At 44.7% G+C, this 144,179-nt stretch overlaps 1 protein-coding gene across 1 annotated transcript; it reads right to left on the minus strand.

The window, feature by feature from the left end:
- Positions 1 to 15,993: 15,993 nt before the first annotated feature.
- St8sia2 (ST8 alpha-N-acetyl-neuraminide alpha-2,8-sialyltransferase 2) lies at positions 15,994 to 91,254 on the minus strand. The gene is given in 6 exon segments (NM_057156.2): positions 15,994 to 20,374; positions 38,310 to 38,603; positions 43,894 to 44,151; positions 48,854 to 48,982; positions 53,128 to 53,190; positions 90,991 to 91,254. Coding segments are annotated over 6 exon segments (1,128 nt in total). The 5' UTR covers positions 91,089 to 91,254; the 3' UTR covers positions 15,994 to 20,088.
- Positions 91,255 to 144,179: the final 52,925 nt, after the last annotated feature.

The raw sequence follows: 144,179 nt of genomic DNA on the forward strand, positions 1-144,179 counted from the left end.
CCATGTCTTCCTGCGCTTTCAATCCTGGTGCTAGATAGTTCCACCCAAGCAGTGTGTGACCTCATGGTCTCAGGAGGTGGTCCAGCGCACAGGATGTGGAAGGGTAGCTGCATATACCCATGTATACACCTATGTATGCTGGGGCAAAGCTTACTAATGCTGCTGCTCCTGTGAGTAAACCCTCACCCATGCTGTGGGAGTGAGCTTCCTGTAAGTGCCCCCTACTCATGTAAGTGCCCCCACCCATGCTGTGGGAGTGAGCTTCCTGTAAGTGCCCACCCATGCTGAGGAGTGGACCTCCTGTAAGTACCCCCCATCCATGCTGTGGGAGTGAGCAAGCTTCCTGTAAGTGCCCCCTACTCATGTAAGTGCCCCCACCCATGCTGTGGGAGTAAGTCTCCTGTATGTGCCCCCACCCATGCTGAGGAGTGGACCTCCTGTAAGTGCCCTCATCCACGCTGTGGGAGTGAGCCTCATATTGGTTCTTGAAGCAAGACTTGTTTGCACTGTCATTAGGTGCACTCCTGATTGGAGTGAATAAACATTCCTTCACACATCTCAGGAAAAGATCACACAAGAAGCGTTAGTCCCATTTGGTGAGCCTTTTTAAAGTATAAAACTTAAAACTCTTTTCTATTCTAGAAATGACATTGAGTTGTGTATTTCATGACATTTTTGTTTTCATTTGCCTTCAGTTTTCTCCAGAGACAAGGAGGCAGTTCATTGGATGGTAGGCCTCTTGTATCAAAGCTCTAGTATTCTTCTTTTGTGATCTTTTCCCTCATTTGGATCATTTTGCCTTATTTACTTGGAGAACTTCTCAATGGCCATTTCAATGCTTTCATTGAATTTTTACTTTTTGTAACGGTGTTTTTAATTCTGAGAGCCCCCTCCACTTCATGGTTTTCGAAACAGTTCTCTCTCATCTAGTACCTGAATTCTGGGTTCCAGAGTAAAATGTCTTCTGTCTCATGAGAGTTTGGGTTCTCCGGTTGGGTCATTGTCTTTACAAGCTGCCCATCTTCTTTTGGTCTCCCCTGTGCATAGGGGAAGCTACCTCTGATGCTGGGACCTTCAACTGCTCAGATTTTAACACCAGGCACCAAAATGATGATAAAAACACTCTATGTGTGTTTATGTGCATTTATGTATGCTTTTTTTTTTTTTTGGTTCTTTTTTTCGGAGCTGGGGACCGAACCCAGGGCCTTGCACTTTATGTATGCTTTTATCTCTGTGTGTATGTGTGTATTTGGACATGTGTATAGGTGTGTGTGTGTGTGTGTGTGTGTGTGTGTGTGTGTGTCTTAATTTGCTTTTTCACAATAAAGACCGTGAGTAAAAGTAACTTGTGGAAGAAATAGTCTGTTTGGCTTATACATCACAATCACAGTTCCTCTGTGAGGGAAGCCAAGGCAAGGACTCAGACAGGGCAGGGAGTATGAAGGAATACTGTTCAATGACTTGCCTAACTTGCTCTCTTATACAACCCAAGTCTACCTTCCTAGGGATGACACCACCCACAGTGGTCTTGGAATGTCCACATCAATCATTAGTCAAGAAAATGACCCTAGACATGCCCACAGGCCAGTCTTAAGGAAGCATTTGCTCAATTATGTTTACTCTAGTTTGTGTCAAGTTGACAAAAACTAACCAGTACACCACGAGTGTGTACATGTATATGCTTGTTCTGACCTAATCAAGGGAGCGTAGACCTTCGGTCCCCAGCTCTGGAAAAAAAGAGAGAGAGAGAGAGAGAGAGAGAGAGAGAGAGAGAGAGAGAGAGAGAGAGAGAGTAGACTTAAGTTTTCATACAGCATAATTTCTCATATAACATACACAGCTGCTAAACTCTACTCCACACTCAAGGACTTGGGTCCATGGAGTTTCCATCACCACGGTTGCTTGCTTTATTTGGACCATACAGTCTCTCTGGCTTCTTGTTTGTGGAACAGGGTGCCAGCCCATTGGTGGTTCTTACATGCTTTAGTCTTAAGTGGTGTGTCTTCCACCTGCAGCTGGTTACGATGCATGTGCTGGAAGGAGTGAGAGAGCAGAGGAAATGCTTGCTGATACAGGATGTCTTTGTCACAAGCTTTTGGACAATATGATTCACGGCTGTGGTGGTTTGACTAAGAATGCCTCCTTGGCTCATACATTTGAATGGTTAGGGAGTGGCACTATTTGAAAGGATTAGGGGGTATGGCCTCGTTAGATTAGATGTGGTCTTGTTGAAATAGGGGTGGCCTTGTTGGTAGGTTTTGAGAGATGAGGTGGCTCAGTGGTTAAGAGCACCAGCTTCTCTTCCAGAGGTCCTAAGTTCAATTCCCAGCAACTGCATGGTGGCTTACAACTCTCTATAACGAGTTCTGATGTCTACTTGTGGTATGTAGATGCACATGCAGATAGAACACTCAAAATAAATACATCTTAAAAGGAAAGAAACAAGTTAAAAGCCCATGCCAGGCTCATCTGGGTGTAGAACTGTGTGCAGCCATGCTCCCTATCATGAGGATAATAAAGTAAACCTCTGAAACTGTAAACAGGCCCCTATTAAATCCTTTCTTCTCATGAGTTGCTATGATCATGGTATCTCTTCACAGCAATAGAACGTTAACTAAGACAGTGACCACTCACCTGTCTGGTTCTAATGCTGGTCCCTTCTTGTGTTTTCCTTTTTAGTGGGTCAGAGCCTCAAAAGCAGTCTTTTCTAATTTCTTAACTAGAAACTGAGTCCTGATAGCCAATGCTCTTGAAGCTGATATGGGGAAGGTGGCTGAAGCTGGGGATGGTGGTGGGTATTTCAGTATTTAGTCCACACATGTAGGCACTGGGGACCTTGTTATTGATGGTGTCCCTCTCCTTGGGGTCCAGAATTCTGTATATGAGAAGACATCTCCCAGGCAGGCTGATGATTGAATTGTTCTTTTAAAGTTCTCAAACTGGGTTTCTCATTGGCAGCCTCCTCTCCATTCCCACATTCATGAGCACCTGGTCGCATCGGCCCTGCTGCCAGCCCAATGTTGACAACTCAGTGCTCACACACCTGTGTGCTCCTTAACTCCCAAATGCCTCTCCCTGTTGCCTCTCATATTCCTTATGTGCCATTGGGTTTGTGTCATTTAAAACTCATTTTAATGGGGTTTCTGAGGAAAGTAGAGGTGAAGGGATGCTTGCTGTCCTTTCTCTTTCTTTAGACAGAAGGTTTATTCCCACAGTGTTTCAAGTCTCTTATTGGATCACATGCACTGGACTCTTACATACACATTATCACTGCAAGCTGTTTTTTAGTGAAACTTGGGGTGCTTTTGCCCAACTATAATTCGGGAGACAAAAAAGGACAGTGCAATTCACCCTGTATGTTTTTCTTTGGCAAAGAAAAACATTTGTTAGTTTTTGTTAGCTTGGGGATATTTTTGTAGATGGCAAATTATGAAGAGTTCAAGGAAGCTTCGTTGTGCAGCACCATTGAGTATCCAGAACAAAGCTCGATGCACCAGACATACTCACTATCAAGACTGGAAACTTTCCTGCTGTGGACCTTTAGAACATGGCTTCTAGAAGAGGCATAGCATCTCATAGTGCTTTGTTCTCTTACTTAACATTTAGTTAAATGTGAGAATTATGAAAGACTCAGCATCCAGAAGCACACTATAACATAGACATTGTTTTGCTTGGAGAGTACGGTGAGTGAAGGAAGACTTTGGGGTGCATCTGGGGGTACTCTTGGACAGTTTACTGAGGTTGTAGTCTGAAGTAGACTTCTATAGAATGTTCTGTGCTTGGGGGTTAGCTTTGAAACATTGACATGTTTAGAAGGGTAGTCAGACCCATTCCTTTCTTCCCTTTTGCAGGGCTGGGGATTGAACCCAGAACTTCATGCATACAAGCCAAGCACTCTGTTGACTAGGCTGTTTCTCCAGTCCCGCTAATACCACTTTTAAGTCTATGCTAGATAGTTAATTGGCACCTGGGCCTATCCTCACAAACATATGGACAGTTGACATCATCTAATCCCCATGTGACTTCATGCCAAGGCTCTTGTGAGTTCAGTCATGATGGCAGTTGCTCAGTATCATGAAGAAGAACCATGGGCTGGAATTCCATTCCTGCTGAGTCATCAGACTGGTTTCTTATCACTAGCACAACCAGGAACTCAAGATTTGAGTCTAGCTCATGATTGTCTGTGAAAACATGATGTTAGTTCCAGAGTAGAAGGCATATTTCTCTCAAAATTCTCTGTCAGGATTAGCAAAGGCCATTACTGAGTCAAAAGCGATAGGGCCGAAGTTCCTGAAGGCCACACCCTTTCATGATGCATGCTACTCAAAACTATCCTGCTTTCAAAGGCCCCATTTGGTGTGGCCAGGACTCTTATGGGGGAGAAACCTTGGGAGTCAGAAGATTAAGACCACACACACACTGCCACTTAACAGTGTATTCCGTTCATTTTGCCTTCCTCTGACATCGTCCCATCATTCCTAATGACTCTCAGGCAAACTCATTACCGTCTGGAATGTTCTTTAATCCCACTTCTACATAGAAGTTTCCTCTCAGTTTTCTCCCTCTCTTTTTAGTGTGTGTGTTCATGCATGTGTATGTATAGCTATGTGCTTGTGTGTGTGTGTGTGTGTGTGTGGTGTGTGTGTGTGTGTGTGTGTGTGTATGGTTACACATGTGCAAGTGTGCATACTCACACAGAAGGCAAAGGACAAACTCAGGTGTTTTTCCTCAAGAGGCTTTCACCTCTGAGTGAACATGCAGCTCACAGTGAAGTGTAAACTGACCAGTCTCTACCCCACATGCTGAAATCATAAGCATGAGTCACCAGACCTAGCTTTTTTTATCCCCCTTGAGTGGGGTGATGTCGGGGATCGAACTCAGGAACTCATACTTGTGACTCAAGCGCCTGATCTATGGAGCTATCTCTCCTGCTCTCATTTGCTTTCAATTTTTTTTATTTAAAAGTTTACTCATATATATATATATATGTATATGTGTGTGTGTGTGTGTGTGTGTGTGTGTGTGTGTGTGTGTTTGTGTCTGCCATGTTTGGGCAAGTAAGTACCCTCAAAGGTAGAAGAGGACCCAGGAGCTGCAATTACAGGCAGTGGTGAGTGGCCTGAATGGGTGCAGGGGATTGAATTTGGGTATTCTAGAAGAGCAGGAAGAGCTGACACTGAACCACACCTGTTTACTTTTAACTCTGTACCATGTTGTTCCTTGTCATTTGTCATTTCTCTCTTACTTTACTAGAGGAAGCTCTCCCTTAGAAGCCTGTCACATATCCTACATCTCCACTGTCACGGAGAGTTAGAGTCATACCTTGTTCCTATGGGAAACCAAACATCCTAGAGATTACAGTTAATTGGGGCGAGCCAGCCTGATGACATCATGAGGTAGTATACCCGGCTCCACAGGTCAAGGAAAGTCTTTTTGTTTGCTTTTCTTTCTTCTTTCTATTTTATTGGGCCCTATTATCCACCACCCTTCCAATGCTTATTTCACCCCAATTCCTTCTAACTCTCCAATACTAGGTTGGAGAGAAAAACGGTTAGAGGGGTAAAAGGGTGTAGACCTCTTTAGACTACCTCCTGATGATTAGGGGTGTTCTTTGGGGGCAAATCCGGTCTTAGTAGTCAGGATATCTTCAACCAGCCACCCAACAAACCAGCAAACCAGTAAGCCAGTAATAACAAATGCACCATTGTCGTCGTCGTCGTCGTCATCATCATCATCATCATCATCATCATCATCATCATCATCACTATCACCATCACCACCACCACCACCACCACCACCACCACCACCACCACCACCACCACCACCACCACCACCATCACCATCAGCAGCAGCAGCAGGAACAGTAAGAGCAGCAGCTCCCCTCAGGGCTCTTGCATTTATATCCTCTCAAGAGTTTCTAGAATTCCAAACGTAAACCATCTGCACCTGGCAAAAATCACACCCGTCCCAGAGCATGAGACAATCACAGTTACTGGCTGTGGACAATCTGAAGCAGCCCCGTATCCCATACCTGGGATTAAAATAAAAACATATTCACATATCATAACTGGTTTTTTAAGAAACCAAAGAAACTAACTTCTTTTCACCCCAAGTCAGAAGAAAAAAAATGAAGAGCACTAATAATCCAACTAGGAAATCTATTGGGGCACCCCTTCCCCTCAGCAATTCTTCTCTGTACCAGTGTGTTTCTTCCCACTAGGCAGTGTAAGTACAAGCCTATCATCATCTGATAAAGATCTGGAGAGATCTGCTCTCTGTTGGCAGTCACTCCCCGGAGGACGATGGTAGTTGCTAGAAGACCAAGGACTCACAGATCTCCACCCCTAGAAGACTTCCCAAAGACTTAGCTTTAGTTAGAACAACCCGGGCAGGCAAGCATGGCACCCGGTGGACAGCTGGTGAAGACGTGGGATTTCACTGTCCTCGTCTCTTCTCAGTGCTGGACAGGGGATTCTTGACAGCAGACAGATCCAGAATAGAATAAACCGAAGAATGCATAACCCAAACAGAAAATATAGTTCTTTGTATGATGCACATGAGGATAGGTGATTGAGATACAGATTGACTTCTGCACTAGACCGACATACACACAAGCACACACGCACACCCCCACACTCACCCACACATAGCTTATAGTTACAATGAAATAATAGATGTTTAATATATACTGGACAAACATCTTGACCATATTGAATGAATGTTACCCAACTCCTGTTCAACTAGACTTTTTGGACTTTGATAAATTGTATGATTTGTCCTCCCTTGTCTGCAGAGGAGCACAAAGCCCATTTTTTTGTGAAGACTGCATGGTATTTCATGGTATTTCTTGGAGTGGGCCTTAGGCCCTGTCCTGGCATAACAGAAAGCCGTAATTTTTTTATGTTCTCATCACGATTGGCTGTATGCTTGCTTGTAAGCACTGCATCTACTGTGTTCTTTTAGGCAGGTTTGGGTAAAACACAAAGCTTTATTTTAAACACAGAGCCTGCTGTTGTCTTATTTTTCACAAGATCAGTTTGATAAGGGAGTAACTGCAGAGTGACTTTATGTAGTGACAAGGTAGTGTCTTTTCCATTGTCTGTTGATGGCCTGATGGTCTATTGATGTCTGATGAATAGGGATAGAGAGACTCAATGTTTGTGTTAAGTGCTCCAGATGTAGTTCCTCATGTCTGAGCTGTTGCTTTCCTTGGAGGTTTGAAACACTTCTCTCTGTGATAACACTAGTTAAAGATGAAGTGACAGGAAGGTGGAAACCAGGGGATTCCAATCCGTAGGTTGACCAACAAGAAAGGGTCTTGGTGATACTTGAGATGAGCCAAGAGCCAGTCGTTCTCTGGCCTACTGTGCTGCATCAGATGGAAGAGGAGTTTCCAGAGAAGACATAAGTTAGGACAGGAAATGTCAGGTTAAGTGACTAAGGAACAGACACTGGAGACCCTACATCTGAAGGTGAGATGTAGTGAGGTTGTGGCTAAGGAACCAGGGGAGAGTTGACTCAGAGCTCAGAAAGACTGGGGACTACCTGAGACGGAGGATCTTGTTGCTGGGCTGGGTCTGGCTTTTGTGTGTGTTTTATTCCTAAACTTGAATTCTCATCAATCGTTCTCTAACCGCAACTGTCTATTGTTGGGTAGAGTTGATGACATAACCTATTTCTTTGGAGGAATCATGCACATCAGGATAAGTAACAAGCACGCATCTGTTTAGTGACTATTTAAAGGATTTGCAAAGGTGTAATGTTGTCTTTATTTGTGTATGGTTATCATTTTGCTTATTATGTGGCAAGAATCAAGTTCTGGGAAAACCTGGAAAGCAAGTCCTGGTCAATAAGGACTCGCAAACAGGAATGGGATTGCAGGGAGCCATGAATCCAGCCACAGGTGAGGGGAACCAAGAGCACAGGTGCACATGGATTGTGGTGAATGCAGTCAGGGTTGCTCTGAGCAGACTCCGCCCACCCTGCAGCCATTACTATGGTCAAAGAAAGTGCAGGGTCCTTCTTAGAAATCTTTCCCTTTCCACCAGATTTCCCCATTCTGTACAGTTGTCTCCCATGAGAAGACCAAGTAACTTCTGTCTTCCAGAAGAAAGACCAAGAAAAACTGATGTGTACATCAACAGACTACGCAGTTGACAGCACCCCGGGAAACTGTAGTGTTCCCTTAAAGACAGGCCTGGAGACAGATACCTCAGAGAGAAGAGCCATAAGCAGACCAAGAGAAGGTAGTATGCAGCATGAAAATCACTCTGGTTGCACCTTGAAGAAAGGTGGATTAGAAAGAGGACAAGGGCCGGAGGGATAGGTTCAAAGAAAATGTGCAGAGGGTGAAACTCTCATGCATGTCACATAGGCACCTGTGCCTGTCCTTCCTGAGATAAGTCTCTGCAGATCAAGGGTCTTATGAATCCAGGTGACCTTGTGTGGAGCATCATCAAGACCTGTAGGAGAGAATATATATAGGTGCCAGCAGGGCTAAGACCCTTGTTGGCTTTTGGAAATTGGTGGGAATTAGCATCAGTGTGATAGTCGGCTGCTGGATTGATTTTCTAACCCATTACTGCTGCTAAGGAGGGTAGAGCCTTCCCAAAGGGAGCAGGCTAGAGAGTCAAGGTCCAAGAAGCAAAGCCCCACTTGATCTTTCAGGCCTAGCACATCCGTCATCTCTTTGGTGAATCCTTCTCTGAGTATTCCCAGTTGCTTGGACTGACATATTCTTTTTAGTTCATTATCCCATCCATCGTGTATCATGGTTCCTACCAGTAGATTTAAGTCTGTCTGAGGTTGGAATTATGTGTCCTTGTTCCTCAGAGACAGCCTTCGTTCATTGTTGCCTTTCAGTGAGGTCTGCAAACTTGGATGAACAAGAGTAGATATTTTATCACACATCTTGCCTTGCTTGGATGGCTTACTGACGTTTGTGGTATATTACAGAGCCCCATATCTGGCATGGTACCTGATCTTAGGGGATGGGGATGAAGATCAAAATTTCCCAGGCTTCTCTTTTCCTTTGTAGACCAAGTCTCCTAAGGAGCAAATGAATCTAACACTGTCTTTGCATATTCTCCCCCTCCGGCTCTCTCACCCCTAGAGCATCTCTATCAGAGCTGTACCATTTCTCTCCTTTCCTTCACCCACTCCAGCCGTGGACTGCGAACCTTGCAAAGGCAAGGACCCAGTGTCCATGTGCCCTGCTGTTCAGGGGGCAATTCGCTTCCTTGAATGAATGGTTAAAGAGATTTCTAGAACGAACAGTTCTGTCCTGTTAAACTTACATGTTGGACTTCTAACTCTAGTACAATTGTATCAGGAGGTTTGGGCCTTTGGAGGGTAATTCTGTCACCAGAGGATAACATTTCTGATGAGATGAGTGTCCTTATAAAATGACACATGAAAACTTATAGCCACAGTTCTCTCTCTGCTAATGTAGAGCTTGCTCCTGCTCGGTTTTTCAAAGGCCGTCTGTGTTCCATCTGTGCTCCTGAATCGTTTCCCTTTTCTAAAATACACAGGTCAAGTGACCAAGCACATTAGGTAGGAGACCACCAGATATGTCCCCTTATATCACATGTCACTGGGCCAAGATGAGTGATAGTTTTCTTAAATATAACCTGTTTAAAAAGCAAGCTGGGTATGGTAGCTCTCATTGGTAATCCCAGTACTTGAGTGGCTGAGACAGAAGGATTGCCACGAATTTGAGTCCAGCTGGGCCTGCACCCATTCTCAGGCCATCTGAGATTCCCTGTTTCCCGTGGTGCTGCAGAGGAGGGCCAGAGAAGCCTACTTTCCTGCTGTGATTCATCCTAGAACATGCCTAGTTTTGAGGCAGGCTGTTGGAGCAGAAGTCCTGATTGAGACAGGTTCCTGCTTTCTCTCACTTCCTGTCTTCCACTATGCTGGTTCCAGGCTTGTGGAGTCAGAGAATACTTCCACATTTTCTCAGCAGTTTGACACTTGCCCCCCCTTCCTCATCTTATCCCCAGACTCTGAGCCAAATGGCCATTGTCCACAGAGAAAGATGGAAAGAAGATGTTCAGAGCTTCTGGCCAAGTTCAAAAGGCAGTAACTGCAGCTACGAACTGAGGGCTGCACAGCTAGACTGTCCCTGGCACTGTCCTAAGGAGCATCTCTACTTGGTGGGCCTGGGTCAAAGCCAGGGTGGGAACAAGACTATGGGGACCAGCTGTACCACTCTCTAGCCAAGGCTGATGCAGCCCTGGGGCCCTAAGAAAGCCTAGGGGCTCCTTACACCACTCTGGGATCATGGGGACTCTGAGTTCAAATTACGCTTCAACCTCTTCCTAGGGTTTTGGCCTTGGGAAGGTCAACCAATCTCTGCCTCAGGCTTGTTATCAATGGAACTGGAAAATAACAAGCTACATAAAGAGGTAGTTCTGAGCAGAGAGTTAGTGCATGGGATACATCATTTAGTCAGAATAGAAAAACTGTCACCTACTCCTGATCCTCAGCTACTTCTCCAGTTTCCAGTCACCCTTCAGCACGCCTCTGCTTACCTCAGATGCTATTTGAAGCAGTCCTTCGCTGGTTATCAGTCCTGACTGTCAGACAAGCTTCTCTTTCTTGGGCCTCTCAATGCTCTAATTGAATTCGTAATCTGTACACACACGAGCTACACAGAACATCTGCTATGGGTCAAGGATATGTCCATTCAAAATGAGAAAGAGAAAAGCCATTTCTTCTCCAGGCATTTCTATCATAGAAACACATGGAGGGATTCTTTGGTGTCCTGCCCCCATGGTTCAAACACCCAAACATCCCTTCTACCTTCTAAATTCTTGCCTATAGGGCCTGAGGGATACATACACTATTTGACACTCTGGTAGGACCCTGGGTATCAGAATAGACCATAGCTACTGTGTGCTTGAGCAAGGCTTCTTAGGGCACTCAGAGAGCTGGCTCTTGACTGTCAAGAAAACACCTTAACACACATTGTTGAGTCTATACCCACTGTGCAAGTTGGAAGAGCCAAAGCAAAGCAGTGCTTGGGGGAAGTCTTAGAGGCAGAGTCCCATCTTCATCCCCTTCTGGTATGAGCTCATATGATGATCAGATATTTGAGAGGTGGTACAGGGAAATGCCTCTTGTGGGTGGGCTGGTGTGAACAGTGCTGGCAGATGGTGTGAACAGTGCTGGCAGATGGTGTGAACAGTGCTGGCAGATGGTGTGAACAGTGCTGGCAGATGGTGTGAACAGTGCTGGCGCTGTTCTCAGACTATGTGCTCATGAGCCTTGGCATCTTGAATACATTTTTCTTTAAATCTCAGAGGATCTTGGTAATCCAATCCAATAATAGCACAAAGGCCTGTTGATAAGGTTGAATATTGCAGTAAGTTCTATGAGTTGGGTCTTAAATGTCCCCAAAGGCTTGGTATTAAAGGCTTGGTCATCAACTTGTGGCACTTTTGGGAGGCAATGGAACCTTTAGAAGATGAGGCTTACAGAATACAGCAAATACAGAGGCGAATGCCAGCAGCAAACCACTGAACTGAGAACGGGACCCCCGTTGAAGGAAGCAGAGAAAGGACTGGAAGAGCTTGAAGGGGCTTGAGACCGCATATGAACAACAATGCCAACCAACCAGAGCTTCCAGGGACTAAGCCACTACCCAAAGACCCTGGGCTCTAACTGCATAGGTAGCAATGAATAGCCTAGTAAGATCACCAGTGGAAGGGGAAGCCCTTGGTCCTGCCAAGACTGAACCCCCAGAGAACGTGATTATTGGGGGGAGGGTGGTAATGGGGGGAGGATGGGGAGGGGGTGGGGAAGGGGTTAGGGGGATGTTGTCCTGGAAACTGGGAAGGGGAATAACAATTGAAATGTAAATAAGAAATACTCGTTAGTAAATATAAAAAATAAAATAAAAAAAATGAGGCTTAGCAAGAGGAAGTTAGGTCATTGTGGGTGTGCTCTTGAATGGATGTGGAATGCTGCCTCCCCACCCCCACTATATACCACAAATGAGTAGTTTTCCTCTGCCATGTGCCATAGTGGTTTTGTTTGTTTGTTTGCTTGTTAGAACCAACAATGGTTTTGTCAAGTTCCCATAGACTGAAACTGGAAATTGTGAGCATAAATAATCTTTTGGTTTTTGTTTGTTTGTTTGTTGTTTTGTTTGTTATACATGTGTATAAGCTCGTGTGTGTGTGTGTGTGTGTGTGTGTGTGTGTGTGTACATGTGTGTGAGGGTGCATATGAATATGTGTATAAATACAGGTGGGGTTCAGAAAACAACCTCAGGCATCATTGTTTAAGCACTGTGCATCTTGGTGTTTGTTGTTTTGTTCTTCTTCGTTTATATTTTGTTTTGTTTGTTTTTTGAGTCAGAATCTCTCATTGGCCTGGAGCCTCTGGGACTGACCTATCTCTGTCTCTAGTATAGGCATCACAAAGGCATACCCTTATACTTGGCTTTTTTTTTTTTAAATTTGGGCTCTGCCAATCAGACCCTGGTCCTTATGCTTACAAGGAAAACACTCTACTCGCTGAACTATTGTCCCAGCTCAACTTTTGCCCTTTATGAGTTATCACAGGTATTTTGTGAGAAAGTGGGAATGATTTCTTCTCTGCTTGAGGAAATCCAGGGTTTTTTTTCCTAAAGGTAGGCCTCTTCCCTCTTCCACAGATTCCAGATACCAGTTGGGTCCATATTTTTTTCTTTTCTTTTTTTTCCATATATTTTTCAAAGTACTCATGCATCCACATTTCACATTCTGGTTCCTGCAATGTTCTTCATACAACAGGAGCCTGTGAAGAACTCTCTTTGTGCCAAGCATAGTTCCAGTGGCTGGAGAAACCTATGTAAAAATGCCACATGAGGCAGGCAACATGTCAGTGCTTTTTTTTCCCACTGCAGGCACATGCTAACCCAAGCAGCAGGGGCTGGAAGGCTGGCTCAGTGATTCAGAGAACTAGCTGCTCTTCCAGCAGATGTAAGTTTAGTTTGTAGCACCCAAATTGTGACTCATAACTATCTGTAAATTTAGTAACAGGTTCTCTGACACCCTCTTCTGGTCTCAGTAAGCACTAGGCACATACATGGTTCACAGACATACTTATAGCTAAAACACCCATACACATTAAAAGACAGACAGAAAGAAAAGCAGTAGTAGTAGTAGTAGTAGTAGTAGTAGTAGTAGTAGTAATAGTAGTAATAGTAGTAGTAGTAGTAATAGTAGTAGTAGTAGCAGCAGCAGCAGCAGCAGCAGGAGGAGCAGCAGCAATAAAACAAGCACACAAAATACAGCCAAGCCTGAAACTAAGAAAGGAAAACCTCAGAAAACAGAAACAAAGGAAAGGTCTCAAGTCCCACAGGGATGCCATAGAAAAGTTCAGGAAGTGGCTCTGGTAAGGGCGTAACTGAGTGTTGCATAGAACCTTCTAGAGGTATCTAACTATAGCTCAGGGTCTGGTGGGGGTGGAGCATTGTCTGTGAGAAATCCAATGCTTACCTGTGGTTTTTGAGAGCCAAGGAATTGTTACACCACAGGCATAAACAATAGTTACTACCTCAGAGGACAGATACTGCCACATTCAGGAAACAGACCTATATGACCCTCTTTACACACAAACACCTGGAACATTCTAGAAGATTAGCAGACAATAAACAAGGGAACAATTAACATATTACAATTAACATTAACTATTTTGTGTTTAGTTATTCCTTATTATGAAAAATTTATAAGTCAATGTTTATCACAGGTTGGTATGAATAGGAAAATCAGTACATGTGTAGTTTGATACTATCTGTGGTTTCAGGTATCCACTAGAGATATTGGTGGCATGTGTCTCTCAGGGATATGAGTGCACTATTGTAGCTTTTAGAGGCCCCCTCTCCTAGGACAATGTCATTTGTAATAGAAGGTAATAGACTGAGGGAGCCGAGGACTCCGGAGCATGTGACATCCAGTTTCAGTCTTGAAAGGTAAGGAGGAGGCCATAAGTAAGGTAGAGAGGAAGCAACTTTCTGGGCAGAGGAAGTAGCTGACATGAAAGTTCTGAGACCAGGATGATTTAGAAAAGTTACAGGAAAATAAAAAAAAATGGCTAGGTATCCGGAACAATGAGTCAGAAGGTAGGAAAGTTCAAGAGTTGTGGTATTAGGCTTGATGTCTTCTTCTCGGTGGAGGAGAGCCCGGCAGGTATGACTTGGGCTTGGTGGAAGCTTTAGCACTCAGAGCTATACACAATTTCATTGCTCTACAGCACTGCATTTTCACAACAATGCCACAAAGGCATCATTAGGTATCCTCTCTAACTCATGATGACCTAATCCATATCTCTTGACTCTTGACAGACTATGGTCACCTGCGATACTCAGGAGCTTAAGACACAGCCAAGCAATTTACCCCACCCACAGTCGTTACAGTGAGCTGTACTCAGCACACTCCTGATTTTCCTTGGGCAAATTGGCTCACCCATATCTTTCCTGCAGCTCCAATTTCCACTGATTATTTTGATGAACAGAGTTCACCAATTGTTGAGCAGCTTAACTGTTAAAATCTTGCCTGAGCAAATAAGGCAACACTGAGGGCTGCTTTCTTGCGCTAGCTTTAACCTGACTCACCTCAGTTTGTTGTAGGAGAGCCTGTAAACCTTGAAGTGGTTGGCATACTCAGGGCAATTTTCCTCTTTCTTGGGTCTTCATTTTCCTACACTTCCCAAGGATTGACTGCTCCTAGCTGGTCTGGATCAGCTTTGTAGACGCCTCTTCAGATTTTGAAGCTGTTTTCTTGGCTAGAGCATTTGAACTTTTCTTGACAGTTCTTGGAGTCCCTTTGGAAGGCCCTTTCCTCTGCTAGGTTCCTTGCAGGGGAAGGTCTGATGCCTCAGGAAATGGTAGGGAAGACAAGGTGAGACAGGCTGCAAGGCCCTTTAGTGTCCTGGTTGGGTGACTTCACTGGGCTTTGTCTAAAGGCAATTCGAGTGACTAGATTGCCTGGGGGTTATACATGCACCACATATGAAGATTTCCCACAACCCGGACTGATGAGAATGGAAATTAAAGTGTCCTTATAGTGCCCAAAGGCAACTCATACTGCTTCGAGATGGTAACCATGGAAACCTCCCATTGCTGTGAATGGCCCACCACCAGAACAAAAGCCATTTGTTTTCTGCCTCCAAGAGGGGTAGTATTAAGTGTTTTGCCTCCTCCTTTCCCTCCATGCCATCTCACAATGACTCAGGTTAGAGTTCAGGTACCCAGGGCTAAGAGCTGCCACTCAGGACCTGGGAGGGCTTTGGAGGAGGGGAGTGAAAGGATGGGGATGAAGATGGGAAAAGATGACACCCGGAAGGGGTGGTAAGAAGCAGTGGGTGGGGCTGGCTGTTAGTGTCACTGGAGATGCTATTAAGGGCATTTATGAGGGAGCATTCATGTCTGGAGTCCCATCTGACTGGCATCAATAACTGTCTCTGTTCCATTCTGGAAAGAGAGCCTTAATTAGGCATGAAGAGATTCATCAACCAGCAGCCTCTTGGAGCTATTGGTCTCCCTGCCATCTGGATGGATGGTTTCCCACCCTCAACAACAACAGTGGGAATGATGGACGAGGTCCCACAGCTCAAACCTCCAGGCTCTAAGAAAACCCAAATGGCATTTGTCCTCCCCAGAAACAGTGAAAATCTGCCTGCATTGATGGGCATATGTGCTATGGTTCATATTAAAGTTCGTCCTTGGAAGATATGATACTAACCTGGGGCAGCCAAGCCCACATCTACCGAAAGTCAATTTTTAGTTTCCAACCAGTGTTCCAACCACATGGATTTATAGAAAAGGCCCTTGGGTGGGGGTGGGGGGGACGTTGGTGAAAATTCCATGCAGGCCTTTGCCTCAGCTTAGTGACCTATTTCTTCTGCTTTGGTCCAACCCACATGAGTTTTCAGAAGGTTCTCTCAGCATGATAGATGTGAAATGGCTTCATTCACTATAAAAGCCTCTATAGACATCCAGGATTTGATCCAACAAACATTTATTGAGCAACTGTTGTGTGCTATGCACCACGCCTAATGCTGTGATGGATACAGATGAATAAAACAGTGCCTGCCCTTGGCAGGGTTACAGTCTACGAACAGACATAGGACAAGTGCACAAGTAGCTATAATACAAGGCAGAATATGGTAAGTGCCGTGAGAAAGGGAGAAATAAAGTGCTGTGGTGGTTCTGTGGGGGGAGAGGTCCCAGCATTGATGGACTGGGGAGGGCTTCATGGAGGATGTGGTCTCTGCATGCGCCTTGGAAGAAACTCAAGAATGATCCAGAAGATGCAAACTGCAAGGCCAAAGGCACGGGGCCAGGAAACACGGTGCTTTTCCAATACTGACAACTCTTCTGGATTGACCATTGCAGGGTATGAAGGGACCTGATTGGGCGTAATGTCAGGATAAAGACAGGCACATTTTTGTGGGCCAGGAGATCTTAGCAAAGTTCACGAAGAGCTGGAGTTACATACCATTGAGCATGCTCAGGGAGGTCTGGGAGAGGAGACCACTACTCAGGTGGTCCAACGGACAAGTAGAGGTGAGGTTGGGACTAGTTGGAAAGAGTAATGAGGGAATACATGGATGAGTCAGTGGCTATCTTAGGGACCCAGACTGTGTTGAAAGAATCATTGGTATTCCAACCAGAAAATAGGGGATCATGCTGGGAAGATAGATGGTCTACTTAGCTTCAGATGTCTTGAGCTCAAGATGTCAGAGCAGATTAAGTATGCTTAACAAGCAGTGTATCTTCTTGGAACTGGGAGCTTCTAGTGGAGCTAAACAGCTAAGGGGAGTTGAGGGTATTCTTTGGGTAGTGGCAGTTGGGTCTGAAGGAAAGCATGCAACTATGGATGCATGGCTTATAGGACTTCAGGGAGGACCTTGTTGGAAGGAATGGTTACTTTGTGGTACCGGGAGAAGAGAGGGGAAAATGGGCAGATCTTCCTTGGCTCCTTTCAGCTCAAGGTAGGAATGCCAATAAATACCTCATAAATACATAAATAAATATATAAATACGTGGTCATGGAGGTTGGGATGGGAGGGGTAAAAATCTTAAGAACATAGTGTTTTGCCCAGGAGAATTCACCATAGGGCTTTGCAATGAGAGAGGCCTTTCAATTTAGCACATGGAGGTGGCTATAGATGCTGGTCCTAGGAGTAGGCTAGGAGGGAACATTAAGGTGTGGTACGGGGGATTGGTGGCAGTAGGGACTGCAGATGCTGCCAAGGTCTGGTGGTAGAGGAGTTAAGTGGAGAGGCTCTAGGAATCAGGGTGAATGCAAGAGGGGCTGGGAAAAGTCTGAGGGCAGGAGAGGAAAGACTACTTGCCTACAGGAGAAGCCTCACTTGTGGAAGAATGAAGGTTAAGTGGGAGGGAGAGGCCAAGAGAATATGAGAAAAGGTCTGATGTCAAATGGCCTTTTTTTGGTGATAGCAGAGGCTGAGGGTGGGGCCACTGGGGGTTCAGAGTAAATGGAGGTCTGGCAGGCTTAGGCGGGCAGACTGAGGAGGTTACTGATAGCCAACAGTAGAGGGGACTGGCTGAGGCTGCTGTGATGTTACGTGGCAGCTATGAGTTTAAGAGTGAAGGCTGTGTCTCCCCAAGGCCAGCCAAAGTCAACCAGTTTATGTTAAAAGACTTCAATAGAACCCAGCCCCAAGTGAGTTCTCAGTAAGTAGTAGAGGACACTTGGCTGCTGATTGGAGAAGAATGGCAAGAGGGAAAACCAAGGCCCATAGAGATCTTGCAGTTACATGCCCAGATCATTCTAATAGGCCAGGTCTGCTAAGTTAGGGAAAGGGCATATATGGGTGGTCCTGGGACCTCTGCCTTTTCCCATCAGGTTATAGCCTGTGTAAGCCCAGTTAGACAAATGGCCCTCTAACTCTTCACAGAGAGGATGCTGGGTGGTGCTCATGGTCATGTCCAGTACCTGACCTCTGCAGCCTTCTGTATGACTCCACGTGGGGTGTTCTGACATCCAAGGGCTTTCCTAATGCAGAGCCCTGGTGGTGATTGTACCTATTCCTCCAGGACACCGCAGACTTTGGAAATTAAGTGTCTTCTAGAGCCGTTGAGAGCCTTCAGATGGAAAGCTCTGGACACATGTAAAATATGATACTAATTATCTCCGCTGCTCATGAGGAGGCTGAACCACTCAGCTCCCAGGGAGGCTGTTATGGCTGTTACTTTTTAAAATATTCATTTTATGACGCAAATCCCAAATCACAAGCTTCATACTGCAACAAGAACAAAGAGAGAAACATAGAGATATACAGTCCTCAGCCTGCGTGGGGCTGGAGGGACTGTACGCAGGGTTAATGGTTCTAGGGTATCCCTCCATTGTCTTTGCTCACTTCCCATCAGCCATTAATTTAGAGCAAGCATCGTGTTCTGAATGGCTGTTGATTAATTACGTCAGGCCTCATACGCTTGGGAGAGGATCTTGATTACTTTTTTTTTTTAACTCTCTTCACCTTCAAGATAATAGTGTTTTGTTTTGTTTTTTTTACATTTATCTTTCAAATATGTTTTAAAACACCATTATTTATCAGGCGAGGGAATTAGGGAATTGCATCTAACACATCAAGCTGGCTAATGCTTTGCACTGTGTGACCTGTAAGTCCAACCCCTAAGTTGTTGGCATCAAGCCCAGATTTCCCCTGGAGATTATGTCCAGTGTTTGGACCTGTGTTTGGCTTTGGGCTTTTTACAAGAAAAACAAGTCTTAAGTGGGAGCCCTAACAGAGGGGAGAAGGCTTTTGCAAAAACTCTGCAGTGGTTGGTGGTGTAGGGGTGTGAGGGTGGGGAGGGATGTAGGGTGGACACTGGAACCTCTCCCAGAAGAGCTTGGTGTGGGCAGGGATGACTCAAAATGGGAAAGTGACAAGGTGACATTGACACAGCAGGCTGGCTGCAGGGGACTCTCAGAGTGCAGGATGCAGAAAGCAAACATGGAATGACTGTAGAGACCCAGGGGTAGATGTGTCACAGCCTTCCAGGTGCCCAGTTCTAGGGCCCTGTGAGGTGCCTAGAAAGCTGACTGTATATGTTTTGAACAAGATGACACCTACTGTGACCATGCTCTTTCAAGCACCTGCTGTGTCTTTCTGGTGGTAGATGGGACAGTAGAGTTCCTTCATGTGACATTCTAAGAGGATGGGATAAAAGCTAACCTGGAAGTTGAAGTTCTAGGGTCACTTCTGCCTCAGTGGGCCTCACCCAACAAAAACAATCCTAATTTGTACACTCTTTTGTCCTTTTCTGAGGTGGAGCAAACTCCTAGAAGATGTCAAGTTTCTAAAACCATGATTTACAACAATCTACCTCTTTAGGGCCACGTCTTACTAAGTCCTGCCCTACTAAGTCCCAGGTGGTACTTGTCTAACCAGAATTTGGGGCTGTCATTGAGCTTCCTCCAGCCTTTCTCTATAACTGGGAAGGCTTGTCTGGGACGCCATCCGTACTTGTCCTTTGGGCAGCTGCACTCTCAAGTTCATGAACAAAGCCCTCAGCTCTGTTGTGACCAGTGCTGCTTGGTCTCCTTGTGCCTCTTTGCCCAGTGGAACTCTTCAAGTCTCTCCTCCATGAACTGCACCTCTTTAGACTGGTCCAAGCTGTCATCTCTGGGTCTGGGCTACCCAGAATCTACTTCACTTGGAGGTTCGGGGAAGCTGACAACAGGTGGCTCTCCATTCATCCATGAGCCCAAAGATCCATCCAGCCCAGGAAGTGGGTTGTCATCCAAAGTCATGGGACTGGCTTCTTTTCGTGTCAAGTCCTTCTGCCCCCAAAGATGGACTGAGTCTCCATCTGGTCCAGGTGGGTTCTCCACACCTTCTTCCTGTGGCTTATCTGCCTAATGCTAGATGAACACCACACAGTTATAAATACTCAGGTCAATATATATATGCAGGTATAGATATATATATTCTGGTCACTGTTTTACACTTTAACAAAGAAAACCACTAGCCTGCTTGTTCTATTGTTTGTGCCACCCCGACTCCCATCTGCCTATGGTGTAGCTGGCAGGAAAGTGAGCCACTGAGTCCCATGGGCTGCCCTCCTTACGTAGCCCCGTCACACTGGCCGACAGTCAGTTTCAATGCCCCCTGTTCATGTAGGCTCTTGAGGGCCTTGAATTCCAAGGGCATGGTGTGGGGGCTGGCCTGGGAGGTGTAGCCATACTTGAGGCTGTCATAATAGTGGTACTTGACGGGGTTCTGATTCTGATCCAATGGGAAGGGCCAGAAGCCATAAAGGTAGATCTGATTGCAGAAGCGTGTGGCCAGGGTGTACATCAGGAGGCCAGTGGTTGGTCTTTTGATGTGGACTTTGTTGGTCAGCCAATATCTGGAGAAGAAAAAAAAAGAAGTTAGAAAAGGAACCCTAAAGCCTGGGAAGATGGCTCGGTTGGTGAATTCTTGGCTTGCAAGCATAAGAATCTGTTTGGGTTCCTCAGTACCCAGGTAAAAGTGGGAGGAGTACACCTCTAGCCCTGTTGGGTACCTCCCAGTGGAAACAGGAGGATCTCTGGAGCTCATTGGTCACCCAGCCTAGCCAATCAGTGAGCTCTGGGTTAGCAAGAGACCCTGTCTCTAAAAAGAAGGCAGAGAGCAAAGATACATAATATCAACCGTGTATCCATACATACATACTTGCATGCAAGGCATGCATGTGCACCTCCCCCCCATATACCCACTATATATTATACATTATAAACAAACACGTCAAGAAACAATCAGGAAATGTGTTTGTGACTACTTCTTTCCAAGAAGAAAGAAACTTTTTTCTTGGCCACTCCAAGAGCCAATCACCACGTCACAGACCCAAGGCATCCTTCTCAGAAGTCTGATCACCTCCACAGTTAAGCACCTGGACTACACCTTGAGTCTGTGCTTTCCTGTGAAAGTCTGTGAGGTCTGGGGTGCCAAGATGAAAACTGGCAGCCCAAGGCCACTCACGTGGCATGTATCTTGTTTTGAACTCAAACCTATTGACAATTGAAGCAGGGTTAGCAGTTTTTTTGTTTTTTTGTTTTTGTTTTGTTTGTTTTTGTTTTTGTTTTGTTTTTTTTTTTGTAACAGACTGGAAGATAAATATTTTTGGCTTTGCGACCATAGGGCTCCAATTATGACTATGCAACCACACTAAGAACATTAAAGAGCCACCATCAACATGCTTTGGTGTGTCCTGATCTCTATGAAAGCATGTTTGCTTCTACAGAGCCCACTGCCTTACAGAGAGTCCCATTCGTTTTCTTCACTTGAGCAGGCACAGTTGGGCTTGTTTCCTATCAGTGCTCCCAGAAGCCCTGCCCTCTGAGGCAGCTGCTGTTCTCTGACCATGCATGTAGCTTTTCTGCAGAGCCAAGGCACTCTGGGCAGTGGTCTGGGCTGGATTCTCTCTATATGTTTCTTCTAAAGATCTACCACCTTATTTTATCATCCACCTTGAATAGCAAGGCAGTATTTCCTGCCTTGGGACTCTGTCAAAGAATGATGAGAGGAAACACAGAGAAGTACAGAGAGCAGGACGCTAGAGGAGGCTTCCTAGGTGAGTGGAGCTCTGTGTGTGTCTGTGTACCTTAGCCAGGACCTCAGCATAGAAGAGTCTGTCTTCATTCTGGATGAAGAATCATGCCCAGAGCATGGAGATATGCAATTCAGATGGTACCATCGTCAGTTTTCTGTGTCTTGGAGAAAGTCTTTGATGAACTCATTTTTCATATTGCCATGTAGTCCAGACACCTCCAGGTTCTACCATTCCAGGAGAGTCTAGAAATCTCTCTCCACATGAGAAACCTTCTGCTTGCCATCATTCTCGATTCCTACTGTTTGTCTCTGGACAAACTGAGTGCCCCCCTCATCTCTTTATTTGTAGTTAAAGCTCCACTCCCCCCCACTTCCCCCGGCAGAACAAGCTTAATAGCCAGGTTTCTGTGCCAATTCGAAGGCAGAATTTCTGACCACTGAGCTGGCCCAATGTGTCTCTAAACCAGACCCAGACCATCATTTTCTGTCCTTAAACAACCTTCATGGCACAGCATCTCACAAGCTCCCACTTGCCACTATTCCACTGAAGTGAAGGCCAGCATGGTTTCTGATGTCCTACAGCACAGCAACACATGCAGCTTTATCCTCAGATGAGCTTATTAAATTCATGCTGGAAGTAGGACACCAGAGCGAAATATTACTTACTGTTGAAGGTTAAAACTGTGTGTGTGTGTGTGTGTGTGTGTGTGTGTGTGTGTGTGTGTGTGTTCTTCATAGTGATTTTAGTTGGCAGGGAGTGTAGAGGAGGGAAAGGCTTCCTAGAAGCCCAAGAAATCCTTTATATACAATGGCTCTTTCTGCAGCTCAAAAAGGGAACCCAAAAGATCCCAGAGTCAACCCTAGAACATTTCTTTGCTTTGGAGGAAGCATTAGCTTATGAATTTGATGATGTTACAAATGCCTAATAATCCACGTAATTAAAATATGCAATATTTGCAATGTTTGATCAAATAAAAGGTATTCTGAGGACCCCCACAACCTACCCCTCCAACAGGACTGTCTATCTGTTCTGATGTTAATGTCACTTTGGACCGAGATCAGAGACTGTGGGTTCAAATGACCACATCCAGGCCTGTAGTTCTCCTGGGCACAGTGGGAGATTGGTGATCCTTTGTATAACCATGGTTGTTCTCTAAGTTTGTCACTTGGAGGCTCTCTTCCTTCTGTCTCCTCCATTTTATCCTATGGGAACCTAGAAACTTCCTAGCAACTAGATTTTTTCCAACAGGGGAGAAGATGGAACGACAAAGACAGAGCTGTGCAGTGTCTCTGGTAACTGCAAACACAGAGGACACAATTGAAAACAGTAAAGAACAAGTCTGTGGACACAGCACAGATCTTTCCTTTCTTCTCCTACTACTGTTTCTATGGTGATAGTCAACCATTGCCCCTCCCCCTACTCCTTACAGCCTCCTGGGCATCTCTCAGAAACCTCTCCCATTTCCACGGGGCATTCGAATTCCATGGTGGAAACTCTAAAAGACCTGCCCTGGCTACATGGGCAGCTTTGACTTTCCCTACACTGTATCAGCCTCCCAAGTATAAATGGCCACAGCTCTCTTCCAAGGCCCTATGTTGTCTCATAGTGCTTCCCCTATCAAGAGTTTGTTGCACTTTTGTCTTGGTCTCTGGGTTGTACCTGAGGTCACCTGTTAATAGGTTCTTTTCCAGGCTGTTGACATCTCATGGGACTGCAGTGCACACGCATGCCTGTGCACATGTGTGACTTTTCATTATACTGTGGGTTCATCTCTCTTGCTGCCTCTGTGCTAAGGGATAGAACTGCTGAAGAAGTGTATTATCACTTACATGGAAGGAGGTCTGATTTCAGAACAGAGGGCTGTGTTTAGTTTTTCCTTCCCTTACACTGAGCTTCCACAGGGTCATAGCCTACTTTCCATGGGTTAGCTACAGGCATGGGTTGGGGTGTCACTTGTCTGAAAGAAAATATATTGAGAATATGAGGGGTAGCCTATGTGTAGTAAGTCCCACAGGGTTCCAGGATGCTGTGGTTATGGTGTCTTTTCATAGCAATAAAAACTTTTGATGAGTTAGGTAGATAACATTAGTTAGCCATACTGCCAATGAGAGATATCTCATGGGAGATATTGACGCTGGAGATCCTAAGCTAAGAGGGGAATTGATGTCATTGTTCCAAGAATCCACAGGATACCAGAAGTACAGATTGCAACTACTTGGGTGTTTCTGAAAGGCTGTACTTTGTGAGGTTTCCTTCCAACTGCCCCATATTGCAATGCTGTTCTGATCTTTTGAGAAGTTCATGCTTTGAAAAGTCCATCTTGTGACCCTTATTCTTCTCCAACTATGATGGCTATTCTTGGCTGTCAACTTGACTACATTTGGAAATAACTACTCCCCTCCCATATAGGGCACACCTGTGAGGGATTTTTGCTTAATTTGAAGCAGAAAGATGCACTTCTAATTTTGATGTTTAAGATGGGAAGATATACCTTGAATCCAGAACTTTTGAGGTGGGAAGACCCACCTCTAATCTGGTCTGTACTTCTGTTGGAAGTCTGTATGAGAATATGGAAGAAGGAAGGTATTGTTTTTCGCCTGCTTGCTTTTGCCTCACTAGCAAATCTATTCTTTCTGCGGTATTAGAGCTCACTTTTTCAGGATTCTGGCATATACCGAAGACCAGTTGAAACATTCAGCCTTATGGACTGGACAACTACTAGATTAGTGGTCCTTCCACTGATAGTTAACCATTGTTGAATTAGCTGGACCACAGACTGTAAGTCATTCTAACAAATCATCTTTATACATATATACATATGCATGTATGTATTTGTTATTTTAGAGAACCCTGACTAATATACCAGCCATCCTAATAACATTCCACAGCCACTCCCCTCATGTAGCTCAACTGAAGTCTAGCCTTGATTTCAGTAGCCCTTCACAGTATTCTACTCCTCACCCTGGGTTTCACATAGTGGTCATACCACAGACTGGGGCATTAGGAAGTTCTCAAGGATTAAACAAGATCCTATTGGTGAGGGGTGGAAATGAGGCTCCCTTCATCAGGTCCTCTGATTGCACACTTATGTTCTTTGTCCTTTGAGACTACATGGTTGGCCAGGGAAGTACACGATGCTAAGATGTGGGTCTGGCAACTAACAGCAATGACGCACAGTGGTTGTTTAGGGATGCTTGATGCTGAAGTTGGGGCTCCTGAGTCACCATGGTGTTCTCTGTTCAACGGGGCTATGAGATGAACCTGGAAGGCCCTGGGAGATAAGGCAGGGGTTCTGTAAGGAGACGATTCCAAGTGGCTGAAAATGGGTATAAAAGGGCTTTTAATAGTGATAAAAGCCTTAAAAGCAGGATTGTGCAGGTGATTTCACAACTGGTGGTTACAGCTCATCAAACTGCAGCTACAAAATGGGAAGTAATAGGTATCAATTGTACTTCAGTAACATTTTTTTTGTTGTTTGTTTTTTTAAAGATGAGTCTCAGAAGGATAGCCAACAATGGCAGGTCCTCCCTCCCACCCTGGGAAATGTTCATCTGCTTCAACTGACACACATCCAGTAATGGGGAGCTTGCCCTTTGCTAAGGTAGCCTATCACATTTTAGCCCTAATGTGAAGTTTCTTAATTCATTGTCCACTGCAACACCAGGAACTTTAGGAGATGCCTGAAGCCTACCCCTTTGTGTAGTCTGCACACTGAGATTTCTCTAACTCCAGTAACTCCTGTTCTGACTATGAGGTGGGAAAGAACCCAAATACAGGTTTTATTTGGAAGGGAAAGAGGGACAGAGTAAATATAGGAAAGATGAGAACTCAGCCAGCCCAGCAACTTGGCCGAGTTACAGTGGAGTAAAGTGGGAGTTGGGGTGTGTATAAGGAGAACTGGTGTCTGCCCTCTGTGTTGTCACATAATGGGGCGCAGTGGCAATGGTGGCATGCATCTTCAGGAATGGCCAATTTTATTGTGGCTCTGTGAGGTGACGCTAAGATTTTCTGAGTTGTTTTTAAAAGCACTAGAAAGTGTGTGTGTGTGTGTGTGTGTGTGTGTGTGTGTAGAACACTGTGGGCATTCAGTGGTAGAACAATTGTCCAGCATGCATGAAGCTCTGGGTTCGATTCCCAATATTATCAAAAATATATTTACTTAAAAGTGTCATGTGAGACCTTATTAAGTGAGTGAGTCAGATGGAATCTGTCTGTGGTTAGGGTACCTCCTAGATTGAACTTCTCTTCCGCTTTCAGTGGACAGAGGCAAAGGCAGTGGACCAGGAAGATTTTCCTGAGCAGAAGCAAGTCCATATGCATAGGATTAGACAGGGTTTAGATATAAGATGTGTTTCCCAATCTTGGCCTCTGGGGCAGTTTTCACCCTGTGGCGATTCCATGTGGGTCAGGGTTGGGGTGACATGGCTGTAGCTGCAACTACAGTTATCCAGAGTTCAGCAAGTTGCAGCTGATATTATCCAGAGACCCATGAACCACACGGAGGCTCACTCCCCGAACTAACCACCAAATTCTATCCTAGGGATTTATGCTTTGTTTACTTTCTGATAGTAAGGCCTTAGCAGGGGACAGCTCTCTGAAATGAATTTCTATGCAGGCTAGTAATGCAATGCCCAGAAGCTATGTTGTATGAGTTTAATCAATGGGACAAGCAAGCAGCTAGCAGGGGACAGTGCCATGACATGTTCATACTGAGATCTCTCCACTCCATACCTCTTCCCGTCTGCATCTTGCATGAACTCTCTTTTTCTCTTTCCCCAAATTAAGCACATCCGTCCCCTCTTCCTGAAAGAGTCTTGTTTTTCCTCTAACTCCTCCCTGGCTCAACCTGTCAGTCACACTACTTGATCACCATGAGCTTTCCCCCTACTCTTTTTCTGTGCTTAGCAATTGGGGCTTCAAGGCTTACATTCCTTTATAGGATGCAGTCATCCAGCTCTCTGCATGCTGTACCTGCTTCCCTAGGCAGAGGCAGTAGCATTTCTGGAACCCACAGTGTGCTCCCCCCATCTCCCCGCCCCACACATCCCAGTATCCTTGAGGTTAAGCTGGGTTATATCACCAGTTCTGGTACCCAGATTACAGCAAGGGAGGCTTCTATTTTCTTTTCCCCTAATCTGAAGATGGGTTGGTTAAAATAAGGTGCATCATAGGTCTCCAAAGAAGAGAGCTAGGAACAACTCCCATTACATTTGGTAAGAGTGAGCCACAAGCATCGATTTCGTTAAACTCCTGGAACTTGAAGCTTTGCCATTGTAGCAGGTCTGGATAGTAGACCTGAGATCTGTTGTGTGCCACATCCATTTCACTCAAATGAAACTGTAAAATGGGTAGATGTGGGAAAGAAGAAAGGGGAAGCTAGCATTGTGCACAGCTTCGGAACTGTGGACATTGAGACAGGAACGGATATACAGCTCTTCAGACTCAGTGCCAGAGTTTCCACCCATAATTCCTACCTGAGAAAGGTGTTAATGGCCCACATGGTTCCAGAATAAAGCAAAGTGTGATGGCTTTTGTTGGAGGGACCCACTTACTCCTTATTCTGCCTCCAAGGTAAACAGGAACTCCTGAACCTTGTCTGACAGGGACATGGGGGCTCCATTTAATGAGCAGCTTGTAATAGAAGCTGACTACGTTAGGTAGGAACAGATCACTCCTGATTTCCTTTCTGTCTCCACAGTCACTCTGGCCAATTTAGAACTGCGTGGCTGATTTGTAGACTATTCCATTCCTTGGGATAACAGCTGGGTGTTAAAACACAAACTAATTAATTTTGCCTTCCCAAATGAGGTTAGCTGGGTGCATCCACAAAGTTTATTGACAATGCACCTTTAATATCCTAGTCTTGAGATTTTAATTAGAAGGCAAAGTAATCTCAAAGATGGCAGTAATTATTTTTCAAATTGGCCACCCCAATGGCTGTGCCGGTTAAGCACTGTATTTTATGAGCATGGGACCAGTCAGTGAGGATTGCCAAAGCTACCTCTAAAGTGCTTCCTTCCTTCACCCTGGATTCTTGGGTGCAGTATGTGGTGAGGATAATGGCTGACTCTGGTTAGAGAGGGGACAGTGAGGGTTTTCTCCCTCACTGTGGGCTGGGGCTCATCATGTCCTTTTAGGGAAGGAATATCCACAGGGAGATGGGAATGGCACGGTAGCAGTACACCATGGAAGGGGTTCACCAGCTAGGCTACTGCTTTGCAGTCTCCTGCAATGTGGATCAGTCCAGATCTAAAAGTCCCACCATCCATTGCTGTTCTTTCCTTGGTAGGACACTGAGGCCTCTTCTATTCCCTAGTTAATCTAAGGGTGAATTTGTCCATTTTGCATGACATTTAAGTTCTGGCTTTACCTTCAAAGTTGGCGCTGTTGTCAAGAGTTGGTAAAGTGCTTGCCTTGAGAACAGGAGGACTGGAGCTTAATCTCTTCAAAAGCTGGAGGAGGGTAGCCTAATCCTTGAGCCTTACATCCTGTCCTGCACTGAGAGACTCTGTCTCAACAAAACCTTTCTAGGGTGGCACCTAAGGTTGACTTCTGGCCTTCACACGCACACGTATACACGCACACGTACACACACACACACACACACACACACACACACACACACAGTGAAGCCATGGAATGAGAGGATTCTGGTTCCTAAATGTCTAGGACTCCAGGCTTATCCAATACTCTATTTAGCTTAAGTATACATCAAACATGACCAAGCCCCCAAAAGTCTCAATGATCCTATGAGTGCATAGGATGAAATCAATGGCCCTGTCAGGCTGGACGCATCAGCAGTCTGGGGCTGCAAACCTTCCTCATCACTACTCTATACCCAACTGCCACTGTAGCAGTTTTCTTAGTTTTCTCCAATGCCTTTCCTCTATGTTTTTGGTCAGCTACTTTAGAATGTTCTCAGTTGTCACAACACTTCCCACTGAAACTTTCAGGTCCTCCTTGGATGGTTTTGGTCCTGTGTGCTGATCCCCTATCACAGCACCTACCTCGTTACACTTTGATTATTTGTTTGCCTGTCATTTCCTCCCTACACTTCCAAATTCTATAAGGAAGTGGATTGGCTTCTGTTATGGTTTGCATATGCTTGACCCCAGGAAGTGGCACTATTTGGAGGTGTAGCCTTGTTGGAACAGGTGTGGCCTTGTTGGAGTAGGTGTGTCACTGTGGATGTGGGCTTTAAGACCCTCATCCTAGCTGCCTGGAAGCCAGGATTCTGCTAGGGGCATTCAGATGAAGATGTAGAACTCTCAGCTCATCCTTTACCATACCTGCCTGGATGCTGCCATGTTCCCACCTTAATGATAATGGACTGAACCTCTGAATCTGTAAGCCAGCCCCAATTAGATGTTGTCCTTATAATAATAGTTGCATTGGAGAACAAAATAATTCAATTAAACAATGGGGTACCGAGCTAACAAAGAATTCTCAAATGAGGAATATTGAATGGTTAAGAAGCACCTAAAGAAATGTTTCAACTTCCTTTGTCACCAGGGAAAGGCAAATCAAAACAACCCTGAAATTCCAACTCACACCAGTCAGAATGGCTAAGATCAAAAACTGAGGGGACAACAGATACTGTGGAGGATGTGGAGAAAGAGTAACACTCCTTCATTGTTGGTGGGATTGCAAGCTGGTGCAACCACTCTGGTAACCAGTCTAGTGGTTCCTCAGAAAATTGGACATAGTGCTACTTGAGGACCCAGCTATACCACTCCTGGGCATATACCCAAAATATGCTCCAACATATAACAAGGATATATGCTCCACTATGTTCATCGCAGCCTTATTTATAATGGCCAGAAGCTGGAAAGAACCCAGATGCCCTTCAACAGACAAATGGATACAGAAAATGTGGTACAATGTGGTACACAATGGAGTATTACTCAGCTATTAAAAACAATTACTTCATGAAATTCATAGGCAAATGGATGGAACTAGAAAATATCATCCTGAGTGAGGTAACCTAATCACATAAAAACCACACATGTGTACTTACTGATAAGTGGATATTAGCCCAAAAGCTCGGATTACCCAAGATACAATCCACAGACCACATGAAGCTCAAGAAGAAGAACAACTAAAGTGTGGATACTTCAGTCCTTCTTAGAAAGGGGAACAAAATACAGGGACAAAGAGTGGAGCAGAGACTGAAGGAAAGGCCATCCAGAGACTGCCCATCCTGGGGATCCATTCCACATGCAGCCACCAAACCCAGTTACTATTGCTGATGCCAAGAGTGCTTGCAGACAGGAACCCAAAGGGATGTCTCCTGAGAGACTCCGCCAGAGCTTTACTGATACAGGTTAAGATGCTGGCAGCTAACCATTAGACTGAGCACAAGGACCCCTGTGGAGGAGTTAGGGAAATGACTGAAGGAGCAGAAGGGGTTTGCAACCCCATAAGAAGAACAACAATATCAACCAACCAGACCCCCTAGAACTCCCAAGGACTAATCCACCAACCAAAGAGTCCACATGGGGGCACCCATGGCTCCAGCTGCATGCGTAGCAGAGGATGGCATTGTCTGGCCTCAATAGGAGGAGAAGCCCTTGGTCCTGTGAAGGCTTGATGCCCCAGTATAGGGGAATGCCAAGATGTTGATGTGGGAGTGGGTGGTGGGAGGGGGAGCATCCTCAGAGAAGCAGGGGGAGAAGAGATGGAAGGGGGGGACCAGGAAAGGGGATAACATTTGAAATGTAAACACATAAACTATCCAATAAAAAAAAAAAGAGTTGCCTTTGTCATGGTGTCTCCTCACCACACAGCAGTAAAACCCCAAACCCTGAGGCAACTTTCTTTTTTTTTTTTTTTAAATAACCCTAGATCCTAGTGCAGGACCTGCAGGAAGTGCATGCTTCACAAGTCTTCAAGCATAATTGGTGAGCAGAGCTCATGGATCACTGTGGGGGCACTGTCAGGAGAGGTGCATGGGCTCACTCAACTTTATTCTACCCTTCCAGGCAGCAAGCAAGTCTGCACATGTGATTGGCTAACGCCAGTCTAGACAGCACATTGCTTCAACAAAGGAGTAAAAAAAGCCCCTCATGCTGATTATTCAGAGGGCCCTTCCTGATACAGAGTGGGTGCTTTGGGTGTAGAGAGACAATTTTTTCCTGCTTAAGACTTAAATCTGTGACTCTAAAGGGCCAGGAGAACTCCAGAAAGATCGTTTGTTGGGAGCTTAAACCTTGTGGCTAGATCTTAGAGTTTAAACTGATGCCACATGCAAACAATCAGATTAGAGTCAACCTTGTTCACAATCAGAGGACTCCAGTTTCAAACAACAGCAATCAGATGTCAGTTTTCACTGGGCTGGTAAAGATGACATCAGAAATGATGGATGTTGATAGTACATTTTTGAAAAGGTTTTGGGAAAGCAAGTATTTTCAATAATTGTAGGTGAAAGTAAATTGGCACTTGCCTCTAGGGAGGGCGATGTGGTAATAGTCATGAAGATCAACAAGGCATGGATCTCTCTCTCCCTTTTAGCAAAGACACTTCTAAAGGGCAAGGCCACAGATACAAATGCTTTGCAAAAATCATCAGAAGTGATGGATGGATTCATTCATGACCTCAGTGAAGACTGGGAACCATGCCTCTGCCTACGCAGGTGATGAGCCAGGTGTGGCCAGGCAGCTTCGAGGGACTATGAGGTGGTGTGCATCCGTGTGGGGTAGTTTTCAATTTAGAGAGGTGTGAGTGTACACGAATACCCCGTGTGTAAAAAGAGACATAGTCACAGAGAGCTGGCTTTACCGCTCGACACCTGGAGGAGGATGAGAAATGAGGGGCTTAACTTACACACACACACACACACACACACACCCCACATGCACATACATGTACACAAATAAATGCCAGTATCTGAATGTGTCCCAACACTGTAGACAATCTTTTCTTTTTATGCTTTTAAACATTTATTTACTTATATATCTTATGTATATGAACGCTCTATCTGCATGCACACCTGTGTGCCAGGAAGGGCATCAGATCTCATTGTAGATGGTCATGAGCCACCATGTGATTGTTGGGAATTAAACTCAGGACCTCTGGAAGAGCAGCCAGAGCACATATAATTCAGCCAAAGGGAGGGAATGCAGGGATGGGCTGATCTTTTCAACCTCATTTCATTTAGAGGGAAGGCTTCACAGCCACTGACTGGTCTGGGCTTTCCTTTCCCTCCCCAGGGTTGGCAGGTGGAGGAGGCTATCAAGACGGTACAGTTTATAGTTTTTTTATGAGACATCTTAACCCTACATTTGAACTGTATCATGCTGTAACCCTGTACTCCTTAAAAGTCCCACAAACATATTCTCTCCTCTCTTGGCCTTTTCCCCTCTCCAAGGCAGGGTTTCTTTTTGTAGCCCTGGTTGTCCTGGAACTCATTCTGTAGACTAGGATGGCATCGAACTCAGAGATTCACACGCTTCTACTTCTTGAATGCTGGGATTGCAGCTGGTGTTCTTAACTCCTGAGCCATCTCTCCAGCCCAGACAATCTTTTTTTTTTTCTATAGAACATACATCCAGAGAGGTAACTGTAGTTCCTTGGCTATCTACCTATTGGTGCAGCAAAAGAGAAGGGTGTGGCTAGGGAGGCCCTCGATGGACTGGGGTGGCATGCTTGGAGAAAGCTCCCCTGCTGATGCTGGACTGTCCCTTTGTTCTCTGCACTGTCCATCCCTTCATACAGCTCGCTCTTTGGCCTTCAGGCTTCTGCTCACAGTGATAGATGGCAGGACCTCACCACTGATCTTCCCTTCTAAGCCCTGGCAGAAGGGGATCTGAATAAGTGCCATTCTAAGACAAGCCTCCAAATTCCTGGTACTTAATTTGGCACCAATTCACAGAGTATCTGCTCAGGGACCAGGGGCTGCTGCCCTGATCAAGGGATGGCCCTCTCTGTGAGTCACAGCCTTCCCAGTTGTTGTAATTGAATTAGAACCATTCATGACCAGCTGCTGATAGTTTCCCACTTACTGTGCCACACTTAACTGCCTGGCTGCCCATCCACTCTACTATGATCCTCCCTGGCCAACAGCCAGCCAGGGCATCGGGCCACCATGCAGGCTGGCAAAGCTCTTGGGAGAGCTGCTTGTGCTGGGACCTTGTTGGCATTTGAGGTAGGCTCTGCCAGCCGCCGGCTTTGCATTGTGCTCCTCTCAATGCCTTGGTTGGTCACAATCTCAGATGGACTGGAGCTGGTAAGTGCACTGGTTCATTGACTCAAACAACTCTGGAGTGGAGTGTGACTCTTATGGACTTGTGTTCCTCAAACTCACGGGTTGAAGTCTGTCCTATCTAATTCTCAGTACCTTGGTATGTGACCTTATTTGGTGATGTGGTCTCAGAAGTTTAAAACTGGATGTTAGGGTGAGCTTTAATCCTAGGTATCTTATGTCTTTGTGAACAGAAATGTTTAGGCTATGTGAGTGTGAAGACAGCCATCTACAGACAAAGAAGAGAGACTAAGATAGGTGTCTCATAGCCCTCATAGGGGGCCAATGCTGCTGGCATTCTAGTTTTGGGGTGCCCAGCCTCTAGAGTTATGAGATGACCCACTGTTACAGTTTAAGCTTATCAGTCAGTCCCTTTGCTTAGGCCACCTTCACTGAACAAAGTACCCCCTCTTTACAGCCTCCATACAGGGATTCACTTAACCCAGACATTTCAAAAGGTGCTGAAGACTGATCACTTCCTAAGGGAGCTGCCTGGCTGCTGAGGCTCTCAGGAGTTGGGATGCTCTCACCAGTGGCCAGATGGCTTGCTCTCCCCACTCCTTTCCTCCACCTACCCGCTACCTCACGGGCTCAATCTAGCAGTCCCTCGAGGGCTCTATTTCATCAACCTAAAGTACCCTGGGAGCTTTTAAGTGTCTGATGAGAGCCCCTGACTGAATGAGGATGTTTTGATGCTCCCCCAGAGCCTTCTCTTCCTAAATGTTTCAACTCCTGATTTTTTTCTGCCACTGTGGTCCTTTTCCAATCTGGTACCCCCAAAAGCATATGTGACTCTTCAAGTGGGATCTGGCCAAGCAGAGGAATAAAGTGATCCCTGACTTCCCTGCCTCTGAAAGGTGCTAAAAGATCCACAGTTGGGCCCTGAAATCATGGAAACCTTTGTGGTAGCCATCTGTCCACTCACAGTTTCAAGCCACCACTGTTTTCCCCGCCCAATGGCAGAATTTTGGTTTTGTCAGAATTTTCAGTTTCTTCCCTTAGATTCAAGGCTCTGAATTAAGACCGAGGCTCTGAATGTTGAAATTTCTATTAGAATCATCTGACGTGTGAATTTGTTAACTGAACCAACAGTGACCTATTCCAACTATTTGCAAAAACAGAGACAGGGTCTGAGCCTTGTGTCAGGGTCATAGAGGACTCAACATGAACACAATGGTCAACATGAACACAATGAATTTAGCATCATTGGCCGGTCTGTGGTCATTCAAGAGTGGTTTGTCCATCTGTCAGGGATATAAGGAGTGGCAGGAGGATGTGTAAAGACCTCTCAATTTCACACAGGCAGAGTCTCATCCACACTCTACCTTCTCACCAGGACAATTTACTTAACATCTCCCAGTCTTAGTTTCCTTTAGAGTAAAAAGGAGAGCTATTTGCCTATGTGTGTGGCTGTTCCAAGAAGAAAGCTAGCATTTGTTCTTCATTGTTCCCACTGTCAATTAGGCTACAGCTCTCTAAGTTGCCATGAAGTACCTTGTCATCGTAGCTGACTTATTCCCTGTGTAAATAGAGGGACTATACAGATCCCAGCATACTATGTGCGCTTCCCTTCACCCAGGAACCCCAGGACGGCACCTCCTGCTCCTGTCTGGTAAGCTCACTTACATGCAATGTTTCTTCCCACCCTCTGTTTATGAAATCCTGGATGAATAACCTTCCCAAACTCAGGCTTACTGGTGTCCATAGTTTTCTCGTGTGTGTGTGTGTGTGTGTGTGTGTGTGTGTGTGTGTGTGTGTGTGTTTTAATTAGAGCCAAGATGACTGCCTTCTGGTATAGCTCAATTTAGAAGAGACCATGGCCAGCTTTTAGAGGACATCACTGCTAGTCTCCCCTGGATGTTAACTGGTCTTGGTTTAGTGATAGATAGCAATGGTTTTCAAGTTTATGCCATTACCGGAATCAGGTGGAGCACCAGTTAAACCACAGATTGCAGGATGTTTTCCTAGGGCTTATGATTCTGGACATCTGGGTGGTCTGAGGATGCACAGGTCTAAAATGCTCCCAGGAGATGCTGATGTTGTGCATCTAGAGTCCGTGCTTAGGGCAGCAAACAGACCTGTAGGTAAGGAACCAAGGATCGCCTCACTTTCTCCAGGCCAGAGATCCATCCCCACCCTCTTTGCAGAGAGAGAGGGGTTGAGGAGTTTGTTTTACTTCTGTATCTTGTTTTTATGTTTTTTGAGGTGCTGGGGATGGAACCCAGAGTTTCACGTGCGCCAAACAAGTAAGCTGCACTCCCAGACTACCCGTTGTTTGGAGCCTCAGTACAATCTACCTCTATTTCTTTGGTTCTTTTGCCTGCAAGATAATATAGCTTTTTGGTGCTGTTATTGTTTTTCTTACTATTATTATAAGCTCATGTCCATCTTGACTTTGCTCTTCTTGACATTATTCTTCTAGAGTCCCTTCACTCCTTCCTGGTCATGTACACTAGAAGTAAAATGAAGCTGATGAGGGACAGTGGGAGAGTCCTGGACCTGTCCCTTCCAGGGAGCCTTGTGTGAATAAACGACCCTACAAGGTTCACTTTCTTTAAAGGGGGGAAAGCAAGGCTAAGTCTAACCTTACCATCACATGGGATAAGGCTCAGCATGGTGTCCGGCCCATATGCAATAGCTAAGACATCATGTGCTCCCATCCATTTTCCTATTTTTCATCTCAGTTCCTCCACACGGCATTCAGAGTGTGTGATTGAAGAGTTGACATCTGAGCATGTCTGCTTTTCTTCAGAGGAGTATCTTGCATGCAAGGAAACAGCCAAGCAAATCAGGGAAGACAAACCCATGTGGTCCACTGATGAGAAGGTTTTAAGAAGATAGTGTCCCACTAGGTGCTCATAGGTATTGAGACTCTGGTGTGTTCTGACAATTCATCTTGTCCTGCCTCTAGAGAGAGTTGCCCACTGAACTCCTCCCCTGGGCACCTACAGATATGGAAAGGAAGAGGCACAAGATCCCACTGCACCTGCTACACCGGGAGTCAGATGATATGGTACTCTTGGTTGTGCCACTTAATTGCTGAGTCACCTTAAATGAATCACTGGGTTTTCCTGAGCATTGGTTAGCAAAGATACTAGCATACCTCAAAAGTAGACTCTTATTTAAGTTCCTTGTCAGCAGAGCATAAGAATTCCAGATTCTGCAAGTCCTCACAGATACTTGTTTTCTGGTCACTTCCTTAATTTACTTGATGACAGTTAGGCTCCAAGGTGTGATGTGCAGCCCCATTGTGGTTTTGTGCTTTCTGCAGTCACTGGTGATGCCCAATGACTTGTCATATGCTAATTTCCTATTTGCATATCTTTGGAGAAATGTGTACTTGAATCCTTCTCCCATTTTTGAATTGGTTGTTTGTGCTCTGGCTGTTAAGCTGAGTTCTGAATAGATCCTGGATGTTGGTCCCTCACCAGACATACTACTTGTAAATATTTCTGCTTACTCTACGGGTTTTCTTTGTCACTTCCAGACAGAGCATCCTTTATGCATAGTTGGTGTCCCACCTTCTTCTCTACCAACCCCTTGACATTTCTCTCACGATTTCACTCTGCACCCCCCAGCCTGTTCCTTCATTTTTAGTGAACATCAGGTAAAGGGACCCTGAGACAGAGGCAGGCTTTCTCCAGATGACACAGGCTGCCTGCCTTCTCAGTGGACTCAGTACTTCACAAGATCAGGGGTCTGTCTGAGGAAATCCATCCCCAGGCACCTCCTTCTTCACCTCCTGGTGGGGCAGCCCACCTGTTACTCCTACACTATTCCCTCCTGGTTTGCCTGCAAGGAGAGCTAGCTGCCTTGCTCCCAGGATCAACAGCCTGTTTGTTTAAAGGGCTCATTACTGCTGCTTAATGCTATTTTGACAGATGAAAGTGAGTCAATTATGGCTAAAAATAGCTCAGGCTTTAGAGGCTTCTTCCAGGTGGCTGCCTGCAGCCCTATCCAAAGGACTTTCACTCTCATTGCCAAAGGGCAGTTCCCTGCCTTCCATTATCTCCTTGAATCTTCAAATCAACTCTGGAGCTCTCCTTCCTGGAATAAATGCCCTTCAAGACTTGGGGCCTAAGCCCTGGAGTTCAAGGTTTCTTTGACAGACCCTCTCTGAGTGAAAAGATGCCAAAGAGGGTCTCAGAGCCCAGTGTCCCTCTGGATCAGAGAGAACTCTGTTCCACCAGCCTCCAAGTCGTTACCGTTGAGGTTTGTCTCTAGATCTATCTTGGAGCCAGTGGGTTCCCTGCGATAACATACAGAAATACATCCAGCTTTGTTCATAAGCATGAATGCCTTCCTGTCACCTTTTTTTTTTTTATGAGCATGCTTCCTTTGTGGATGACTCAGATGGCTTCCCCTTGTGTTAAAGACACATGAGAGAGCATTCCCATGTGTGTTCTTGTGTCTCAGAGCATGGTACCTCCCTCCACCGTTTGCTTAGGTTCTAATCTCAAAATGATGTGGAAAGAGATGCACTCAATAGCAGCTGTATCCAATTTCCCATCACCAGCCACCATCTGACTGCAACTGTGTGGCTGGTACCCCTTGGCCTAGAACCATCCAACCAAGTGCTTTCTGAGCTCCTGATGAAGAGCAATCGAGAAGAACCGTTACTGTTTTTCTCAGTCCTAAATTTCTGAGTGACTTCTTACCCCGTAATAGATAATTGGAACCAAGTGAGTAATTGCTAAACATACAGTTCTGCTGGCCATTGTGACCTAGGGTATGATGTGTCCAGATCCCTGGTGCCTAGTCTCACAGTTGGGAAGAAATAAGCATGAAATTAGGAATTGCCAGTTTGCCTGGTGCTATTGAAAAGCCTAACTGGATCAATGTGGACTTAATCCTTCTTTCTTAAACATTAGTTATTTTATTTTGAGTCAGAGTCTCCTGCACCCCTCAAGCTTACTACGGTGCTGAGGCTGACCTTGAACTTCTGATCCTCCTTCCTCCACCACCCAAGTGCTGAGTTTATAGCCAACACACCCTAACTATGCAGTGCTAAGGATTGGAACCAAAGTTTAGTGAGTCAATGGTGCGGGTGACAACTATAGTGACAGTGTATCTGTATCAGTTGTTGCCCAGATGTCATCTCATTTAGTCTTCACACCCCAGCAATGTTACCTTCCCCATATCTGCTTACTGATGAGGAAAATAAAATCCACAAAGCTTAAGGTGACATATTGAAGTCACTGCCATTTGTTTCTGGTGGAGATCACCTACCTGAGATGGCAGATTAGAGGTCACTGTCTTCCTTCCCAAGTTCATTGCATCAGTTCCACTGAGCCTTAATACAACCTCCACTTGCTTTCCTAAGAGCACAGGAAGGAGGCAGCTCACCTGGATGACAAACATATTTGCCATTCTCTCTCATGGCTGATGGAGACTCAGGAAGGCCAGGTGGCTTGCTAAGAGCATTCGGTTAATGGGTGTGGGGGTGGAACTGCATCTGAGAGGCAGCTCTGCTTACGGTGCACACCCCACCCTTAGCAATGAGAGCATACTCACCCTCGGACTGCGTGCAGCAGGCGCAGGGAAGGGTAAGCTGTGCGTACGTTGACATGGTGCTTCAGGATGAGAGCATTGACCCACTCCACACGCTCCTTGCCACCCCGGGCCATGAAGGCAGGTATCCACAGTATGCTCCCATTGAGGCCATGCAGTCGCTGCAGTAGCTTCTCCCGCCACGTGGCATTCACTAGGTCCTCAAAGGCCCGCTGGATGACTGAGGGGTTCATGGTCACTAGGTCAGTCTTGAGGCCCACATCCCGGGCATACTCCTGAACTGGAGCCAGGTTGCACCTAAGGGATAAAAGGCAAACATGGTCGTTTGGGGAAGATGGCTCTTCTTACATTGAACTTGACCCTGTCCTCTGCCACTTCTGGCTTCTTCCTCTTCTTCCTCATAGACGAAGGAGCTTCACGGGTCACAAGCATCACCTATCATCCTTTCTCTTCCTCCTGACTCAAATGTTTACTGAGCCTCTGTTATATCCTTAGATGCAGACTGCCATACTCCTAGAAGCAACAGTGCTTGTCCTCAGTCCCACAATGAGGTGGCTTTTAACAGGTGTGCCTTGAGCCATTCATTGTGAGGGCACAGAAGACAGAGATGTCCAGGTTCAAAACTCAGATCTGGCATGCTCTGCCTGTGTGGCAATGGGTAGCTTTTTTAGTCTCTCTGTGCTTTCTGGGAGCTTCCATGACTTTGGCTGTGAGGGAGACCACATGAACAGTGGGTATCAGAATGTTGCAGGACCATAACGAGGGCATAGCCAGTGCTAACGGCTGTCATCTTTCTATGGGCTGGAGGACTATCAGGAGAAGGAGTGGGGAGGGAAATCTAAAGAATGAATGAGTAAGAGAGCACTGGTGGACAGACTCAGAAAAAGAGCTTGTCTCCAGTTTGTAAAGTCAGAAGAATCCCACAGAGACTTGTTAAAAATAGGATTCCCCAGGTCCTGATTCAGCAGGCTTAAGAATTTATATGTATATATGTATATGCATGTGCATACATATACTTTCTAAAAATCTCTTCCTCCTTGAGTTCCAAGCAGCTTTAAAAAATAAAAAAATAAACCACCATGCTACAAGAAATTTGCCCGAGGGCAGAGAATATGGCGCAGCATGGGTGTTTAGAAGAAGGTGTGTGAGTGGATCTGACTAACAAATATTACCTAACTGATCATGACAAGGAACAAAAGAGCAGCCAGATGAGATATCAGAAGTTAGTTGTGCAGTGACTTGGCACTGAAGGTAGTAGGGAGCCATTTGAGGGGCCTTGAGGGGCTGAGCATCATGGGCAGATCTGTCCACTGCACTCTCTTGCTTAACCCATCAGCCTGCCCATGAACTTCGCTGAGGGGTCCCTCCCTCAAGGATTCTGCCCCGGTTGTGTGTGCAAGGCTTCCTGCTTGAGCTGAGAGCCCCAGGGACTGAGTCTACAGCCTGCAGGTATTGTCTTCCCTGGAGGACTGGTTGGTGAGAAAAATCTTCAGATCAGTGGGTTTATGTCTGAGAGTGCACAGCAAGTATATACAGTACGGAGGCTGACTGTGTGTGAGGGAGGGGCCAGGCGCCATCACTTCATACACACCAGGTAGCCCTGCCTTTAAGCAATAATCGTTCTTCTTTGGCAGGGAAAGAAAGTCAGTTACATTGATGGCGAAGGGGCATCACTTGAGCCCTGGGTTATGCTGGCCACTTGGCTAGTCAGTTCCGTTTACTGTGAACTTGTGTTAATTTTACAGATGAGAGGAATGCAATCCTCAGTTGCCAATTAACTTGCCCAAATCCCCTGAGCCAGGAAGGGGGCCATTAGGATTCAGACTTTGTAGTGTCTAACTCAGAAGCTCACGAACTCTTGAGAGCCTCCCCAAATACTTCTTGTCTCCATCTCTAGCCCCAGGCTTTCTCTCTCCAACTGTCGGGTAAAATTGCTGGGAAGAGAAATGCTGATGACCTCTTCAGATGCCCCTGCTATAGGCCTTGGAGAGTGGGGGTATTTTCAGCACAGTGGCTCCTCTGGGGCCACCCACAGCTCTCTATTATTCTGAGACTAGCCAAACCAGGCTTCCAAAGATTTCCTGATGCTTAGGACTGTTTGTGGGCAGACTCCCAAAACTGAGAGCAGAGACATGGGGATTTAATCCTGTCAGGCTGACTGGAGACAACCACTAACTGGCATGGGGAAAAGGAGGAAGCACAGGTTTACTGAGCACCTAGTAGATTTGAGGACAGGTTAGGAGGTGGGCAACACACTGATGATTATAATGACAATGTGAAAGGCCTCCACTGGAAGGGATATCAGCATATTTGTACCCTCTGAGGGCAGGGCCATTAAAGCATTTCACACTTACATGGGGTGGGTGTGGGGGTCTGTGGGGCCCAAGTTTGCCCAATGGTATGTCTCAGTATGGACATTGCTGCTAGGCATGGCAGCTGGGCCTGTGTGGACACTAGAAATGCTCTTTCCCACTGGCATAGAACGCACGACATGTTTTATTTAAGGAGGGAGGACCCAGTCTTTTCTAACTTTGGTTCTGGTGGATCTAGGCTCTGTTCAAAGAGAGTTTCAGGGCTGGGCTGGAGATGGGCCTGATTCTGGCAGGAAGGGAGCTAGTCCCTTCCAGAAAGAGCTGTATCCATAGGCACATGTAGAGGAAGCCTCAAAATGAGGGGTGGGTGTTGTGGTTCTGCAGCTAGGCTGCCAGGTATACAGCCTAACCCTGGCTGTAACTAGTCACCCAAACTTTGGCCATTCCTTCCCCCAGTTTCCTCACTGGAAAGGGTAGTGCTGAGAGTTAAGTAAGCTCATAGACGTGCGCAGGCTAACACTGAATGCTATGATCCTGCTATTAATAACACACTGAGGGTGTAGCACATCTTAAGGAACTAGTTGATGATAATTTACATGTGTGTGTGTGTGTGTGTGTGTGTGTGTGTGTGTGTGTGTGTGTGTGTGTGTGTGTTGCTCAGAAGAATGAAGCTGAGGATGGCAGCTCCCCTCATCCTGGCCCTCTTGGGTTTACCTATCTCAGCCATCTCATGTCCCAGCAGCCAGTGTGTAGCCAGCATCTGCTCAACAGAGTCTCCTGGACCAGTTCTGTTTTCCCCATTCCTCCTCTTTTGGTCTGCTCTTCCTTGTGGGAGGTGCTATATGTCCTGTGACCTACTATGACTCCTGGGGTCCTGTCTCCCAGTAGTTTTCTGAGGGAGTGGCAATGTTTTGCACATCCCTTACATGGAGTGGGGGCAGAAACATAAACAAGGAAAACTGATCTTGTAGACTTTGATAGATGGAGACAGACCTCCATTAAGACCTTTTCAGAATTTGTTGTTGGGAGTACAGGCCTTTGGGGTCCTCCTGTGTCCTATCAGATCTTTAGCCTGGAGGTGGTCCAGACATTGATAGAAAAGACTGCTGTCATCTCAGGAGCTCACTGTTTGGGGGTGAACTAGTGCAGTGGACACATACAGTTTATAGAGAATGAATGCTCAGTGTACTGTCATGTGGGGACGTGGGGCATGTCTCCATATGTTACATCACCTAACATTTATGACATCATTTTCTATTGATTGTATATGTGTGCTTGTGGAGGTGGGGTCAGCAGGGCATAGCCTAGCCTCTCTCTAAGCCCATCTTGTATTCCTCCCTTGGAGTCTTGTGGGAAATCCAGTCTCAGGCACCCTTACCCGGTGCCTCTGCATTCAGTAACCACCAGATACACAGCCACATTCAAGCGTGGAGAAATCTGGGTTAGTGTCTGAAAAGGCTTTTTCATGAGAGGATCTCAGAATCGGCCAACACAACCTAAACATTTTATAGATGTAAACAAGGCTCAGGAAAGGGGGAGTGATCTACTCCAAGTCACATGACAAATGGCCAGTAGAGCCAAGAATGAGTTTCAGAACCCACATCAGGAACTGTAGCCTGGACCCTCCCTCTGGCTTCTATAAATTCTCTTTTCATTCAGCCTGGGATCCCAGCCCTGTAGAATAACGACAACCATGTTCACTCAGGGTGGATCTTCCCTCCTCAGTTAGGAGTGGGGCTTAGCATGGCATGGGAAGCTAACTGTTGAAACCTATCACTCATATCAAAGTACAGGGTCATGACCTGCAAGAACTACACCAGGCCAGAAGGGTTTCCTCGCTGCTGTTTGCACTGTGGTGGTGAGCTGAGCCCAGGAGGGTGCTTTGGCCTGTGTTCTCCACTTCAACAGCCGCTCCACTACCCCTCACCTCTGGTTTCTAGTCAGACAAGTTCCCATACAGTTTCCTTTCTTTTTCTCCTCAAACCTGCTCTTAACCAATCTTTAGCCTGGAGGGTTTAGGAATGGAGGGATAGAGCTATTGTCTCTGCCGAGCACAGAGTGACCTGGTCAAAGAGAACAAATGTGTGTCCCATCTCAGATTTCTGCCAGGGCTAGGAGCAGTTTGGGATGAAACTTGAGGCACCATGTGTCCTACTTTTGTCTGGGAGACAGCAATGCCTTGTTTCTGAGTTTGTATGGCTCAAGGGCCAGATACCAGGGCCATGGATAACTGTTACAATGTCCCCAGTGATGGCAAAACAAGAGTTGATATCATAGAGAAAATGACTGCTGAGTTTCTTTATCACTTTTTCATTTCCTAGGTTTTGACTCCAGGATTCTAAAGTTACAGGTGGAACACCAGCTTCTAGAATACTGGAGAGAATTTTACAGTCATGACCCCAGTAACTATCCACCCAGGTTTTCTTAATCCCTTTTGTACTAGGTTCTATTCAGTGTTTTCAGAGAACAAGCTGATTCTGTAAGGGGCCAGACAAAAAATATTCCCAGCTTTGCAGCCTGTATGTGTGCCATATTACTTTAGCAAGAACCACCCCAGCTTTGGCCAGAACACTATTGGCAGGGTGAAGGTGGGCATGAGTGGCTGTTTTGCAATAAAGTTTTATTTATAAGATATGTTAAGGGTCATAGTCTGCCCACCTCTATACTCTCTCTGTTTCCCAACCTTAGATATAATACAGAGTCACTTAAATTCTCTGGATTACACAATGCCCTTGTCCTGTCCTGCAGGAGATTTAATTGACTAGATGTATATTGTGCTTGGAGTCAAGGCTCCCTGTGATGACTAGTCTTCACTGTCAACATGATTAGATTTGGGCACATACCTCTCGGTGTGCCTTTGAGAGACTTTCCAGAGAGGTTTAACTGAAGAAGGAAGTCCCACCAGGGGATGTGTTATACTACCCTGTGGGTTGGGTTTCCAGGCTGAACAAGATGGGGAAAAATGAGCTGAGCTAAAGCATTCATCTCTGTTTCTTAACTGTGGATGCACTCTGAGCAGCTGCCTCATACTCTTGTTGCCATGCTTTCTCTGTCATGATGGACCCTCAAACCATGAGCTGCAGACAGACCCTTCCTCCTTTAAGCTGCTTTTGTCTGATGTTTGATCATCGCAATGAGACAAGTCACAGATGCTCTCCCAAAGCCATTATGGCAAGCAATGAAGGTTGAGAACAGGGTGTAATCAATTAATGTGGCTTGTTTCCATCACTCGACTTCAATATACCCGCCACTCAGGGCCACGGGTAGATGGTTACCTTATGACAAAGCTGTGTGTGTCAATCTCCTGCCCACAGCCGCTGTTGAGCAAGACTCCCGAGTTGCCCACGATGGCACAAGTCTGGAAATGCTTATTCTTCAGAGGTGAGGTTCTGGGGAGGAGTTCATAGAGGTTCTGGGACACGTTCATTGTGCTGTCTCGATCAAAGATATAATGAATAATGTCTCCAGGCTTCAGGGTCCCCTTAAGGACAGAAATATCCTTCTCTGCATCCAGGAACTTTAAAATTTGCTTCCTGTGAAAACCAAAGGAAGAAAGTCTCCATGCTGCTAGATACTCCTTATTGGCTTAGATGTTCTCTCCCTGTCACCCTGTAAGGATGCTGCAACCCAGAAAAAAATGGTGGGCATACCCTGAGCTCAGTTGCCCTCAGGGATGCTCTCTAGGCTTGACAGAAGTCCCTAGAGCAGTGGTTTTCAATGTTCCCAATGCTGTGATCATTTAATACAGTTCTTCATGTTGTGGTGACCCTCAACCATAAATTAATTTTTTGTTGCTACTTCATAACTGCAATTTTGCTACCCTTATGAATCACAATGTAAATACCAGATACTCAGGGTATCTGACATGCTGCCCCTGTGAAAGGGTCAACCCCCAAAGGTATCTTGACCCACAGGTTGAGAACCACTGCTAGATGGGGCCGTGTTGCACAAACAGCAGAAGACCTCTTTTGACTGGGTGAAGGCAGCTCTTCAGCCCACCCTTCATCCAACTGTCTATCTAACAGGAAGATCTGAAAACATAACAAGAAGCCAGAGTAACGAATGCCCTCATTCCTCACTGTCCTCTACTTTTCCAGGAAGGCTTCTTTGGAGGACTGGGGAGGAAGCAGGGGATGGGGCACAGGGAGATGGGACTGTGGAACTGTGATGGAGATTACTGCTTCCACCTGTAAGGCTCCTGTGAGCATGGCCTGGGCACTGGCCCATTTTGTGGACTATTATTCCTCTGGTTGCTGTTTCCTGGGGTTTATGAATTGTGACATTCCCCTGGTACAGAGAAGTGTTCCTCTGTGTGTATTCAGAAGAAAGTGATCAAAATACAGTTCTCTTGGTTCCCTGGTAAGTTAGATGTAGAGGGAAAGTTTGAGAATAGCACAGGGAGAGAATGGAGTCATGTCTGGAAAGGAATAGACATATTCATGGAGTCACCATGAGAATTTACTCCTAACACAGTCCATTCATAGGACCCTGAGTACTAGCTAGGAGCTCTACTTATAGGAATCTAAGGACCTGTACGTATGTTATATAGGTCATACCTCTAGGATAATACCAATAGATACATTAATGTGGGAGGGAGAATTCTCATATGATCAACAACAAGAGAAAAGAATCACAGACAGCTAAGGAATGCTGAAAGCAGAAGACCCCTCATTGGTTGTCCAATGGCAAATGATCAGCCCTGAAATCATATATGGATGTAAGTAACACACAGACTGAGCAGGTTGTGTTTATAAATTTAGGAATTCATATCCATCCATCTATCTATCTATCTATCTATCTATCTATCTATCTATCTATCTATCTATCGACACACATACATAACAACAATTAAGAAATAGAGGCGACGAGTTTGAAAGAGAGGGTGACAGTGGGTATACGAGAAAGGCTGGAGGAAGGAAAGGGAAAAAGATTTAATTACATTTTAATTAAATTTTTAAAAGAACTGCCTAAGGGATTGGAGAGATTGCACAGTTGGTAAAGTGTCGTGAAAGTTCGGTTTTCAGAACCAACATTTAAAAAAAATCCAGGCACAGGGTTGTGTGCCTGTAATTCCAGTCCTGGAGAAGTGAAGACACACAGATCTTCAGGGCTCAAGTGTTAGCTAGTCTAGCTTACTCAGCGGGTTCCTGGCTAATGAGAGACTGCCTCAAAAACCAATGTGCACTGCTCCTGAGGAACAATGTTAGAGGTTGACCTCTGCCCTCCACATGTACATGCCTACATACAGATGACTGACAGCACACACCTTTATAACCAGCAACTGGGAGACAGTCAAGAGAATGTCTGAGTTCAAGGACAGCCTGGTGGAGAGAGAGAGAGAGAGAGAGAGAGAGAGAGAGAGAGAGAGAGAGAGAGAGAGAGAGAAGAGAGAGTGTGAGTGTGTGTTAGTTCCAGAGAGCCAGGGCTTTCTTGAAATATTTCTTGAAAAACAACCAACCAAAAAAGCCACCATCACCACCAACAAAATGACAGGGTAACGAGTTTAGTCATATAGGGAAGGAGCTGCATGCTTGGGTCAGCTGATCTAATTGTATCTCCTGCAGGAGGTCCCCATTAGAGAGCAGGCCCACGGGAGCTTGTCTCCATCCACAGAATGCTCATGTGGCCTGCAAATGTGTGGCGCTTCCTAGAGGTGCTTTTGGTAACACCGAGCTTTGAGCCTTCGAACCTTGAACGGTTTATACCCTGAGGCAAGTCCCAGGAGGTTGCATGTCTAGATGCTTGGAAACTAGGAAGAATCTAGAAGCTGACATCTGAAGAAGCCTCATTCTGTCAGGCCCCAGGTCAGATGATTACTGCACATCCAGGTTTGGGATGTTCCAAGGGACAGCCAGAAGCCCTTGGGCATGGCGTGATCCACCCACTAGCCACTGCACATTAGTGACCAGAGTCTCCAGAGTGACAGTAGTGCAGAGGGGGAGAGCCATCTTGGTGAGCACTTCTTACTTCTTAGCAGGAAACAAAAGCGTCTTATTTACTACACTTCACTAAAGATTATATAACTTGACACACTAATATGGTTTGGAAATTGCTAATATCCCTTGCAATTACTTACCCCAAAGTATTTAAAAGCAAAGAAAGCCCCCAGAAAGCTCATAAATAAATACCTCTGTGAGGGAATTAATTTCTAACTAATTATGAGAAATTACAATCAATTATTAAATATCATTCCGAATCACTTACGAATCTTTTATTGTGAATAATCTTGGCAACTAATTGAGTGGAGGGAAATTCCTTTTCCCTCCGGGTGGAGGAGGCGTATTATTCCTTCTACAGGGGCTGGTGTTTGCAGACTCCTTGTGGAAGCAGTGGTCTGCTCTTCTTCACAAATGGGGCATGTGTGTGTATATCCGTGTGTGTGAGTGTGTGCATGTATATGCACATGTGTACATATGAGTGTGTATGTCTCTTTTTTTCAGGGTTCCTACAGAATAGGTCCTGAAGGAGCTGAAGTAGGTAGGGTCTGACTATAGATTTTTACCCTCATGTGCTATAGTGGGGAGCATGGAATATGGTGGCCACCTGATATATATGGCCAATTTCTCTGGGACCCATGGATGTAATTTTACTCAGAAACAGCACTTCTCAAGATTAAGGATCTTGAAATGAGATCATTTTGGATTCTCTGTGGGCTCTGAATCCAGGGGCCACACCCTGTGAGAAGCAGAGGATGAGGTTATTCCGACTCAGATGGGGGAACAGAAGACATAGATGTCAGTGTGATCCAAACACAGTTACACCTGGAGCCCTGAGAAGCCAGCAGAGGCAAGAAGATGGGTTCTCCTAGAGCTGCTGGGGCAGCACTCGGAACACTGGCTTCTAGAACCATCTAGAGACAGTAACTTCTGTGGCTTTAGCCACAGGCTGGTGGGGTTTGCTGCTTTGCATCTGCCTTGTCAGTTCTGTGGTGTCCCAGATGAAGTGATGTGGCTGTTAGGACAGTGCAACAAGGGCGAGTCTCTCTAGGTGGCCCTGAAAGAGGTGCTGAGAAAGGGTGGCCCTGGTAGCAGCTCTTTCAGCTGGACTCTCAGTTCCTGGGTTCCCAGATGTCAGCACTCTTTAGTCCTATGCTCTTTTTGTCTCCCCATGGCACATCTAGAGCTAGGGGATGGACCTACCAGATGTGGCAACTCCCTGCCTCGTGTTATATTATATGTGGCCTGTCACCTTTGCTTCAGCATGCTGATGCCCTGAGGAATTATCAAGCCTTTTCTCATGTGGTCCTGGCTGCCTCGTTCCCACCCCCATTCTCTATCTTCTTTTCAATTTTCCTTCATCCCTTGTCACAAATACTATAATCAGACCCTGCACATGTACACCTGACAAACTCCTACTTATCCTTCAAAACACATTGCTATAAGCCAGCCTTTCCCCTTTAAAAAATGAACAACTCCCTTCAGTACAATCTCCTTAGTTTTACATATTTGCAAGATACAGGACTGTCTGGTGTGAACATCCTACTGAGTTGTCTTTGCTTATTTTTGTGTTTTTCTGTCTAACATGTCTATTCATGCCAGCAGCCTGGGCCACACAGCTCAATGCCTGGAGATGAATATCTGCTGGGTCGATCACAACAGCATCTCAACCTAAAGTCGCAAGGGCTGAAGTTATAATTCCTCTCCATGGCCACCACTCAAGGATGATTGCTATCTGAAGGCACCAAGAAAGGACAAAAGCTTTTCTCCGGCTTAGACAGTTTGCTCTGTTGTTGGTCGACCAGATGTCAGATCATCTCTGGATCTCTCAGCTATAGTTGTGTGTTCTCATGTTAGTGGTGGAGAGGATAGAGGATTTCATCCTACAAGGGCTGTGGGAGGTACAGACAGGTAAGGGACTGTCATAGAATGAAGACACAAATATCAGATAGAGACAAACAAGAAGCAACTCTTTATATCGGAGAAAGAGGCACTTGTGACCTGTGCTGCCTAGAAGCAGAGCTCCTGGCCTGAACCAAGGACCCTGTGGGGATAAGTTCATCCACGACTTCCCCTTGTCCAAATGGCTACATATCCATGTGGGGCATGTGGCTGGACTTGTCCCAGGTTTTGATAATTTAATTGATCATCTAATAGATGAAACCTGTTTCCTTAGGAGGGCTACATTTTATTTCTATCCTGGCTACTTTAAATAACAGAGAGCAGCAGGTTGGTGGCTTGTGGTAAAGAAGGCCAGGCCTGCCCCTTTCTCTCCTGTTCTGTAGTGACCCACCGATACCTGATCCTCAGAGAGAGCGTCTGGTTGTGTCTCCACTTGGATGAGGCTGGCTGGATGCTGTGCTTAAGGCTTTCATTACTTCTGTCAGCAACGGCTGGTGGTGAAGAGCCATTTATTACAACTTCAGCTCTGGAAGGGGGAAGAAAAAACACGAAGGTAGACATGATCTGTGAGCCTGCCCATGACACGCCTAATAGTTCTGTATTTGCACGGGCTTGAATGTAAACTTCACAAGAGCAAAATTGCCGTTATTACCTGAGAAGGGAAGTCTATTTATCTTCTAGAATGCACGAGTTCTCTCCCTCAGGAAGAGCCTACGGACGTTGGTTCTTAGAAACAGGAAGCGGAGTTCTACAACTGCTCTTCCCCCTCCCATCTCTGCTTCGAGGGAAGCAGGCACTGCCTGCCAGGGCAGTACAGTTTCCTTTCTTAGCTACAGTGAAGAAAGCTCGAAAGGAGAAATCATAAACTATTACATGCTGGCCCACAAATCTTAACAGAGAGCTAAGCACACACAGGTCAATGCCCTTGAAGCCTGTGGTTTCACCTACTGCCCTCCTTCCTGTCTCTTTCTTCCTTTTAAAACTTTTTCAAATTATGTGGTGTGTGTGTGTGTGTGTGTGTGTGTGTGTGTGTGTGTGTGTGTGTGTGTGTTTGCTTGAAGGTAAGAGAACAATGGGCAGGAGTCCATTCTTTCCTTCCACCTTATGCGTCCTGGGGATCAAACTCAGATGGTCAGCTTTTGTGGCAAATGCCTTTGGTAACTGTGCCATATCATTGGTCTCTCCACTTTTTTTTTGGCTGTTAGAAAAATCCACCTATGATAGAATTATCAGTCTTGTTATCTGCCTGTCTTGCTAGACTTCGAGTGGGGGATTTTACTCATTCATTTCTCCATCTCATAACAGTTTAACATAGCAGGTATTCAGTAAGTAGCCACTTGTTGAGTTTGACATTGAAATAGGTCCTAAGAAGCTTGTCATGGAGGAAGGAGTTAGCTGGCTTTGTATTCTTGAAGCAGATCACAATGCTGGATATAAACTCTCTTTCTGTCTGACTCAGGGACAGCAGGGCTTTTTGAACTCAGACACTTGAAATCTATGCTAGTAGGTTTCTAAGAAAGGAGGCTACACTGATATCTTTGAAGACGGTCTAGAAGCCAGCTCGCCTCCTGCCAATGCACAGAGATACATGTGGGTCACGTCCCAAGTTGCTTTTGTCTAGCCGGCAGCACATTCTCCCGGTTAGAATAATAAGTGGGTTTGTAATGCAGAATGCACTAACCTTTGAGAGTTCAAACCAAACACCTCTCTCCTCTACATTTATCTTGGAACAACCAAGTTCAAAAAGATAAAATCCTGCTAGCAATGCCTGAACTCAATACTCTGTTTTGCTTTATGCACTCAGAGAACAAATTCTTTTAGGGTCTACCCTGTGTGGCACCCTTGGCCTGTCTGCTTACCTCCATCTCTCCATATTCCTCCCTCCTCTGCTTTTTATCACTTGTCTTGTAGCTTTGAAGAGGATAGACCACATAGCTTTGCAGAGGATAGACCATGAAAGGATTCAGAATGTGGTTGATGTACTTTATCTAGTACACAGACTTAAGGGAACTCACAGGAGAAAAAAAAGAAAGCCCAAACTTCCAAATTTTATGGTTTCATGGAAGGAAGCTGAATGTGTCATGGAGAAATTTTTGCAACGTGGCCATCCATGGGAAATCCCCTTACCCTTCTGGTCCATAGTCTAGATCTTTACATCTAAGAGGAACATACCAGGCTCTGAGGTTCTAGAGTTCTTAAAGGACTACTGTTGTTTCCTACCACTGCCCAGGGCTCCAGGAGGGCTGGTCGCCTCTGGTACTATCCTCTACATGTGGCTAAATGAGGTTGTTAGGTATCTTCCTTAATTTTCTCTGTCTTTGTTTTTGAGGCCGTGCCTCTCACTGAACCTGGAGCTCCGTGGTTCAATTGGACTGTCTAGCCCTGGAGCTCCACGGTTCAGTTGGACTGTCTAGCTAGCCAGCTCCAGAGATCTACGTGTCTCTGCTTTCCAAGTGCTAGGATCACAAGTGTGTACCTCTGTAACTGGCTTTAACTTTGTTTTTGTTTAATTTGAGTCCTTCAGATTGATCACATCTCCTTGAGCTTCTGCAGCAAGCACATTACCCACTGAGCTATCTTCCCAGCCCTGGTACTTACTGCCTACTTATTGTGGCTAGAAGCAAGAGCAGTAAACTCAGGACCATGAATACAGCTGTCACATCTTAAGACTCCTCAATATTCACTGCACCTTACATTAGTAGGGGTGAGAAACAGAAATATCTTCCTGTTTGGGATGACATAGTTTTTCTAAAAACATCATGCCTGGCATCTCATGGATTTGGCCCCTGGTGATACTCCCCAGAAACTGGGAATTTTGCATGACATCAAGCTCACTCAGGAAGAAAACTTCTGCTGAGCTATGGAATCACAGAGGCTTGGAGTGGGGACCTGCTCAGAAATCTGTAGGTGAGATCTCCAGACTTCTCATGGGTACAAGGTGGTAAAAGAAGTGAAGGATCCAGGCTCTGATAATGATAACATTCTGATCTTAAGTCCTAGATATCCTATCTACATAGCTAGCCTTGCTGCTGAACTTCACTCCTGTGGTTCTCTTGGTAGGGGGTATGGCAAGGCCCCTTCAGGATTCTGGGTTCTGCCTTCATGTCTATACAATAAAGGTGATGGCTTAACTATCCACAGGCACGACCTCTGTTTACATGATTCACATGTTCTCCGCTATACAAAGCCAGCTGGACTACTGAAGGAGATTAGTTCTTTCCCATGAATGTGCCCTTCAGGGTCCAGGACATCTCTCAAACACTACAGGTACATTTTGGGGTTAAATTGCTTCACCTTTGAACTCTTGAACTTCACCCTCAGTCATCAGTCTCTGATGCTATCAATACATCCAGTGACAGCAGTGTCTGCTGCATCATTGATCATGCTCAGAAGCTGGCTATATAGAGCCTTATATTCAATAGTTCTAAGTTGCTGCTAATTGAATGGGATACTAAGACCGAGAGGGCGAATTTACTTGCCTGATACCCTACCTAGAAAACTCAATGTTGCATCCAGGGATGCCTGGCTTCCAAGACTGCTCAGTTCTCAGACTCAATCTGGAGGTGCCTCCTCAAGTTACCTTGGAGACTTGGGCTTTGTGGGCAAGGTCACCTGTCTCAACAGGGGACATTTTTCTATAGAGGACAGAAAAAAGTATAAGGACATGTGGCTTTCTTTATTTTGGCTGTGTTTGCATGTTAGCCAGAAGATATGCTTCATTTGAAGTGCCATGTGGTTGAGGCCCTTAGAGTTGTAGAAGCGATGATGGTGAGAACAGTTTCTCATGCCAGTCACACAGGGTCATGATCAGGCATACTTTACAGGTCAGGTATGGTCAAAAGACCTAAAAAATATGGAAGAATGACAAATTTGGCCTTTGACTGTTGTGGACCTCTCATTCCCAGCAGTATCAAAACAGGACATTAAGGAAGTTAAACAGGAACACCAGTTTGAACAGTAACCTTTGCTCATGTTTAGGGTCTCACCACTTGCATTCCTGATTCTCAAGCTTGGACTTTGAGACAGAGGTCAGAGCTATGATACACTGATCATTTTGTGGAGAATGGAGAATGGGGTGTTGGCAGTGAATGTGTTTGTTGTGTTGCAAAGCATCTGCACAGTTCTCTGCACCAATCTGTCCCATTGCTGAGGACTGTCCCAAAGGATTCCAGTGGTACTATGTAAGAATGCTCTTTCAGAATTTAGAGCACAAATCCAATCATTACTTAGTTGACTCCCTAACATATTTTAAGATGTCTCAGCAAAGTTCTCGAATGCTTTATTTTCATCTCAATCCCCAGACAGGCCATCAACTACAATGAAATTGGATTAAAGTCCTAGCTTGCTTGAGGGGTTCCACTGCTCAGCAAAAACACAGGTTTCAAGTAAGTTGGTGGTACTTCAAGGTCTACAAAGTGGGTGGGCTTTTTTCCAGAAGGTAACTTTTACCTATATATATTTTCCATCTCTGCAACGTCTCTAGCCCGATGGACCATTTCATGTGATCTCCCATTGACAGCTCCCCTCAAAAGTGATTAAGGAAATGCAAAACCAAAGAAATGAAACAGATCTATTTGCTAAGTAAGAAGGGCACCATCCAGCAAAGAGGAGAAGCAGATTAATAGCTGCCTTACAGCAAAAACAAATGAACACAAAATCTAATTTACAAACCTATTAGATTTGCTATGTAAGCTGTTCACAGCTGATCTGATTGTACCTCTGCCTCCAGAATTCCTGCAAGACAAAGGAAATGCATTATTTATAAACACAGCTCTTCCTTGCAAAGCCCTCTTCAATCACCAGGAGACCCCAGAGCTCACCTAGGGGACTACAGAAAGAAAACATCTTACTCTGAACTTTCCATAAAGGGCCATGTCTTGGTCTCAGTCATAGCCCATGGATTTTACAGGGATTTGGGACTCTCAGGTCCTCCCATGACCCAGTTGATCACTTCACATTGAGGCAACCATTTGAGACTGGTAGCAGGCCTCTTTGGAGGCAGTCTCCCTTGGCTAACACACATGATGACACGATCTAGTCCAATTTAGCTTTTACACCAATATGATTCAGCACCATTCACTCTCCTCTCTTGCCTTCTTTCATAGGTGGTGAGATGTTGTTCTTCATATTTACCCTAAACTGAGGACACCAGCAAATCAGCAGAGGCAGCAAGATTCACTCAGCGGTGCCCCTAGCCAAATGTGGCAACAATTTACTCTTCAGAGGCAGAATAGATAAGCTTAATAGTGTTGCTGTGTGCAATGGAGGAGGCAGGCAGCAAGTGAACAGTGAATGGGATTCTTTGTTTTGGAGAACGGGCCCTTGAAAAGCTCAAGACTTTTGATCCGTTTCTTATTCAGTTGGCAGATCCTCTCCGTTGGCCACACAGTGTCATCCGATCTTGCTATCGTATTGTATTGGCTGGGTAAAGCATGACTGTGTGTCCTTGGCTCCCCACTTTGTGCCACTGTGTTGTAGAAAAGTCATATATGTCTAATTATTTTTTTTAATTTTTTTTATTAACTTGAGTATTTCTTATATACATTTCAAGTGTTATTCCCTTTCCCGGTTTCCGGGCAAACATCCCCCTCCCCCCTCCCTTTCCTTATGGGTGTTCCCCTCCCAACCCTCCCCCCATTGCCGCCCTCCCCCCATAGTCTAGTTCACTGGGGGTTCAGTCTTAGCAGGACCCAGGGCTTCCCCTTCCACTGGTGCTCTTACTAGGATATTCATTGCTACCTATGGGGTCAGAGTCCAGGGTCAGTCCATGTATAGTCTTTAGGTAGTGGCTTAGTCCCTGGAAGCTCTGGTTGCTTGACATTGTTGTACTTTTGGGGTCTCGAGCCCCTTCAAGCTCTTCCAGTTCTTTCTCTGATTCCTTCAACGGGGGCCTATTCTCAGTTCAGTGGTTTGCTGCTGGCATTCGCCTCTGTATTTGCTGTAATCTGGCTGTGTCTCTCAGGAGCGATCTACATCCGGTTCCTGTAGGCCTGCACTTCTTTGCTTCGTCCATCTTCTCTAATTGGGTGGCTGTATATGTATGGGTCATATGTGGGGCAGGCTCTGAATGGGCGTTCCTTCAGTCTCTGTTTTAATCTTTGCCTCTCCCTTCCCTGCCAAGGGTATTCTTTTTCCTCATTTAAAGAAGGAGTGAAGCATTCACATTTTGATCATCCGTCTTGAGTTTCGTTTGTTCTAGGGATCTAGGGTAATTCAAGCATTTGGGCTAATAGCCACTTATCAATGAGTGCATACCATGTATGTCTTTCTGTGAATGGGTTAGCTCACTCAGGATGATATTTTCCAGTTCCAACCATTTGCCTACGAATTTCATAAACTCGTTGTTTTTGATAGCTGAGTAATATTCCATTGTGTAGATGTACCACATTTTCTGAATCCATTCCTCTGTTGAAGGGCATCTGGGTTCTTTCCAGTTTCTGGCTATTATAAATAAGGCTGCGATGAACATAGTGGAGCACGTGTCTCTTTTGTATGTTGAGGAATCTTTTGGGTATATGCCCAAGAGAGGTATAGCTGGATCCTCAGGCAGTTCAATGTCCAATTTTCTGAGGAACCTCCAGACTGATTTCCAGAATGGTTGTACCAGTCTGCAATCCCACCAACAATGGAGGAGTGTTCCTCTTTCTCCACATCCTCGCCAGCATCTGCTGTCACCTGATCTTCTTATTCAGTTGGCAGATCCTCTCCGTTGGCCACACAGTGTCATCCGATCTTGCTATCGTATTGTATTGGCTGGGTAAAGCATGACTGTGTGTCCTTGGCTCCCCACTTTGTGCCACTGTGTTGTAGAAAAGTCATATATGTCTAATTATTTTTATTCATTAAAAAAATCTCCTGGATTTATAGGATATGTGATTATGAAGGTATTTTGTATTTTACTTGTAATTTAAAGGTTCTATGGAACCCTTCAGAGAAAGAATTAACATCCCCAGTGAAGCTATACATTTGGGGAAACTACCATTAAATGAGGATTCTCTGGGAAGAAGTTATGGTAGAGCAAAGCTGATCTTATACATATATTATGACCATATGTGCGCGCGCGCACGCGCGCACACACACACACACACACACACACACACACACGATCTGCTGAAATGCAATTTCAACCTTAATGACAGTCAACAGTCTATTTAACAGCCAGATAATTGGAGGCAGCAAGAGGGCCTTTATAATTTCTCCACCATCAAGTTTTACCCCTTAAGCCTAGTTCTTCACGACACAGAGTATCTTACTGCCTATTCTAATGTAATGTTTAGTATTATTTATTTAATTAATTAATTACATTTTTAGGTCTCTCCACTTTCCTTGAAAAGTAGACATCATGTCCTTCTGATTTGGCTTCTGGTAACAGCTCCCAGGTCCCTGTCTGAATCACCTCTGGCTGACCCCAGGGACTTTATCAAAGTGCCTTCACATCTCACCCAGACCCCAGCCCTCAAAGCAGCTCTCCTTGGGGGAAGGAAGAGTTCTTTGTCTAGATAGAAAGCCAAACATGGCAACAGAAAGTGCAGTGATAGTTCAAGACTAACGAGAGGTTAGTGAAACAGCAGAGGTTGTCTAGAAATACTGCATGTATTTCTACATGATACATTTTTTTTCTAAAAGCATTATCAAAGAGAAATTAAGTTAATGGTTTGGAATAGTTGCCTACAATCTTGAAAGAAGTAATTTGAGCACCTTCCTGTGGATAGCAAAATGGACATCACATGGGTTTAGCTGGTTATCTTAGTTTACATCCTGCTGCTGTGAGAAAATATTCACCCAAAACAACTAAGGTAGAGAAGGATTTTTTCTTCTTCTTACAACTCCCAGGTCAGGGAGGAACGCTGAGGCAGGGACTGAAGGCCCTGGGGGAACTCTGCCTGCTGGCTGGTTCTCTGTGGTTCGCTCAGCTGGGTTTCTTATAGAACCCAGGGCCATCTACTTGCCTATGGGTAGCACTGTGCAGTGAGCTGGGCCCTCTATCAATCAGCAGCAGCAAAGTGTACCACAAGCTTGCCCACAGGTCAACACAATTGAGTTGAAGTCCCCTCTTCCTGGATGACTCTAGTTTGTATTAAGTTGGCAAAACTAACCAGCATACTAATGTTCCCCGAACCAGTAATTCTTACATCTCTATAACCAATTTCTGTTATCATCTATGCATACTGTTTTTCTAAATTTAAACATTAAAATGGGCTCATCTTCAAAAATGTACCATTGTCCTAAACAAGACTCCAGGAAGCAGAGATATGATGTCATAACCATGTACTTATTGAATAAAACCACAAAACCATTGCTAGGAAAGTATTCATTAGAGGAATTCTTCAAATCATCATCACAGGGAATAGTGGGCATGCTTACATCTCCCTGGGGAAGGCTACATAAAAGAGGAAAAGACTTACAAGAAAAAGCAAACATAAAACCGGGAGGCTGTGTGGTAGGCGGGGTCGCCAGGAGTCAGAGTGGGGAGCAGAATGCTGACAGACATGATCTAAACACATTGTATTTAGGTATGAAATCACTAATGTATAGATAATGACTTAAATAAACATAGGAAATGGGTTAAAAATGGCCTGGTATTATGAAGTCTTTGATGAAGGCTCAGGAGTGTGTGTGAAGGGTATATAGTAGAGATAATATGTTCTGGAGAAAGGTCTGCCTTTATCAGAATCTAAAACACTGCTTATTAAAAATGCAAACCCAGTTCCCAGGGGCTTTCAGCAAACTTACAAGGGCTCCAGGTGAGGAGAATGCAGCATCTAATTTAATGTTTAAATAGCATTCATTCAGTAACTTTTTTTTTTGAATAACATCATTGTGGGGTTGCCAGCAAAGCTGAACACATATAGTTCCTGCCCTCACGAAGTACTGTTTTAGGGATGTCACAAGGATTCTCTCTCTCTTCCCCTACCACTTCTCCTTAAGTTCCCAGTTACTTACCTACACACACACACACACACACACACACACACACACACACACACACCAGGAATGATGTTTTGTGTTCATGGGTCCTATGTCTGTGGGTTCAACCAACTTAGGATAAAAAGATACTTAAACATTTCGTGTCTACTGAAGCTGAACAGACATTTTCTTGTTGGTAGCCGAACAGGATACAATAGCACATATGTAGGTTTAGAGATTAGCAGTAATGAATCCAAAGTATATGGACGTGCGTAGGTTGTAGGCAGATACTGCACCACTTTGTATAAAAGATTTGAGTGTTTGTGGAATTTTGTGTCTGCGGGAGAGTCCTACAGTCACTCACCCATGATTACTGAAGACTGAGTTTGTCCATCACATCCACTGTGATGTCTTGATAGATGTATACATTATAAAACGATTAAGATAATTCACATATCCATTACCTCATATAATCATCTTTTTTTTTGTGTGGCAAGAACATAGATCAACCTGCTAGCATATTCCAAGTATCTATTATTGTTGTTATTATTATTTGAGCAAAGTCTTGCCATGTTGCCCAGGTGGGCTTGGTTTTTGTGATCCTTCTGCATCAGCCCCCTGAGTAGCTAGGGTGACAGGACTGAGACATCGTGCTTGGTTACTATAGTCACTGTGCTACAAAATGGAGTTTTGAAATTGCCTAGCCGATCTTTGTGTACTTAGACTAACATCTCCCTCCTCTGTCCCCAGTCCGTGACTGACAGGCTTAGAGGGACCAACAGCAGCCTCAGGCAGGTCCCAGACAACACGGAATCCTGCGGACTTCAGCCATCCATCAAATCCTGTGCTCTCCTTATCAATCCTCCCTGTATCTCCGGACTCCCTGCCCTTGACACTCCTGACACTCAGTCTTTGTTGGTAGGCTAGGGGTGGAGCAGCTATCTCTATATTATAGCACACTCTGGCTTTTTTATTTTTTCTTTTTGAGACAGAGTCTCACCATGTGACTCTGGCTGTCCTACTTAGATAAGGTTGACCTTGAGCTCACTGAGATTCTCCTGCCTCTGCCTTAATCTCTGCTGGAATTAAAGGGATTCAACCTGTCACACCCCCTCTTCTACCTACTGCTTTCTAACAGTGGGCTTCTCATCTTCAGGGTACGATAAACAAAAATGTTCCCAACTTTACCAGCGTCCCCTGGGACATGGAGCAGGGACTTGCTTCTAGCCTAGAGCCTGTTCTGTGACTATCATTTTTGTCTATTGTTTCCCAGCACACTCTGTCTGCTTCATGCTAACCCCCAAGCGCGATACCTGGGTGTCCCTCAGAACTCTCCTGGACTTCCACCCTCATCAACCTTTCCTTCTCTTAGAGAGCAGGTGTATCTTTCCCAACATCTCAAAGCCTGACCCCTCCTCTTACAGTGGAGAGGCCGAGGAGGTCTGCATTCTTGTTCCGGTTTTAGCATCCCTGGCTTCTGGACCCACTGCAGCCTGTGTCCCTTATGGAGAAGTTAACACCTTGCCTTTTATTTTCCATATTCTGATGTTTTGACATCTGGGTCTTGCTATCTTTGCACGTATCATCCCCCCTTGGGTTAACTAAGCCTAGGTTAACTAAGTCAAGGGATGTGACCTTCAAGTACCACCCAGCCATGGCATAGCCCACATGCCATCACCTCATTTATGGAGATTCTGCTAAAGGTTGTTTTCCTTCGAATAATAATTCGAAGGACAGATATGAGGGAACCAGGACCAGATTCTATGCCCCATAGCTGACAGAAATTATTCAAACTCGTCTGTTCACCAGCCTTGCCTATCTCCTTACAGAAGCCACATTAAATGTTCTTGGCACTTTTCTCTCACTTTCACTGACCTGCCCCAGTCTTTCTTGTGTGCCTCCACTCCATGGTGTGTGCTCTCTCCTTGTAGGGACTATTAATGTAACAGAACATTTATTAACATAAATAGGGTGGGGCCCTGTCCCATTCACTTCTGTAGCTCATAGAGTGCCTTGCCCGGGAGCTTAGTAAACTGTTAGACTCTCATCCTGAAAGTCTACACACCTGATCTTCCACCCTCACTCTGCCCATTCCAGACACTATGTTCCAATAATTCTTAGCGGAGGGCATCACTCACAGGGAGAATGAAGGTATCCAGCTTTAGAAGGCGGCACATAAACTGTGAGGGGTTTGTTTTTGTTTTCTGATCACATTTTGCCCCAAATGTTACTAAAATAAACTAATACTTGCTGGGTTAAGGGACAGAACACGATGATTGGGTGAAAAATTTGCTAAAATAATGCACAAAGTGAGTTACAGAACCACATATGCTTAGACTACCCAAACTGAAGAATAACAGCATGTCCTTCCACCATGAGAGCACTTTGCATTCCAGAGATCCTCTAAACCCAGGCCTAATGTCAGCAACAGCAAGTGTTTGTTTAATCTCTCTACAATATTCTCAGCTGTAACGGTGACAAAGTCAGGCCACCTGAAAGTTTTGCAGTTTAGAATGTGTTTCCTGCACAACATCTGTGATGGTCTCCCTGAGCAGAGCACCTAGGAGCTAACACACACACACACACACACACACACACACACACACACACACACACACACACAGAGAGAGAGAGAGAGAGAGAGAGAGAGAGAGAGAGAGAGAGAGAGAGAGGTCATGTTAACAAAACACAACAAAATTACATGAAGTTGGATCTGCTTTGGAGAAAAACAACCAGCAAACACGAGAAAGGAATTTTTGCTCACCTTCTGTATCAGAACCAAATTATTTTTAAGTCTCTATTTTTAGATTATTTAGTTTTTGAGACAAGGTCTCACACAGCCTAGGCTATGCACCTAACTATGTACCCTGGATTGATCTTGAACTCCCTATCCTCCTGTCTTAACTTCTTGAGTGCTGGGATTGCTTGTGTACCACACACGCTAATTCCTGAAGTGCTAGCAGCTGAACTCAGAGCTTTATGCATGCTGGAACATATTCTGTCAACTAAGCTACAACTCCAGCCTGAAATTTTTCAAATTTCTTGTTAACTGGGTTTTTTTCCCAATAGACAAATCACAAATGTATAGTTAGTGAGATACAATGTGCTGCTCTGATATGTGAACATTAGGCTCCATTGTTTATACTCAAAGTCATGCCCAGCATCTATCTGTGTGAGAATTTCCTACCCTTGCAGTCTCTCACCAGAGAGTTGGGCTCAGAAAATGAACTTTCAGGAGCTGACAGCTTTAATTAAGAGTCTGGACCCAACTTAAACAGTTGATTAATCTTGAGAGTAGAAGATTAAACTGAAGAGCGACTTGTGAATTTGTAGGTACTTCACATTGTTGGGAGGATGCTGAATGCCTTTTTCCAAGTCATAAAACCCACTGAGCTCCTACCTGCTGATTCCTGGGTGTACACTAATATATGGTCCTATGGGCACATGACAGGAACAAGGTGAGGGAAGGGACAATTTTGAATCAGTCACAGGGTCAGAGCTGGAGCTCCTACTAAGGTCAAGCAAGGGTTTTTGATTTAGAGATGCTCTTTCCTCTATCTGCCTAAAACCTACCATATTTGTCATTTTCAGCAACAGCACAGGGATATTAAAGCACTAATAATGTTGTCACCCATCACCATCATCCACCCCCAGAATGTCTCATCCCAAAGAGAAACTACATTCAATAAGCAATTCTCCTCGTCATTCCCATAACTTTGATTTCATTGTCTGCCTTTAACACCGTTATGACTCTGTCTATTCTAGATATTTCTAGTGGATAGAATCACACAACTGGCTTCTTTGACTTTGTATCATATTTTCAAAGTGTATCCACTTACTGGTGTGCCACTGAGATCTGGCACTTGGTGGCACAGTTCTGGGAAGCAGGACATCACAAAGATGCTCTTTGGCTCAAGTGGATGGCTCAAGGGCTCCATTGCCCAGAGTTTTCTGAGTTAATCAACAACAGATTGAGCTCTGTTGTCAGTCTCTGGCTTCTGAAAGGCCGGCTATCCTTGCTCAAATAACCAAGGGGCCCCAGACTGATTGATTCCGTACAGATCCTTAACATCAAGTTAGCAACCATAATTACATTGCTTACTCTGAGTGGGAGGTGGTTCTTGTGTGTTTGCCTGGAGTCTTTGTACTTGGGTTTGGGATGGCCACATCTAGAAGAATGCCAACCATCTGGGTATGACCTGCACTAGAGGAGACTTTGCTCTCAGCATTCCAGTCATCCTGGGCCAAGGCATCATTGGAGAACCCTTGATTTAGGACTTGTATCCGTCTGCCTGACAGACTGTAGTGATGTAACTGCTGGGATCATCAGGAGACAATAAATTCAAGGTTGTCCTCCCTAAACTCTAAGGTGTGGAGTGTCCTTGCCCTTTGCCACCCTAAAAGTGTGACCGGGGAGATGGCTCAATGGGTAAGGCTCATGGCACACAACCATAAAAATCCAAATTCAGATCCCCAGAACCCACACAGAGCCAGATTCAGTACTGTATGTCTGTAATCTCAGTTCTCCAATTAAGAGATAGGAGGCAGACTGGAGGGTGCCGAGAAGCTTGCAGACCAGATAGCTCGGCATAGGGAGTAGTGAAGAAGCCAGTCTATCTCAAGCAAGGTGCGAGACAAAGACCAAGCCCTCGGATGGCCCTTGACCTCTGCAAGTGCACTGTGGTACAGGAGTGGCCCTCACCTCACACTGCAGTTGGTTTTTCTGATCACATCCCAAGTCACCTCTAAAATTTTTTATCCTCCAGGGCATGAGTCAGCTAATTTCTCCTTTAAAGAGCCAGATAGTAAGTATCTTAGGCTTTATGAGTCAAGAGGAAAAACTGAAGATATGCACACCCTTTAGAAATAAGAGAAAAAAATTTCCACAAATGTTTTATTGATGACATTTAAAAATAAAATAATTCAGTAGAATATTTTACTCAAAAGCTTCATCAGTCTACTAATGAGAAGAAAGTAATTCTTTGGAGGAGGCAGGATGGATCAAGTTTTGCTTAATTCATATTATGGGTAGGAGGTCTCATTCTTCTATACCGTTTCATTGAACCTCTGAGATCCTTTATCTTTTTTTCTGTGAACTCCTGTGTTACCTTAATCTTTCTTTTTTTCCCTATCTTTATTAAATTGGGTATTTCTTATTTACATTTCAAATGTTATTCCCTTTCCTGGTTTCCAGGCCAACATCCCCCTAACCCTTCCCCCTTCTATATGGGTGTTTCCCTCCCAACCCTCCCCCCATTGCCGCCCTCCCCCCAACAGTCTAGTTCACTGGGGGTTCAGTCTTAGCAGGACCCAGGGCTTCCCCTTCCACTGGTGCTCTTACTAGGATATTCATTGCTACCTATGAGGTCAGAGTCCAGGGTCAGACCATGTGTAGTCTTTGGCTTAGTTCCTGGAAGCTCTCACCTTAATCTTTCTTTTGGAACTTATGCTCTATCCTTACAGTCATGTGGAACTTTTCCTATGGGGAAGAGCAAGGTCAGAGGTAAAAATTCCACATGTTTGATTTCTATATGAACTAATCATTAATTGTTTGATCTTAAATTATCACTTGGTCTATCTCTAGAAGCTTCTGTGTGCTTCCACATCTATAGAATGAGCAATGGTATCTGGTTGGTATGGTTATTGAAAAGGCTATTGATCTAATGCGAAGATCTAGAAAGTGTATAACACACTGCAAAACACTGAACAGCAATACCGTTCTTTTGATTACTTTCCTCTCTTGACCTAAGGACCATGCAGTGGAGTGGTTCGAATAAGAATGGCCCCATGGGGTCGTATATTTGAATGCTTAATCATCAAGGAGTGGCAGTGCTCTAGAAGGATTAGGAGGTGTGGTCTTGTTAGGAGAACAGTGTTAGTGGGGGTGGGCTTTGAGGTTTCAGAAGTCCAAGCCAGGGCCAGTGACTCTCTTTTCTGACTGCCTGAGGATCCAGATGCAGAACTCTCAGCTATTTCTCCAGCACCATGTGTTGACTCCTATTTTAGGATGTGAGATACTTCTGATAGTCTAGGAGACATTGTTATCACATTTCCTTCCTTATGCTTTTATGTGGCATTTACATAGGTCACAAACCCCAGCAGGGGCAGCTCATCACAAGTGTGGAACCATCACAGATCATGCTGGAATTAGTCAGTGGTCGTAGGACGAAGAGTGACAGCATAAGGCATTCCCCCTACAGGTTCACTTTCACAGGAAGTAACATGATTTGTTCTTGGTGTTGCCCACACAGATTGGCAGTTTTTCTCTTTATTGGTTCTCAGGTCAGGCCTAAAAGCTTTGCAATATGCTCACCAGTATTTGAAACTCCTTTTCTATACAGCAAGCCTTATTATGGTAGGGGGTGCTTAAATCCTATAGATATAGAGGATGTGTATATGCTCCATGGGACACAGAAAAGTGGGCAATGCATGTACATGTCACTGGACAGTGTTGCTTCTGTAACAGTTAAGGTCACTGACTGGGCTTCCAAAGGTGTGGTCGAGACAGAGGTTAACTCAGTTAACAATGTTGTCTTCTGTGCCTGCGACCTGTCTTCCACTTCTCATCACTTCTCTTGCCACCCCTTCTCCTGTTTTAAACACTAGCTTGATTTGATGTATACATTTACTTTGATTTCAGCCAACTTTTTCTTGTCAATCAGTTTCCCTTGGTGTACAAAAAGGTACTAGCTCACTCTTGGCTTTCCCTTCTGCTTAAGTTCAGAAAGCATCCCCGAGACCTTAGAGCTTTGATTATGTTCCAGCCAATTTCCATAAGCTTTATAGAAAAGTACTTATAGGCATCTGCACATCAAAATGCAAGTAAACAAGCCTCTTGGATGCCAGCATTTCATACCAGGCTTATTCCCCATCTTTCCTCTTTCTTACCTCTAACGAGGAGGAGACAATATGATTTATCACTCCAGCCAGAATGCTTTCAGAGTGAATGGAGGTACAGACCTGATAAGATGCATAAGCTGGGGTTACCAATTCATGTGGGATTTGACCTCCATATCTTTAAGGGAGGCAGACTTTATACATATTTAAAATAATGCTGCAGCTAAAGTCCCTTTAGTTCAAAGGCTATATATACATATACATATATATGTGTATATGTATTTAAAACTCAAAGGTATATGCACCTATGTTAATAAATGAGCTGAAACTCATGAAAAGCTAGTAGAAAAGACTTATAAAAACATTCTAGTTTTACTTGTGTGTGTGTGTGTGTGTGTGTCTGTGTCTGTGTCTGTGTGCGTGCACACACACACGTGCACACATGCACATGTGCACTAGTATCCACATGTACTTGTGGGTGTCCACACAAGGCAGTACAGGGCATTGGATCCCAGGGAGCTATACTAACAGCCTGTGGGTCACCTACTATGGGTTTTGGGAACCAAACTCTCTGGTCTTCTGTAGGAGCCAGAAATGTTTTTAACCACTGGGCCATTTCCCTAACCCCAATGACTTTTAAATGTAAGGTATTATAGTATCTTCTATGTGTTCATGTGCTTTATTGCATGGTCCCAGAATGGTGACACTTTATGGAAGGTCTGGAACCTTTGGGAGGTGGAGCCTCAGGGGTGGAAGTGGGTCACTGGGAGGAGCACCATGTACTTTTATAGTTTATCTTCACTTCTGTTTGTTTGCCGCTTCCTGATAGGGAAGGCAATGTGACCAGCTGCTTCTTGCTCCCAAACCTTTGCTACCATATATGGCTGTGTTCCCACTAAACTGTGAACCAAAATAAACCCTACCTTCCTAAAGTTGATTTTTTTTTTCATTTATATGGTCACAGCATCAAGAGAAAGCAACAGTATTTGTGGTTACAAAGCCTTTTCTGAGTCCATACATTCCTGTGCTCTTAAAGTCAGGGACTTCTGCTCTGCCTTCCTGCTCTCATCTTTTGGCAGCAAGATACTCTCTACACTCAGTTCTCAGTGTCCCCACCATAGACCATGGCCAAACACAGGTCTGGGACCCTGATCATGCTAGTATCACCATGGGAGGCATACTTTATATATGTCCAGTGTACATATTAGGAAGCTCTTAGGAATGAAGATAAGACTCAAAAGAGTTGCAGGTGTCTCTCTTCTCTAGAGAAGTGTCAGCCTCCTAGAGTAGGTCTTGGAGATAAAGGATGGAGAGACCAGACATATTCCTGTGCTTTCCACCTGCTTTGGACCTTGTGCTTTGTGCTAGCTGTGCTCCACCTGATGTGTTTGTACCAGAGAGATCCCCATGGGATGCTTCCCCTTCTCAAATCTTTGTGCAAATGTCATCTGTGTAGCAAGGCCCTTCCCGGCCATCATTAAAAATAGCATCTACTTTCCCTTGTATTCCCACTGTGGTTCTCCCCACTCTCCACCTCTTTATCTTTTAATCACCATACTCAGTTATTAAAACTACCATCTTGAACTACAGCATTAACTCTGTGACGGAAGTGTGTGTCTGCCTTCATGTTGCCACCCCCTGTGCTGTCGGGCACATTGCGTCTGAGGTTTAATTAATATTCGTTAATAGACCGACTCAACCTCCCACCTTTCTCTTGTTGCAGCGGAGGAACCAGATGTCTCCTTAGCCAAGGCCAGTGCCTCCACCTATATTCTGAATTGCATCCCTTTCTCCCTCGAGGCTATTCTATCCGCTGTTGTCTTCCCTCTTCCACGAACTCAACAATTCCCACTAGCTGCATACTTTTGATACCTATCATAGAGCAGCTGTAAGTCAGGCTCTGTCCCACACATCTTACCTTGCTTCACAGCTGCCTCAGTACAGCCCTGTGAGGATGGAATGAACATCCATTTCTACACAAGAAGAAGCTGAGGCCCAGAGAAGGTAAAACTGTGATCACAGTCACATAGTAAGTGAGGACCTCTGAATTTGAACCCAGAAACCTAGTTGAAGAGCCCTGCTCTGAATCACTTTTATGCTTCAGGCTCACACCCATCCACTATCATATATATATATATATATATATATATATATATATATATATATATATATATATATACACTTAATCTAGATTTAATCTTAAGAAGCCCTTAATTCCATACCCCTTCAGCTGACTCCATATTTCTTCACACTGCTTTGCAACTGTTCTCAAAGTCTCATCTATATTAGCCATCTCTTTCTACCCTGTTCTTTGCCCTACTTTAATCTGCCTTATTTCTATTCAAAGAATTCTTGCTGGACTACCTTACGACAGCATTTCTCAGTCATTACCTGTGTTAGTTTGCTTTTTATTACTGTGGTAAACAGCATGACCAAAGGCAACTTTGGGAAGAAAGTGCTTATTTGACTCACAGTTTCTAGACCACCTCAGAAGACGTTGCAGCAGGAACCTGGAGGCAGAAGCTGAAACAGTGGCCATGGAGGAGTGCTGCTTATTGGCTTGCTCCCCGTGGCTTGCTCTGCCTGCTTTCATATACAACCCAGGACCACCTGTCCCAGCATGGTACCAACACATCAATCATTAATCAAGAATTGGAATGCCACATACCAATCTGACGGAAGCATTCGAGGTGAGCTTCCCTTTCCCAGATGACTATAGCTTGTGTCAAGTTGGCGCCTGCCATTTTACTCAGCCTCCTTCAGAATTTGCCAGTGATAGCTGCTTCTCTCTTACTTGACAGAATATTGTGGGTTTTCTGAGTATAGTCCTTGCCTTCTGCCTGACTTACTGGGTAGCCCTGAGCAGCCCCTCTCTTCCTTAGAAGATATGTGAGAAACGTAACCCATGAGCACACATTGGAGAAAGCTTGCAGTCAGGAAGAACTGTGGTGCATGATTCTAAATGAATGGAACATCTTCAACAGACTTCTGACTCAGAGACTTTTGTTTTAAATAGTCGTCTCTAAATACTTTAGCATTCTATCCACAATGGTATAAAATTCCTCCTTGATGCTTTTTGGTACCCAGGCAGATGGTGTCCAAATTCTTAAAACAAACAAACAAACAAACAAACAAACAAACAGACAGACAAACATCCTCACACCCAACCAGATTTTGCTTAGAATTACTTTATATCATTCTTTCTAAAAAATTTATATTTATATTTCCAAATGCTTAGAATTACTTTTTATCATTTTCTACGAAATTTAGATTTACAAAATTTCCAAATGCATTGTATATTTCCCCTTCAGACTAAGTGGTCTTCCCATTACAAAAATTTATACCCCAAGAGTATCTTTGTTATTCCAGCTGACATTTTTTGTCCCATTTGGCCATGTAGACAAAATGCTGTCTGAAAGTGTAGGAAGAGTCCATGAGCTGTCAAAAATAGTTATGGTTTCATGTGCAGAGTCTTACCACAGCCAGGCATGGTACCAAAAATGCAGTACATTCTCTTTCTTATTTCTTATGGTTTTAGACATAGTATGGCCAAGACTCAAATAGACTTCAGGATTTACTCAGAATCAGCCAGTGAATAACCCCAAAATGTGGGTTTTCAGGATATCACCCACATGAGACCAAATCTCAATGTGTCTGTGAGAAGGTACCTTGTACCTCCCCTTCCTTGGTAAGAATTGAGTGTGCTGTCATGGGTTTGCTAGAGAATCCATAGGAAGAAAACACTACTCTATGAACAGTTGTGGGGTAGCTGAGCAGAGAGAATTCTGACTTGAGCAACACTGATCAGATAAAACGTGGCCCAGCCATTGAAAGCTAAGCTTGGAAAGGCTTGCTACAAGAATGTACTCACCCAGTTGTTTTGTATCCATTATTGACAATCTTCCCACTTCAGATGGTGCCATAACCTTGGCTGTCATTCCCTGCTCTTTTATTGTAGAAGAAATGTACTACTGTAGAGTCCTAACCAGAGAGTTGGCAGCCCTGAAAACTCATTTCATTCATGTCGTAGGGTGTGGATAAACCCGTGCTCTTTATAGAGGAGCAGACTTCCTGTCCAATGGGCTACACTTTGCTCTTGAACCTGCCTGGCGGTAACTTGAAAGGCGTCCATGTCCGACCAGACTTTTTTCTCTCTCTTTTGTTCTCTTCTTGATGGACTTGCATTCAGAAGCACCGGGGTCCCTATTAACCTCAGCGGCAGCCTTTTCATGATGGAATTTCTAGTGGACACCTGGGTTAGGAAAGATTTTGAAGCTGTTTTCCTTCTGAGTGTTTGATGTGTCTCCTTTTGACCCTGCTTGGTCCTAGGGCAATGGCCATTCCTCTCCTCCCTAAGCAGCGATGCTGGTCACCACCCAGAAAGCCTCACAGTTAGCAGGAGGACAGTGGTACCACTGGATATGGGCCTGGAGCTCTAGCTTCCCATGGGCTCTCCTCTTACTGTCCTAACTCTTTCTTGGTTTTGATGTCTTCATTGTAAGTTGGGTCTTGGATTCGAACAAGAATCATGTGTTTGTTTGTTTGTTTGTTTGTTTTTTTGCAGTGATATTGTAGGTGATGGTCACTGCCCTTTAAAATAGAGAATAAACCAGTTATTGTTTGCTGAGCCTAAGAAGTCTCTTGGGACAGCTGCTTTTCCATAGTACAGTCCTTTAGGTTATTATCAGAGGCCATGAAAGAAGGAAGAGAGAGTTTAACATAACAGGACCATGCTTTCTGATGCTCCATGTCCTTCTCGACCTGGGGCAGGGGGTGATGGTGGTGGTCTATCCAGACAGAAGGCTGCTGGGGGTTGTTTTTATGCTTTTTCTTTTCTTCACATAAGAGATACATCTGAATGTCACATGGCCATGTTCATGGGGCTATGTAGGGCTTGTGTAGAGAGTTCTGGTCCCTCCTTGAGCAGGTGCAGATATAAGCTCAAGCCAAGTAAGATGGTGGTGTCCCCTCAACAGAATCTAGAATGACCTGGTAAAGGGGCTTTCGTGGTGCCGGTGGGGGACTAACTTGATTACTGGAAGTGGGAACACCTGCCCATGGTGAATGGATTCTAAACTGTGTAAACTGAGAAAGGGAACTGAGCAGAAGTTTTCATTCATTGGTCTTTTCTTTTGACTATAGGAGTAAAGTGATCAATTGTCTGGAACTCCTGCTGCCTTGATTTCCCAGTTGTGGTTGATTGTACCCATACCTGTGAGCCCTAACAAACTTCTTCCTGAAGTTGCTTTTGTCGAGAGAATTTAACTATAGCCATGGGGAAAAAAACAAAGACATCAAGTCTTTATTTTCTGCACTGCCCGTGTACCAAATGGGACTCTGAAATATCCCAGGGACCAGCCTCGCGCCTTCATCCTGTGGCAACACTTTCTTTGGCTTTTCTTTGAAGCTTCTTTGCACCCATTTGCTTCCAGCCTTGCTTAGAAGTTAGTGTTGTTCAGAGCTCAGCCCCAACACGGCCCATGTAGTAACCATCAACTTCCTTTGTCTACCTGTAAGTTGCCCGATTTGCCCTACACACTCTACTCCTGCTGACTCATTGAACATCATAGCTGTTTCAAACCCATGTCATACATCTAACTCACATCTCTCACTTAGATCTTTCCCATAGGGAAAGACAACCCTGCCTTGTTTATTCGAAACTAGGTCAGTGTCTACAGCTCCCCCATCTCTCCTGTGCATCCTCCCCTTCCGTATTCTATCACCTTTGGATTCTAGGTCACCTCATAAATGGCAGGAGTGGCTAGTGTCATGTTCCTATCACTGTGATGATGTACATCTTCTCTCCCAGGTGCACAGTCTGCCAGGCCTCCCCATGGAGGACATGCCTTCTACAATGCAAAGCTCAGCAGCTTCTCTTCCTCCTAGTAACCACTCAGGGTCCTTCATGGGCACCCCTCGCTTTCAACATCAGACTCAGATGTCTTAGCACAAGAGTCTTTCTGAGCTGCCCCACTGCCATGGTTCTACTTCCCAGACCTTCTAACTGCCAGGTAAAGCATGTCTGTCCTGGAATTCGTGAATTAGCTCCCATGGTTGTACCTTTGAATAGCAAGTTCTCTCCCAGGAATATCTTGCTCTATTTGTGTGTGTGTGTGTGTGTGTGTGTGTGTGTGTGTGTGTGTGTTGAATTTAACATTTATAAATGGCCAGCCTCAGATCATAACTGGCCTACATATGCATTTGGGGGCTTGTATTATGTTGAACTCTTTTTGAGATAGGGTCTCCTGTAACCTAGGTTGGTTTTAACTCTATTTAGCAGAGGATAACTTTGAATTCTCAGCCCTCCTGCCTGTACTTGCTGAAGGCTTGAATTACAGATGTGTGACATCACACCTGGTTTTATGAGATGATGGGGAGGAACTAAGTATCTTGTGCATGTTAGGAAGGCACTCCACCCCATCCCATGTTAAACATTTTAAAATCCAGAGACCGATCTTTAAAACAAAGCAGACTAGTCAAAGAATCATCTGGTTTCTTTTGAACATTCCAAGGATCTGGCCATGCTGAACCACAGTAATTGGAGCAGTGGCAGTCTATGGTTGGCAGATCTGTGTTGTGTTTTCCCACAGTCCACACTGATCCTGACTGACAGCGAGCTGCTTCTCTTATGTGTGTGACCTGCCTAGACTCTGGAGGCATCTGACCTTGTGTTTCCCTAGGCTTATTCCAGTCAAGGAACAATAATCAGCTAATGCCATCTTTCTCCTTTGAGACACACGAAGCCTACAGGACCTTGGGGTGTGGTGGGCACTAGTTCCCTGTTCTTTCTCGGTCACAGTTGACAGATGCTAAAGTCAACCCCTAGGAGGGTGCTCAGCTTCAGGGACCTCTGGGATGACCATTCATCCCTCTCCCCCATCAGTATTTTGCAGGTTCCAAGGTGCTGAGAAGCACTGGGCTGAAAGAAGATTTCTGCCCTAGGTCCTCGTGACTACTGGGAAGCAGGAAAGCCAGCCTTGTTGGTTTCGAGATCAGAAAGTGACTGTACACAAGAAATGTCACTGAGTTCACACCAGGTGGTGTTGGGAATAGTACAGAGAGGATAGGAGCCTTCAGGACGAGGACCAGGTTGATGTTAATAGCATGTATCTTGAATGAGAACTGGAGGAAGACTTTGCTTTGAAGGACAGTTAAGTAGAGCAAAAAAATAATCGCATAGCTACTACAACCCAAGCCATTGCTACGGGTGGGCTTCCTCATAAATTCTTCTTTCTATGCTTATCCTAGTCCTCTACGTTTAGCATCTTATTGCTTCCATTTCACTGAGGGATGTTGAGTATTATATTTATCCTAACTAGGTTTTGTCATTAATTTGATGCAGCCTAGAGTTATTTGAGGGTGTCTCAGTTGAAGGATTGCCCAGATCAGACCAGCCTATGACCATGTCTCGTCTAGATTGTCTTGAATGATAGCTGCTGTGTGAGGGCCCAGTCCACTGTGGGCAACGCCAATCCTAGTAGGTAGGTCTAGACTGTCTGAGAAAGCTAGCTGAGTATGAGCCTGTCACCAAGCCAGTGACTAAGTCAGGATGCAACCTCACTCGGTGGTTTCTACCTTAGGGTCCTAATTAGAGTCCCTGCCCTGATGTCCTGTAATGTAAGCTAAATATATCCTTTCATTCTCAAGTTGCTTTTGGTAAGGAAGAGTGTTTTATCAGAGCAAAAAAAAAAAAAAAAAAAAAAGCAAACTCAAACAATATCCAGTGACTGACAGCCAAGGAAGGGAACGGGAGGCGGGATTTGAACTGAGCTGTCTCACTGTCAACTTAGTTCAGGTTCTGACCACTTAGAGAGTGTTAGAGTCAGTATAAGAGGCGCACTGAAAAGATGTTGGAGGGTGAGCCTAGGCAGCCAGTGTTCCTGGTCACTGCACTTCACTCCAGACAAATGCCAAAGCTCATTAACTAGAGCACGAGAAGGAGTGAAAGCCGTGTCAGGAAGGAGGCCTTGTGTACTGCAACAAGGCTGTCCTTCTGATTTGACTCCCCCGTCTCCTCCTTGGAGTTCTGGCCCTTTGCCTTAGATGCGTTCTGCAGCTTCTGAGAGGAAACTCAGGCTGGAAACTGTTTTAAGCATCCATAGTGAGAGCTACAAAGACATAATGAACACCTACACCTCCCACACCCACACATACACCCTTACTCTTCCTGTTGCCCTGAGTATCAGTCAGCTCAGACAACATGGTGGGTTGGCCAGGGATAGGCACAGACACCGGGCAGGGACCTGTTAGGGTTCAGGGTTCAGAGCTTGGGTTGGTGATTCTGGACAGTGTCCTGGGAACAATGACTCAAGGTGTTGTTGAACATTTTACATCAAGAGGTTGCCTCAGAGCTCCATTCTGTCCTCAAATCTCATGTCATCAATTACTGTAGGACATTTCAGAAAAGGGGGCTGGGGTAAAACTAATAAGGTTGAGAGTCTGCCAGTCTTTGGGGTTTGGTATCATTCAGAGGCAAAGAGAACTCTTGTCCCACCAACTTCTCCACTTGGCCACAGCACTCTGCAATTGGGCAGGGTTTTTGGCCCCGTTGTCTTGGACAGATTGTGTGCTCTTCTGAGACATCTGGGCACAAGAGGAATCACACAAGCACACTGGGACGCAATAGTTCTTTCTCCCCAAGACAGGAAGAAGAGACAAATTCCTACCTCTTGGCTGGTGGGGGGATAGGAAATGTGGGACCCTGACATTCTTAACAAAGGTGCCTTTGATATGGTGATGTGTAAGAGTTTGCAGGAAAAAAAAACTCACAAATCCCAAGTCAACCAACCAGTCAACCAGCCAACCAAACGAACAAGCTCGGTGTGATTCCTAGTGCCATCTTTAATAGAGAATACAAAGCCACCATTTTTCCATTCTATGAAACAGATGCCACTTGGCAGGCACTGATCTTATAGGTTTTATTATTGTTCTTATTAAAACTCTTCTAAGATATATAGCCTATAGCCAAGTTATTCTGTTTTAATTTCTTTTTGTTCCAATTAGCCTGAATTTGCTGAATACCTATGTGACAGGCGTTGGGGTAGGCTCTATGGTACCATGTGTATGCAGACTGAGTGGCCAGTTTCAAGGTACTTAAGATCTCATTTGGAGATGTGTGTGCACGTACTAGTACACGTGCGTGCATGCGCACTTGTGCACACACACACACACACACACACACACACACACACACCAATATACTCAAGCAAATGCCCTCCTGCTCTGAGGCATGGAGCTATATTTACCCACCCATACCTTGGGAGGTACTGAGAACACACATAAGAAACAGTAGTGCAGGGCACTTCAGTTAAGTGTGTGCTCAGGAGTGGACAGGGGTGGGCTATTTTCTAGAGGACTCAGAGAACCAGATTAAAAAACCACCTTGAGGGAAGAGTCTCAAAGAAAATGAATTGCAAATGTTGCTACTCCAAAGAACAGTCCCATCTCTCATGGTTTATAAACTATATCCAAGTCTTCCCTTCTGTAAACCACATGGTGTTTCTGTGCCTTCCTTAGCCCAGTAAACGGTCATTTCGTCTTCATCCTCTCTCTCTTCTCCCTTCTCTCCCCATGATGTTTAGTTCCATTTTGTTTCAAGGCTGTGGCCCTATCACAGAGCCTCTCTTGCTTTCTTTCTCTTCCCTCATGACTTTATTTTTAAAATTTGAAAACAATGTATCTGTGTAAGTGTGTGTCTACGTGTGTGAGTGTGTATGAAAGTGAGTATGTGTGTGTGGATATATATATATATATATACATATATGTGTGTGTGTGTATTTGTGTATATGTGTGTATCTGTGTGTGAATGTGTGTGTGTGAGTGTGTGTGTGAGTGTATGTGTCTGTGTGTGAGTGTGTGCATGTATATCTGTGAGTATATATGTATATACGTATATGTGTATCTGTGTGTGAGTGAACCTGTGTGACTGAGTGTGTGAGTGTATGTGTGTGCAGGTTGGAGGACGAGCAGGGTGTTAGTTCTCAACTTCAACCTTGACTCAGGGATGTCTGCTACTCACCACTGCCTCCAGCACACTTACTGCCTTCCAAGTTCCCAGTGTTTTCTGGCCTCCTATCTTACAGTATGAGTGCTGGGTTGCAGCCTCCCACTGCCGAGCATTACGTGATGTCCTAGTTTCGTTCTGTTGCTGTGACAAGCACCAGGACCAAAGGCAACATAGAAGAGGAAACTTCCGGGACACAGTCTATCCCTGAGGGAAGTCAGGGCAGGAATTCAAGCAGGAAGTTGAAGCAGACACCCTGGAGGAACTCTGCTTGCCAGTTCACATTATGACTCAAACAGACTCATGCTTAGTTAGAGTGTGTGTGTGTGTAATCATTTAAAACATATGGATCCTATGTGTGTACACACACACACACACACACACACACACACACACACACACAGAGCTCAGGATCACCTGCTCAAGAAAAGGTGTGAGTGGTCCTGGCCCTCCTGTATTAACAAGCAAGACACACTCCCCCAACCCAGACATGCCCACAGGCCAGTCTGATCTAAAAGCAATTTCTTGAATAAGGCTTTCCTCTCAGATCAAGACTTGCCACTTGGATGATCCTACGCTGTGTCAAGCTGACAAATCTGAGTAGGACATATGAGTTCTGAGGACTTGAACTCAGAGCCCAGATGCTTACACCTGGCTGGCAAGGGCTTGACTCACAGAGCCAGCTTCTCAGTCTGGTTCCTTTGGCAAGCCATTCTTTTATTTGTAGACTCCCTGTCTTTCTAGCTCCTGCTTTCTCCTTCCTTCTCAAACCTCTGACAAAACCAGTCTCTTGTCATTAGAATCTCATTCCATTCCACCATTCGATGCAGAGTGGTCTCTCAAAGTTGCCAGTCCTGATAATGGCCAAGTCCATGATGGGGACCCTGAGCACCCTCATCTTTAAAGGTAACACATGCCAGCAAGACGTCTCCCTGCTCTCTTTCCTCACCTCACTGGCTACCTTTCCCTGTGGCCTCTGCTACCTGAATTCTGCTCTGGCTCTCCAAGTAAGGCCAAAGACCAAGGCTTATCCAGGAACCTTGAGTACCACAGAGGTTCATCTACACCAGTGGCTTTCATCAGACCTCATGAAAAATTACTTTTGTCTCAGCCCTGACTGCTCTCCAAACTGCATACCAGTCAGTCCCAAGTCCACGGTAGGGGACTGTGGACAAGTCCTTCACATCTTAGAGTCGCTACACCTATAATAATAATGAGGGGTGACCTCGTATGTCCCTCTTTGCTAATAATGGGCGAGCTGATTTCTGTTTTGTTTTTCTGGCTGTTTCACTGGTGTCATTACACTTTGTTCTTGTTACCACACAGATGAATGCCTCTGTTTAAAATGATCAGGTGTGAAACCAATCCCATCCAAGGGCTGTACAGAACAGCTACCTTTCTTCATGCTGAGGCTGCCCCACGCTCAATGACTCCTCTCGGCATTACTGCTCAGTCCCTGGGAAAACTGGAGTGCTGTCAATTCCTTTTTTGAAATCACTCCCTAACACTTCCTGTTAATGCAAGGGATACTAACCCAGAGTAGACCCTACATGTTTCGGTTCTGATTGGTAATGTGGGTGGTCCTCTCAACTCCTGTGCTCTCCCCACCTCTAGGAAAAGGCACTTTGCTGGCACATTCTTTGTTCAAAGAAAGCACTTCAGGGGTCTAGGGTGGTTCCTGTTTCTTTGAGAATCATTTGAAAGGTATGGATCCTGTGTCTGCCATTTTAAGGGGTCACAGAGTACCTAAGATTTGCCACACAGGGCTCTGACTTCCCGACTTAAGCCAGACACTGCTCCTCCCCCAAACCAAATTGTCTATTAAAATTTTATTTGTTTTAACAGAGCATTCATCACCAAGGTCAGTGGTTACAACTAGGGTGATGGCAGACCACAGGCATGGGCCCTTTGTTGGCGGTAATGAGTTTTCCTGAAAGCTAAAGGAAGGAGACTTCCCAAATTTCCAAATTTAGCCGTGCATAGTGAGAACTTTTCTGCATCTAGCTATGTACCGTCATGGACTCTGCTGAAATGTGGTATGTTGGCCATTATTATCAAGAACGCTGCTCAGACTGTAATGTAATGTTTTCTCCTTTGGTACTGATTGGCATAGAGGATACAAAGTGATTGCATGGCTTTAAGGACCTTTCCCTGACCTGCAAGAGTTACTACGGCATGGTGCAGCCACTTAGCCAGTTGGATTTCCTTTCTCTTCTGAGCTCCAACCCTTCTGCCCTCTAGGTTCTCATGTGGAGTAGATAGGAGGTGAAAATAGATTAGAATTGGTTACTGTGCCTTCTAGAAGACATGTTGGAGCACAACAAAGGGCTTGTCTACCTCCAGGGAGTCTAAACCCTTTCCCAGGGAAAGTCTCTGTTGTGTCACCCAACTGTGAGAATCCAGAAGAAGGCAAGACCCATGACTTTATCTATCTATGGTTTACAGATAGAGGAACTGAGACCGTGAGAAACAAGGACCTGCCACTCCGATAGGCTGCACATCTACAGCCAGAGACCAGATCTCTAAAGGCTCTCATCCAGACATTTGTCCAAATGTTACACAAGAACTCTGCTCAACTGGACCACAATTTCCTTGAGCCTCTCATCTGGGCTGTGTGCATCTCTGCGTGCCGTTTGCATCTAGCACAGAATCTGTAAGGACCTGGTGCAATGGGTCATGTGCACAGCACAGACACAGCCGGCGACGTGATGACACCATAAAACTTATGGAACTGTTACAGAATCAGGTACCAGGAGTTGACCTGATGCTTCCCCTACAGGAATGACATGGGTGCCCCGTTAGGCTGCTGTGTGCACACCTGATCAGAAATAGATTTTTTTTTTCTCCTCAGAAGACAGGCTTGTGGCACATTCTTCACTGGTTTCTCTGAGAACCTGCTTTTGAGAAATAGTCACTGAACATTTACAGAGCCATGTGCTGGGTACACAGAGATGAGCTAGCCCTGAAATGGATTCTTTCCCTGGTGGAAAATGATCTAGTGGGAGACGAAAGAATAAAAAAGAACGAGAATAAAAATAGACCACCCCTCATGCAGACGGAGCGAGGCTAATCTCTGCCTGCTTCTAAGAAAATAAAAACAACACCGTACAATGAGACTTTGATGAAGTCTGAAAAAAATCTAAAACCCAACATGCTTTATTTTATCTCCGTGGATCTCAACTCCCAAATATCTGTGTTTCAAAAGGTAAGATTAGATACCATTAAGCCAGCCTGGCCAGCATTGATTTTAAAAACCCTCTTCTGTGCTTCAAAATTGAGGGGGTTGTGGACCTCTGTCAATCTCCTTGTTATCAGCTGGATCTCAGCCTGCCAGGAGCCTGCCCGCCTGATTCTCTATTCTAGCCACATCCCTCCAATCTTCTGGTTTCTGTCTATGATGTCTGTGTGGAACCATGAAGCAGCCAGTTAGGAATACTAACTTAAACCCTAGGCTGCTTTTCCTTCATGGAATTGGGTGGATTTGATATGATAACGAGATACAATTCAACATATGTACCTAACGGAAACGAAGAAGAAAAGATTTCTTTTGCTCACACTCTCAGATGGTTCAGTCCATAGCTTTGGCCAGCTGTCAGACCATCATGGCCATGGGAGCATATAGAAGAGCTTCTTCTCTTCAGGGTGGACAGGATGCAGAGAGTGGGCGAGGTCAATGGTATCCTTCTAGTGCCCTATTTTCTCCAGGTTGATTTTACCACCTATGGTTTCTGGTACCTTCCCAAATACAGCCACGAGCTGAGGACCATGTAATTAACACATGAGTTTGTCGGGAGCATCTCATGTTCAAAGAGTAACAGTGGGTTTCATATCAGATGATGGCAGACTCCATACAATACCTTGCAGATTTCCTCTTCGGTGGCAGAGGAGGAAATACAGAAAGAGGTATTAAGGGATCCCAGAATGTTATTGACAGAGGCTTTCTGGGCCTCTCTCATGGAATGAGCGCCCTCTCTCTTCTTTCTTTCCCTTCCCCATTCTTTACTTGATTTCTCAAACAACATACTCTGTAACAGGCACTGGATGAGGAGTCGGATGGCCAACATAGCACAGATCTATCTCTTGGTGATCTTATGTGCAGCAGTCATAAAAGATACCACATGATAAGTATGAAGTGGTACTCAAGGGAGGCAGAACGTTCCAGAAGAATGTGAGCTTGGTTGGTCTGGTAGTGTTGCAGAGAGGGAGATCCTCTTGAACCTAACTCATCTTAACCTTCCTCTTGTTGTGATGGACAACACACACACACAGACACACACACACAGACACACACACACACACACACACACACACACACACACACACACACACACACCCCACCCTTTAAATCACCTGCATGATTACCATTGGGTACTAGGCAACTTTTCAAGTCCCATTTAAGGAGTCATTTCTATAACAAGGGATCTTTCTGGGATATGAACTCACTTTGTATAGAAGTTCCTCAAGGAGTTGTTCTGGCTTTGCTACCTTCGGGGTAGATAATGCCATGGGGGAGGAAATCAGATTAGCATGTCATATGTAAACCTCAAGCTTTCTGGGTCTCCTCTCGTGTATTTTGCTAACTCAACTTTATTGACTTAACACTTGTCTTTAAATTGACTCACTTAAAAACTTAAACTTAAACGAATTTATCACAAAAGACATCTTTATATTGCTGCCATAAATAGAATAGCAATATCCCCTGCCCTAAATAGAAGGTAATAGCAAGAATAAATACAATTAAATTGTTGGCCGCTGTCCTGCTCAGGGGCTTGCTTTATCGGGAAGAGCAGATGGGTTTTAAAAGGCTTCCCCTATACTTAACATCCATCATCCCTAGAGCCCACCCCTCTCCATTCCAGACTACAGGCTGGGCAGGCCACCAAATCTGCTGAGGAAACCCCAGACCTCTGGAGGGACTATTACTGCATGTGCCAACTGTGAAGCAAGGCCATTTGCTATGTGAATGATCGCAGCCAACCAGCTCGCAAGGGCTTCAGTAAGGCGGAGGTGTGCTTTGCTTCTCCAGAAATTTTCATCTGGTACTGAAGGCCAACAGTCAAGGCTGTGTCTGGACACAGTGGGGTCTCTAAAGATTCCTAAGTCAGGTCATCCTTTGATGACCTTTGGTGACGATTCCTTGTGGTTTTATCTCATGGCCCAGGAACATGGCCAGCTAGACTCTGAAAAATTTCAGGTCCCTTTTATGACTTTATAAGGCAATTATTGTTCTTAGGTTTTAGTTACCTGTCCATCAAATTGCTCTTGCAGGGTGTGTGTGTGTGTGTGTGTGTGTGTGTGTGTGTGTGGTCACTATAGCACACTCATGGAGGTCAGAAGATAACCTCTCCTGCCTGCCTTCACCACCAACCTTATTTGAACTGGTCTTTTTGTTGTTTGCCAATGCATACCCATAGCCTACGAGTTTCTGGAAAGTCTCTTATCTCTGCCACCCATCCCGCTGTAGTAGCACTGGGATTAGAGATGTGTGCACTGCCCTTGGTTTTACCTGGGTCCTAGGGATTCAAACTCAGGTCCTCAAGCCTGTGTGATAAGCAGTTGTCCTACTGAGCCGTCTCTCCAGTATGTCTTGCAGTGTCTTTATAATAAATGTGTGGACAACATAAAGAGCTCCTCATAATACACAAGGGCATTCCCACTTGCGTCTGTAATGAGTTACTCTTTTTTAACATTCACTTTAATTAACGTTTTTCATTAACATTTTAACATTCATTAACATTTTTTAAAACATTCACTCTAGGACAATTCCTTGACGGACAGTGGAGATACATAGGCAAACTCTCCCTGGTGAGTAGGGCCAGGGTCACTACAGAAGGCTGAGAAAGAAAGCGGTTGCACTCACGTATCCTTTACTGACAGAGACATACCTGCGAAAAGCATCCTTAAGCACTGTTGTGTGAATGCTACCAAGAGTTCTTCAAACATGGATGGTGCAGCCTTCCATCAGCTGACTGTGTGCTAAATGGCCTATTGCTCCGAGGACCAAATACCATGTTCCTGTACAGTGTACTTACTACAGGCCACAAAATGGTATGCATTTTTTTTTACCCAAACATAGGAAAGGCATATTATGTTTCAGCTCCATTGTAATCTTAGGGAGCCACTCTGGCATACGCAGTTTAAGATTGAGCAAAACATCCTATCATGGGGTGTGGCTATGCTCCCACCGGTATGCACATTGTTTGAGCCTTATTACAAGGCAGACACAGCCTTAGGTGGCTTGAGGTTCAGCATGTCTGCCAGACCTCCAGACGACACCCAGAGTTGCTGGTTTAAGGACCATACGTTGAATGAAAAGGCCACAGACCAGTGTCTAATTCCTGACCCTCAAAGGCCCCGGCAGTGATAGGATATCCCGGAACTTGTCCAAGATGCAAATTCCCAGTCCTTAGGATCTCTGGGGTGGGGCTCAGCTATCTGCTTTGGACAAGCCTTTGAAGCAATTCTGATGCTCTTTCAAGTCTGAGAATGACTTCATAGACCTCATACCTTCCAGAAGCCATATTAACTCATATTCCCATTTTCTTGTAGGTATGCGTAGTGTGAGCCTGACAGGTAAGGGACTGTGAGACCCCAATTTTCTTAGTCTTTCCATTGCCAAATCAGAAGAACAGAGGTTTGAGGCTCTTGTCAAGTTCACTCTTGAGGGGAAGAAAAGGCAGTTTCAAGACTACCCCACTGTAGAAGAGAAAGGGAGAGCAGCGAGCCACACAGGATGGTGGTTGGGCGGGCTCTGAGGAGCCTTCTTTTTCCTCCTTGAGTGTTTATGGGAACCTAGGGACTTCTCCACTGAATTTAGACAGGTGGGTAGGCCAGCAAGGATTTGCATCAATGGTCACACAGAAAAGTATGAGCTTGTACATCCCGTAGTCCTAAATCCAGGAGTTAAGGACTTGGGCCACATCCAGCAAGTCTGTCCAAACGCACTGTCACAGCAGTGAAGTGCATTTTCTAATTCTGTGTCTCTGCCACTCCCCCTCCCATTATTGCCTCTCTCCCGTGCTTCTTGGCTCCTTATCATTTCCTAAATGAAATAACCCTCTCATTGACGTCGCTTTGTTAAAACCGCACCATGCTCTTAAAATAAACCAGCGTGCCCCAGCACCCACCAAGCATTCTCCCATATGTGTGTGTGTGTGTGTGTGTGTGTGGGTTTTTTCAAAAGTTGAAGTACAACACATGCAACATCTACCGTTTTACACTCGTTTAACTGTTCTATTTAGTGGCGTTAAGTACATTTCTGATTGCTATGCAATCTTCACCACTATCCCTCTATGGAACCCCTTTCATCTTGCAAAAGGGGAAACTTATACTAATTAAATAGTAACTCTTTATTCTCTTCCCATTGACGGTGGCCACCACCATTCTCCTGGGAATCTGGCTGGTTTGAGGAATCGAGCAGTGGCTGCCTTTTTCTGACCACATTACTTCGCTTAGTTTAATGGCATCAAAGTTCACCTATGTTGGACAGCGCATGTGTCAGAAGTTTCTTCATTGTTGAGGCTGAATAGCATTTCATTACATAATATGTCATCATTCGTCCGTCAGTGGATATGGGCTGCTCCTACCGTTTGCCATTGTGCATGGTGGGTCTATGAACAGTGGCATTACTATTTCAGTCTCTGCTTTCAATTTTATAAACTTTTCAGGGATTTTACTTATTTTTCTTTATTTGTATGCATGTTTTGCTTGCATAGATGTCTGCGTACCACATCTGTGTTTACCTATAGAGGCCAAAAGAGGGAGTCGTATTCTCCAGAATTGGACTTGAAGATGGCTGTGAGCTGCCATGTGGGTGCTGGGACTTGAACCTGGGTCTTCTGGAAGAACAGCCAGTGCTCTCAAAAACTGAGCCATTTTTCTAGCCCCTCCATAAATGAGACTGTTAGATTAGATAGCATGGAATCTTTATTAGGGTTTTGGGAGGGACTGCCCTATCGCTTTCTATAGTGGCCACAGTTTTCATATTTTGTCATTTGCAGCTTGCATAATCGGGAGAATACTGTGTCTTAGGAAACCAGGTTTCAAAAAAGTGGGGACTTTTGTTTGAGGACACACAGGTAATAAGTGTTTCACCACAGCCAAGTATCCCCACTGCCCGGTGCTAGCTCTTTACTGATACAGGCTGATGTCCTGCATCATGGACAGTGAGTCCTGCTCCAGTAAGACATTGCAGAAGTAAGGCTCTGAGTGGCATCTGGAAGAGATGTGTATGAAGCCCTAAGTCTTCACTCTGTGGGGCTAGAGCCACAGAATGGTAGGCTATGGAAAGCACTGTAAACTGTGGCTGTTTCCACATGCATCCAGAATCTTTTCGGGAGGCCTTTTGTAAGCATGTCCAGACACAGACTGGAGTTCCTCCCACCTTACTTTTTGATTCTCATAGATAAACATTTTGACTAGGACGTTAGTCTGGATATCTTGCATAGTTCACTTGAAGTCAAGTTCTAGGAATGTAGTTAGAGGCCCTTTGTGACCTATGGAAACATCAAGCTGAAGTCACCTGCCCCATCAAGCTCACTCTCTCCAGACACAATATGCCTTTGCCTCTATATTTAGACTGTCTTGGCACACATTGTGAAAGAAGGTACGAGTTACCCTAGGTATCGCTCCCCTGAATGAGGCCAACAGTCTTAGCCTAGAAACTAGAGATAAGGAAACTTTACAGCAAGTGCTCAGGTCTTACTGGGCAGAGTCCTGGTGTGTCTGCCCTTTCTTCTGCTTCTCCTGAAATGCCAGCCCTCAGCGATGTCACCTCAGTGCTAGGAGACTACAGATGGTCAGTGAGGCCCTCCTACAGACTCAGAAGTTTCCAGTATCCTTTTACCAACCCGCAGCATGGCATAGAAGGTGGAATGGAGTGTCGAGTGCTAGAGTAGAGGGTATAAAAAAAGTACCAAAAGTTAACAGAGTGCAGTGGGGCAGGGCCGGGGCCGGGGCCAGGTAAACACGGGTCCTCTTACTTGTTGTGTCCTGGGATCACTCTAAGCCTTTATTGCTTATCTGCAGTTGGGCAGAGACCAGAGTTGCAATACCTATTGAGGTTTGGTGTGAGCTCTTAGAGAAGATGTCAGGCCCTGAAAAGTGAGACTTCCTGGGATGAGGCATCTCCCTGCTGAAGCCCATCCTCTCCCAGACAGGAATCTTTCCTTACCAGGTTTCATTGGCCTGGGGCAGGCAGTTGACAACACAGCCCTTCTGTTCCTCATCAGAAGAAAACTCCTCTAGGCCTTAATCATGTGTATTGTTTCTTCTTCTCTCAGTGACTCATTCTCCTCTACCCCTAACTAACACCATTTTCCAGAGCCATTCTGATGAGAGGAGCTCTGGGCAGAAGGTTGTTGGAGGGGAGGCAAAGGCAGTGGCATTCTAAAGCTGGCCCTCCATTCTGTATGGACCATTCCTGCTCTCATGGCCTACTATATCTTGGGCTCCCGCACACTGTCCCTGAAGGCCTCCCCCAGCCTTGCTGAGTATGTACAGTCCTCTGTCACAGCCCTTGGTGTTTCGGGGACTTCTTCCTTGGAGATTAGAGCATTTCTATTTCCTTACTGGAGGCTGCTCCATGTGTCACTTTTGGATAGTTCCTGTCATCTGGAGCCAGGGTTCTAATTTCACTTCACTAGCTATGTGACTCTCAATGAATTATTTGATAGCTTTGTGCCTCAGTTTCCTCATCTGTACAATAGGGGTAACAATCACATCAACCCTATATTGCTTGTGAGATCTAATACCCATAAAATGACTTTGGTGTTATTGTCTGTTGTTGCCTTTCCCTTGGAGAAAAGAACTGTGTGCAGGGGTCCTGGGGGAGGCATTGTCTTCCAGTATGGTCCCCACCATGGATCTTTAGGAACCAGATCCCAGCATATAAGATCTTAAAAGCTGGTAACATTTTTTAAAAAATACCAACAAATCAAAAAAAAAAAAAAAAGAAAAAAAAGAAAAAAACCCAAAACTTGGGCTTCACAGGCATTGGTTCTCAACCTGTTTAGCCAAGGAAGAGGATTATTGGGACAATTACAAATGGTTTTTTAAAAGCATGGTCATCTTAGTAGCCAAAAGAAAAAGAAAGCAGAGACTCGAGATACAGACCCTCCGAGCCAATGACATCTGGGACTGGAAACTGCCTAACTGTTCTGGCTACATTGTAGCTTTTTCTTTCTTCTTTGTTGCTCCCTTTTGTATCCTTTGTCCTTTCTGCACATCAGCATTTGAGGACCACTGATCAGAGGGACGGTCTGGATCTCCAAGCTGTGGATTTAGAAGCTAAAGGAGCAGGGGTTGCACCCCTGAAGCTTGAAGGGGGACTGAAGAGCAGAGCAGAATCTGGGGTTCCTCAGACAATAGCAAGAAAGCGCCTGGGAAATCCCCTTGACAGAGCGAGAGCCTCTCTCTTGCAATGCAGATTTACAACTCACAGCAAGCAAGGCGTGATGCAGGCTTTTCCAGGGAAACAAATCAGCTCCCCCAAGTGCTCGAAAGTGTGTCAGGAGGAACACAGCTGCCCGCGTGTAATGCAGACGCGACACGCCTCTCCTTGGTTGAAGCGGTTCTTGATTCTCTCCACCCTGCTGTGAAGTAGGTGACAGCTGAAGCTGAGCAAATTCAGGGACAAACAGGTCCCGTCAGGACACTGGACAGTCTCCTAGCTGGGTGATGAATTGTGGGCAACTGGGGAGAATTTAAAACCAGCCCAGCTGCCACCTAGGAGATTGACTAATCTCAACACTTAAGGATGAGACTTACACCACAGAGATAGCAAGCAAGACCCAGACTGTCAGGCAAACAGCCCCTGGGGATGTCACTCTGGCAGACCTTCAGGGACGGACCTGTCTCCATCACCCCCCTCCCACCAGCAGGAGACAGCCATCAGCTCACTGGGCTGTGGAGTTCCTGCTATCCTGCCATCTGTCTGTCTAACTCAGTTTTGCTCCAGGCAGCTGTGAGATCTGATCCTCCTGAGCTTATCTAGATCCATGCAGCGTGCCCAGCCTTGAGTGGTCATCACGAGCCTCTGGCTTGACAGTGTTTTAAAAATAAAACGCTGATTTCAAACGCCCCATAAAGAACATTTGGCGATAGCATACATGCGTGGGACCTTGTATTCCTATGTGGGCCATGTCTCAAAGGTGTCCCTTTCAGTGTCCTTCCCAGACTGTACCTTTCATGCTGCACATGGCAGAAATGCCTTTGCTTTCTCACCAAGTGGAGGTGTTGCTTAACTGTTAGCTGAACAGTGGGGATCTTTTGAGACTAGGATCCAATTGCCAATCCCTAAGCCTGAGTTTGTTCATTCAATAAAAAAAGCCCCGAACAAAACAAAAACCTTTATGGGCTTCATTATCTACCAGGCATTTCCATCCTGGGGCCCTGGGCTATATGCGTCCCAGGATAGCTATGAATGCAGCTCACTACAAACCAGTACACTAACTTAAAACATTGTGACTTTAAAAAAATGATTTGTTTCGGTAACTTGATTAAGTGGTTCTTGAGGGTGGACTTGTAGTTGGCAATGTCATTTTGCAACGTCAAAAGGCTGGGCATTCCTGGATCATATATTTCTCACAAGGAGCTGGTGACAGAGGAGAAATAAAATGTAACTGTGAGCTCTGTCTCCATAAGATGCTGGCATGATGGGATACTCAAGGTGCACCCTGGGTGAGCAACGAAGGAAGATCGAGAGTGGGCAGGGTGGTTGGGAAGGTGATGCTAAGGAGGTGGTGGCCAAGTAGTGAGGAGACAGGGGCCTGGGAAGGGGGCAAGAAGAACAAGAAGGCCAGTGTATATCAGGAGTCCCGGAAAGGAGGATTGGCATGTGCAAAGATAAAGAGATGGGCGACTATGGAATAATCTAGAAAGACGTGAGCAATATCGAATGGAGCAGGTTGAACCTGTGGGAGAAGCCATGGCTCAGGCATAGACATGGACATCCATTCTCTGCTCTGAGAAGTCCGTGCTTTTCTAGAATCCCACTCTTCAACAAGTATTTATAATTTTCATTTTCAACATTCCCAGTTTGTAAAAATCCAAACAGTTTTTTTTAAACCTAGCAACTCTGTACTACAAGGGGAAAGAGGCTATGCACACTGAATTGGTTTCCAAGACGGATATCCATTTACAATTTAAATTTGATGATAGAACAGTTGGCATCAAGGACTAGGAGCGAGGGAGTTAAAACCAGAACGTCTTTCTCTTCTATTTTATCTTTTAATTGTGTTTATGCTTGGGTGAACTATACTAGGATGGAGGAGGGAAAAAACGGACCCCTCCCCCAACAAAGGGACCACCTTGAGTAAACACGGACTCTTGTTACGGAGCACAGGATGCAACTGCCCCAGGCCATGTTCTCCACATCCGCTCAGACTCCTCTCAAAAGTGTATTTCACCTTGTCTTTCCTGGATGGCGCAAGTCACTCATGGATCCAGTCACAGTGATGGGCAGATCTAGCCCCTCCTCCTCCTCTGTCACTTTCCCAGACGTGACCTGACATTTAATAGGGTGCTAGGACCCTGGCATAATGTGCTAGATGGCATCAATTCTGGCCAGTCTGATATGCATTCTAACATATCAGTGTCAGAGATGGATCGTTTGTTAAATATCTTCACAATCACCCCTGCTCTGGATACCTGTGCGTAATCAGAGAAGTCTGATTCAGTTGCCATAGGAATCTCATTTGCAAGAGAATGACAGAGCCATCTCCTCCTGAAGATTTAGTCCACAGTCTGCCTGACCTCTGGCCTATGTAGACCTAGTACTTCATTACTAGCAAATTAACTCAGAGCTTTGGTTTCCTTACTGATAAACTAGGGGTGGCAGCACTGAGGATGGAGAGGGTGATGGGTCAGTGAACACAGGCTTCAAGGAAGTCAGCATGGGCCAGAAACACAGAGCTCAATGAACAGTAGTAGTTCTTGGTGCCACTGGTTGCTGGCCATTGGGGTACTGCACAGACAGAATACGTTAATGTCTTGGAACTTCGAAATGCTCACAGTTCATGCTAACCATCATTACCAACCCCCTTAGTGCCACAAGAGGCATCATTAGGACCCCCAACTACTCATTTGTCTTTCAAACAGAGTTGCAGAACTCTCTTACAGTTATAATGGCTCATCTGGTGACTGGGGTATTGGATGACAACTCGTATAAGTCTGCCTTGCACGGAAGCAACTATAACATGACTTAAATATTTGATATTACATTAAACCAAGCACAACTGATAAAAGAGGGAGCTGTTTCTAGAAGAGGAGCCCTTTGTGGCCTGGGCACCTCTGAGAGGCACCTTGCCTAAGGATGTTGTGTGCCTAACCTGTGCTAGATGGGGGAAATTTGTACCTCCTGAATGCCCAGGAGAGAACCAGAATAACTCAGTTTACCTAGCAGGTATGTCAAAGCTGCAGGCCCCATACACACCAAGAGAGCTATGAATGTAGTCTACTGTAAAATTGCAAATGTATTGAAAACACTATTGGGTTTTTTTGTTTGTTTGTTTGTTTTTGGTAACTAAAGAGCATATTGTGAACTTTGTAGATGATAACTCCATGTCACAGTATCTAAAGGTTGAACATGCCTGATACAACGTGGGCCAACTGACCATAAAACCCGGGAGGTGCTGGGGGTGGGGGTGGGGTTATAGGTCTCTTTCACCAAAGCCCCATTGAATCTCAGAACTTGAATGTGCTTCTTGGTTCCCAGAGAGCATGGATGGGCGGGCACCTTGCAGAGAGTCTGTCTCGTTACACTTCCTTTTCTCTTACAGTCCTGTATGAATGACAAGAGTGTCAAGAGTGGAACTCTGGAGACAATCACTCAGAAGAAGAGATGTCTCTTAGAAGCTTTACCCCTGGCCACAGGACATTTAATGCTTGGGTTAGGTCAGGACCACTGAAGCCACCAATCTAAAAATCTCATTTTCTAAGAAAGAATTGAAAGTTTGGAAGAATGGGTCTGTAGGGTGTGTGTGTGTGTGTGTGTGTGTGTGTGTGTGTGTGTGTGTGTGTGTGAGAGAGAGAGAGAGAGAGAGAGAGAGAGAGATTTACTTGCTTTTTTCTTTTTTAAAAAAATTGGATATTTTTTATTTATATTTCAAATGTTATCCCCTTTCCTGGTTTCCCATCCATAACCCTCCTATCCCATCCCCCTTACTGTCCATTTCTTAGTCCCAAGAAAACTTATCCCCAAAGTGTCTGTCTTTCTTGCCTGACCAGTAGATCTCAGGATCACACTTTCTACCCCTTCCAGAATCAGACCTTTTTGGACAGGGCCACGATTCTCTCTGGTGCATAATTTGTTACCTTCCCCAGCACAGGTAGCAAGGGGTGGTGCAAAAGCACTGTGGTCCTGAGTAGGACCCAATGCCTTCCTAGGAAGCACAACATAAAGGAGACAGAGTTCTCTTGACACCCCCAAATCTGTGTCAGGTCACTTACCCACACCAAACATCTGAGGTGGCTCCAAGGATAAATGACTGTGTTGAAACTTCACTCCTTATCAGAAAGATAAGTGCGATTCCTAGGTCTGTCCCACATTGTTCTTTCCTTCTCTACACAAGGAAAACACAGTGAGCCTCCTTCCCTACAGATTAAACAGATCGGGGTGACTGCAAAGAGAACTGGGCTATTGATACCAACCACGTGGCATGGAGACTCCATCAAACTAGGAGACAGTGTTGATGATTGACCAAGCTAAAGTCCAGCCCAAAGACAAGAGTCTACAGAGGATGCTATAGAAGATGTCTGTGTGGGCTAGGCGACAGTTTTCGTACTAGGATCAGTCCAGGTAAGGGAGGGAGGGAGACTCAGGGATCCCCAAGTGAAACATGATATGCTCACAGCACAAAAGTCCTGAGTTTTCAATATATACTTTATATGTAAATGCTCCTGTGGAAACTTCTGACTGCCTGCTGGAAGAATTTGACTGTGGAAAGTGGAGGCTTCAACATGCCTTTGGCAGGAAGGGGAGACACCACGTGTAACTGATCTTCTCATTGCATTTTAAAAATTAAAAGTCCCTGGCACATAGAAGATACTCGGTAAAAAGTTCAGCAAACTGACGAGCAGGGATGCCTGTTCACGGAAGTGGGAGCATATGTACACACACACACACACACACACACACACACACACACACACACACACACCCCAAAACAAGTAGGCATCAGAGGGTCCTTCCTTTTCCCCCACCGTCAAAGTCACCCAGTGGTCTAGGACAGGCAGAGACCTGGGAGCGCTGAAGGTTCACCTTCCATTATCTCAGAATGTGATTTCTGTTCCGACCACACACCAGGAGAGCAGCTATGGGAAAATAGTTTGTTTCTGTCTCTGCTGAGGAGTTGGCGGCACAGAGTGTATTAACTGAGCATTAGTGAAAGTTTTCGGAGTTCTTGGGGAAACCGAGGATGAGAGGAATGATGCAGAGAGGGCCCTTGGAGCATAGTCGTGTCCAGAGAATAATTTGTGGGGTTACAGAAAGGGACAGTGGTAAAGAGAATGCAAAGAGCAGGAAGAGGCACCTGCCTGCGGGTTAGGGTCCCTAGGGCCTCAACATCTTGGATTCTGGACTTTCTCTGTGTTGGAGGAGTCTGAAGGCAGGACCCATCCCTCTGTTCGTGTGGATAATGAAGTTGGACAAAGGAGGGGCGCACGCAGCACAGGACGTTTATGAGCTTGGCTCCTCGCTAATCCCACAGAGGATCAGATCCCCATCCTGTGCTCTCAGGTACCTCACCCTTTTACTGAAGGCTACCTCAGAACCTTACTACCTTCCTACATGTCCACCACGGTTTGGAGGCTCCGGACGTGGGTCAGGCTCCGCGTGCAGAAGACTGTAGGTTTGGGAGGCAGCCTCAGCCCACCGGACACCCTAATGGTGCGCCTGGCTCCGTTGAGAGAGCGCATTCCAAGAAGTCCGGAACCAGGAGCAGCTGGAGGTTGTGGTCCCGCCCACCTCTAAAGAGACAGGGGCAAGCTGAGAAAGCGCGCTCCTGGGGACTCCGAAGCCCACCGGGAGGCGTTGGAGACTTTCCTACAACCTCTCAGGGTCTTGGTGCCGGTTGTGAGCACTCAGTAACCTGGGGTCGCCTGGGGCGTCGTAGGGTGGGCAGAGCACTCAAAGCCAGCGGAAAGCCTGGGTCTCCAACCCCGCGCGCCACACCTTTAGCGGTGCCACCCCCCCACGCCGGGATCCTGGGTTGGCCGGCGGGCGGCGTGGGTGCGTACCGGTGTGTGCAGGGCACATTCCCCTTCCCAGGAGCCGGTGCAGAGCCCTCCTCACTCAGCTCCCGCCAAGGGATTCCCCTCCCCCAGCTCAGAGATCCCCCGCGCGCCCCCTGCCCACTTTGCCAAGGCGAGAAAGCGGCCGAGCTGGAGACAAAGAAACTCCTGCCTGCCTCCACTCTCCGTCCTTCCACCCGCCCGAGACACTCCCCGGCGCCCTCCCTCGACCCCGGCGACACCGAGAGCACACACGCCGAGGAAAGGGACCAGGGAACAGGGAGCAGGGTGGGCGAGTCCGCTTTCCCCACGCCGCGCGGCTACAGCTGCCCATGCACCCCGCCCGGGGACGCCCCTCGGCAGCCGCGCCCCCATCATCCACTCCCTAAAGCGTCCCGGGTCCCTGACACTGCCACCCCAGCCCAAACCGCCAGCACTATCCCTCCAGCTGAGCGACAGGGGGGCGCGGCGCACACAAAGCGGATGGGGAGTAAGGAGCCCAGGGGAGAAAGAGATCCCGCCGGGGCTCGGGGCTCGGGCTTCGGGCGGCTATTTACCCGATTTCTTCTTCGATCTCTGAGATGTCTGCGAAGATGAGGAAGACCACGAGCAGCGTGAGCGCGGCCAGCATCCAGCTCCGGAACTGCAGCTGCATGGTGGGGTCGGTGCCCTCCGGGACCCGCGCGCGGGCCGGGGCGAGGAGCTGGGGCTGGAGGAGCCTCCGCGCTCCACGCGCAGCGGGGCACACACCCTGCGCTCCGGGCGAGTCCGGGCCGGCGGCGGCCAAGGCGACAGCAGCAGCAACAGACAAGGGTTGCTCTGGCGCGGCGAGCCCGCTCGCTCTCTCTCGGCTCCTGCCCGCCCCTCCCCTCCCCTCCCTCCTCCTCTCCCCTTCCCCCGCCCCGCACTGGGCTCCAGGCGCAGTTTGACAGCTTTGCTCCGCGCCTTGCCTGGTCTCCTCCCACTAACTCCAGCGGCCACCCACCCGCCTTTGCTTTTGCTGCCCGGGGAAGGCTCAGGGAGCTTGCCACTCCCGGCCTAGGAAGGCTGGGCTCGGGCCATCGAAAGCAGAGACTGAGCTGAGCCGAGACAACTCCGAGCACTGGTGCTGCCTGGCAAACGCCTTCGTCGCTCGCTCTTTGTCCAGCGCCCTCGCTTCCTCTCAAAGTTTTCCGACACAAAGACTAACACCTGGGGACGGTCTCTGGCGCGCGGCGAGGAGGCGGTTTCCTCTGGGCTATGTTTCAGCAGCTGATGAATTGGGAGGGGAAGTGGGAGAGAGGAGGGGAGAAGAAATGGCTAAGAGAGGCCAACTTCACCAGAGATGCTCCTGGCAATTTGTGGGGAGGTGTTCAGCTTGCAAAGCACCATCTTCTCTATGGGCGGTCATTTCTGTCCATTTACAGACCCAAGCCGGGGATGCCTGGAGCCTGGAGTTGTTTGAAGTCATGGCTAGAACCTGAGGATCCCCGTAGTTACTGCTCTACTTCCAATAGCAGGCATAGTACCCACATTGTGGCTAGTGCTGTACGTTCTTCGTCTCCTTAGCTCTTGCTCTCTTCTGGTCTAATCAATAAACCCCTGGAGTCCTATCATGATCAAAAGGTCTTCTAGAAAAATACAGTTCCCACAAAGGGAGATGCCCCCTCCCCCCACTGCATACGGAACTATTTCCCTGCTTCAGATGCTTTAGCTCGCTTTACGTTTTGCTCTGCTGCGTTAAGTGGGAAGGGCCCATTCATTAAGTTTTACTAGAATTAGATTACAACACACACACACACACACACACACACACACACACACACACACACAGCCCTGGATGTAACTTTTCAGAAGCCAGATCATCCTTTGGCTGATGAAAGGTTCCCGGAGTTTGATTGTGGGGGCAGTTAGGAATGTCAATGTAATGTCCTGCTGTCTGGGAAGTACATGAACAGAGAGGGCAGGTTGACTGTGCTCCAGAATAACTCTGAGGGGCTAGTAGTACCCAAGTCTCTCCCAGTCAAGGTGTAAAGATCTAGAGAGCTTTCCATCCTTCTCTTCAGGGAACAGGCTATAGTGACCAGAATCCTTTGGTCTCTTTGGGAGTAAATGGGAACATGAAGGAGTGGTCTCTGCAGGAGGTCTGCTGGGGTTTGTTGTTGTTTTCATTTTTATTGTTGTTGTTTGTGGTGGTAGTGATAGTGGGGGGATTCGGGACGAGCATTCCCCTGCAGGAAGAGCCTCTATCCCCTGCCTGCTGACAGGATAAGGAAGCAGCCTTGGTAAAGTTCTTCAGGGGTCTCCTCTAAGTGCCAGTAGCAGTTGTCTCTTTCCCAGAGGTGGGATGTGCCCCTCCCAAGAGGCTTCACTGCTTTCCTACCCCCTGCTGTGACCATGCCCTTCTGTTCCCTTTCAAAGAGTACCCAAGAGTAGCACACTTTCCCCCCCTCAGGGGTGACTTTCTGATGCAGAGCACACATTGGAAGTCACTCTTTGTCCATTATAGGTAGGGAGAAGACATCTAAGAGGGCATCTCAGAGCTGAGGAGGCCGCTCAGTCAGTCAAGGGCTTGGTGTATGTTCACGTATGAGGACCTGAGTTTGGATTCCACGTACCAAGTTCAAAGCTGGGTAGAATAATGTGCATCTCTAACTCCAGTGCCCAGGGGCAGGACAGAGACAGGCAGGTCCCTGGGGCTTGCTGGCCTGCCAGTATAGCTGAATTGGCAAGCTCCAGGTTCAATGAAAGACTGTCTCAAAAAATGCAGTGGAACATTGAGGAAGGCAGCCAACATTAACCTCTGGACTCTGTACACACATACCTGCCTGTGTGTGTGCACACCCCATATGAACATGATCAATACAACAACAATAAACACACACACACACACACACACACACACACACACACACACACACACACCCCTCTAGCTGACCAAACTTAGCAAACAAGCTCTGGCAAGCCTTGATTTTTTCCATTCCCTCTGCTTTGCTATAAAACAAAAACCAAAACCAAACCAAACACATTAGATTACACTCTTAAAGCTGGTCACCAAGGTTTATTCCCTCCTCCCGAGGCTGACTACCAAGGTCCAACTATCAAAAGCCCCCTTTTTCCCTGCCTGAATTAACATGCCCAATCAAAATTGGACACCTCATCCTAGCATGAGGTTTCCCATTTTAACTTTATAAACCACCATTTGCCTATGGGCCACATCTGTCTCCTCTCTATCCAGAGGCAGTTCTGTGTCCCACTGGGGAAGATATCCCCTCCCCTTCTTCCTCATCTTCATCCCTCATTCCCCGACCTTTGTCCTTCTGGGACAAATAAATCTCCTTTGTGCTGAGAATGTGGTCTTGGGGTGTTTTGTGCTGACACCAGTACACACACACACACACACATGCACACACACACACATGCACACACACACACATACACACACACCACACACACACCACACACCACACACACATGCACACACACACCACACACCACATGCACACACACTCACACACACAGTCACACACACACACTCACACACACACTCACACACACCACACACACTACACACACACCACACACACACACACTACACACACACCACACACACACATGCACACACACACCACACACCACATGCACACACACTCACACACACACTCACACACACCACACACACTACACACACCACACACACACACATACACACATACCACACACACATACACACACACCACACACACACATACACACACACCACACACACACCACACACACACCACACACACACACCACACACACATACATACACACTACACACACATACACATACACACACACCACACACACACACCACACACCACACACACACATACCACACACACACACACACCACACACACACACATACATACACACCACACACACACCACACACACACCACATACACACATACACATACACACACATCACACACACACTACACACACACACCACACACACACATACACACACACCACACACACACCACACACACACACACACACACCACACATACACACACCACACATACACACATACACACACCACACACCACACACACACCCACACCACACACACACACACACACACACACACACACACACATACTCGAACTTTTCTATCAGTGTGACCGATTAGGTGGTTTAATTCATCCTATGTGTACATTTTCAAGTGCCTTTCTCTCTGTCCAACTTGATGAGTCATTTAGGAGGCGTGCAGTGTTCTTGCTGATATTTTGGTTTGTTTTTCCTCCGTTCACTTCATTCACTGAGCAGTGTTTATTGAGCAGTTATCTTGTGCCAGGTTCTGTGCTAGAAGCTAGAACTGGCAGGAGCCAAGTCATTTCCTGCCCTCTAGTGGCCCTCTGTTCAGAAGGAAGGTAGACAGGCAAGAGTCTGAGTATGAAAAAGGGTATGAGCTACGGTGGAGCTGTGTCTTCTACTTGTAACTGATGAATGGGATCACTCCGGAGAACAAGAGGGAACTACTCTGGCCTGCTTTCCCCTGCTCTTGGCAATATGTTTTTACTGTCTACTTTTCATGTGTGAGGCGTGGGGTTGGGGGCATATAAGAGTGTGTAGGTGCACACGTATGCTTTCATGCATGTATCTGGAAGTCTGAGATTGATGTTGACACTCACCTTTGGTGATTCCAATTCATCAATGAAACAGGGTCTCTCAGTCAAACCCTAAGCTGTCCAATATAGCGAGCCTTGCTAGTCAGCTCAACTTGCCCCAAGAAACCCTGACTGTACCTTCCAAGCCTGGAATTAGAGATGGGCTACCATACCCACTGGCATGTATGTTGAGTTTTGAGGATCCCAACTCTAGTTCTCAAGATTGCACAGTGAATGCCCTAACTACTGAGCTATTTCTGCGCCCCCAACTGTACTCCTTGTTGTGACAGAATGTCATGAAATAGTACCACGATGCTCCATTCATCAGTCAGGCAAACCTCGCTGCCGCAAACACTATTATAGTGGAGACTTTTCATTTTCTGTGTGGTGACCCACATTCTTAATCCTGGTTCAGCAGTATTCCTCCTTTTTACCTACTAGAAGGGAACCATTTTGAATGGCCAGGGAGCCATGGAAACTTGCATCAAATACCATTCATTATAGAGAAATTTATGTTCCCAGACCATTGGAGAAGGCTCCAGGGCACATATCCCAAGAAATGGAATTAAATTAATATTGGACACAACCTTCTTCCAATGATAGTCACTGAGGTAGGGTTTAGCTTGGAGGGTGGTGAAGGACCCTTTTGATCATTCACCATAGAATATTGTTTAAGGTTCGTAAGATGGATTATTCTTGGGCCGATATCCTTAACAGTGACATTTGTATAATGATTGCCTTTGTCATTTGTACAACCTGAGTTTGTTCCTGAAATTTGGAATGATGACAAAAGATCAGATTGGAAGCAAGTGTCAATAGCTAGCATCTTAGTTAGGGTTTCTATCACTATGATGAACCATGAACTGCAGGCAGGAGCTGATGCAGAAGCCATGGAGGGATGCTGCTTACTGGCTTGGTCGTCATGGCTTACTCAGCCTGCTTTCTTTTTCTTTTTCTTTTTTAAAATTTTTTATTAGATATATTTCTTTACTTATATTTCAAATGTTATTCCCCTTCCCGGTTTCCTGACCATAAGCCCCCATTCCCTCCCCTCCCCCTCCCCCATACGGATATTCCCCCCATACATCTTCCTTACTGCTCCCCCCCCATATTCCCTTGCACTGGGGGTCCAACCTTGGCAGGACCAAGGGCTTCCCTTTCCACTGGTGCCCCAACAAGGCTATTCTCCGCTACATATGCAGTTGGAGCTCTGGGTTAGTCTTTCAGTAGTGGTTTAGTCCCTGGAAGCTCTGGTTGGTTGGCATTGTTGTTTTTATGGGGTTGCAAGCCCCTTCAACTCTTTTTTTTCTTCTTCTTCTTTTTCTTCTTCTTCTTTTTTCTTTTTTTCGGAGCTGGGGACCAAACCCAGGGCCTTGCGCTTGCTAGGCAAGTGCTCCACCACTGAGCTAAATCCCCAACCCCCCCTTCAACTCTTTCAATACTTCTCTAATTCCCCCCAAGGGGGTCCTGTCCTCAGTTCCGTGGTTTTCAGCCTGCTTTCTTATAGAACCTAAGACCATTAACCCAGGAATGGCACCACCCACAATGAGCTGGGCTCTCCCCCATCAATCACTAATTAAGAAAGATGGCCTATGGATGGATTTTATGGAGGCATTTTCTCAATTTAAGTTACTGCCTTTTGACTGATTCCAGCTTGTGTTAAGTTGACATAGAACTATAGCTAGCACAGCTACACAAGCAAGCACATGCTTGGCGTGGTATGGTGATCCCTTCTATTCTTGCCTCTCATTCAAGCAAGTCCCCTTTCCTGCGTTGGATTTCTCAGGAAACTGGGGTATCCTACAGCAATCCTTTCTTGAGGCCAAGTCATTGAATGCTTGGGCTAAAATTGCAGGACTTACATGGGAGCACCAGTAAATTAAAAGTCATTTCAGCTCATTAACATTTTAATTCAAATTAATAGAGTATATTAGCTGTTCAGGCAACTCAAAAGGGCTCAGGAAGTTTGTACTAATGGGAGGTAGCAGAGAAGGAGGCCATGCAGAAGCCTGGCTGCACGTAGCAGTCAGATGGCTTTTCTATGTCAGTGGCAGGCTGAGAGTTGGAGTGTCCTTTGAAATACCAACCTCAAGCAGTGGGAGTTACCCAGAGCTGCAATTCATGAACGCCCTGCAACTTTACCACCACTAGTCTAACTAACGACCTCAATAGACTCTGGCTATGAAAAAATTTCACTTGAACTACTGTATTGGTAATGATTTGTGCACCACACTGAAGGGCCATGACAGATGGGGAAGGGGTGAACAGTTCCATAGCAACATCCACGAAGAAGACAGGCCAAGGGGTGTTTCTCTCAGTCCTCCTGTAGGTCCTTTCAGGTAAATAGCATCATCTCCACTTTGTACCAAGCAAACTGAGGCTTAGAGATGCTGAATTGCCTACGTGGTTCTCTTGGTGGGAAGGGGGCGGGGAATTCTGATTCAGAAGCTGGAAGTGCAAAGGCTCCCCCAGAACTCCAGCAGCTCTTTGTAAACAGCACCTACTTTGATTTGTATCCCTTGAGATCTGCTGTGTCGGAACTTGGGGATCAAATCCATCTTCACTTCTGTGCAGCCTCCATCATTGAGGAGGCAGTAACTGTAAATCTCAATTTTTGTCTCTCCATGTGGAAAAGTCCTTTCAATCAATGCAGAATAAATAATAATTATCCGACACACAGACCTAGTACCTAACATCCTTGTAGCTACAAGCAGTGATAGTTTTGTGCATTCATCATCTCTGAAAGAGGAGGGAGGGAAGGAGGGAGGGAAGGAGGGAGGGAAGGAGGGAGGGTAGGAGGGAGAGGGGAGGGAGAGAGAGAAAGAGAGAGAGAGAGAGAGAGAGAGAGAGAGAGAGAGAGAGAGAGAGAGAGGAATATGTGTTGAGATAGAGTAGATCTGGAGGGGAATGGAAAGAGGCAAGATATCATAGTCTGGGTAGATTAATAAACTATTGTGTTTCTGTACCTTCAATAACTGAAAGAACCTGCCTTTTTGTTTGAAATTTACACTACATTTGAGTGTTCTTTAAAAATGCCACGCTTCCCCCTTCCAAATCAGAACCAGAGTGGTAACAATGTGGAAAGGCGAAGGGACACATTTGCATTCCATTTGTAACTTTCCTACATAGCAAAATTGTAGTTTAGCCAAGGAACGAAAAGAAATATACTCAGGCAATTGCTGCAAATGTTTCTGAAATTATCGGCAAGAGATGTGGGGAGGGTGTGGGAGCATGCTCATAGCGAGCTGAGAGGAAGGGATGTTGAGGGGAGGTGTCATTGAATTTTTTTTCCCTTGGAATTTGGACAAACCCTTCCGTGGGGGGGTGAAAGACCATTTAGAATCAAACCATGAAGTACAGTACCAGGTAGCGGAGAACAAAAGGGAGTGTTTTCTCATGGTCCTGTAAAATGGCCACTGTGACTTCTGAGTCGGTCTTCTCAGCTCGTCATGGTTTGCTCAGCGTCCAGCACGACGTCCCCATCCTGGGGCTGACATCCTCGGGTTCATCTTGAATCTCTTCCCTTTGCCTCTGTTCAGATGAGGAGCCTTTCATTCACAGAGCTGGGAGTGTCTGTGGAAGTCACAGGATCCTTTTCACTCACAGACAGGGCCTGTTTCATGTCACTTTGGTGTGTCTGAAGCTGGGATGTGGTGGCTGAGGCAGGTGGACTACTTCTGGATGGAGCTTGGAGTCTCCAAGTGTTTCCAAGCTGAGAATACACTACAGCTTCCTTGCCTCTGATCAGGTGCAGTATTAGCTTCTCATAGACACCAGTTCCTTTCAATCCTTCATGCAATTTCAACGAAGTTAGAAACATGCAAGGGATAAAGACATTCATTACTTTCTGACTCCACACTGATGTATGACGGACAGTTATGGTTCAAAAACATTTTTTTTACCATGACCATTATCCTAATGTTGATAAAGTCATAGTTGGGAAGAGAGATGCCTGGCATACCATGACAGAGCACTTCCTTCATGCCTAAAGACAATGAAAATATGTCAGGAGCACAGAAAATAGTGAAGGGTGAAGCAGCGAGAAAGTGGGGTGTTCTAGTTCTTACTGTCTTTCCTTCGTATTGAAATGAAATGTTTATATATTCCATGTATGTTGATATTTGATATTTTAACTTTTAAAATGTTTTCTTTTTCCTGTTACATTCATTTATTTGTGTATGTCCAGGATGTTGTGAGCATGTGGAGGCCAGAGAATAACTTTCATGAGTTGGCACTGTCCTTCCACCATGTGGGTCTGAGGGATGAAGTTGGGTTTGTCAGTGTTGGCAGTTTGTCTCTTCCCCTTCTTTCCTGCTCAAATATTGTCTGCATGGTTGTACATCAGCATTCACCCGTCCCCATATTTTCCTTGAGAAAACAGATGTAAGAGAGATCCAGGGATGAGTAACACACAGCTCCAGTGTACAGGAGTAACACACAGCCCTAGTGTATAGGAGTAACACACAGCACCAGTGTACAGGAGTAACACACAGCCCCAGTTACTGGAGTAACACATAGCTCCAGGGTACAGGAGTAACACACAGCTCCAGTGTACAGGAGTAACACACAGCTCCAGTGTACAGGAGTAACACATAGCCCCAGGGTACAGGAGTAACACAGAGCCCCAGTATGTACAAGTAACACACAGCTCCAGTGTACACAAGTAACACACAGCCCCAGGGTACAGGAGTAACACAGAGCCCCAGTATGTACAAGTAACACACAGCTCCAGTGTACACAAGTAACACACAGCCCCAGGGTACAGGAGTAACACAGAGCCCCAGTATGTACAAGTAACACACAGCTCCAGTGTACACAAGTAACACACAGCCCCAGGGTACAGGAGTAACATATAGCCCCATTGTACACAGTAACACACAGCCCCAGTGTACAGGAGTAACACACAGCTCCACTGTACAGGAGTAGCACACAGCTCCAGTATATACAAGTAACACATGTAACACATAGCACAGATGAGTGTTGGACCCTGGGCCACACATTGAACTGTTTTCTTTTAGACTTGCTTCTGAGATCATGCACATTAGAGTTCAGAACCCTCTTAGTGTCTGTTTCTGGTCTCTCTGAGTTTCAGTTTTCTTGATGATAAATGGAGACGATAGTAGTGTTTAGCTCAAGAGTTTCAGTAAGAGTTAACTATTATATCCAAAGTGTGTAGAAAGCTAGCACCAAATGTGGTGCACACAGAGCTATATTTACTATTTATTATATAATAATATAAAGGACATGTTTATGCACATATGTGAATATACACTATCTATCACATTTGTATTATATGTGTAACAGTAGGTATCTCTAGGCAGTGAAGCTTAGGATGATTTTGATTTTATTCCACACCATTTTCTGCCTTAAAAATTTTTCTTCAATGTTCACAAATTACTCTGTAATCAGAAAAAAGCCATTAAAATTTGTTTCGCCTATTTTCTCTGCACTGGTATCTTTTTGGCAGGGTTTAATATTCTTTCTCAATAATCCAATATAAACACACATATTTAGTAAAATTGGTTTTGCAAACAACTTCCCAACCTTTCTTTGCTATTTTGTAAGCATCCACCTAAACTTCATAGTGCAGTTTCTAAGGGAGGAGAACATGGCCCACAGAACCTTCTTTCATGCAAATTCTAAGTGCTGGAGGTGCTTCAGGCTTTTTCCCTTGCAGTGTCCTCTCCTGGGTCAGTCTGACTGACACCCAATTTAGATTTTTCTGCTGCCAGTGCTTCAGGAGAGTGGGTGTCTTAGTAAGGATTTTATTGCTGTGAAGAGACACCGTGGCCACAGCAACTCTTATAAAAGAAAATATTTCTTTGGGTGGGCTTACAGTTTTCGAGTTTAGTCCATTATCATCATGGTGGGGAGCATGGTGGCATGTAGGTAGACACAGTGCTGGAGGACAAGCTGAGAGTTCCCCATCTTGGTCCACAGGTGGTGGGAAACTGTGTGTCACAATGGGCACAGCTTGAGCATATATGACTTCAAAGCTCACCTCCACAGGGACACATTTCCACAACTACTCCAGCAAGACCACACCTTCTAATAGTGCCGCTCCCTACAGCCAAGCATTCAAACACAGGAGTCTGTGGGGTCCTTTCTTATTCAAACCACCATGGTGGGCCTCATTCAGAGGGCCTGGGTCTCCTTCCTGGTCACCACTACTTAAACCCCACCTTGGTGGTGGGGCAGGGAAGAGTCAAGAACATTTCCTTTTCAGATCTTCAGCCATAAAGTCTTTCTTGAGGCCTCTGAATTGCTGATTTTGAGGAGAATAACTCACTGTGAATGTAACTCTGAGACTACCCTCTGTTTGGAGGAACTTTAAAATAAATTTATAGTTAGGAGAAAATGTGCTGTGATGTAAAAGAAGACAAAAGTTTCAGTTTCTCCAGCTAGCTTGTTAGTGATGTATGAAAGCCCAAATTGTCTAAATTCTAAGAGGACAATATGGCTCTTATCTTTATCACTATTAACATGTTTGGGAAGACTATTTTATGATCTGCTAATGTCCCATGATCTTCTGTTTCAAATATTCTTTAGAGGACATTGGAATCCCATGTGTGCCACCAAAGCTTAGAGTAAATGTTTACTAACAGGGAGATAATTTGGGCAAATCTGAGTGATTACAGAGCTTTGTGGCTGTGTGTCGGCCTTTATGTCAACATGTTATTGCTAATGGCTATGATTTATTTACTCCCAAGTCCTTGGTCAGTAGCAGCGCCTCCAGTTATATATCCTTGGTCCAGTGAAGAGCATGCAGTCTGTTTCTGGAAATTCACCATGATGACAAGAGAGCTCTGGGCTGCTCCTCTCTCCTGAAAGCAATTTAATACAATTTCCTGAGTGGCTCTGGGAGAAGCTGTGGCCTCAAGCCATTTAACATACCCAGGGTCAGCTCGGGCTTGTCACAGCAGCTCCTGTAGCATCTAAGTTACTAAAACACTGACTTATCAAGACACGTGGCCTTTTTCCAATATAGCAGATCATGAGTCTTAAGGATGGAGGATTTTACTGCCCAGACCCCAAAGGTCCATACTCTAGAGACCTGGTCTTCAAAATGGTGTTATTGGAATTCCTGTGGAACTTTAAGAAATGAGACTTTGTGTGAAGTCCCTAGGTTAATTTGAAGGTGGTTGTGAAAGGGGTCGTGGGACCTGGTCTTTCTTCTTAGTACAGTTCCTGATTTGTGATGTGAGTTGAGGTTTATTCCTGGTCTCCGTTCCTGACATTTAGAAGCTTCACCAGAAGACCCGGAGCAGACAGGCAGGCCGGTATCTTAGAGGGAAACCTCTTAGAATCAACAACATAACAGCAGTTTTCTCTTTTTAAGTTTATTCTCTCAAAGCTTATTAACACAGCTAGCTGAAGTCATTTGTTTTCTTCTGGAGGGAAAAGTTGGGGTGGGGGGAGTGTAGATTTAGAGGTAGAAAAAACTGTAGAGGGTTATCATATCTATTTGAATAAACACGATTTTTGGGCAAACTCTCTAAATGCTCGCTGCCGTTGACCGATCGTTTTAGGTTGAGGTTCTTGATTGTGCAGGTGGAGATCAGAAGGAATGGAGAACCAAGGATGGCCGGAGCATTCAGAGGACTTTCATATTGTGCGTTCTTCCTTCAACCCATCCATAATTCCTACTTGGATCCTTCAGAAGAAGTTGATTATTTGTGGGTTCCACGAAATGAGTATCAAAAAGACTTGGGGGAAAAAAATCACATGTTCACGGAACATGCGCAGGCTTTTGTTTCCTCCTTGCATTTCCCTAAACACCAGGGAACAGTTATTTCAGGGCATTTGCATTTACATCGACGTTTGGTCCTTGTCGTCAAGAGAGAGCGTAAAGAACAGGGGAGGATTTGTGTGGTGTGCAGGTAGCACACTGTTTCTTTCCTATAAGGGACGTGAGCATCCACAGATTGTGGTAACTATGGGGGTCCTGGAACCTATCTCTCATGGTTACTGTATTGTTTTGTGTTATTTTTTGGGTTGTGTGCATGTGCAGGGGAGTATCTGCACTTCATCTGTCATTTCCTGAGGATGACCCAGGTTTCCAGCAGTTTCTTTCTACCTTTTCAGCTGGATTAGTAAGTTTCTAGCCCCCTTGTATTTTTTCTAAAGCTTTCATTTCCCTGTAGTGTGGCTCATTTCAAAGACTGCTATCTGCTAATGATCCTAGGCCTATTTGAAGGGGATGCGCTGTTCTCCCCTCCTCGCTTTTACCTTCTGCTTGCCAGCCTATGGGAGAAGCCTGTCTGCAGCTGGAGAGCCCAGCAGCCCATGCCACAGCTGGCCTCTGGCAGAGGTGTACCAACAAAAGAAGAAAACAAAAGCCTAGCTGCTGTCATTTCAAGCTCCATTAGAGGCATGTGTTGGGCGAGGAAATCAATGGAAAAAATGAGGCTGGCAGGAAAGGGGTTTCCCCCACCCCCTCTGTTTGTAAAATGGGATTGACCACAAATAATAATAGGGCAGAAATCACCGGGCAGAGAAAAAATAAGAATAAAAGAAAAAAGAAAAAAAGGGAAGTATTTCCAAACCCCAGAGAGGAAAGAAAATTGCCACTGTGGTTAGTTTTTTTTTTTTTCTTTTCATGACAAAATATGAGCCAAGCCAGGATTGCAGCACCCAGCTAGCCACTGTGAGATGGATGTTTTGAATGAAACGGGAATTACTCTCTCACGGTTACTGCAGCCATTCGAAAGGATAAACTCTTAAGTATCGATAATATTGATATTCGTCCTAATGCGTGGCTAATCGAAGACCATTTTATAGCTTTGCTTTCAGAAAGCCAGTCAAGAGAAGGCATCCACGGGGACTGGTTAACTCAAAATTCATCCCAGTCCTCTGACAAGGTACAAAAAGAGAGATATTTTGAGAGACAATGCGGGCAGCGATACAGTTGTGTTTTTCGTAAATAGTCTATGAAGAATCAATTCTTACTCTGTAACTGTTTTCATATAACTTGTGCGCTTACTGGAAGGTCTACAAAAGGGTTCCTTTCCTGTCATTTGATTTCTTTGATATGCTTAATCCTGGCCTTTTCAGCTTTCTCTTGATAAGCTTTTCTCTGCCTTTGTTGTCTTGCTGTAATGCCCGAGAGCAGCCACCAGATGGCACTGCGCCAGACGAGTGTCTTGGAGACAGGAAAGGGAATTAATTGTTGGGCTTAGCTGGGGTTAGGTAAATTCGTGGATAGGAAAGAGTCAGAGGTGAGAGTTACAGCATGGGAAGACGAAGAAGAAGTGGATACAAATGCCTAGAAGGAAAAAATCTTGCATCCCCCCCCCCCCCCCCCCTAGTGAATTGATTTGTGTGAAACTGACGGGAAATCACGTGCCTGGAACTGAGATGAAAAAGGGGCTTGCGGTCTGTGGAGAACGGTATTCAAGGCAAAGGAATCAAGGCGAGGCTCTCATGGATTACCAAAGATTGGTTGAGAGTCCCAGTAATCTTTGCAGAGAAGTCCATTCATTTACACCCCACCAAGCCTTAGTGAAGAAATTAAATTTGAACACTTCTTTAACTAATCAAAGTCAATAACAGATTGATACCTTGCACTTCCCTGATGTAGGCACGACGTTAGTAAATATGTGGTTCTCGAGGTTTCAGTTTAGAAATTAAAAAGTAGAGTTGTCTTCACTTAGTGTAATTAAGTGCCCTATGGAAAATATATGTTAGCAAATTCCCTTTCTCCAAGGGATGACAGAAAGGGCAGAATTAATATGGGCCCACACACCATGCCCACATGACCATGAAATAGTGAAATAACTTCCCTGATGTGCCCAACCCCAAGCCCAGATCAGTGAGTTAAGAAGTAGAAACCACAGCGCCTTGGGTTTTAATCACGCGACTCAATTTCGGCGCGTGCTTGTCACACGTGCACGGAGATGGCCGTATCCACTCCCTCATTCATGTAGTGGATTCTCATTGTCATTCTCTAGGGATGTGGAGTTGAAGCCCCCACCTATTGTGGTAAATGTGGCTGTACTTTTACAATCTCCTTTACTCCCAGGTTCTGAAAGCCACAGGACGGGCGCTCCTCCGGAAGCACAAGAGGAGAAAGGGAGAGAGGGAGTAGGTACCTGGGAGCTGTCTTCACCTGTTCCGCCAGGCATGGTGCGCCAGGCATGGTGCATGCTTTCAAGTCCCCCAAAGTGAGAGTTACTAAGCTATACGCTCTTTGTCCATTTCAGCACTCCTGCTGGCCCTTTGAGAGGACTTGCTTCTCACTGTTTCAGGTCACCTATGAGGCAGCTGGCTTCGTTTAGGGGAAGCATTTTTTTTTAAGGTTAGTAACTCTTGCTCAGATTACATGACTGTAATCCTAGCTCTCGGGAGACTGAGGTATGGGAACCATGAGTTCAAGACTGTTTAAAAAAACATCAGATTAGAAAAAGTCAGTGACTTAACATTTCATCACATCATCTCTCGAAAGGATAATCACAGGATTTCAAATACATAGCTCAAATTGGTTTATCATTTATATATTTGTTTGTTTATTATTTGTGTGTGTGTGTGTGTGTGTGTGTGTGTGTGTATGCATGCTTATGTGTGTGCTCATGCACATGTGTGTCTGTGCACATAGAGGCCAGAGGACTAGTTCTGGTGTCATTTCTCAGGAACACTGCCTCCATTAGGTCAGGCTAATTGGCCAGATCCATCTGTCTCTCCCAGTGCTGGGATTATAAGTGTGTCACACACACACACACACACACACACACACACACACACACACACACACACACACACACCCATTCTTCATAGCACAAGCCTAAAGCCCATGGATGCTTTAAAGAAGCTTTGGAATCCCAAGGCTTTCAGTGGACGGCCGACAGGCCAGTTCTCAACAGCCTGGTGTTTCACATTTGAGCTAGCTCACATACTTGAGATCTCTGGCTGCCTCCTGGCATCCAACAGGTGGATGAGCACACACATTTCTGTACCCTGCTTGGGGATAGGCATCCTTGTTCATGAAGAATCTGAAATAAGTGGGGACAAATCGTCCACATTGCTCACATAAGGGTAAATTGGAATGACTTCTGTAAAGGACAATTTGTCAGTATGAAAGAAATCTTGATATGAGGGGGACAGTACCTGTTCTGTAGGGTGATTTGGCCTTTGGTGAGAACAGAGTCATCTAGAACCATGAAAAGGAGGCCTGTCCCTCCCGTTCCTCTGGGGTGTCCTGGGTACAGTGTTTTTCCAAGAGAAAATGGGGACTCGTGACAGACAATCTGGCTCTAAACAAAGAGCAATTCAAATATCTCACCCCACCATTTAAAGTTCATCTAGATGTTTCTGCTTTTCAGGTTATGCAGGGAATAGACACAAGGGCAGGCAAGGACTTCCTGAACAGAACGCCAGTAGCACAGGAACTAGCCCCGATTATCAGCACACTGCATATATGAGGCAAGAATGTCTGTGCTGCGTGAACGTAGGCACAGCATCAGCAGCCCACAGAGCAGAAGAAACTCTTGGCAGCTCTACCTCAGACAAGAGGGTAATAGCCGGGATTTACAAAGAACTGCAAGAATTGAATATCAAGGAAATAAAACTGCCAATCAACAAATGGGCTAATGAATCAAATAGACGGTTTTTAATAAAAAGAACAGAAACGGCCAATAGATATTTTAAAAAGCGTCCAACATCCCTAGTCATTAGGGAAATGCAAATTAAAACTACCGCAAGATACCACCTTACCTATTTCAGAATGTCTATTATGAAGGGATCTGACAGTAAATGTTGGAGAGAATGTGAAGAAAAATGAACTCTTACTGCTGGTGGGGGTTCAAGTTAATACAGCCATTATGGTAATTAGTTTGGAAATTCCTCAAAAAGTTAAAAGTGATACTACCACAAGACCCAAGTATCTCACTCCTGCGAGCATACCCAGAGAACTCCACACCATAGAGAGATTTGCACCCCCAGGTTTATTTCTGCTCTATTTTCTGTAGCAAAGAAATGGAGCCAACTTAGTTATCCATCAAGAGATTAAGGGATAATCAAAATGTGGCACCGTTGGTTTTCCTGTAGCCATGGTAAACACCATGACCAAAAGCAACTGGCAGAGGAAAAGGCATATTTACCGTATACTTCCATTTCAAAGGAACAAGGCAGGAACCTGAAGGCAGGTACAGAGGAAGAGGCCATGGAGGAGCATTGCTTACTGGCTTGCTCTTCCTGGGTTGGTCAGTTTGCTTTCTTACACAATGCGGGGCCACCTGTCCAGCGGAATCACTGTGCACTATGGACTGGGCCCTTCCAATTAACCACAAATCAAGGAAATGTCCCTAAGACTTGCCTACAGTCTCATGAAAGCACCTCCTCAAGTGATGTTCCCTCTTCCCAGATGACTTCAGCTTGTGTCAGGTTGACAAAAAGCTAACCAGCACACATACATATGTAAAATGCAAAAGCAGTCAGTGCTAAATAAGAGTGAAATCACAAAATTTGTAGGAAAAGGGATGAGCTTAGAATATATAATATTAAGGGGGCTGATTCAGTCTCAAAAGGAAAGGAATGAACCTTCTCCCTATACTCAAGTGGCAGCCTGTAGTGCATACATGCACATATGTAAGCAACATGCTTCTGGGTGAGTACAACCCAAGGAAAGAGAACACGGTGGGGGAAGAATAGAATATGCAGAAGGATTTACTGCCACTAAAACCACCAAAACAGAGACAACCAGATACTGTGAGTCTCCTAATAAAAGATGTAATGATATTTATGAAGTTCTGCCCAAATAATCAAACTGATTACAACTGCCTCGTATCTAAACCCTGACCATTTTCCTGGATGTGAACAGAGGACCATGCAGACAGCACCATCAGGAAGCCACCAAAGTAGCCCAGGGTGCAAAAAGTGCCACCAGGTGAAGGGTACAGAGACTTACACTATGCGTCAACAGGACCACTGTGAAAGAAAACAGTCACGGTCAGCCTTAATTGTCAACATGATGCAGTCATCTGAACCAGCCACCCTCGAGGAACTATCTAGATCAGATGTGGGCATGTCTGTGAGGGCTTGTCTTGATTGCTAATCGATGGAGGAGAACCCAGCTCATTATGGGCAGTACTTTTCCTCACCCTGGTGCTGGGTTATATAAGAAAGCTGGGTAAGCACGTTAGCAAGCCAACGAGCAGCAATTCCTCCAGGGTTCCTGATCCAAGCTCCTGCTTGAATCCCTGCTTTGTTTGACTTCCCTCAATGATGAATATCACTGGCAAATGTAAACCAAAAGATGCAGAAGATGCAGAAGGACAGAATGCAGGGAAAGGACATGAGAGTTACGAAAGATGTTGCTTAAAGTTAACTGTTTTCTAGTTTTAACTCTTTTGGGTTTTTCTTTCTTTTATTTTTGCTGGATACATGCATAAAATATGCTCGGTAGTTAAATGAATAAGATCGAAAACACAGCTATGGCTTCAGAACGGCTCTTCTAACTGAATAGAGAGTCACTGAGATGTCTAAACTTTGGGTCTGGTGCATGCTTGTTTGAGTGGTTATGCTTCTCTAGCACTGTGATTTATTTCTGTTGGCATCCTTGTAACAATAAAGTGGTGTGTGTGTGTGTGTGTGTGTGTGTGTGTGTGTGTGTGTGTGTACATACAAAAATATTTCATAAAGCAATACAATTCTTAAAACCACAACACTATGTCCTTCATCCAATAATTCTACCATCTTTAGGACTCTTTCCTTAAGGAAACGTGTCAATGAGGAGGAAATAGACACAAGGAGTTTATAACAGCATCACTTTTAGAATTAAAACTGGAGACTAACATTCCAGCAACAGGGCTTTGTCAGTAGCTCATACGACAGATGTTAAGCAGAATCCTAGGCAGTCATTACAGATGACTTACAGTGACCTTCTGGGACGTAGCATCTACCTGCATTCTGTAAACTGAAGAAGACTGCAGCATGGCTTGAGCCAAGAGTTTGCTTTTGGAAGCATACATGGGGCCTATTTGGAGTAGTGGGCAGCCTCTGAGAAGGAACACAGCGATTCCTGACCTTTGCATCGCTTGCCAATGTAACCTCTTCCCTCAAGCCACTGTCCAGTAGAATATGGCAACATGGAGTTCTGAACTCATGATGATGTTAATGTGAATTCATGATGATATTACACACGTTGTAGCTTCTACTTCTCTCTCTGTATCAGTTACTTGCTTGTCACCTGATTATGTATCTGACAAAAGGGACCAAGATGAGAAAAGATTCATTTTGGCTCACAGCTTGAGGGCATAGTCCGGTGGTTCTCAACCTTCCTAATGTTGTGACCTTTTAATACAGTTCCTCATATGGTGACCCCCAACCATAAAATTATTTTTCACTGCTGCTTCAGAATTGTAATTTTGCTACTGTTATGAATCACAATGCAAATATCTGTGTATTCTGATGATTGGCCACCCCTGTGCAAGGGTCATTTGATCCCAAATGTGTCATGACCCACAAGTTGAGAACAGGTGGTATAGGCCATCTTGGTATCTTGGTAGGGAAGATCCAGTAATGGGAGTGTCTCTCAACTGTGACAGCAGGTACAGAAGGATGCTAGTTTCTAACTAGTGAACCAGGAAGCAGAGCGGATAATAACAGAACTCAGAAGGTTTTCTTCTTCCTCCCTTTTTCATTCAGTCTGGGTGAGCAGCTCACGGAAAGATGTTTCCCATGTTCAGGGGGAAGTCTTCCCTCAGTTAAATCTTTCTAGAAATGTCCTCACAGCCATTCCGTGAGGTGGGTTTCCAAGGTGATTCTAAATCTTGCCAATTTTGCGATGATAGATAACCATCAGGCTATTGGCTTCTCCCTATTGCTTTCTTGGTTACTGTTTTGAGAGAGCCAGCTTTCATGTAGGAATGGCCCATATGGCAAGGAACTGAGAGGGTGGTCTCCAGCCAACAGTCACAGGGACACTAGCTAATGCCTATCCCTTAGTGGTAGGGAACTGAATGCTCCCCGGCACTGAATGAGCATCGAGATGGCTTTTCTATTAGTTGAGCATCTAGTTGAGAATGCAGCTCTAGCTAGCACCGTGTTTGCATGACTCTGAGTTCCTCGTGGAGAATCAAACCTAGTTGTGCTGATTTCTCACCCCCAGCACCTGGGTTTTCTGTTTCTGAAGTGATGACTCAAATGTAAGGCAAGAGGTTATGAGTTCTAAACTATAACGTACTAGATGCTCTTATGTCTGGGTGGCATAAATGTAGCATTCTTAAAATATTTTGGGCCTGCAGATTACTTCAGTGTCATACTGGCAGTGTCATATGTTTATTCTGATGAAAACTTGAGATTTTGACACTGCCATTGAATAAACAGAAGGGTGATTTAACAGTTTACAAATTTATCTGGCTGATTTCATATACTTATGACAGAGACACACTCTAGATTTATGGAGTAGGCTATGTCTTAGGGTTACTATTGTTGTGATGAAACATTATGACCAAAAGCAAGTTGAGGATGAAAGAATTTACTTGGCTGACATTTCCACATTGTAGTACATTATTGAAGGAAGTTAAGACAAAAACTCAAATGGGGTGGGAACCTGGAGGGAGGAGCTGATGCAGAGGCCATAGAGGGATGATGCTTACCAGCTTTCTAATCATGACTTGCTCAGCCTGCTTTCTTATACAACCTCGGACCAGAAGCCTAGGGATGACACCACCCACAATAGGCTGAGCCATCCCCCGTCAATCACTAATTAAGATGCTTTACAGCTGGGTCTCATGTAGGCATTCTCTCAATCGAGGCTTCCTCCTCTCAAATAACTCTAGCTTGTGCCAAGTTGACATAAGACGAAGCAGTGCTGTGGTTGCTACAATTTAGGATTCAAGGTGAGTTTGGTTCACATTTTTGTCTCTTTTTGTTGTAGGTTGAGTTCTTGCAGGAGAGACTCAGATGTCCTTGGACACCATTGCCTGTGAATGAGGCAGGCATGAAACAGAATGGAGGCAGGAAAGCTGAGCTGCAATCTCAGAATCTTAAGTGACCAGGCCAATGTAGTCCTTCCTCATTCAGCCACTGGATACTGGCTGTTCCCATAGAGGGAACCTTTGTATACATGACACCTTATCCCTGAGATAGTCCTAAGATAGGTTGACCACAGAAGATTGGCTTCTGAAGGTATTTCCTGCTCTGGACAGTGGGCCCTTAATTGAACATGCCTGTAGGTGCTTCATTTCTGAATGGACCACAGCAGAAGGGAAGATTAAAAAACTGCAGAGCCTAGCTAATGGAGGGTTGAACTGCTCCTCATACCTAACAGATATTTGCCCAACCACACAAAAAGTCTGAAGCATATTTGACCAAGGGAATTTTCTTCTCATTGAGAGAAAAGGCCAGTTTTATACCTTTTTATAGTGGGTAAGTGACTGCTCATTGCCCTCAGAATGGGCAAGGCCTTGGGTGAAATCATTCTTATTGGCAAGGTAGAGTCCCAGGGAACTGGCACCCAGATCCCACTATAGGCTTAGAGTTTTCAAAACCTACTTTAATAAGGGTTCTCAAATGCTCCACTCCCTACCCCCCTTCTAGCCCACTGTCCAAAGGTAAGGAAGAAAAGATGGTAATTAGGACAAGGGGGTGTGGGCCTGTTTATAAGTAGTTCTTTGGGATGATTCCAATCTCCATTGTCAGGATGTCAGCAGTTCAGTTTCAGTAGTGTCAGGATATCAAACACGTGAATCAGCACTGGTGTCACGATCTAACTGCAACAGCCAGTCCTCCACCAAATCAGCACAAGCCAGCCGGAGCATCTAGAACCAGCTGGATGCCAGGAGAAGTTCTCTGCCACGCCTCTCTCAACAATGTGAAGATCAGCGAAGACTCAAGACCAGCGAAGCATTGCAAAGCTAGCTGTGCAAGCACCCTAACACCATCCATTGAGTCCTCTTTCTATTCTCTCCAAACATCATGTGTCCTCCCATAGGACTTGCTTCAGCAGAACACCACGTGAGTGTGCATCACATGACACGACCACAAACTTCCACTATATCCCACCACTGCTTTCTTTCCCCAGGACCCGGATGGACATGCCTGCCTATAATGTGCCATTTTCACCTCTCAAGTTTTCTTCTGAATGTGTTCTAGTAGCTTCTCCAGGATTGCAGTGAGCCTCATTCCTTTTGAGGGAATCAGAAGATAAAGAGTCTTAGAAGAACAAAAGCCAATGTTTTATTACTTCTCTCTGTAGTGCTTTGAACTTCCCATGGGTCAAACTGTATTGGATTATACTCCTTCCCTGATCCTTACTGTGGTACTTGTATCCATCTGGCTTCAAGTATTTTATTGCTCCTGGTGCTATCGTGCTCATTGCCTCCAGGAAGCCTAGCTCTGAAACAGCCTTTCCTACCATCAGCCTTGGCTTGCAGAAGATGGCCACCACCAATCATTGAAGTGATACTGGTGCCCTGACCCCTGGCCCCAGGGAATAGTATCATCCCTGAGCTGTCTATTGAACACTGAAAGATCTTCTGAATGTTCTGGCTTTTCCCACAGCCTTGTGCTTTCTGGTGTTTCTCCTGGAAGTTCTAGCATCTCAGATTTCCTTTGCTTCTCTATCATGTGCTCTGTGCTCCTGAATACCATCCACCAGACACTTTGTATTATTTTTTTGAGTCCTTGATAGAAGGTATCTTGGAAGAAAAATCTCAAATCAATAAACCTTGCCAGATCTAAATTCTGACTGGACTGTTTGGTACTCATGAATATTTCCAGGCTCTTGTGGGCCCAAGCTGGTTAGGGTTAAAGCTATAGGGTGGAGATTGGACTTCTCGTGATTTTTTCTTCTTTATCTCGCAAAAGACTGGTTGATTGTGTGTGTGTGTGTGTGTGTGTGTGTGTGTGTGTGTGTTCATGTATGTATGTGCACCATGTGCATGCAGTGCTTCAGGGATCCAGAAAAGGGCATCAGTCACTTGTGTGGCTGTCACTGGGACTTGAATACAGGTCCCCTGGAAGGATAGCAGTGTTCTTAAATGTTGATCCATCTCTCCAACTCCAGGAGTTTGTCTCTTACCATGAACCTGTCTTTGCTTCTGTCTTTCCATGAGGAGACAAAAACGTCTTAAGTACCGGGGGTGGGGGGAGGTCTTATGGCTTTTACACTTGCCTTTCAATTGCCAATCTCTTCAAAAATTTTTCCTAAATATAAATAGTGCCTATCAATAGTCACTTGATGCACTGCTGTTGGAGTACAGTCCTGAGTCAATGAGTGTGGCTGACATGAGCATGGTCATATCAAACACCCCATACCTAAGAGCCACAAAACCTTCTGCCTGAGTAAGGCTCAGGGAAATGGCAAAGGCTTTCCTTGGTCCACATGCGTGTGTTGACAGTGTATGTATTATTCTTCCTGGATGTTTACAGAGACTGAGCCCCATAAAACTTTACAATAAGAGATTAATGAACCCCCCTCTTTGTGCTGTATGTAATAAACTTGCTGAGTTTCTGAGCAGTGTAGTAGGTACCCTCCATCACAGTAAGCACAACCTACCAGATTCCAGCTTTTCTGCATTTATGTCTGTTACTTCTTCTTCAGTGTCTGTCATTTCTTCATTCCAGTATCACCACAGTCAGATTTCCAGGACCAAGCCATGCTAGACAAGGCAACCCCCCTGCATCAAAGACTAATTGATTTGTGCTTGTGTGTATGTGCATCCATCTGGCCATATGTATGTGCTCTGTGTTCATGCAGTGCTCTCAGAGGCCAGAAAAAGACATGAGATTCTCTAGACCTGCAGCTATAGTCACTTGTGAGCTACCCAGAGTAGGCACTGGTACCTCACCTCTGCAATACACATTTTTAATAAATTATACTAGTTCACTATTCTTTTGTACTAGTATGCAATTCCCAACTCATAAGACTAAGAGATTTAAAAATTGGATTTTTACCCTATGCCAGAGACTCTCTAAGTCCCATCTACCACTAAAGAAAGAGTCATGGACAGCTAGAAGTCAGCAAGTTTGATCTTTGGCTTCATCCACTGTCTCTTCCTATGACCTTCCAGTAGAATTATTTCTCAATGGCTAGTTTTATGTCAACTCGACAAGCGAGTCATCTGAGAGGAAGGAAGTGTAGCTTGAGAAAATGCTTCCATAAGATTTGGCTATAGACAAGCCTGCAGAACATTTTCTTTCTTTTTTAAAGAATTTTTTTATTAGATATATTTCTTTACTTACATTTCAAATGTTATTCCCCTTCCTGGTTTTCTGTCCATAAGCTCCCATTCCCTCCCCTCCCCCTGCCCCATATGGGTATCCCTCCTATTCATACCCCTTACTGTCACCCCCCATACTCCTCTGCACTGGGGGTCCAACCTTGGCATGACAAAGGGCTTCCCCTTCCACTGGTTCCCCAACAAGGCTATTCTCTACTACAGAGCAGTTGGAGCCCTGGGTCAGTCCATGTATAGTCTCTCGGTAGTAGTTTAGTCCCTGGAAACTCTGCTTGGTTGGCATTGTTGTTTTTATCGGGTTGCAAGCTCCTTCAACTCTTTCAATACTTCCTCCAATTCCCCCCAAGGGGATCCTGTTCTCAGTTTGGTGGTTTGCTGCTAGCATTGACCTCTGTATTGGACATGCTTTGGATGTGTCTCTCAGGAAAGATCTATATCCGATCCCTTTCAGCATGCATTTTTTAGCTTCATCAATCTTATCTAGTTTTGGTAGCTGTATCCATATGGACCACATGTCGGGCAGGCTCTGAATGGCCATTCCTTGAGTCACTGCTCTCAACTTTGCTTCCATATCCCCTCCTATGGATATTTCCCCCTTTTAAGAAGGAGTGGGAGCATCCGCATTTCGGTCATCCTTCTTGAGCTTCCTGTGGTCTGTGGATTGCATCTTGGGTAATTTGAGCTTTTTGGCTAATATCCACTTACCAATGAGTGCATACCAAGTGTGTTTTTCTGTGATTGAGTAACCTCACTCAGGATAATATTTTCTAGTCCATTCCATTTGCCTATGAATTTCATGAAGTCATTGTTTTTGATAGCTGAGTAGTACTCCATTGTGTAGATGTACCACATTTTTTGAATCCATTCCTCTGTTGAAGGTCATCTGGGTTCTTTCCAGCTTCTGGCTATTATAAATAAGGCTGCTATGAACATAGTGGAGCATGTGTCTTTGTTGTATGTTGGAGCATCTTATGGGTATATACCCAAGAGAGGTATAGCTGGGTCCTCAGGTAGTGGAATGTCCAATTTTCTGAGGAACGTCCAGACTGATTTCCAGAGTGGTTGTACCAGTTTGCAATCCTACCAACAATGGAGGAGTGTTCCTCTTTCTCCACATCCTCACCAGCATCTGCTGTCACCTGAGTTTTTGATCTTAGCCATTCTCACTGGTGTGAGGTGAAATTGCAGCGTTGTTTTGATTTGCATTTCCCTGATTACTAAGGATGTTGAACATTTCTTTAGGTGCTTTTTGGCCATATGATAATCCTCAGCTGAGAATGTTTTGTTTAGCTCTGTATTCCATATTTTAATAGGATTATTTGGCTCTCTGGAGTCTAACTTCTTGAGTTCTTTGTATATTTTGGATATTAGCCCTCTATCAGCTGTAAGATTGGTAAAGATCTTTTCCCAATCTGTTGGTTGCTGTTTTGTCCTAATGACAGTGTCTTTTGCCTTACAGAAGCTTTGCAGTTTTATGAGGTCCCATCTGTTGATTTTTGATCTTAGAGCATGAGCCATTGGTGTTTTGTTCAGGAAATTTCCCCCAGTGCCCATGTATTCGAGACTCTTCCCCACTTTTTCTTCTTTTAGTTTGAGTGTATCTGGTTTGATGTGGAGGTCCTTGATCTACTTGGACTTAAGCTTTGTACATGGTGATGAGAATGGATTGATTTAGGAAATGACACTCTTCACAATAGTCCCAAATAATATAAAATATCTTGGTGTGACTTTAACCAAGCAAGTGAAAGATTTGTATGACAAGAATTTCAAGTCTCTGAAGAAAGAGATTGAGGAAGATCTCAGAAGATGGAAAGATCTCCCATGCTCATGGACTGGCAGGATTAATATAGTAAAGATGGCCATTTTGCCAAAAGCAATCTACAGATTCAATGAGATCCCCATCAAAATTCCTACTCAATTCTTTATAGAGATAGAAATAGCAATTTGCAAATTCATTTGGAATAACAAAAAACCCAGAATAGCAAAAACTATACTCAACAATAAAAGAACTTCTGGGGGAATCACCATCCCTGACTTCAAGCAGTATTACAGAGCAATAGTCATAAAAACTGCATGGTATTGATATAGAGACAGGCAGATAGATCAATGGAACAGAATTGAAGACCCAGAAATGAACCCACACACCTATGGTCACTTGATCTTTGACAAAGGAGCTAAAACCATCCAATGGAAGAAAGATAGCATTTTCAAGAAATGGTGCTGGTTCAACTGGAGTTCAGCATGTAGAAGAATGCAAATCGATCCAGAACATTTTCTTAATTAGTAATAGGTGGAGGGAGGTCCAGGCCATTGTGGGTGGGGACATTTCTGGGTTATTGGTCCTAGGTTCTACGAAATAGTAGTCTGAGGAAGTTATAGGGAGTAAGCCAGTAAACATCACCCTTCCAAGGCCTCTGCATCAGCACTTGCCTCTAGGTTATAGCACTGCTTGGGTTCCTATCCTGACTTCCTTCAATGACAAACTATGATGTGGGGGTATAAGGAAAACACAGCTTTTCCTCTCCAACTTGCTCTTGCTCATAGTGTTTCATAATAGTAATCCTAGGTAAGACATCAGAAGTGGAAATTTTCAGTGTTTTAACAACTCAGTTATGTCATGTGGTATTTTTCTGGACACTGTCTTGTGAGAGGGCATGCGATGTTTTGTTGAAAACAAACATTTGAGAGGGTTCATGATGTATAGAAAGAATATGAACAGAATTCCACAGTGAGAGAATGCTCTTGCATTGCTACAGCTGGTCTTTGCTGGTCTTCACTGGTCTTCACTAGGCTTCACTTCAAAGAAAAAACTCACCAAAGAACTTTTTGTGGTATTTGGCAGATTCTGGCCACTTCTGCTGACTCATGATAATCAGGTGGTGCCTTGCTGTTTCTGCTGCATCATGCCACCACTACTAATTTGTGTTTGGTGTTTGCTATTGAAATGGACTGCTGGTATCCTGGTAATGAAGAGTGGAATCGCCCCAAGGAACTACTTTTAAATGGGTACATGGCACTCTTCTGTTAAATCTTCTTTTCTCCCTACTCCTAGGGTTAGAAGGGAGGTTGAAGAGTTTGATAACCCTAAATAAAGTAGGTTTTGAAAAAATCTAAGCCTATGTACATCAGATTTTACAGAAGCACATAATGATATGGTAGTTTTTATGGTGACTAACAGCTGTGGGAAGGTTGGGTGATTGGGCTAAAGAGGCAAGGTTGTAGCTCTGACAGCATTTTGGCCCAACTCCTGGGGAGCTCTGGACCGAGGATGGACCAAATTTCATGCCTAGTGTTGGGAGATAGCAGGGCTATTAGCCGATGAATAAGTTGTTAAGAGGAATTAAGAATTTTTGCACCCGGCCCGCAGCAGCTCTCTGCTCCCAGACCCCATGGGAAAGAGACCTCACCGCCTGGTCAGGTGGGCACTCCTGAGGCTGCAGAGCGGAAGAGACCACCAACACTGCCCACCCCTGCCCACATCCCTGGCCCAAGAGGAAACTGTATAAGGCCTCTGGGCTCCCGTGGGGGAGGGCCCAGGAGCGGCAGGACCCCTGCCTGAGACGCCGCCGGAACCTGAGGGAAACAGACCGGATAAACAGTTCTCTGCACCCAAATCCCGTGGGAGGGAGAGCTGAACCTTCAGAGAGGCAGACAAGCCTGGGAAACCAGAAGAGACTGCTCTCTGTGCACACATCTCAGATGCCAGAGGAAAACACCAAAGGCCATCTGGAACCCTGGTGCACTGAAGCTCCCGGAAGGGGCGGCACAGGTCTTCCTGGTTGCTGCCGCCGCAGAGAGCCCATGGGCAGCACCCCGCGAGCAAACTTGAGCCTCGGGACCACAGGTAAGACCAACTTGTCTGCTGCAAGAGAGCTGCCTGGTGAAATCGGGACACACAGAGGCAGAATTCCTCTAGGACCGGGCACGTTCTGTGTTTACCGGAAGTCCCACACCCGCGGATCCGGGCCTGCAGCAGCTCTCTGCTCCCAGACCCCATGGGAAAGAGACCTCACCGCCTGGTCAGGTGGGCACTCCTGAGGCTGCAGAGCGGAAGAGACCACCAACACTGCCCACCCCTGCCCACATCCCTGGCCCAAGAGGAAACTGTATAAGGCCTCTGGGCTCCCGTGGGGGAGGGCCCAGGAGCGGCAGGACCCCTGCCTGAGACACCGCCGGAACCTGAAAAAAACAGACCGGATAAACAGTTCTCTGCACCCAAATCCCATGGGAGGGAGAGCTAAACCTTCAAAGAGGCAGACAAGCCTGGGAAACCAGAAGAGACAGCTCTCTGCACACACATCTCAGATGCCAGAGGAAAACACCAAAGGCCATCTGGAACCCTGGTGCACTGAAGCTCCTGGAAGGGGCGGCGCATATCTTCCTGGTTGCTGCTGCTGCAGAGAGCCCGTGGGCAGCACCCCACGAGCGAACTTGAGCCTCGGGACCACAGGTAAGACCAACTTTTCTGCTGCAAGAAAGCTGCCTGGTGAACTCAAGACACAGGCCCACAGGAACAGCTGAAGACCTGTAGAGAGGAAAAACTACACGCCCGAAAGCAGAACACTCTGTCCCCATAACTGACTGAAAGAGAGGAAAACAGGTCTACAGCACTCCTGACACACAGGCTTATAGGACAGTCTAGCCACTGTCAGAAATAGCAGAACAAAGTAACACTAGAGATAAGCTGATGGCGAGAGGCAAGCGCAGGAACCCAAGCAACAGAAACCAAGACTACATGGCATCATCGGAGCCCAATTCTCCCACCAAAACAAACATGGAATATCCAAACACACCAGAAAAGCAAGATCTAGTTTCAAAATCATATTTGATCATGATGCTGGAGGACTTCAAGAAAGACGTGAAGAACTCCCTTAGAGAACAAGTAGAAGCCTACAGAGAGGAATCACAAAAATCCCTGAAAGAATTCCAGGAAAACACAATCAAACAGTTGAAGGAATTAAAAATGGAAATAGAAGCAATCAAGAAAGAACACATGGAAACAACCCTGGATATAGAAAACCAAAAGAAGAGACAAGGAGCTGTAGATACAAGCTTCACCAACAGAATACAAGAGATGGAAGAGAGAATCTCAGGAGCAGAAGATTCCATAGAAATCATTGACTCAACTGTCAAAGATAATGTAAAGCGGAAAAAGCTACTGGTCCAAAACATACAGGAAACCCAGGACTCAATGAGAAGATCAAACCTAAGGATAATAGGTATAGAAGAGAGTGAAGACTCCCAGCTCAAAGGACCAGTAAATATCTTCAACAAAATCATAGAAGAAAACTTCCCTAACCTAAAAAAGGAGATACACATAGGCATACAAGAAGCCTACAGAACTCCAAATAGATTGGACCAGAAAAGAAACACATCCCGTCACATAATAGTCAAAACACCAAACGCACAAAATAAAGAAAGAATATTAAAAGCAGTAAGGGAAAAAGGTCAAGTAACATATAAAGGCAGACCTATCAGAATCACACCAGACTTCTCGCCAGAAACTATGAAGGCCAGAAGATCCTGGACTGATGTCATACAGACCCTACGAGAACACAAATGCCAGCCCAGGTTACTGTATTCTGCAAAACTCTCAATTAACATAGATGGAGAAACCAAGATATTCCATGACAAAACCAAATTTACACAATATCTTTCTACAAATCCAGCACTACAAAGGATAATAAAGGGTAAAGCCCAACATAAGGAGGCAAGCTATACCCTAGAAGAAACAAGAAACTAATCGTCTTCGGAACAAAACAAAGAGAATGAAAGCACACAAACATAACCTCATATCCAAATATGAATATAACGGGAAGCAATAATCACTATTCCTTAATATCTCTCAACATCAATGGCCTCAACTCCCCAATAAAAAGACATAGATTAACAAACTGGATATGCAATGAGGACCCTGCATTCTGCTGCCTACAAGAAACACACCTCAGAGACAAAGACAGACACTACCTCAGAGTGAAAGGCTGGAAAACAACTTTCCAAGCAAATGGTCAGAAGAAGCAAGCTGGAGTAGCCATTCTAATATCAAATAAAATCAATTTTCAACTAAAAGTCATCAAAAAAGATAAGGAAGGACACTTCATATTCATCAAAGGAAAAATCCACCAAGATGAACTCTCAATCCTAAATATCTATGCCCCAAATACAAGGGCACCTACATATGTAAAAGAAACCTTACTAAAGCTCAAAACACACATTGCACCTCACACAATAATAGTGGGAGATTTCAACACCCCACTCTCTTCAATGGACAGAATATGGAAACAGAAATTAAACAGAGATGTAGACAGACTAAGAGAAGTCATGAGCCAAATGGACTTAATGGATATTTATAGAACATTCTATCCTAAAGCAAAAGGATATACCTTCTTCTCAGCTCCTCATGGTACTTTCTCCAAAATTGACCATATAATTGGTCAAAAAACGGGCCTCAACAGGTACAGAAAGATAGAAATAATCCCATGCGTGCTATCGGACCACCACGGCCTAAAACTGGTCTTCAATAACAATCAAGGAAGAATGCCCACATATACTTGGAAATTGAACAATGCTCTACTCAATGATAACCTGGTTAAGGAAGAAATAAAGAAAGAAATTAAAAACTTTTTAGAATTTAATGAAAATGAAGGTACAACATACCCAAACTTATGGGACACAATGAAAGCTGTACTAAGAGGAAAACTCATAGCGCTGAGTGCCTGCAGAAAGAAACAGGAAAGAGCATATGTCAGCAGCTTGACAGCACACCTAAAAGCTCTAGAACAAAAAGAAGCAAATACACCCAGGAGGAGTAGAAGGCAGGAAATAATCAAACTCAGAGCTGAAATCAACCAAGTAGAAACAAAAAGGACCATAGAAAGAATCAACAGAACCAAAAGTTGGTTCTTTGAGAAAATCAACAAGATAGATAAACCCTTAGCCAGACTAACGAGAGGACACAGAGAGTGCGTCCAAATTAACAAAATCAGAAATGAAAAGGGAGACATAACAACAGATTCAGAGGAAATTCAAAAAATCATCAGATCTTACTATAAAAACCTATATTCAACAAAACTTGAAAATCTTCAGGAAATGGACAATTTCCTAGACAGATACCAGGTACCGAAGTTAAATCAGGAACAGATAAACCAGTTAAACAACCCCATAACTCCTAAGGAAATAGAAGCAGTCATTAAAGGTCTCCCAACCAAAAAGAGCCCAGGTCCAGACGGGTTTAGTGCAGAATTCTATCAAACCTTCATAGAAGACCTCATACCAATATTATCCAAACTATTCCACAAAATTGAAACAGATGGATCACTACCGAATACCTTCTACAAAGCCACAATTACTCTTATACCTAAACCACACAAAGACACAACAAAGAAAGAGAACTTCAGACCAATTTCCCTTATGAATATCAACGCAAAAATACTCAACAAAATTCTGGCAAACCGAATCCAAGAGCACATCAAAACAATCATCCACCATGACGAAGTAGGCTTCATCCCAGGCATGCAGGGATGGTTTAATATACAGAAAACCATTAACGTGATCCATTATATAAAGAAACTGAAAGAACAAAACCACACGATCATTTCATTAGACGCTGAGAAAGCATTTGACAACATTCAACACCCCTTCATGATAAAAGTCCTGGAAAGAATAGGAATTCAAGGCCCATACCTGAACATAGTAAAAGCCATATACAGCAAACCAGTTGCTAACATTAAACTAAATGGAGAGAAACTTGAAGCAATCCCACTAAAATCAGGGACTAGACAAGGCTGCCCACTCTCTCCCTACTTATTCAATATAGTACTTGAAGTTCTAGCCAGAGCAATCAGACAACAAAAGGAGGTCAAGGGGATACAGATCAGAAAAGAAGAAGTCAAAATATCACTATTTGCAGATGACATGATAGTATATTTAAGTGATCCCAAAAGTTCCACCAGAGAACTACTAAAGCTGATAAACAACTTCAGCAAAGTGGCTGGGTATAAAATTAACTCAAATAAATCAGTTGCCTTCCTCTATACAAAAGAGAAACAAGCCGAGAAAGAAATTAGGGAAACGACACCCTTCATAATAGACCCAAATAATATAAAGTACCTCGGTGTGACTTTAACAAAGCAAGTAAAAGATCTGTACAATAAGAACTTCAAGACACTGAAGAAAGAAATTGAAGAAGACCTCAGAAGATGGAAAGATCTCCCATGCTCATGGATTGGCAGGATTAATATAGTAAAAATGGCCATTTTACCAAAAGCAATCTACAGATTCAATGCAATCCCCATCAAAATACCAATCCAATTCTTCAAAGAGTTAGACAGAACAATTTGCAAATTCATCTGGAATAACAAAAAATCCAGGATAGGTAAAGCTATCCTCAACAATAAAAGGACTTCAGGGGGAATCACTATCCCTGAACTCAAGCAGTATTACAGAGCAATAGTGATAAAAACTGCATGGTATTGGTACAGAGACAGACAGATAGACCAATGGAATAGAATTGAAGACCCAGAAATGAACCCACACACCTATGGTCACTTGATTTTTGACAAAGGAGCCAAAACCATCCAATGGAAAAAAGATAGCATTTTCAGCAAATGGTGCTGGTTCAACTGGAGGTCAGCATGTAGAAGAATGCAGATCGATCCATGCTTATCACCCTGTACAAAGCTTAAGTCCAAGTGGATCAAGGACCTCCACATCAAACCAGACACACTCAAACTAATAGAAGAAAAACTAGGGAAGCATCTGGAACATATGGGCACTGGAAAAAATTTCCTAAACAAAACACCAATGGCTTATGCTCTAAGATCAAGAATCGACAAATGGGATCTCATAAAACTGCAAAGCTTCTGTAAGGCAAAGGACACTGTGGTTAGGACAAAACGGCAACCAACAGATTGGGAAAAGATCTTTACCAATCCTACAACAGATAGAGGCCTTATATCCAAAATATACAAAGAACTCAAGAAGTTAGACCGCAGGGAAACAAATAACCCTATTAAAAAATGGGGTTCAGAGCTAAACAAAGAATTCACAGCTGAGGAATGCTGAATGGCTGAGAAACACCTAAAGAAATGTTCAACATCTTTAGTCATAAGGGAAATGCAAATCAAAACAACCCTGAGATTTCACCTCACACCAGTGAGAATGGCTAAGATCAAAAACTCAGGGGACAACAGATGCTGGCGAGGATGTGGAGAAAGAGGAACACTCCTCCATTGTTGGTGGGATTGCAAACTGGTACAACCATTCTGGAAATCAGTCTGGAGGATCCTCAGAAAATTGGACATTGAACTGCCTGAGGATCCAGCTATACCTCTCTTGGGCATATACCCAAAAGATGCCCCAACATATAAAAAAGACACGTGCTCCACTATGTTCATTGCAGCCTTATTTATAATAGCCAGAAGCTGGAAAGAACCCAGATGCCCTTCAACAGAGGAATGGATACAGAAAATGTGGTACATCTACACAATGGAGTACTACTCAGCTATCAAAAACAACGAGTTTATGAAATTTGTAGGCAAATGGTTGGAACTGGAAAATATCATCCTGAGTGAGCTAACCCAATCACAGAAAGACATACATGGTATGCACTCATTGATAAGTGGCTATTAGCCCAAATGCTTGAATTACCCTAGATGCCTAGAACAAAGGAAACTCAAGACGGATGATCAAAATGTGAATGCTTCACTCCTTCTTTAAAAGGGGAACAAGAATACCCTTGGCAGGGAAAAGAGAGGCAAAGATTAAAACAGAGACTGAAGGAACACCCATTCAGAGCCTGCCCCACAGGTGGCCCATACATATACAGCCACCCAATTAGACAAGATGGATGAAGCAAAGAAGTGCAGACCGACAGGAGCCGGATGTAGATCGCTCCTGAGAGACACAGCCAGAATACAGCAAATACAGAGGCGAATGCCAGCAGCAAACCACTGAACTGAGAATAGGTCCCCTATTGAAGGAATCAGAGAAAGAACTGGAAGAGCTTGAAGGGGCTCGAGACCCCATATGTACAAGAATGCCAAGCAACCAGAGCTTCCAGGGACTAAGCCACTACCTACAGACTATACATGGACTGACCCTGGACTCTGACCTCATAGGTAGCAATGAATATCCTAGTAAGAGCACCAGTGGAAGGGGAAGTCCTAGGTCCTGCTAAGACTGAACCCCCAGTGAACTAGACTGGTGGGGGGAGGGCGGCAATGGAGGGAGGGTTGGGAGGGGAACACCCATAAGGAAGGGGAGGAGGGCGGGGGATGTTTGCCCGGATACCGGGAAAGGGAATAACACTCGAAATGTATATAAGAAATACTCAAGTTAATAAAAAAAATGTAAAAAAAAAAGAAGACTGACATGGGAGAAACCAGAGCTGGCCAATTGAGTTGTGAAGCCCTGAGTTGGGAGACTATCTGTAAAAGAAATTTGAAGGAGTCTGCTAGAGTTGACGGCTTTGACTTTCCTTCAAGGATCCAGGAGGTGAGACATTGGATGACAACTTGCCCTTATGGATGACAAGCTTGAGGCATACTTAAGTGACTAATGTTATGTGACAACTCTAAAGGTAATAAAATATAGCTAGTTTTAAAAAAAATAATGTATGATTTACAACAATGAACTATGTATTTCAGAACAGCTAGTAAAGAGGACTTAATGTTTTCAACACACACACAAAAAAAGAATTTTTGCTCACTTTCAAGAATTGGGTTAATTGGCACAAAAGTAAGTTGTTATAAAACTACAAAGTTTGTTGGACTTTTCCTGGCTTTTCTCCTGCTTCCTCTCTTGCTATGTGATGTGATTGGCACACACCCACTTGTTTTCCTTTCGATTTCACCCTGGGGTCCTCATAATAAGCTGACCAGACACTAGCACCAGAGATGACTGTGGGTCTCTACAATGATGAGCTAAATAAACCTTCTTCTCTAAATCACTCAGCCTTGGGCACTTTATTATAATACCAAAACATAGTCCAAGTTAAATGTGGAGCTGTGTGGGTCATCACCATGTCCACCACACCCCTGAAATGTATTTCAATTTCCTATATACAGTTTATATGTTATTTTTCTATGTCATAAATAAAAAGGACAACCTATAAATTTTTATTTAGAGTGAAATTCAAATCGCCTGTCCTTCCTCAGTTTGCTTCATAAGAAAGCATTTGGATCATTTCCAGTGTGCAAGGGTGTATGATCAGAGTTTGTAGCATCTGTTTAGAAATGAGATAATGGCCAAACTGATGCTCCCAGCTCCTGTATGCTATGCTATCAGATGTCCTTGGCAAAGACAGCAAGAAACGGACAGCTTATGACCCCATCTCAGTGTTGGTGTTGTGTTGACTGGCTCATGTTGCGCTCACTTTTGGAATTGTTTTCTCTCCAGTAATTCAGATTTGTGCTTCCAGTGAAGTTGATGAATCCACACAAGCAATGACTTTTTAACCTGAAGGATCAGAAAGAGACGGTATCAATCTTCCTTCCAGTTTCCATCTCTGAAACTTCTCCTTCTGTGAAAGTGCTTATGGGAGAGAATTAGTGACAGCTTTTGGCTTTGAAGATATAAAGACCAGCCTGAGGCCTCATTTCTGCTTCTGCCAAGTAGCATCTATTTCCCAATGAGAAAAAAGTCACCTTTTGACAAGAGGCTTTTTGACCATAACTAGAGAATTTAGTTTCTTTCCTATGACTTAGAGAAAGGAAGCTCACACAAAAGAACAGCTTGAAAAGTGTAAAAGGTCTGATGGAGAGAGGAGAGAAAACAACATGGGATTTGATGACAGTCGGCCTCGGGGATCGTAGATGGATTGATATGCTGCCTCCTGCTCTAATCTATTGTTATATAAACTTTCCAACGTTCAGTTTCTTCAGGTAAACCAAGAGCATAGCTCATTGTTTTTGCCCTTTTTGTAGTAAATGTCCTTGAATGGATTCTGTCTCCTGTGCTCATGCATTCTCTATACAATTCCAAATAGCTCCATCCTGACAGTTCCTCTAAAGGGCTCCTATTGACCTTCTGCTGTGTGAGATGTTTCCTAGGGAGACATACAGCAACATCTATAGACACCTAATGGATTATAGACCAATGTAATGATTCTATTGAAGGCTAGCTTGGTGAACCAATGGGCTTATGGGATTTTATATAGGAGCATGAACAACTCAAAGATAGCTGTGTTACCCTCCTCAGCCTGTGTGTTCAAGCATAGACGATGCACCGGTGGAGCTCTCTGTGTGGTGTATATTTCCCCACTGTTACTTAAGGCTTATATAAATGTGAAGAGGGAGAGACCTTGTGAACCTGGTAAGTTTCAAGGACTTCTTGTGACTAGTGAGTTACTTCCTGAATCTTAAGGAATCTCTCTCCAGCTTGGATTGTTTCAAAGCAGAGGAAATTGCTACACATCTTGCTGGACAGATATTTTTATCTTGCCTCAGGAGACTTCCTAGAAGATCTCAGATCATACTCTTGCAACTCCAGGTTTCCAATCAACCCATTCATCTAGAACATCCATCCTTCTCTGGATCCTTGACTTTTGCTTCTCCTCTGGCCAAACCTGAGTCTGTAAATATTTTCTCCAACTATATGCTCATCTGATGCTGTTGTTTCGATATTCCAAGTTTGTGGGGTTTTTTTTTTGATGGTACCTATGTACTGAGCACTCTCACATTTAGAGCTCCAGTCTGACCTTTCCTATGACTTTCAGTATCAGATATTCAACCATTTAAGTCACATCTTTTGAGTGTGCTGTCTGCACCTCAAACATAGCTCCTTATTCCCACTCTTCCCACCAATGGTGCTGGAAAGTCTGTTTGGAAAGCCAATGTTATTCTTTCCTTTTATGCTCTGCCTTTTCCTAGAGGGTCTGGAATTTACCAAGTATATCTCCCAGAATTCCTTCCTGTAAGGTAGCCCACCAATAAGGTGCATTTGCATGAGACTGCAGAGAAAAGAGGTCTAATAATTGCTACACCCAGACTGTCCTCAAGTAAGAGATTTTGCCATAGTCTCCAGCACTCCTCTGTAAACTCATTTGCATCTGACACTGAAGTGTCTCAGGCATTTTCTCAACTCCCTGCAACACTCTCCCTTTTGTCAAGGACACCCGGCTAGAATCAGTGTTCTTCCATGACCTAAGTTCCTTCCCTCTTTCAAAATCTTATAAACATCCACAATCTCAGATCCTTTCCTTCCTAAAATGCCTGCATATGCTTCACTTCTGATCCATCCTCCAAATCACTGGCCCCCAAGTGTTACCTTTCCCATAAACAGAAGAAATGGAGGCATGTGTGTTAGCCCAAGATCGAAATCCGCTTATCTAAACCCTTACCATATAGGTTAATGGTAGTGTCATCTATATGGCTAAGGTCAAAACACATAAGAATATTTTATAAAGATATTTTTCTCTCTCTTTTTATAGCCAGGATCTTGGGTATTTAAATAATACCTCTGAATTTGGACAGATTATATAATCTGGATGAGGTTCCATATAACTACTACCAGTCATCTGTCCCCGAGGCTGGATGTCACCAAATGGGCTCCATCTCAGTGGAACCAGCTGAATGGTGTTCTAACTGGAAAATAAAGAAGCACTCTCAATGAAGCTTACAGGGAAGTTTCCAGCTGAGAAAAGTGAAAGGCTTATGAAGTGAGAGGCTGGCAGGACAGTTACGTACAAGAGCAGAAGACCATTTGATCAGAGGAGAGTGGTACATTTGTTGAGCAGGATTAGGATGCAATTTTGAGATTTCCAAGGTAACAGTTTAAACAGAGCCTAATCCTTGCAGGTGGAGAATTCTTTCTCCAGAAGTATGTATGTTTCCACCATCAGTTTTGGAGATGGTCCCAGGAGTGGGGTTGTTAACAGGGATCGTGTACATTCTGCTCTGTGGTGGCCACTGCCAAAAGAGATGTCAACGTGCACCAAAATGTCTGTCCATGGCTAACAGTGCCATTTCAAACTTCATCTTTGCCATCTACTAGGGCAAGAAAAATTATGCCATGATCTATGTATGTGGGCATCCTTTTGTGTGCTGTTTCTGTGGACTGCCTATTTGTGATGGAGCTTTCTTATAAAGTTAGGACAGAGTACAGAGGAAATACTTTTTGTTCAGACTTACTGAGTAAAAGTAAAAGCATTGAGCAGGAAGTCCCATCTCCCTAGGGCAAGAAGTTTAAACCTTAGCATCAGAAGAGGGCACTTTCTCTGGACTCCTTTTTCCTGCCTAGGAACATTCTCTCTAGGCCACTACTGCAGAAACACCTCCACCCCACTTGGTGGTGGGTATCACCCAACTGGAGATTTGAACCCAGGTTCCCAATTGCCACCACTGTAATCCCACATGTAATCTCAAGCTCAGTCTTACCTATGTCTTGGTGCTGTGAGACGCTGAATGAGAAGAAAAAGCAATGAATAAAAAACAAAATGATAAAATAAATCCTTTGGCTTATAGGTTCAGTGGGAACTGCGAGTCAGAATTATGCATTTGGCAACACAGAAATGATACTAATGAATGCAAAAAATATGAATCATATGCGTTTTCAACCCACCATACAACCCCTCAAGTGGAAACAAGACTCCTAAATCTAGTAAATTTGTCTAAACCGAGATCCATAGTGTATTCACACATGCCAACCCTCAGTACTAGTCTAAAATCTTAACCTTGAACATGAAATAAGTAAATCTTGGGTTTTTGAGGGGTGTGATATTACACGGGTTTATAGTGTTACAGGTTTCTCGGGTCGGGAAATTTGTGTGTGCTTCATTATAAGTTTGTGGTGTTTAAATGTGGCATAAGGGTGCTGTTCAGAAGCAGGCATTCAATTTCCTTCCTTTGAATCTACCATCTCCAGATGCCCAGGAACATCCCACAGTCCTGGGTTCTATAAAGCTGACATTCACAGAACTGCAAAGTCTGACATAGCCGGGGTATCCTCACTCAGAGAAAATATTCTCTCAACATTCGCCCATTTTTGGCTTTAGAAAATAGACTTAGCTGAAAGAAACACTAGCCTGTTCTGGGTTGACCAGACATCTGTCAAAATATCTAAAAGCTAAGGCCATATTAAGAGCTTCTCAGAGAGCATAGCAGCTCCAAAACACCTACAAAAAGCTGAAACTGCCCCTGGATTTCTCCCTCCTAAGCAAAAGAGAACTGAGTGTGTACCAAACCTTTCTCTGCTTTTCTTCTGGAATGGTCTTGATGGGAGACCCTTGTCTGGCAGCAGTTTCATCCTTGGGCATTAACTCAGGGTACTCTTGACACAGGGATCTTTGGCTCTGGAGGGCAAAACTCTGCCTTAGGTTAAGTCCAACCTCACAACTTCCAGACAATAAGTGGCCAAGTGGGATTAAAGATCTGTGATCTCAAGAGATATTCTTCTGGGTAGAAGAGAGAGGGTAACGTACCCTTTGAACAAATGTGTGGAACACACCAGCACTGTGAAATCATGGGATAACTTGTGACGTCAGTTCTCTACACTTCCAGTATGTGGGTCCTGGGGATTTAACTTCAGGTTTTCAGGCTTGCTGGTAGGGCTTTACTGAGCCGTGGTGTGTGTGTGTGTGTGTGTGTGTGTGTGTGTGTGTGTGTGTGTGTGTGTGTGTGTGTGTGTGTAAGACAAGGATGATGTCAAATGTGATTGAGGAAACAATCACTTCCCATCTTATTCATTTTTGGTACATGGACTGGAGCTCTGTTGAGTTCTGGGGCTCAACAGTTGGTCTAGATGAACTGGTCTGCAAGCCCCAGGGATCCTCCTGTCTGTCTGTCCAGCGCTGGGCTTATTGGTGCATGAAACATGTAGCTTTTTATACTGGTTCTGGGGATCAAACTTGGGTCCTCATGTAGGTGCAGCAGGCAAGTCACTTACCAATTCTCAAAAACGTGCTAAAATGTTTTAGGTCACTAAATACATCTATAATACGAACAAACCCGCCACACACACACACACACACACACACACACACACACACACACACACACACACACACATTCTAGGTTTTACAAACCACGAATATTTTTCAGATTGTTACAGAAACATCACACTGTATCTTGTAGTTACCACCCAGCCGGAAAAACAAGGACATTTGCCATCGAGGATGATGAAGGGCTTTCGAACCAGAGTTGTCTTCAGCTACACGCAGCCAAGTAGCAGTTGGCATAATGCACTTTCCTCTTTGTGCATCAGTTTCTCCCTTTCTAAAGTAAAAGTATTGCTTATTTCTTACAGACATGGTGCCTCGCTGCCATTTCTAGCATAACCAAAGAATAAAAGTGTCGTGGGAAGTTACTCTCTATTCTTGGAACTAGACCGGAACTGACTTGTATCTCTTCCCCGTTAACTCCCGCTGAGCAGGTCCGTGTTTCTCTGTGACATTTTCCTGGGAGTTCATAGAGTGAATGCTACTCTTGTTGCTACCTCAGCTGTGGATTCTCTGGACAGATGCTGTTAAACAGGAATCATCAGAGCAAAGATGCAACCTCTGAGGACTCAAGGACCAGTTGGCCTCTCAAAATGCTTCAGGAGAGTCTGATACTGAAAGTGATGCCTCCAGATTCTGATCTAGGACCAGTGAGCAGCCTATCAGTTTTCACTGGCCCAAAAACTAGTGCATTAGTAAAGGCAGGGTGCCTCCTGTGGGAGTACACTTTGCCCTAAGTGGGGAACGAGACTAGGTCTCTGATCTTGATACAGACAGAGAAAGCAGAAACTCAATACACTCACATAAGTTCCCCATTCAGGAAGCAGAGGATCAAAGGGCAAAGGAACAAGAGCTAGCTGGGTGACCATTGCAGGGTGGCCAGCCAGTCTCACTGTGCCACCCAAGACCAAGTCATTCATTGCCTTACAATGTTTCAGAAGACACAGGAGTGCCAAGGCTAGTGGAGGAAAAAGAAGCAAAACAGGCCACAAAGACTTGCCAGTAGAGTACGGGTAATTGAAGAATCATCTCCCACTCCCAGGTACCCAGGGGCAGAGGGATGCTAGAATGGAGAATGAAGAGAGCTTACCTACAGCAAGGAACTCTACTGCCCAGGAAGTATGGCTTACAGGTTCTCAAGCCTCATGGTGCACCGCATCCTTGGTCATGGAATTCCTACATGCCACCATTTTAAGACATAGTTTTTTTGTTGCTTGTAAGTTAATCAACCTATAATTTGTTATAATAGCTGCACAAATGAAGGTGTCAAGCATTTTTTCTCCTCCCTCTCTCTCTTCCTCCCTCTCTCCCTCTGTCCCTTCCTTACATCTATCCTTCTTTCCTTTCTTCTTTCCTTCTTTTCTTCTTTCTTTCCTTCCTTCCTTCTGAAGCAGGCAAACAGAGGAATAGTTTAGTACCCTGGCCTTTAAGCAAACTTCGAGGGAGACACTCTTCTGCCTTTGTATAATTAGGTATAAAATCAGATGTGTTTCGGGAAGTAGAAAAATGATTATTATGACCTAATCTATTAATCAAAACAGAACCACCTGCATTCTGCCTCCTTGGTAACCAAGCTCCTCCTTCCTGTGGCCCCAGATGATAATCAAGGCCCTCAAATAATTTCACTCCTACCGCCTTCCTCTCCATTGCAGCCTATTCTGATCTTTTCCCTTGCTTTGCCTTAATAAACTTTGCCAACTCCCTTTGCAAATTTATCTGGGTTTTTATTTCAATCAATAAATCAAGAGGTCACACTCAAGCCTTACCCTCATCACTGGCTACAGGTAAGTCTTCCTCTCTTCCTCTCCATCTTTTCCCCTCCATGTTCCTCCCCACTTCTCTTCTCTCTCTCTCTCTCTCTCTCTCTCTCTCTCTATATATATATATATATATATATATATATATATATATATATGTATGTATGTATATATATATTTCCTCCCTTCCACTTCCTTTGTTCTTTTTCCTTCCTTTTATGTGTGTATGGCTTCTTTGCCTGCATTCATTAATGGTTTGTGCACTAGATGGGTGCCAGGTACCCTTGGAGGCCAGAACACATCAGGTCCCCTGCAACTAGGCTTACAAATAAATGGTTTTAAGCCACTAGTCTGCGGCCTGGCCTTTCAGCGTGACCTTCAACTTGCTAAGTATCCCAGCCTGACCTCAAACTTGTGATCCTCCTACCTTTGCTTTCTGGGTACTTTGATTGTAGATATATACTACCCTATCTGACTCGGTGTTTTTGAAAATACTCCCAGTATGTTTCCAATAGGCAGTCAGGGTTGGAAACTGCTGATCTGGAATATTCCCATTTTGCTCATTAGACTGTTAGTAATTTCATTACTGTGTGGGCATTCCTTAAAACCTGTTCCTGGGTCCTGCATCAGAGTACAGATACTTGGGTCCTACTTCAGACTTAGATTCTCCAGAGTAGCCCAAGAATGCATTTGAACACACACCATCTCAGGTAAGCTTTCTTAGGTTCGATAAAGTCTGAGTAAGAGCTGGACTGTCTCCCATTTCGTGCCACCCTGCACTAAGAGAGCCGATGATCCTTCTGTCTTCTGACTAAGTCCACACCACTTCTGCTTGCTGTTACAAGCTAAAAACCTTTAAACAGCACAGCGAAGACCTTGGGAGGGAGAATCTCATCTGGATGGAACGCAAGCAGTTGGATGAAACCATTTCTTCTGTTTCTGACACTCTATGATTTTATACCATTATATCTGTCATTATGATCTGTGAAGCCCAGGCATGAAATGGTTCAAACTGTAGCTACTGCGACAGAAGGGCAGGCAATAGCTTCAAGCAGGGCTCACATATCTCCACGGGTCCTGCCTTGGACTTTAAATCAATCTGACTGATGGAGCTAAGGATACCATGGGGCTTCAAGACCAGGCCATGCACTTGCAGCCACCTCCCTGCCACCTCTCTGGATCATTGTGGCTCTTGTCTCTTGGTTACTTCGTTGATACTGGCATTTGTCTGTTGTGAAGAATGATGGCTCCTGTTATGGTGTTCTCACACTTGTATGTTATACGCACTGATCTGGTTCAATGCGCTTCCCCTAGGTCTATCCTACACCTCTTCTGTTGTTTTGACCTGTACTACATTTGTGACTCACTCCGAGCTCTTGGCTGTGAGTCTAAACTTTGTTCTTACTGCTGATCCTTAGAACTTGAGGGTAACACTTGTTTCCCCCTGAATACTCATCTCAGCCTTTCCTGATAGGCTTTTTCTGCTCTACCTTGGAAATATGAGCCAACCCTGGCTGGCTCAGGCTGCCATCCAAACAGTTCCATCACACCCACCTTGACGGACAATTCCATCACATAACCTTTGAAGCGACACAGAGAAGTCAGATTCTTCCCATACTCCCCAAGAATTGCCAGTAGACAGCAAAGGTTGACCACCAATTAACAAGCAGAAAACTATGGCTCCCTACAGCCACCCTCCTCTACCTCATCGCAGCCTGGGTTACACTTCTGTCATGTTTCCACGACGTGGAGGAGCTCTTTTCATGTCTGTCCCAAACCAGTTGTTACTACTCTTCCCTCCAGGAGTCTGAAATACGCCACCAGTCACGAGAATGCAGGCCGCAGGAAAGGCAGCTGGCCAAAGAAAACAGAACTCTCACAGGAGAGACTCACAGGCAGAGAGCTGGCGGGCCATGCAAAGCAGAGAAAAGAAGCCATTCGCCGTAATGAGTAACCCGCGGCACAGCAATACAGTTGATAAATACTCGGTGCTTAAAGTGAACTTCGAACAAATGCAGAAACAGAGATTGAGTGCTGTGTGAAAAGAGTAGCACATTAAGGCCTTGTTACAAAGAAACTTTGTCCCTGCCTAGACTGAAGTGGGATACAAACAGAGCTGGCGACTCTGAGAGATGACTCGATGGTTAAGAACACACACTTCTCTTGCAGAGGAATCAGAATTCAGTTCTCGGCATCCACGGAAGGCAGCGTACAGCCACCTGTAACTCCAGCTTTGGGGTGGGGGGTATAACACCCTCTTCTGGCCTTCATGTGTACCTGAACTCATATGTGTCCATGTGTGCACACATACAAACATAACTAAAAATAATACACAATGTAAAAATATAGTTGAAGACTCAGTGGAAGTTCCTTAGCAGAACCCAGGCAGCAAAACACTTTTCCTAAGATGCCATGATTGAGGTGGAGGGAAACCTTCCAGTGGTACTCACTCAGCTGGGGTTGCGGCGGTTTTAGGGTGAGGTGGAATTGGAAGCTCCTATTGCGATCTCGCTGTGGGTTGTTTGTAGTTGGTGGAATCCGCCAAGCTTAAACTGTCTGCCTAATACGTTCTTTATCATCTTAATTCCAGAGGGCAGCTCACCGTTTTTAATTAATTCTTTGGTTGTTGCTGTGAATCACCGAGCTAAGGAATCACGTTAAGCTCTTTTATAGAAACATATATGGGCAGAGAGTTTGGGTGTCCAGCTCGGTGGCAGACAGGGGGATGACTCTTACTATGATATCGGCGCCTCAGCAGCATTCAAATTCCTCTCTGGATGCTACACCCAGTGCTAACACCGCCCAGCCTTAGGTAGAGAACATAAATGGTGAGGCCCAAGGAACTGAAAGGCTGTGGGAATCGTGCATTTGGGAGGTCCTGTAATGAGACAGGGCCCAGAAAGATGTGGAGAACTCTCTAGCTGTCAAGTTGCAAAGGTTGGAGGATTAAGTGGGGCGTTTCGAAAGAGTCATCCCTGCTTTTCATTAAGATGAGAACCCAGATACACTCATCCCTCACACAGTCAAACGGATCTCAACAAGACAGCCCGAGCTCACTGGCCTGTCACTTCCTATGGTGGTGTGCCGAGGAGAACAGGACCTGACTCTCGTCATCTGCCAGGTCTGGATGTTGATGGGAGTTTCTGATGGGAAGAAATTGACTGTGATTTTTTTCTTTTAAATTCTGTGATTTCAACAGACTTGCTTTAGAAAGAACCAGCAGAGCAGAAAGTAAACCTTGTGCCAGGTACACATCTTCTCTCCTTCCCTTTTCTTTCCTGGCCAGGAGGGATGTGTCTCTTAGAAGTCCCACCCCTGGTGATTCTCTTTGGAAGAGCTTGCTTGGAAACTGAGCAGAGGAAGGAGTTCAAGCGCATTGCCCCTGAAACCAGATTAAAAGCCAGTGATTACCTGGGAGCTGACCGACGGTGAGTCCGCCCTGGCAATCTGCTCCCTGTAGCAGCATGCAGTTATACACAAGGTCTCCTTGAATTTCCTCAGAAGAGGGCAGGTTAAAAGTAAAACTAGGGATAAAAAGGCCAAATCTTAAATAACTAGAGAAAACCTGGGTGCTGGGGACAGCCTTTGCCAGGTCCTATCTCTTGGAGTGCTGGGACCAAATCCCATTTCACACCCGATTTAACAGAGGATTCATCTGAAAGTCAGAGCTCTGCACAGTGCCTTTGAACATCTTCCTTTAAGCCGTGTTAATGAGCTTGACTACTTCAGGCGCACAAGCCTTCACTGCCCCCTCGGTGTTGATGTCGACACAGGACAGGCTACAGGATCTCTCTTGCTCGGAGTTCCGGTTTCACCGCCGACTCCTCCATTCCTTTATCTGAGAAGAAAGGAATATTTAGACATTTAATTGGCATATAACGAGATAACTACAACGAGTTAATTAGTTCTCAATTAAGTTGCATTTGCCATACCTCCCGAATGTGTTCTCAGCAATTAGGGACATCTAATGAACTTGGAGTGACTGCCTGACTTCTTACAGTCAGCAGGAAGATGAGAACGTCTCTCTTTGAGTTGGAAGCAGCACAGTTTTTCTTCCTTGAATGCTGGCATCGGGGGCTGTATCCAGCCTGTCTCAAAGTCAGTTGAACAGAAGAGAGACAGTCAACTTAGAGAGATGGTAGGCTGGAGCGAGAAAACATGTAAGCAGAGTGACCGAGGAATGCAATGTAAAGACCTTTGCCTGTGGAGTCCTGGAGGTATGGGTTCAAGTCCTGGCTATTGCTTTCTAGCTATGTGACCAGTTTAGTTCATTTTCTACTCTAGAAATTACTTTTAAGTGATGACTTTATGTGTAGGACAAATTAAGTAATAATTGTTAGGTGCTATTATGGTATAGTACTTGACTTTGACATCAAAATTGACAGAATATGACATCATATTTGAAAGTGTGTGACATCATCAGTGTAAATATATGAGATCATAATTGGAAGGGTATGACGCCATTAATAGAATGACATGGCATCATAATCTAATGACGATGGCATCAAAATTGACAGGATATGGCATCATATCAGAAGGAGATTGTAGTTGGAAGAGAATGAAACCATCAACAGATTGACATGATATCATAATCAGATAACTATAACACCAAAACTGGCAGGATGAGACACCACAATTGGCTGGATATGACATCATAACTGGATGAATATTGCAATGTAAATATATACAGTATATACATACTGTATATACTTCCAGTATATACATACTGGAAGGTCATGTCCCCTTCAATGGAATGTATTCTATGAATCCTTGAGATTGAGTAATGTATAAAGGAGAATTTTTAGATATCAAGAAAACAAAGGAACTCTGCATTGACAGTCCATCTTGTCCCCGTCAAATGACTAGAATGAGGAAGGAGATTGATGGCAGATTCTGGAATAGATGTTGGGAAAAGGACCTCTTAGTCACTACTGGTAGAGAAGCTAGGGAGATACTGTGGAGACAGTGAAGAGACTGTCCAAAAGTTAAAATCGAAACACCAGGATCCAGCTATGTGACTCTTGAGCATGTAACCCAAAGGAAGTTAATATACCACAGAATTGTTTGCCACATCCACATTTACTGTAGTCTTGGTCAGAATAGTCAAGTTATGGAACCAAATAGATATCCAGTTAATAGATGAATGGTTAAAAATGTGGTATACACACACACACACACACGCACACGCACACGCACACGCACACGCACACGCACACACACACAGGACATGAAATGCACTTAGTGGGAGAAGTCAGGAGACGTGGTGGAGAAAGAAAAAGATGGGCAAGTTACAAAGCACATATATGAAGACATCATGACGAAACTTATTATTTTGCGCCCTAATCAAAAGTCCACTAGGATATTATCTCTTGATGGTGTTCCCCCTTCAGTGACGACAGACAAATAAAAATCCCAAAGATGAACACGAGCAACATTTGTTTAAGGCATCATTCAGGAGCTGGAGGATACAAGAGCTGTCCCTGGTATCTGATGGGGGGGGCTTCTTACTGAATGATGCTATAGTGGAGGGTATCGTATGACAAGAAATGGAGATAACATTTTGATGATCAAGCCACTCTTGGAGACACCAACCAATCTACCCATGAGCCTTCAAATGGATGCATCTGATTATCCTCTGAGGGGCCTCCCTCTAAGTGCCATCAATATAAAGATAGGGGTTAAGTTGCCAACATATGAATTGTGGAGGACACATTCAAGCCATAACAATGACTTGGGCAAGCACCTCAAATCCTTGAAGACTCCACTTTGTACTAGATAGAACAATGAACTCTTAAGGTTGCTATGGAGATTGGCCGGAGTATGAAAGCTGAGACCCCCTGTTTTCTACATATAGTAAATTTAGTTACTCATCTGTAGACGTTTCTCTGTAACTTCTGTAATTTGGAGGGTTTGGCAGAGACATTACTTGGATAAGCCCCAGAGGAGGGGGTTAATTGTCATAGATGAAGCCCACTGGGGAAATTTCACTGTAGTGCAAAGTGGTGAACTATTCAGGGAAAAACTATCGGGATACTATAAGATGCCCAGGTAGCCAGGGAAAGTACACGGAGAAGGTCAATTATTCATCCCACTCCCATCCCCCGTTATGATCACACCACACAGTGAGACTGAGAGGAGAAAAGAGATTCTAGTTATCCATCAAGCACCTTGTAAAGGAGTTGGAAAGTGCTCCTCTCTGAGGAAGAAGGAGCTATGGTAGGGTAAGGAAGGAGTGAAACCTCCCTTAGCAGCATGTACCCTGCGGAGGGGCTCCAAGGTCTTGGCTATCCCTAGATACTCCTTTCCAGCCAGGGCTCACCTCATCTTGAACACCAGCTATGATTAAAAAGCCACACTGAGAAATCATCCGAAGGAGGGGAAAAAAATTTACAAACTAATTTGCATTTTAATGAATTTTTAATTGAACCCAAATCTGTTGTTTCTGTTTAAAGATGCAGGGCTGACTTTGTGGTCTCTGCGGCTGAGGGCCAAGTGGGAGCTTGATGTGATAAAAACAATAATAACGCTAAGCTTAATTAGGTTTGAAGACTTGTCTGGAAAGTCTGCGTGGAGTCTGGGAATGGTAGTGTTTTCTAGCAGTGGGCTAGAAGCTGGATTGGATGGGTAGATGTTATCTCCTGCGGATCAATATCTCAGCTCAAAGCAACCACAAGCCCTGGGGGTGGGGCAGGCTACTGGAGTGGTGGCTATGGTGCTTCTTGTCTTCTAGGCACAAGTGTCTTCCAAATTAGTTAGCGGTGGGTGGGCAGGGAGATTCCACATCTCTCTTGCTCTTGTGCCTCCCCCTACAGCTTCTCTTTCTCCTCTTTTCCCTCTTTCTTTTCTTCTTTATCTGTTTTTTTTTATTCCAGTTTTTTTTTTCTTGAAGGGGGATAGAGCTCAGTCTCTTGGATGCTGTGAAGAGGTTCAACCACTGAAGCATATCCTTAGCCCCCCCTTTTTTTCCCCTTGTGTTAAATGGCAGATTCTTAGTGAAGCCAAACCAAAACTAAGCGTAGAAAGTCAGTGTGATCAGTGTGGAACTGGGGCAGATGACCGAGCTGGTGAAGTGCTTGCTGTGAAATGATAAGCACCCATGTAAACAGCAGAGCCCAGCGCGGGGTGCCGGGAGGCCATTCCTGGGAGCCCATCTCTGGGGCTTGCTGGTGGTCCAGTCTTGTGGTGTCTGTGAGCTTCATGTTCAATGAGAGAAATCTGTCTCAAAACAAACAGACAAAACAACAACAGAGGTGGTGAGTGAGTGAGAATGAAGCACTGACTTCGCTTTCCAGAGGGTCTCAGTTACGGTTCCATTGCCATGACAGAAAACCGGACCAAGGCAACTTATAAAATAAAGCATTTAATTTGGGGAATCACCATTTCAAAGAATAGTAGGTAGGAGTTTATGATGGTCACGGCAGGGAGCATGGCGTCAGGCAGGCAGGCATGGCACTGGGGCAGTCGCTGAGAGGTTACGTATTAAGACAATAACTAAGAAGCAGGGGAGGGGAGGAGAGAAAGAGAGAGGGGGGATTGTGAATTTGGTGGGCTTTTAAAACAGTAAAGCCCCTCCCAGTGGCGAACTTCCTCCAACTAGGCCCCACTTCATAACTCTTCCCAGTTTCATCAACTGTGAACCACATATTCAAGTACACCGAAAACTCACGTACATGCACGTGCGCATGCGCGTGCATGTGCACGCACGCGCGCTCATGTATACACACAGACACACACTCACATGTACATAGCCATATACCACATACATAATCCCACACTACATATGAATTCTAAATTATATATGTGTATAGTTTAAATGGAAAGATGATCACTGTGTGCTTTGGACCAGCATTGGAAAAAAACCTGAAAGTTCCCGACTTTTCATCGTACTTGGTAAGATGATCTGAGTTTTTCTCCTACTATTATATTTGGGTCAGAGATGGTAGATTTTATTACCAAGAGCAAAAATCTACAAGCAGGATCATGTTTCTGTTGACTCGCCATGACCTGCAGCTCCACTGGGGAGAACCGAAGTGGCAGGTTGACCTAGATGGATTCTTTTCACTAGCAGTGGGTGTGCCACAGGAGAAAACATCCAAGGGTTGGAGATTTTATGGGAAGAGGAAGATATCTTGCACTTTAGGGTGAGAGATGCTTCAGAAAAGGGTCCAGGTAATTTTAGCAGTCAGGACCTTGCATTCCCCGGCTCACCTGGCTAGGTCTGGTTTTTCATCCCAATGCTGTGTCTTCATGTGAAGTTCATTGTCCAGTATTTGGAATGATTTGAGTGCAGGGCATGAACAATCTGGAGAATGTTGGGAAAGTAACTTGTTTCTTTGCAAAGGAGTAAAGTAATTGTTGAAATTATCACCCCTTTTGAATAATTTGTGTAGCCAGGGGGAATTTTGACGTATTAATGATAAGCAAATCTTTCCTTTTTTTTTAATAATAGAAACACACACACAAAATCAGAGAGAGAGAGAGAGAGAGAGAGAGAGAGAGAACTATAATTGCATAATTGATGTTAAGATTTAGGAAATATTTTATGCACAAAATATCCTTTTCTATTAATCATTGTGCTATAATGATATAGAAAGTACACTATGCTTTCTTTTTTATTTTATTTTATTAGACTTTTTAAATTTACATTTCAAGTGTTATTCTCTTTCCCCGTTTCCCATCCATAACCCCCCTATCCTCTCCCCCTTCTTCTATGAGGGTGTTCCCCCTCCCAACACCCCATCCCTTCCCGACTCCCCACCCTGACATTCCCCTACACTGGGACATTGAGCCTTGGCAGGACCAAGGGCTTCTCCTCCCATTGGTGCCCAACAAGGTCATCCTCTGCTACATATGCAGCTGGAGCCATGGGTCAGTCCATGTGTACTCTTTGGATGGTGGTTTAGTCCCTGGAAGCTCTGGTTGATTGGTATTGTTGTTCTAACAGGGTTGCAAACCCTTTCAGCTCCTTCAATCCTTTCTTTAACTCCTCCAATGGGGACCCCATTCTCAGTTCAGTGGTTGGCTGTGAGCATTTGCCTCTGTATTTGTCGTGCTCCTGGTAGAGCCTCTTAGGAGACAGCTATATCAGGCTCCTGTTAGCATGTACTTCTTGGCATCAGTAATATTGTTTGGGTTTGGTGGCTGTATGTATATGGGCTGGATCCCCAGGTGGAGCAGGCTCTGAATGGCCTTTCCTTCAGTGTGTGCTCCAAACTTTGTCTCCATAGCTCCTCCTGTGAATATTTTTGTTCACCCTTCAAAGAAGGACTGAAGTGTCCACACTTTGAACTTCATGTGGTCTGTGGATTGTATCTAGGGTAATCTGAGCTTTTGGGCTAATATCCACTTATCCGTAAGTGAATACTGTGTGTGTGTGTGTGTGTGTGTGTGTGTGTGTGCGACGAGAGAGAGAGAGAGAGAGAGAGAGAGAGAGAGAGAGAGAGAGAGAGAGAGAGAGATTGGGTTACCTCACTCAGGATATTTTCTAGTTCCATCAATATGTCTATGAATTACATGAAGTCATTGGTTTTTTTTTTTTAAGATTTATTTATTATGTATACAGCGTTGCACCTGCATGTACATGTGCAGGCCAGAAGAGGGCACCAGATCTCATTATAGATGGTTGTGAGCCACCATGTGGTTCCTGGGAATTGAACTCATGACCTCTGGATGAGCAGACAGTGCTCTTAACCTCTGAGACATCTCTCCAGCCCCCGAAGTCATTGTTTTTAATAGATGTAGATGTACCACATTTTCTGTATCCATTTCTCTGTTGAAGGGCATCTGGGTTCTTTCCAGCTTCTGGCTATTATAAATAAGGTTGCTATGAACATAGTGCTGCAAGTGTCTTTGTTGTATATTGATGTATCTTTGGGGTATATGCCCAGGAGTAGTCCTCAGGTAGTACTATGTTCAATTTTCTGAGGAACCTCCAGACTGATTTCCAGAATGGTTGTACCAGCTTGCAATCCCACCAATAATGGAGGAGTGTTCCTCTTTTTCCAGATCCTCGCCAGCATCTGTTGTCACTTGAGTTTTTGATCTTAGCCATTCTGACTGGTGTGAGCTGGAATCTCAGGGTTGTTTTGATTTGCATTTCCCTGATGACTAAGGATGTTAAACATTTCTTTAGATACTTCTCAGTCATTCGATATTCCTTAACTGAGAATTCTTGGTTTAGCTCTGTACCCCACTTTTTAATAGGGTAACTTGACTCTCTGGAGTCTAACTTCTTGAGTTCTTTGTATATATTGGATATTAGCCCTCTATTGGATGTAGAACTGGTAAAGATCTTTTCCCAATCTGTTGGTTGCCATTTTGTCCTAATGACAGTGTCCTTTGCCTTACAGAAGCCTTGCAATTTTATGAGGTCTCATTTGTCAATTCTTGACCTTAGAGCATAAGCCATTGGTGTTCTGTTCAGGAAATTTTCCCCAGTTCAAGGATCTTTGCCACTTTTTCTTCTATTAATTTGAGTGTATCTGGTTTTATGTGGAGGTCCTTGGTCCACTTGGACCTCAGCTTTGTACAGGGCAATAAGAATGTATTTATTTGCATTCTTCTACATGCTGACCTCCAGTTGAACCAGCGCCATTTGTTGAAAATGCTATCTCTTTTCCACTGGATGGTTTTAGCTTTTTTGTCAATGATTAAGTGACCATAGGTGTGTGGGTTAAGGCAGGGGAAGCGGAGAAGGCTTCTGATGTGACAGCTTTGCGAATGTAGCTCCCAGGGATCTCAGGAACCTTAAAATAGTGAACCTAGGTTATGAGGCTTATTTATTTATTCATTATGATTATTTATATATCTATAAATAAATAATACTTTATTATTTAAGATATTTGATTATTTATCTCTTTTTTAATGTTAAAGAACAGATTTTGTACTGACCTTTTGCAGTTGAATTTTCAAAGATTTTATGTATATAATTATTATGTTTGTGTGTGTGTGTGTGTACCCTAAATTGAAATCGAAACTATATAAAGTAAAAGGCAATATCTCAAGTGTTATCAGAAGAGATCTCAGCACTTGATCAAGATGGGATCAAAAGTACCTGAATAATTTTGGGGTATGTGCTTTTGCTTCTTTGATTTTGTTTGTAAAGTATAAAGAACACACTAAAGTAAGCACAAAACCCAGCAAGTAATTCTATTGAAAGGGAGAAGCTTTGCTATCTAGGGAGGTTTCTTGGGAGGCACAGAACATGCCTTTGTCACTAGGATTATAGCTTTGTGGGAAAATGATTGTCTTGCAAGCATGAGAACCCATCTTGGGCACTGGCTTATACTTGTGATACTAAGGAGGGAACAGGCAGATTCCTAAAACTCTGTTCAGTCAGTCCAGCATACTTGGTGGGTTCCAGGCCAGTGAAAGATTGTCTCAAGAGCATCAACAGCAGCAAGGATGACTATAACAATGACAACCCAAGGTGGATAGTACTTGAGGAGAGGAACAGTACCAAAGGTTGTTCTCTGACCCATACCTGCAACTGTGCATACACATAGATGCCCAAAATGCCCTCTCCTATCATACATAAATGCATTGGTCAGAACACCAGGACAGATGGCTTCTTAAGAGAGATGAAATTTGACTAAGCATGAACACATTTTACAATCTTTCAATTTTTTTGTATTATAAACCAAGAAAAAGAAAATTCACACCTAGTAGTCTGTTCTTCATTTTCTTTTGTAGTCTTACTTGAGATAACAAAAGCACATAGGTTCTTGTGCTTCATGAGACTCTTGATATTTCTCAATCATGCATATTAATTATTGGTTACCTACAGTGGCTCCCTCCTAATTCATAGAAGAAATCAGGTGTAGAGACTGAGGCATGCCTGTCAAATGCAAACACTCAAGAAGGCCAGCAAAGGTTATGATTCATATAAATCTATGAATTTTTTCAGCCAAAGAAATTGCTTGGACACTTCCAAATCAAAGCTCATTAACAAGACCCAAAAGAATAACTGGATATTATACAAAAATAAGCAGCAAATGACATAGATCTTAAATTATACTTAGTGATTAGTGTTTCATCATTTCTTTTTACTTTGTAGAATATCTAGATATCTAAAAATACATTAATTAACTTGGTATTGGTTCAGGATTTCAATCCACCTGAAGATGTTGGAAACTGTACCTAAACTAGTTCAATGTGAATCATAATTACTGTTGATATGAAATTTTGTCAGACTAATGATTCAATTTGGTTGAATACAAATTTATGATTCTCAACACGCT

Source organism: Rattus norvegicus, chromosome 1 (assembly GCF_021556685.1).
Source record: "Rattus norvegicus strain SHRSP/BbbUtx chromosome 1, alternate assembly SHRSP_T2T, whole genome shotgun sequence".
NCBI lineage: Eukaryota > Metazoa > Chordata > Mammalia > Rodentia > Muridae > Rattus > Rattus norvegicus.